Raw genomic sequence first — 144,179 nt, 5'->3', positions numbered from 1 at the left:
AGTTTGCAGAAAAATATTTAACATTATAAATTTGTTATTTACTTTAAAATAGTGGTAGGTAACCATAATTTTTTTTAGCTGTGCTGAAAGACTGACATTGGACAGTTGGATTCAGTAAAAGGATCAAACATTTTTTCAGAATTAAGCCATAGTATGTACTTTATTTTTCTAGTCTCTGCCTTATTTATCTAATTTCTGAGCACTGTCACTCAATATTATCTTTCCTGAAAGATAATTTACTCCTGCCATCCTACCCCTGCTTTGGATTTAAATGTAACTTAACCATGTACTTCTTTTTAGTTTCAAGTTCATCAGTCAAACTTGAGGTAAACTGATTGTAAATAAAAGTAAATAACAGTAAATAAATTTTATTGCACTGTTCAGTGTAGTGATCAAAAGACAATGATCTATATATGCAGATGTGCATCTTTCCATGCCCATCTCAGTCATGGACTTTTTCGGTCTATTGGATAGGTCAGTGATAATTAAGGCATGACAGAAGGCATGCAGTTTTAAAACTGCATGTAAAATTCATTCTATAAAATTATGCTGTTTGACCTAATAATGGTACATGCTGCTTTATCATTTTTAATGCTTTTGTTATATAGCAAATGGACGTAAATGAGCAATTTAACAATACATTGAAATATTTTGTGCATGATGGTTTACTTCATCTGTAAATTGAAATGTCAGAAATGTTTCTACTCCACATTTTCAAAAGTCACAAGTGATTTATTTTAGCTCTTATTTAAAAAGCTAAAAATCAACAATATATTTGAGAGATAGGAGGATGCAGCAAAATGTCTGTTTAAGCTATATCAGCACTTTCATGGATTTGGCAAATCTTTGGAGTCTTCTGTGTCTTTCCTGCTTTATTTTATATCTTTATTGATATCATTGGTATATATTGTGATAAACTGCAGAATTCGGTTTATGAGCTCTGATTAAGATTATTAATCATAGAATGGGTTGGGTTTTAATAAACCTTCAAGATCATCTAGTTTCAATTCCCCTGCTGTGGGCAGGGACCCAGGTTTCTCAAAGCCCCATCTAACCTGGCCTTGAACACTTCAAGGAATGGGACACTCACAACTTATAGGCAACCTGTGGCAGTGGCTCACCACTCTCATAGTGTAGAGTTTCTTTCAAGTATCTAACCTAAATATACTCTTTGAAGTAGAATTTGAAGCAACTTTGCCTTGTTCTATTACAACATGTGCTTATAAAGAGTTAGTCTTTGGCTTTCTTTTAGGCCCTTGCTCTGGATCCCAGACTGGATACAGGACTGGATACAGCACTCCAGGCGGTCTCTCACCAGAGCAGAGTAGAGGGGCAGAATCTCCTCCCTTGCCCTGCTGGCCATGATGCTTCTCATGCAGCCCAGGATACAGTTTGCTTTCTGGGGTGGGAGTGCCAGTTCCTGTCCAGCCTCATCCACCAAGTCCTTGCAGAGCTGCTCTGGATTCGTTCATCCCCCAGCCCGTGCTGACACTGCAGGTTGGCCTGACCCAAGTACAGCAGGGTGCACTTGGCCTTGTTGAATCTCATGAGATTGCCATGGGCAATTCTCAAGATTGGCCAGATCCCTCTGGATGGCATCTCATGCCTCAAACTGGGGTCATCTGCAAATTTTCTGAGGGTGAACTTTGTCCCTTTGTCTATGTTATTGATGGAGATATTAAATAACACTGGTCTCAACACACACTCCTGAGGTGCACTTGTCATCACTGATGTCCATCTAGACTGAGCCATTCTCATCAATGTTTTGTATGGATGTGCACCAAGTTAGTATTTGCAGTTGATACATGGAGCTTTTTGCTTCTTTGATTGTCTCTTTTTTTTCCTTCAGCCAAGTCTTTAGAACTAGCTCAGAAAGAGGAGAGTTTAGAGCTAGCAGGAGAGCTATTGCTGTAAAGACTCCATTGCTGACCTCCATTCTAACCAACAAGCTGTCTCCATTTAAGGGAAAACTGATTTGTCAAGGGGAGACTGTCAACAAATTGATTAAATTTAGTAATGATTCACATCAGGTTGCCAATCAAGCAGAGGAAGAGGAACGGCAAAAAGGACTGGAAATGGACCTGTTTGACTGTCAGTCATGTTCAGCAGTTAAGGCTGAGGAACACTATCTGCATCCAGAAGAAAGCTGGGGAAGGATCCTTAAACAGTCACAACACCAGTCACACAATGTTGAGCATGAAGCTCTTTTTCCTTGAAGGGTTCTTTCATTTTTGCCATCAGGTGAAACAGAATAAATGTGTTCCTCACAACACGTGTTCCTCACAACCCTTCAAATGGCTACTGCAAGATACTCCACCATATTTACCCTGCTAGACTTATCTCTTTATTCATTAGGTTTCCAGGTAACACTAGGTAGTTGTGGTTTTTTGGATCAGAGATAGTGATGCTAGTGATAGTAAGAGGTTTATAAAATTATGGGAATTTGGGGAGTTGAGCTTGGTATGCCCTGAGAAAATATTAGGCCTTGTCTTTGCTAGATCATGTGAAACTGCACCTGTGTAATTATTATATGATAAATGATATGATTGTTAGATGTAATGCTTGCTTAGTAAGTAGTAATTATTGTTTAATTATTGTTTAATCATAACAAGAATCATGAGAACTATGTTTGAGGGGCTTAGGGGGATCAAAAGAAATCCATACTTGGATGATATCAATGTATACAATAGAACAATGCAAGTTTAATGATTAATATGTAGTTATATAATGATAGAATATAAAACATGTTCAGCTCGAAACCCTGTTGGAGTCAGATTTGGATGTGAACCGAACCCGAGTCCAAAAGCTCTTCAAATAAAAGCACCTGCATATAATCATATTCCTTGATCATGTGTTCCTGAACACTAACACTAGGTGCTGTTGGAAATATTTTATAATTATGTCAATTTCTGGCCGCCTTAAGCTGCTGCCTTCTTTGCTCTAATTCTTATACATAACTTAGGTTTTCCCACACACGTTTCCTATCCCATCATGCAATTCCTTTTGTTTTCAGTTTTTCTTCTCTATCTCCTTGATAGACTTCCTGTAAATGTAAGTTCTGTAGACTAGTATGCACCAAACACAACATCAACTGAATCAGTGCAAGTCATATCCATCCTGGAATAATATTTTGATAGTTCATAAATAGTGGTACTTCCAGAAAAAGTGCAATTTGCATTGATTTGTCATATAGTGAGTAGTTAAATTGAGTGTATAATAAGTGAGCAAGAGATGTTTTCTCAGGAAATGCAGCTGACAGGAGGAGGTGAAATAATCTTCGGAAGGAAGTGCTAATTTTTTACACACTTAACTCCATTTTGCCATCATCTGCAACTCTACAATCCAATTTATAGCTGACATTACTGTTTGCCATCCAAGTTTTACTATAAAAATAAGCAATTTCCATTTTTTTCTTAGTTGCTATATTAGATCAACATTAAGTTCAAATGTTTTGTGGATCCATGGAAATATGAAACAACCACAACTTTTTCTACACTGATCCCCAAGTCTTTTTCTTCCTTTTAATGAACAGACGTAGCATATTGCTTTTATGTACATCAGTTGTTTAATTTAGTTTCATCCCAGTGAGAAATTTTTAGATATAATAGAGACACTTGCCATTGATGACTGTAAGTTTAAACTCTACCAAATTTTCAGTTGAAGCTGAAGATACAGTAAATATATTAAAAAAAAAAAAAAAAAAAAGAAAGAGTGATAAAATCATTAGCTCTAATATTTCCTGATTCTTATCTGAGTAGTGAGTTGAATCTGGCTAGTGGCCAAACATCCTTGCCACCCTGATCATTCTCCTCTCCATTGGGCTGGGATGAAAATCAAAGGAAAGTGATAGGTCATGGATTGAGAAAATGACAGTTTAATAAAGAATGAAAAAATCTGTGTTTGCAAGCAAAACAAAATAAGGAATTGATTGATTATTTGCCATCAGCAGGCAGATGTCTAGCCACTTCTGAGAAGCAGGGATTCTGCACCTGTAAATGTTTCTTGGGAAAAGAGCAGAGCTTTGAAAGTCCTGCCTTCCACCCCCCCTTCCCTTAGCTTTTGCTGCTGAGCATGACATTTTATAGTTTGAAATATCCCTTTAGGCAGTTTGGATCCACTGTCCTGCCTGTGCCCCTCCTGACCTCTTGTGCCCGAGTCTGCTTGCTTTGGGTCAAAAAGTGGGAAGGCAGAAAGCTTTGATTCTGTGTAAAGACTGCTGACCCAAAATACTGGTGTGTTATCAACAGTTTTAGCCACAAAGCCCAGCACCATATGGGCTGCTATGAAGAAACTTAACTCCATTGCAGCCAGACCCAGTACAGAGCATATTTTTCTGCTGAAGTTCTGCAGCTATGTACTTTGTAGTTTGTGTCCATGATGACAAAAACATGAGGATGGTGTTTAAAGGCAGTGGGGACAAGTGAAAATTGTTTATTCCTTCCGAGTAAAGTATTCAGCAATTATATGTAAATTTGTTTCAAATATATTAATCATACTCTTGCTATGTGTTTTGCAATGCAGGATTAAATTTTATAAATAACATTGTCATTTAATACGTAGCATTATAATGCATTTTCCTATTCAAGTTATGTGCATTTGACCTTGCTAGGTATGTTTTTACTTGCCTACTGATTAATATATGAATTTCTCAGGAATTTATCTATATTTTGAGGTTAAAGTATTTGTCTTATGTTCTTGATTTCAACTTCTTCTCTCTTCCAAATATATGAGAAGCAAAATTTTGAATTATTTTCTTAAAGACCACAACTACTTAGCTAACACTCTGTGAGTAATCCCCTTATTAAATTGACAGCTTCATTCTACATTAACATTCCCTCATTTAAACTGTAGCTATTTTACAACCATCTTCCAAAAGCAGTCTAGATTACAGCATTATTTCACAGAAATGTTTCCTTTACTTCTCTGTTGTTTTTGTAAACTTATGAGTGCAAATCATGTACTGAATATTGTTGTCATATTCTATAGAATGACAGGGGGTTTCTTAAGTTTGTACTTCTACTACAAGTAAAAATAAGTCATATTAAGAAAAAAAACCTCCTTAAGTGGAGCAGGACGGTGTATTATAGAGACACAGTCTAATTTTAATGTGTTCAATGGGATACTGGACTCATTTTACCAATGTAAAATGATGTTCATATATACCAATGTACAAATCTTACACTTACAGGAAGTCTATCAAGGACATAGAGAGACAAAACTGAAAACAAAAGGAATTGTGTGATGGGACAGAAAATGTGTGTGGGAAAGCCTAAGTTATGTGTAAGAATTAGAGCAAAGAAGGCAGCAGCTTAAGACAGACAGAAATTGACATAATTATAAAATATTTCCAACAGCACCTAGCATCATTCTCTTTGATCCAAACAAAACAACTGCCTAGTATTACTTGGAAACTTAATGAATAAAGAGATAAGACTAGCAGGATAAATATTCTATTTTTTTTAAGTCAGTGATAATTAGATATCTAGATTTCGTGATGTTCATTTACTTTTTTGAACTTTTACTGCCATTAAAGATACTACTACTGAAAATATTCAGCTTTTATACAAAATAGCTTTCAATAACATACCATTCTCCCTTCTTCCCCTTCATGTTTAAATCACCAGCACTTTATAGACTGGGCCTCGTAAACTGTATATAAGTGGACCTGATTGAACAGGAACAGATAGCAGGTGAAGGGAATTTTCAGTTTCAACTCTGTTGCCCAAGAAAACAAGTAATTTAACTAGCTCCACAGAACTATTTTCTCTAGACAATATTTTCAAAATGCTTAATTTCAATTCTTTCTTTCTTGAATCCTTTGTAGTTTATTACATGACATTTTAATTTCCTATATGCATCAAATATGTATCAGAGTGCTATATACCTGTGACATGACAGAAGACAATATAAATCAGCTTAGAGAAACTTTAGGCAATTATGAGGACTGTCATAGGGCCATAACAGGCAGTATTCAAAAAGATGTTGATGTCTGTTTCTTTTTTTCACGATTATGTATTTTTCACCATTCTCTCTATGACTCCGTGTGCGAGCTATCATAACAATACAGGTTTTCTAAGCTTGATTATTTTTCTTTTTATTTATAGGTTCATACATATGTATATCTATGCATGTGTTTTTATAGATATATGTGTATAAATACATAAAATCTATAAGTAAATATATATGTATGGATGTATACGTATACAAATATATCTATGTGTATATATATATATATATATATATATATATATATATATATATATATAAAAGATAGAAGTAGAATTTTTTATATTAATAAGTATATATGTATATTATAAAGACCAATTTTGGGAAAAGCATAAAGTTGTTCTTAAGAGAGCAAAATGAATTTTTTTTTTTATATAAATTTTTTTAAATTAAAGTCAGAGAGTTAGGGACACTATCTATTTGCTATGCATTTATTAGTTTAGTCAGGATTTGTTTAAAAGGTCGAAATCACAGTTATCCCTGAATATCGTTTAGGTGCCTGAAAGTGCCATAATCACTATTTACCATTTTGATTCCAACGTTTCTGGATATTCTTGTCAGTTTTCTGTGGTAGCAGTAGTCGTAAGACTGAACATTACCTGGTAATAATTTAGTAAGTAGTTATATGTTGGTTAAGTTATACTTTTGGAGCAATTTTATTTCATAGGAAGAAGGATCAAAGTTAAAAAATCAAAACAGGGTGAGCTCTTGTAAGCTGTTGTAACCCACTGTTCCACAGGGGATGTATACTCAGATGGGGCAGATGGGAACACTTCTAGAAACATCTGTTGTCCATCATTCTTCTGCTCAGCCACCCAGATGCTGTTGACAAGTTGTATGTAAATCATGCTGACCATTTGTTCCATGTCTTTCCTGCTGTGACTGAGGTTGTTCTGGTGATACCATCTATCATGTATACAGGACATTGTGGTCCTGCGAGAATGGCTCCAACTGTTTTGTTGGTCAATGAGCAATGGTAGTCATTAAATCAGTGAAAAAGTTTCCATACTTAGAATATGTCTTTATCTTTCAGAAGAAATTGTTACCTCTTTCCCCCATTCTGTGTAAAGTTGAACAGTAGTTACTGAATATTATTCACACTAGGAAATTCTAAATTGCTTTCTATGCCTTTTTCCTCTACTTTTTTAGTAACACTGGCAGATATTTCTCTACCCTTGTGTTTTAAAATTATTTTCACCTCAAGCAGGTGACATACAAGTAGGAAATTATGCATACATTATTGTATAAATGTCAGGCTTTTTAGTTTGGAAATGCTGCTATAAAATCTTTACATTGATAGGAAGGTGATTTATACCCCTTATCAGGCTTAAATTTACATCTTTTTTTACCTTGAATGAATTAGAAATATTTTGCGATGTGTTAGGGGCAGGGGAGAAAAGAATGCTAAATGTTGGTTTTTTTTTTATTGTAGGTTCCCCAAATAATGAGCCAAACCACTGGATTTTAATAGGTCAATATAGAACTGCTATAGGCTGTTTAAAATCCTCTCTATTGCAAGTGAAAAAAAATGTGTAGAATGTTATCCTGCTTAAAGACATGGGAATATATTTATGGACTTCTTATAAGATGGGTAGTTCTTTTGCAACAAATATAGCCTTGCAACTTAGTTATGATTTGGTTAAGTATACTGGCATTAATGGATTGGTGGTGGAACTCCCATGGTCAAATGTGAATGAATACAAGTTTCATAGGATCTCCAGAAGAATCACAGAAAAAACATATAATGATCTCTGAGTGCTCCATGAGAAGCACTGAACATACTGCTAAAATTATGTTACCTTTAATGCGTAAATATTTCAATAAACTTGCAGGAACATGTACAATAAAAAAGACAGAAAACATTATGTAACTGCAGAGAGTGTCTCTATATTGAATTAAATCTATTCTTTATAATTAAGTTACATTTATGTCAGTTAGACTGTACTTTGATTAAAGTAAATTTGCAATGCTTCCCATTTAATGATATTTAAAAAAGAAAAAAATACTCCATTGAGAAAGATATTCAGAAAGCCAGAAAAAATAATCACAATGGTAACACAGTCCCTAAAACTTCACAGCGACGTCCTTAAAGAATGCACATATATGGGACTAATATATTTTTTTTAAAAATGCCCTGTACTTATTTACAAACTTTATTCCAATTTGTTAAAATATTTTAAAAAGTTAAAAATTGGCTGGTTTTAGTCCAAATTTCTCTAGTTTTATTTCCCTTTAGTACTTTTGTTACTAAAAATATGAAAATATTCAATAGCTGATGTATTATTTCTAAATAAATATTAATCCATTCTAAAATAATTCTAATTAGAAAGGTAGAAAATAATGGTAATTATTCTGAAGTGCCAATATATATTGGTCTTCACCATGATTCTAATGGATTTAAAATGTCACTAAAATTATTTATTTTGCAAATCAAAAATCAATAATGATTTGGAGTCCAGCTTGCAAGAAAATTAGAGGTAAAAAATCAGGAACTTTATACTTTATGACAGATCTTTCTCATAAATGTATTCTTTTAATAGAGTATTTCATCACACTGAATAATGATATGTGTAACAAGATACACAACAGGATTAGCTCTTGAGATGGAAGATTAATGCAGCATTATGGTTCTACATCTTGGTTCTAAGTCTGAATGCCATACATTATCAGGAAACAAGTAAGAGGTCTGCATTCTTTAAACTTTTCTGAAGTTAGGAAACCATGACTTCTTATGTTTCCAGCTCCAATCAGAAAGAATATTTAAATTGAAATAATTACAATAATTACAATAGTAATAATAAAATTGCAAAGGAGATTGAAAATAAACTGCATGGAGGAGTGAAGCCCAGGTTTATTAGATTTATGTATATCATATAGTGTACTGAAGTTCTGTTAAATGGTGCAGAATACCATGCAATAAAAATCTTCATTCATAAATAGTGCAGAATACCATGCAATAAAAATATTCATTCATTGAAGAAGGTAGAAACTGCAGCACGTATACAACAATTTGCAAACTTTTATCCAGTAATATACCTAAAAATAATATGCTAGTTATGTCTGGGAAGATAAAAACCCAAACAACAAAAGCCTAAGCAACAAAAACAAAAACAAAACAACAGCAACAAAAGCCCACAAACAAACAAAAAAAAAGCCAGAAAAAAAAGCCAAAATTAGAGTTTATTTGTGTGTGCTTCTAATTAAAGAGTGATTCTGAAAGATTTCAGAGTTTATTACTTTCTTTTTTTTATCTGTTCCAAAAACTGTAGTTGGCACATTTTATTTCTCTACTGCCACTCATCTGACTTCTTCAAATTACAGGGCTAAGGTATTTTTACAGTCTTTTTAAGAAGCCAGCAAGTACTTTATGTGTGAACATTGGGTTTGTGTGGCCGGATTTTGGTAGTGGAGGGACTACAGGAGTGGCTTCTCTGAGAAGCTGCCAGAAGCTTCTCCTGTGTCCAGTAGAGGCAAAGCCAGAGGGCTCCAAGGCAGACCTACCTCTGTGAGAACACCTTTAAGAACGGAAAAAAGTTATTGCATCAGAACAGCTGGAGCCAGAGAGAAGAATAATGAGAATATGTGAGAGAAAAAACTGCAGACACCAATGTGTTAAAGAGTAAAGCATGACACAGAGAGCTCTTTCAAAAGTGCTTCTGTCACCTCTGTATTCTGGTGAAAGGGCACTCCACCAATGTTATCAACTGCATACACAGTGGCTATAGACTCTCTTGTAAATGTGGACTAAGTAAAAACATTGTGATTTTATTTACTTTCAAACTTCTGTTAACGTTTAAACATGGCCATGAACTGTTACTTGCTGAGCTGCACAGCTCCAGTGCAGGTACATCCTGCAGCAGAGGTGAACTTCACAGCAAGCACAGTAACATTCTGGAGCCAGAGGAACTGCAGGAGAGCACTGAGACCCCATGGAGACAGCAGCTTGCCCTAGGGTGGCATCAGTGTCAGCAGAGCCAGCACTGACAGTGGCTGCTCCCACTTTGCCATACAGGGCCCATAGGGAGTGCAAGTGACCAGGAATGTGGTGAACAGAGCAGGCAAATGGCATGGTGGAGCAGCTTGCTCAGGTTTGTGCAACCCAAGGGAGGGCCAGTCTCTCACCATCTGGGAACATTTAACAGAGGCAGTGACCAGATCCTGAATTTTGTGGCAAAGGACACAAAGAGGTCTTTTTATCACCAGTCTCATTCCTGTATACTTTCTCAGCTCTGGTTTTGGCAGTCTGAAGAGTTCATTCTCCTGTCCACTGCACCCGCCGTGTCAGAGGACTCCAGCCAGATATTCTGACCTCAGGTTGCCCAGCATGCCTGATGTCTCTCTGGGCTGGCAATCATTCCTTTTTCCAGAAGGTGTGCTGCTGTTGCTGAGCTGTGTTGTCAGGTGAAGGAGCTACAGAAGAAAGCGAGCAGACTGCAAAGCATTCAGGAGAATGACTGAGAGAGGGGTAGGCTATCCTGGGAAATACTACAGACTCAGGAGTCTCAAGCTACCACTGAAGTGGATACAGAGGTGGACTGAGAACCCTGTCAAGTAGTTTGTCAAGGGTCTGTTTGAACATGAAGGCTGGAAGCTGGTCACTGCCCATAGTAGGAGGAGGACTCCTACTGCTGAAAACTTAGAATCATAGATTTACTTCCTTGGTATCTGCACAGAAGTTAAGAAGTGCATGTAATTTTTATTTGAAAACTGCAACAAAACCACTGGGATCAGGGTCTAAATTTAGGTCTTCCCATCAAGGTGATCAGTTAGTTACAAACTAAAATCCTTTATTTTAAATCACATAAATCTTGCATTTCTCTCTGCACCATGATCAAGTTTCACTAGGCAAGGAGGAGAAGGGATTTAATCTCTGACTGGTTCAAAACCAGATCAAATCTGGTCTCATTTCCTAGACAAGCAGTGCAATTAATTTTTTTTGTACTTTTGCATTTTGAAAATTCACTCAGTATTGAGGACTTGCTATAGTTCTAAGATCTATTATTGCTATTTCTTTATAACAGGACAGGTAATTAAAATAAATTACTGTTTGAAGCTCAAAAATCAACTAAATTTTGTTTGGAGGCTTCAAATGATGTATTTCGATGATGGCATATAAATGTTGCCCAGCTCTATTACAATATCTATGCTGCTTCTTCAGAAAGACTGAAAAGCTCCTATAAATATCCAGCTTGGGATACACTTGTGGAGCAGGTCAGTTCTTGGGTTATTTCCAGAATAAACACATGGATCTTAAAATGGATTAATCTGCATCCTTTCTGCCATGCTGAAAGTTTTTTTTTTCCCAGAAATTAAAAAAAGAGGAAACTTAAATATGTTAAGATACTACTTAATATTTTTGCAAAGCAATGACAATTTCCATTTTCCCCACCCCAAAATGTAGGGCAGTTGAATCAAGAAAACTTATCAGACATCTTAATATCTGAAAAGACATACTAATGCTGATATAAGCTACAATGTCAGCAAGTTTATAAAGATAATAACTGGCATGAATGAGGTCCAAATATTTATTTAATATTCAATTTTTTGGCTGATGTTTTTTTTGCTAAATTCTAACATTTTCTTTTAAAATTATTTGTAATAGCTTTCATATAGAAGTCAGAGCAATTTTATAATCTCAACTGTTAATTTCATGTTTTTAGGATACTAATGTTAGTTCATGATTCATTTCTTCAATATAGCCGATGTCAAGAATAATTTTAGGAGTGAGAAGTATTGCTTGCTTTTTTAAAAGTAATTTTTCTTTTGCCCCATTATTTTATAGTTCTTGCTATAATCTGTGAATGCCTTTAATTATTCAATTCTGTGTATGACAAAGTAAAAATAAAGCTATGCTGCAAAGGAAATAAACAAAGGAAAAAATGTGTATCTATGGAAGATGGATGAAATAAAGTTACTTCTGTTTTTTAAACTTTTATTTCACAGCTGATATACACTAAAGCTTTAGAGTATTTTCCAGACTTGATTTTGGTATGTCATTCATTTTGCTTACTTTTTTTCTTCACAGTCCTTTACCTTTTAAAATATTCTTATTATAATACCATTTAGTATTTAGGGAATTGGTCTTGCAGTTAAATTTGAACCCAGAGTGCTTCTTACTCTGCAAAGCATTTATGCCTGCATTTGGATATGATAGGTTTGAATTTGTTTTCTAGTTTAGACCAGGTCCATTACATTCAGATTACTTCATATTTCTGCTGTGACATTAAATTCTTTGCTGTAATGGTGCTCATTACTTGAAACAATTTCTATAAGTATCCTTTCAGCAACACTGTTTTTAATTTAAGTAATGTATTTTTTTTCCTAGAGATGAATGCCAAAGTCTTTATTTCAGTTTGTTTTATTTTTGCTGTGTAGGAAATTAAAGCATTTGGGAAATCATTACAAGTAGCCAGATATTTGTCATAACAGTATGAACAACAGTAAGGTTTCCATCATGTGTTCTCTTTCTAAAATATTTAGAAGAGTTTTGGGGGGACAGTAATATTTTTAGCCCAATATAGGACATAAATTATAAAGGGCTAGTTAGGAAACACAACACTGAGGTTATAGATCAGTACTGATGACAGTAATAAGATTCACAAAAGTGAATTTTCCAGCTTTGGATATATAAATGGGGAAAAAAATACTATTTTTAGATGCATAAGTCTATTTCCACATTTAGTAGGTACTGGAACATGAGTACTTCCTATTTCAATTTGGTATGGGGTTTTTATAAGTTTTCCTCTGAAAAGTTTGGTAAAAAGGAAGCTCCAAATGAGTTACACTCAGATTGTCACAACTGTTCCTATCAGGAAATGCACAGTGGAAACAATTTCATGCAGATCTTTTTTTCAGGAATAACTCTGAAGGTGAGAAACAGATGGAAATGTCAAAATGGATGGAAGTTCATGAACTGATTTAGTTCTGTGGGTCTTACTGTTTGGTATACTGTAGTATGATTAACAATATCAAAGTTCTCTAGAAACTTAGGATATTTCTTGTTGCACTCTTGATGGGGAAGGGAATTCCTATTATCATGCAATTCAAATTGAGTAAACCCTCCCACCAAAAAAGCCGCAAGGTCAACAGCTCTCCTAATAAAGATAATTTTTGGGGTTTTTTTCATATTTTACTTTTACAATTATTATTTTGAAATGCACTAAGGTAGAAGCATGGTCTTTGTGAAGTATTCTCTGAAAGATAAACAGAGCAACTTGAATCCAGAAAATGGATATTTAAAACTTTGAGAAACTTAAACTTATATTTCTTTATAAGTATTTGTTCTAAGTTGTGTTTATAATGATGTCAAGTTAACTTTTGGTGGGAGACTGCTAATATCAGAAATTTTTGGTGATTTTCTAAAGCAACAAGAATTAAGAAAACATTATCACCTTTCTATCTTTCAGCTCCTATTATAGCTTCTGAACCCATGAACATCTAGAACCAAATTTCTCAAAGATATATAAGTCATAGAATTAACTTCATATAAGTTAGACAATTGGAAGGCAAACAAAAAAGGAGAGAGCTTCTGTGACCTCCGGAGCATTGCCTGGCCTGTTACTTGGTGTCTGTTGATCAGGAAAGAAAATGTGGATACTTTGATAGAAATGAGTGGAAGAGGTATTAGAAGAAATAGAGGAAATATAAGTAGGAGGGACAACGTCCCTGCAAAAATGAAGATAAATATGAGTAATTTTTTTCATCTTTAGGAAATTAGGTTTAATTATTTCATATACTCTTGCAACAGCTTCTTTACTGTTAGGAAAAAAATGTGCTGAAGCTGCTCTGAAAAGTGAAGTCAGTTACAAGAAAGATTAAATAAAACAGGTACCTTCCATTTCATGAAAATCATTTCATGAGAACCTGGGCATCCAACTATGATTTTCGGCAGTGATTATTCATGTTATGATCTTTATTCTTCTAACAGCCAATAAGAGGTGCAAAGGACGTAATGGTCAGCAATTACTAAACACAGCCTTTGAAATGTAGAATCTTTTTTTTTTTTTTAATGAGAGATTATAGGTAGAATGCTTCTTCCTTTCAGCCATTGTCATGAGAAAATTAAAAAGGCTGGTTGCTGTCAGATGAACCATGTTGTGCTTTTATGTTCATTCTACAACTGTCTTGTTTAGTAATTAGGATTCTTTAATTGGTGAAATATTTCCTAGAGATATGGTTGTACATTATACTAACTTCAGCTACACTTAACAGTTATCTTCCCTGTATTTTCTTCCTGATTATTTATTTTTAATTTCTATAATAAATAATTAAGTAGTGCTCAGATTGCCAGTGTAAGGACTTAAAAGTGAAAGCTGGAAGATATAAACTTGAAATGCTGTTGTCATATAAATGGGAAGATAAAATAAATTACCTGGGATTTCAATATGCAAAAAAATAACTAACACTGAAAACATTACTAGGGTCATCGTACCTAGTCAATTATCTATCAGTCTATAAAGCCGCATCATATTTTTCATATATCTCATTAAGAAAAAAAAATGCAAAGCCATATCAAAAGTAATACATTATTAAATGAAGTGCAGTACTGTCCTACTTTCAGCCAGAACAGGGCTCATTTGTTCAGTAGCCAGGAAGGAGGCACGGTCAGACCCAAACATTATTGAATGCTATATCATGGGATGAGATGCAAGGGGCAGGAATAAGGGACTCACTCCAGGTGGGAGAAAGTGGGAAGTGGTGGGGAAGAGCCAGTCAGTATTTTGTCAGTTTTTCTGTGTAAATAGTTTCTTACGCTTATACCTTTTGTTATTAATACTGTTGCTGTTACTGTTTTTATCTTATCTCATTGCTGTTTCGAGTAAATTGTTGCTGTCTCAATCCCTAATTTTCACATTTTAGAGCCTCCAGTCCTCAGTTCCATTCCTGGAGTGGGAAGGCAGGGAAGAATGAGTGGGGAACATGCAAGCAGCATCTGGTCTGGGAGAGCCTCAATTGCAGGGGGCACTAAGATGCAAAGTAACCTTCCTGAACCATGACAAGTACAAACACTGGAAGTGTCGTATACAAGTACTGGAAGTCTAAAGTTCAGGTCTAGTAGTGCCATGCTTTTGTGTCTGGAGCAATAAATAATGAGACAGGTTGTTAAAACCTGCTACTGCTGTCTAGTCTCACCCACTTGTCTTCTTGGAGTGTCAAAAAAAGTTCTCACAGAACTTCAATATTTCTATAGCTGAGTTTTGTGTATTATTTTGTATAGTATTTCGTATATTATATATGTATATTTTATTTCTGCATACTTACAGGTTAATACAGAGAGAAGCGAAATACTGTATAAACATGTATAAAGGGAAATAAAAATTTGAAAAATCTTTAAGATGCTTAGACTGATTGTGCTTTTATTATTTATATAGACTTTGATCATAATTATGATGAAGCTAAACTGTTCCATATATGGTGTTGAAGAAGGCATACCCATAAGATACTTCAGGATGTTCTGAATACATTTATTTTATTCTTAGTCTGGTGATTGTGCTTTAATTTTCAAGTAATTTCATTTCAATATGTCCTTTTTGTATATTTGTCAAATGCAGGTCAAGGAAATAAATGTATTGCCATCAAAAATCTGGTTTTGGAAACAATTACTGGAGAAAAGGATTATTTTGGAAGAAAGCTTTTAATGGAACTTTATGCCCTGAATACAGATCAAATAAGTCTTTTAGCCAAACTAAGTGAAATATATGTGCTATTCTTAGGTGAATCCTTCTGTTCCCACCTTTTTAAAGGGAATATTAGAAAGTAACACATGTAGGATGTATGATGTAGAAATCTGTGTTTGATAACAAGCTTTGTAATTGTGTAGCCATTATTCAATCAGCCATTTTGCCACTAGAGGCACAGGAAACAAGTTCCTACACATCCATTCAGGAAGGATAAGGTTGCCAGGTTGCAACCTTATATGGCTGTCCATATATGACACTATGTTAGTATTTTATACAAAGAAATATTGCAAAATATAGGCTTAATTCTTAGACTGGAATCTAAATATGTTTAATCTGTAATAAGCTAGTAGACTTTATATAACTGTGAAATGTTTCTCAACATTTTAGTTTTGGATCACTCACACTTAATAGCAAGATTTTGTACAATTGCAATTTTTGTTGCTTTTATTTTATTCTTATTTATTGCTCGCCATGAGTCTTGTTTTTAAAAGCCTGCTTTTTTTCTTGATGTTTTTGTATTATTATTAAAAGCCTGATTTTTTTTCTTTGCTATTTTTTTATTAAAGTCATATTCTATCATATTACTTTTTTATAGAAAAGAAGTTAGAACTGTATTTGAGACTGGAGAAAATGTTAAATTATTTTCTTGTTATCATTAATAAAACATGCATGAAGAAAATTATTTAAAAATTAATAACCTAAGATATCTTGTAGTACAAATATTCAACAACTATAAGGATACTGTGTGGCTCTCATTTATTATACATAATCACTAACATCTCTATGATGTGCTATACAGTGTTCATTGTAGCAGCCTATTATGTAGTCAGAAAAGTTCATACTACCTTTCCATCATTTAAACATCTTCTACATTGTCTTGGTCACCCTAGCACATATATATATCTTATTTAAATGCAGTAACCTTATTTAAATGCAGCAATAATGTTGTACATATGTTATTAATATTGTGATAATAATTTGAAAGATTATTTATATTCTAGATATATAATTACGTCCATAATAATTAACGTATTTTAATATTGAGAAAAGTGCAGAAAGATGCTATTGTAATAAACAGTCCTAGCATCTAGTCCTTACATACATATAATATGTATATATATTATATGCATATAGTATAATTACTGTAATGTACAAATGAAAAATAAAATTTTGTTCCATAAATACAGAAAATATATTTTTATGTAAAATGAAGAACAGTTTGTAAGAATTCCTACTATCCAACAAAATGTAAAAGCTCCATGTATAATGATCCATGCTCTATTTAGGCACAGATTCTTCACATCTAGATTTCTTCATAAGTGAGAAAATTTCCTAATTAAATAGATTTTCTTAGGTTGGAAAAGATCTTTAAGATCATCATGTTAAACAGTTCAAGCAGCACTGGCATGTCCACCACTAAACCATGTCCCGGGGTGTCACATCTATATGTCTTAAATGCCTTAACTTCTCCAGTCCCTGCCTTGAGGTCCATCCATGCATTATATGTGGGTAGAGAAGTTGCCAATGAAGGCTGAGGTAAAAATGTTGTTGAGTACCTCAGCCTTCTCCTTGTCTGTTGCCTTCATTTTCTGTCTGACATACCTGTAGAATATTTTACTACTACTACTACTACTACTATTATTATTATTATTATTATTATTATTGTCTTTTTCTGAGCTCTAGCTGTGCCTTGGACTTCCTGGCTTTACTCAGCTGTGCCAGTGTCTTGCCTTCCTCTTTTGATTTCCTGCACCTGGACATCAAGGGCTCTTGCAGTATGTAAAGGATCCTTAAATCCTTCTCTTGTTCTTCTCCCTAGTCTCTCAGGGCAGTTTCCCTGAGTGCTATTGACTAACTCTTTGAACAGCTGGAAGTTTCTTTTCCTAAAATTCAGAGTCCTGACTTTACCCTTTGCCCACCCTATAACTCACAGGTCTGTGAACTCCACCAGTGCATGATCACTGCAGCTCAAGTTCCCTCAAATCTTGATGACCTTGTTCAACTTGCATTGGTAGCCACCAGGTCCAGTATTACATCCACTCTTGTAGGGTTGTCCACTACCTGGCATAAGAAGATATCTTCAATTCTCTTCAGGAACCTCTTGAATTGCCTACAGCTTATTGTGCTATTTTCCCGGCAGATGTTGAAGTGATGGTTGAAATTCTTCACTAGGTCAAGAGGCTGAAAAATGTGATACTTCCCATAGGTGTAGCAAGAAGGCCTTTTTAATAGGCTTTTCTTGACCAGGCAGCCTTTAGTAGACAAAACAATAATGTTCCCTTGCCTCAGTCTCTAGTTCTTCCTCATAAGTTTTCAACCTGCTCATGGCTGCTCTTCAGAGACAGTTTTTTGTATTTCTGTTCATTTCTTGGTGTAGAGGACAACCCCTCCACCTTTCCTTCCTCTCCTGTCCCTTCTGATTTGCCTGTAGCCACTGATAGCCAGACCCTCAGCTTTGTACTCATATCATCAAGTTTCACTTATGGTCACTAGGTCGTAGCTTTCCAGCAGCACAGTGGCTTCCAACTCCCCTTTGCTGAGAATGCTGCATGCGTAACTCTGGAGGCACTTCAGCTGTCCCTTCATAGAGAAATGTACCTTAATTCCTTGGAGGTATTTAGGCAGTATTTCCCTGTTGGTTCCTATTACTCGTCACCCATCTATGTAAGACACCAAGTGTGCTCCAGCATGACTCAGAGCAGCAGGCTAAGAGCCCTTAAAAGCAGCATGTCCCTCTACCCTTTGAAGAAGGTAATTCTTATAACTGGACATCCAGTACCCAAAAATATTTCACAGACATTAAGGAACTTGTAATATCTAGACTTTATATAGCATAGAGACCTACTTTTAGAATCTTTCTAGATTTTAACAATAAAAGAAAACATGAAAGGAAATATGGAATGTGAAAACTGGAATAGTGGAATAGAATGGATTATCCCAATTGGAAGGAACCTACAGTGATCATCTAGTCAAAGTGCCTGACCACTTCAGGGCTGACTATAAGCTAGAGCACATTATTGAGGACAGTGTCCACATGCCTCTTAAACACTGACAGGCTTGGTGCATCAACCATATCTCTAGAAAAGATTCAAGTGTTTGACCACCCTCATGGTAAAGAAATACTTTATAATATCCAATCTGAATATCTTTTTTTTTCCTGCATACCCTATCTCTGGATCAGGGAGAAGAAATCAGTTCCTTCCTTCCTCTCCACTTCCCTTCCTCAGGAAAATGTAGTGTTGATGTCATCCTTCAGCCTCCTTTTCCCCAAGCTAGGCAAGCCCAAAATACCCAGCAGAGAGAAGCATTCTAACTAGCCAAATTTTGTTGATTGGTGTCATTTTTTATGGATAACATGCCACATTTTACTAGTTTAGCTAGCCTTCCAGTGATGCTTATCCAGAAGCCAAGGTAACAGGTAAACTTCTGAAGCAGCACTTTTGGCCACAGACAGTCCTTCCCCTAGAAGATGGTTGCTAAGAAGACTTTGGCATCTGTTCAGGTGTCATGTCATTAGCATACCTTTAGTAGCTGTTACACATCCAACGCCTCCTGTACAGGCAGTTTTGGACATGGACTGTCAATTCAATGATTTCCTTGATGTAAGGTTTTTGAACATGCACTGAAGAGGTGATAAGTGGAAATGTATATCCCACACAGAGGAAGAACAAGTAATATTTTGTCCTGACTTCACATTTCATACTTCTACAGGTTGACAGAATATAAAGATGTATTGAAAAGTGCTTGCAAGTAATTGAAAACTACCTGACAGTACTGGGGAGATTAAGTCAGTGAATATTTGATTTTTAATCTAAAATATGAATTTTTGTAATAATACTAAGGAAACTGTAATCTTCCCACTCATATATACTAATATTCTGATGCTGGCAAACTGTGTGAAATATATTTTTGTCAGACAAGGGATAATGGAGATCCTATGAATGGATAGTTGCATATCCTTCCTCAGAAGATAATAAATGAATCTAATTTTAAAGAGATGCTGAGATGATCCTAAGTAAGTTACAAGCTTAGCCTACTTTTTCTCTCACATTTTACTTAGAATGTTTTGTGCTAGCCAATCAACTGATATTAATCATTCAGGTACCATGAAATACGTACAAGCCCTAGGGGCAGTACTGTTACATTTATCTTATTGTGACAGAACTGGTGCAGAACTGCCTTAAGATATCTGTATTCCTACAGTGTGTGTAATGTCACCTGGAGCTACCCCATGAACATGTGGCAGACTAATCAATTCTGTGAGCTTGCTCCTTCTCTCCTCACTGGTGCAGGGACTGTAGAATGGAGGCAGAAAGAGAGGAAAAATTATGACTTAAAATAAATGTCTCTAGAAGGGTGGAAAAACATGGAGAACTCTCGTTTGTGCAGGAACTGTCATATTTCTACTCTATGTCATAACTGAACATCTAGAGGCTTCTTTCTTTTTCTTTCTTTCTTTCTTTCTTTCTTTCTTTCTTTCTTTCTTTCTTTCTTTCTTTCTTTTTCTTTCTTTCTTTCTTTCTTTCTTTCTTTCTTTCTTTCTTTCTTTCTTTCTTTCTTTCTCTTTCTTTTCTATTGATCATCGTGTAGTTCCTATTAAAAATTTTTATTTTTAATTTTCCACTTGATTTTTTTTTGTGAAGAACAAGCATGTGAGAGGGGTTATATTTACTGTGTAATGTTGATAGCAAAAGGTTTTCACTACCTGGATAATCTATTTAATATTTTAATGCATTTTTTTTACAGTCTGGTCCTCCATATATATTGAACAGGCCAAAGTACATGGAAACCATTCCTTAATTACAGTGTGCCAAAAAGAAAAATGTAGCTTGAAATAAGATGCATGAAAACTTGAATGTTAGTGGTGTTTTGATATTTGGCTTGTTTGACTGTTCACTCCATTTAACTATTATCCACAATAAAAAATGTAAGTCCGTGGTATTTCCCATGCTTTTGCCAGATGAAAAGCTGTGGCCTTGTTCATATTAATTGTAGGCCACTATTATTCCATTTAGAGCCTGGCAAAATATTATTTGATGTGATTTGATCGTCATGGGTTAGAAAAGTTTTCTGACCCCTTGTGAAGGCTGTGTATTTATTTTGTTCTTCTTGTACAATTTCTTGCTTCTAAATATATTTGTTTATAGACACAACAAATTTTCCAACATTTTACATTCTCAATAGCATTGGAAAAGTGAAGGTGGATTAATCTAGAGTCTGATTTTAACATTCTTTTTTCCTTCAAATGGGACTTGAAAATCAAATGACAAATACTTACACCTTACTTTGTTTTGTAACACTCCTTCTCTTATTTATGTTTGTTAGTCATAATAATATGCACTTATTGTAGAAAATTGTAAGTCAAGGGAAATCTTCAGACTTGTAGCTCTAGAAATTGCTTTGTACAATGATAGAAAAATCTTGGTGAAGAAGAAAATTCAGGACTTAGTTCACAATAATGAAATGCATAGAAAAAAACTGAAAGAAACAAGAAACCAATTTCCCTTGAAACAGGTTTATACTACTCTTCTTATCCTCTTTTTTTTTTTTTTTTTTTTTTTTAAGCTTTAGCAGAATTAATCCTGATATGTAGTAATTTAAGTGTAAGCAAAAATTACATCCTAAGAGATAATTTCAAAGAATAGCCTGATAAATGTACACTCTGGCACTCTTAGCTTCAAGCAAGTAAAGATTTGGAAACAAAAGTATCAAATTATGTTAAAAATTACATCTATTTAATAGAGAAACTAGAATGCCTTCTCATTTAAATAATGTGTATCAACCACATGAAAATCCAAAACTCTTTTGACTGTTTTAATTACATATACTGTTCCTATTCAGATTAATGCTTCTAGGAAATATTTATATGTTTCTTATTTTAAACTACTGGATTTAAGTGAAAAACTGAAGGTTCTTTGCCATATAACAATCTCATTGCTATTCTTGGATCTTCACTGCACAGGAAGGAGTGGTATGGTTTAGTAAAGACCTGCAGTCAGTGGAGTGGAAAAGGTACATTAGACCAGAAATAGTAGCCTCTAAACGAATTGTGCCATCAACACAAAAAAGTGTAAATTTTATATACAGCGATTATTTGAATTTCTCTTGTACTTTTTGTACATACAAACATACAAAACCTAAAATATTGTGAATTCACACATATAAAAACAGAGTTTAAAGTAGAATATAGCTGTTCATTAAGAGATGCTTATAATAAATTGCATCCAAATAGCTAACACGTGCTACTTTTCTACATAGCAAAATGAAAGTTTTCCCTGGCAAACTTAAAATGGGTAATCACTTGTTTTCTAATGGTTGATGCAGATACATTAACCATCTAAAATTTTCTCTTAATTATTGTGATGGACCTAGTCTAAGTGAGAGCATCCTAATCCTGTCTGCCACCTTTTCTGTTGTAATTTCAATTCACCTAGTTTCTTCATGCTTAAATATTTCTGCAACGTTTTGTTTTACCTACACTTGGATAGGAAAATTAAATACTCAAAAACATACAGCAAGCTCAAGATTCAGTTTGAGATTCTTCTTGAAAAGCCAGCTTCTCCTCCAAGTAAGTCTCTTTCTATTACACATGCCTCAAACATTAAGTGGGTATTTTTGTATTGCATTACATCTTATATGAGCTACCAGATCAGGTCCTGAATTCATCTTAATCTTCATATAACTGTTCTCAGATACAAGCTTGCAGCCATTAAAGCTGCCTTACAACAAAAGCAAAGCACATTTGCTTCTGCTTGCTACCTTTCCAAATGTTCTATTGATCCTATGATTTTTTTCTGACCCAAATAGTGGAAAAAAAAAAGATTCTGTGGGGCTGCTGCAATTACTAGCTGTTCCATTCCTCAACAGTCAGGTTTAAGTGTCAGCGTTGTCATGTAGGAGGTGTCAGAATGTTGCAGAATTTCAGAAAATGCACAAGAGAACCTTGAGAATAATAAAACCTCTGATTTTGGTGTCAGGAAGGTACTAAATGGACTCATCTGTATTTTTTAGCCATGATCCATTTCCCAGTTTGCTAGGCAATGATAAATAAACATTTGTGTTGTGGTTCAGACTTCTTGTTTGTTCTACCTGTAAGTTTAAAAGGCTCTCATAAATACAACTGTGATTTCATCAGACAGAAGAAAACTATGCATCAAACAATTCAGTACCTTGTCTGTCTTGGTAACACAATGAAGATATTTATATTGACATCTTTCCTATGTTCATTATCACTGTCATTCTCCTGAAAGGTTAATGTCTTCACAAACTCATTTAGACTCATTTAACACAAAAAAAAAATTAATTTTTCACTTCCATCTGTGCAATGAAATTAAATCATAATATACTCAAATTATGAGGTCTGTGTTAAAAAAAAAACAAAAAAAAAAAAAAACCAACAAACAACCAAAAAACAAAAACTAATTTCCATTGTTTTTTAGGATTCTGATTTCCATTTGTGTCTGGCCATCTTATCCAGAGTAAGACTAAATGCAGACATGTTAAGGGAATAGGCAATGGTGAAGGAGAGAGAGGAATAGAAGCTATTTCTGTTCAAAATCCAAACAAGAATATGCTCACAAGGTTCCAGATCATAAGTAAAAGCACTGTTTAAATAAAAGCTGTGGCAAAGTATTTAAGAGAATACTCTGATTGTAGTAGCTGGAGCTGTGTGCTTTAATTCACCACCTTAAAGATTCTTCTGTAGTTTTTAGTTCACCAATTTAAGATTTCCCCAGTTTTGAAATTTTCCCAGTCAACACACCAAAGAATGTGATGGGTTCACTGCTGGTCCATCACCAATACACTCACTTCCTACTGTGAGATAGGATTAGAAGAAAGGCAAAGCAGGCTCAAAAATTTAAAAGGGTACAAAAGAGAATTTTATTAAAAGTAACTAGAGGGAAAAAAAGGTAGTAAAAATGGAAACAAAGAAATCCTTCAGAACACTTCTCCTCCCCGCCTCCACAACCTTTTTCTTCCCACTGACAATGTAAAGAAACCAAGTCCCTCTTGTTAAGATTATGGAGACTTCTCCATAAGAGGAAAAAACATCTCTCTCATGACTCTCAATTTTGTCACAGGCAGCCACCTGGGGAACTCTGCCATCGTGAAATCTTTCCCATTGCCACAAGCCTTCCCACAGCTTGTTGATGAGCCATGCCAGTTTATGGGGTATTGTTTTAAAAATGAGCTGTTAAAAGGCAAAATTTGTCATTATCTATTTCTAAAAATCATCTTTATCCCTGGAAACAGAGATCTTCTTCTCCAGGAAGCACAGGAGTATTCTTCTTTCTTTCTCTGTTCAAACTTCTCATGGGATCACAGCTATTTCAACATCTGCTTCTCTTAGCATGGATGCAATATCTATTTTATATCATGTTCAATATAAATTTTAATACTTTCATCTTCCCAGTTTCATGCGTTATAAGGAAAAAAGAGTCTTCTCCATAACTCACAAGAGGATTTCAGCTCCAAAGCAGCGAGATTTCAGCAAGGCCAGCTACATTCTGCCCATGGCACCCTCTCTCCCTGTCCTGGAGCAGATGGAGCAGATGGGGAAAAGGAGGGAGGGCCGGCAGGTGGCTCGGGGAGAGGGAGCCCAGCCCTACCCGTATTTCTACAGATGTGCCTGTATATAAGGAGCAGCCAAAAAAATTTTAGGTTGTCCCAGTAATCAAGGTAATAATGCCCATCATCCATCTACAAGGCTTTGGTTTAGCACATTATTCCCAAGTTTAAGACATTTATTAATGCTTTATTTCATATTTTTAAGGGTGTTAAATTGGCATTTGGACAATTTTGAGGATACTTCTTGTATGCCTCTTATTAAGAGTGTAGGTACTTTCCAAGGGTAAACACGAAAGCTGATAAAATTGACAATAGAACGATGTATAATGAGCTTAGAAAATTCATAGGGAATTAGAATTGTCTCTAGGACTTTTGAGTAAGATGTTGTCAGCTGAAAATGAGCTAAGACAATTCTTTTAATTGCTGAAGAGATACTTCAGAGGTTTGCAAGTTGTCACCATGATTTCTTTCCCAATGTATGCAAAATGCATGTGTGAAGTGGTACATGCACATTAACTTGCTATATCTAACGGGAATACCATCACCATATGGCAGGTTTCCATTACTTTTAGCCTTAAATATGTAAGCACAATTCTACCCCTCTCTGCTGAAAAGCGGCTCAAAGTTGGAAAGGCAGAATGATGTGAAAAGAAGGGCTGGAGAGACAGGATTCACAGCTGGAACCTGAACAGTTTGAAGAAAACCAGGTTGGACCTTGTAAGAGACGGTCCCAAGTTCCCTCATTTTTGCCTCGCATTTGCCACAATGGCAGAGACTGAGATCCTGGAGACTCTGACTGGAGTTCCAACTTTGATGACTATTTTTGCAGGTGTGTTTGCTCTACCACCATGGACTACTGCTCTGAGCAGGGCCTGGCAAGGGCCTGGCAAGGAGCAGCTTGTTCTAAGTGCTTACACCTGCTTCACGATACCTGCTCAACCCACAAATTTTCCCACCTCTTGGCCAAATAATCTTTCTGGGGTAACTGGTGATCTCCTGTGGAAAACCCCTCCTCTGCCTCATGACCATCGGAGATTGAAGCCCCCTCCCAAGGGGGGGTTCAATGAGGCTGAGACTCCTAATACAGGGGGGAGGGTTGGCCTGACTGAATGAAGCAGGTGTGTTCACTAGACCAAGAAAACAATGGGTCTTGTTCACTGCTGAAATTGACTTTCTTCAGAACATGGACTGTCTGTACCTGTTCCCCCCACTTGGCAGATGACTATAAAAGACCCCTAAGTTAACCAAGACTTTGGTGAACCCCCACAGACAACAGCAAATCTATGTGGCTGGACCATTGAGGATTTTGTCTCTCTGTTTGGAAGCTGTATTCCCCCCCACATCTCTTTTCTGTCTATCCTTTATCTCCTTTCTGATCCCTCTATCATATTTGCTGTGGGCACTCAATAAAGGTGCATTTGTTGTGATTAACTGATGGTCCCCTGCTGTTTGCCTTTTGCACTTTTGGGATTGGTTAATGAACCATCATGACATCCTGCTCCTCCAAGCAGATCATGACAGACCTAGTCAGATTAATTACAGAGTTACCTATGTTTCATACTTGTATAAGGTATTTTTATATCAAGAGTGAGCAATGACTTTTTATTCAGTAATAAAACCCAAAAGAAATCAAGAAAGATGGAGCATTTTTTTAAAAATAAAACCAAATTGTAGAATCACAGAACCCTTAAGTTTAGAAAAGACCTCCATAATCACTGAGTTCAACCTTGAGCTGAGCACCATAATGTCAACTGAACCACCGTGAATGTCTTGAACGCCTCCAGTGATGGTGGCTCTTCCACTTACCCAGGAAGACTTCCAGTGCTTAACCATGCTTTCAGTGAAGAAGTTATTCCTGATGTCCAATCTGAACCTCCCTCTGGCATGTCTGGATCCCTGGACCATTTGCTCTTGCTAGCTGCGACTGAAAAATGGAAACCCCCACCTGGCTACAGCCTCCTTTCAGGTAGTTGCAGAGAGTGGAAGGGTCTCCCCTGAGCTTCTTTTACTCCAGGCTGAACAATCTCATCTCCCTCAGCTGATCCTCACAGGACTTCCTCTCCAGACTATTCATCAACTCCACTGCCCTTCTCTGGATATGCTCCAGCACTTCAATGTCTTTCTTTTGGTGAGGGACCCAGAACTGACACAGGACTTGAGATGTGGCTTCAGCAGCACTGAGTACATGGGGACAATCACTGCCCTGGTGCTGCTGGCCGCACTACTGCTGACACAGGCCAGGATGATACTGGCCTTCCTGGTCACCTGGGTATATCCTAGATCATGTTCATTCAGCTGTTGACTAGCACCTTCATATTCTCTTCTGCTGAGCCAGTTTCTGGACACTCTGCTCCCAAACTGTAGTGTTGCCTGGGTCATTGTGAATCAAGTGTAGGACCTGGCCATTTCCTTATTGAACTTCATACTGTTGGCCTTGGCTCATTAATTCAGTGTGTCCAAATCCCTCCGCAGAGCCCTGCTACCTTACAGCAGATTAATACTCCCACAAATTTAGTGCCATCCTGCATGGATGTGCTCAATCCCATCAGACAGATCACAGGCCCCAATCCTGAGCCCTGGGGAATGTCACTTTTGACTGGTAGCCAGCTGCATCTAACTCCATTCACCAGGTAGACTAAATCCACAACTTTTCCTTTATCCACTAGGCAGGTCATAAAGTTGTATTTACTTAAAATCTTTCAAATATCTATTCCAAACTTTGTTAGCTGCAAACAATATGTTGTAATAGATATTTGTTTTGTTGTTTTTATTTGCATTAAAACAAACAAACAAACAAAAGGAAACAAAAAAACCCACCCAAACCTGCCTACAGCTGTGTCTCAAAACATTTTTTATGCATAAATAATAATGAGCCAATTTTCAGGGTGGAAAAGTTTTTTCACCCCCACCTTGGCCAAAGAGCAAAAAACTTAATGTGAATCCCACAGAATAACAGAAAGGTCTATGACGCTTCTGGTCACCAACATTCCTTGTTCATACTTTAAGGAGATATTGTGTTTAATCACAAGTTAAACAAAACCTCTCACAGGAGTATTGTGGCTTGGTAAAACCATGTAAGGAGGAAAATTTCATATCAGCATTTTATATTTTTCCCTCTGCTAGCACTGTATGTTGGTAGATTCCACTTGCAGTTGATCACAACTGCAATTCTTAGCCAAAATCTCTGAAATTACCTAGAGAAAAGAAAACATCATGCAGACAGTCAAGCCCTGCATGACAGCATACACTGCAGTGGGTGTTTCAGAGTCAGAATTCAGGTTTTGAATTTCATGGAGAAGTCCTACCTCACAATGATGCCATTCACTTTATAGTGCAAACACTCTCAAAGTCCCTGACAAATAAAGACCTGTGAAAAATGTGTGAAATAACTAATTAGCATGAAAGTAAGAAGCAGTTCAGAAGGTATACAATCTGCAGAAATGAAGTGTGAAACACTTTTTTGGAAGAGCTAAATGAAATAACAATCAGTGGTTTTCTAAGAGAATTGCTGGCTATTTTCCCCCACACTGAATTTTGCCAACAAAGGATATTTGAAGAAAAAGAAAAAAAAACACTCAATGTTTATCTGAATAAAGTATGCCAAAATTTTATGGTTTCCAGTTAAAAATCAGAAGAAATTACTTGAAATGTGCTTGCTTTGCTTCAAAATTTGCATGGAAGCAAATTAGATCAGTTTCACTGCTGTAAATGTTTTGAAGGCAGAAGCTGAATTGGCTAAATCAGGTGTTTTATTGCCATGTTTTAGATAGCATTTTAGAAAAAATGAGATTCTATACAAAATTATGTATTTTCTCAGCCTGATAAATATGTGTTCCATAGCCCGCAACAGCTGAGGTAACTTCCTTAGAGAAAAAATATATCCTACCTTTAATACTGCAAGTGCCATAGTAAAGAACGCCTCACATTTAATGAAAAGGTAGTTAGACTTCAGAAAAGCTTTGAATACCATTTCATCTTCATACTGTGTCATTTAAAAAAACAGTACAGGTCCTTTACACATTAAGTGAACCTTCCCAAAATTTTTCTGTGGAAAGAATGAATAGTTACAGCCTCTGGCATCAGACATTGGATTTGGCTGACCAAGAACAAGCAGCCAAGTCTTGAGCAGGATAACATGGCTGGCTGAAAAAGAGCTAAAACTGTTCTGACTCTTCATCCAAGAAGAGATGCTATAGAGTCACATTTTTTTTGCCATATTTACAATTTATGTAAAAATATATAGAGAAGTTCCTAATAGAATGTCACTCAAAGTTGTAGTATGGGGTTGGGAAATGAGATTTCTTTTCTGTGAAGATAGTATTATGTAATATTAACAACAACAAAAAGATAAAATGAAAAGCATCCTAACGGATATTTCTTTAGTATGTAAAACCACTAAACAAACACCTGGAGTAATCTTTTTCTAATTCTTCCTAGTGCTTTATGTTTTGCATTGGTAACATTATTACAGGACAGTCTTGGGTATATTTTAAATAAAAGTCTTTAAATAAGAGAGTTGAAAAAAACAGTTATTACAGCAATATAATCTTCCATGAAGAGTTAGTTAATGCCATCATTATGTGATTGAGTCCAAAACATTAAGGTGAAAGCAGTTTGGCAGCATTTTTGCATAATATGCCTCTGCTTGAAGCATCAGGCCAGTTGAAAAAAGATAATGTTTGAAGGGGGAGGAAATGGGGGAAGACAGATGAAAAATACATAAATCAGAATAGGAGTATTTAAAGCCCATTAAAAAAAAAAAAAAAAAAAAAGCTTTTCATTTCCAAATATAGAGCATCAGATTTGGTTGTGATTTTACTTCTTTTCAGTTGGCACATCAGTTATACTGAAAAGGACTAGAAACACCATGTATTGGTGCATTATCCTAATGCAGAACCTCACTAAATTAATAAAATGTACAATAACAGTTTTGAATATGCTAACATAAACATATTTTAATGCTCAATGTAACTCACTTTTTTCTCAGACAAAAAAGTGTTAAACTAAAATAATATATATGGGAAGTTGTTCACTTGGGCATGAGGATTAATTGTCATTAATTCAAATACTGGTTAATTTTGTATCTGTAAAATGAGTTTCTCTAGAGAAGAAATTTCAAATGCTCTAATTTGTAGTTCATGAGCCATTTCCTATATATCTCTTAGTGAGATAATAATATGCATGTCCTGTGTAGTCAGAAATCTACACGACATGCTTCTTGAGCTATCTTTGTGAAAGTTATACTTCTAATGATGTGGTGAAATATGTCAGATATGTTTCAATAGAGAGACATAATCAGAGCTCTCTTATCAGAGAGGGATGATATACCTTTATTGTGATAATGTTATGAAATATACTAATACTTATGAAAAACAGTTTCTTGATTTCGTGTACACTTTTAAAATGTGTCTTCCTAAAACACAATGTGCAGTTAACAAAGGAGTTAGGAGTTCAATTTTTTACAAGCTCTTGGTGATTTTACAGGACCTAATTTTAAGTAATTTTATTTTTTCATGCTGTAAAAATATCAAAATATCATTGTTGCTTGCTAAATATTTGGGTTTCTATTTAAGTATACTCAAGATGATATAACTGAAATATGCTGATATTTGCATATCATCAAGAAAACAGATGATAACTTGCAAAGGCATTAGAAATATAGAGCTTCTCACTGAAAGTCAAAAATATTTGGTCGTATAGAATGTGTTTTAGACAGCTGGATTAGATGATATTTTTAAGTGTATACATTTCAGCAAGAGCACCAGCAAAGATCAAAAAATGGAGCAGGTTTGTATAATTCTTGCCATTCTGCAAAAGTCTTCTGGTTAAGAAAAACCTGTAACCAAATATGTTAGAATCAAGTAATAGCTTTGCTCTGCTATTAACATATATATCTGATTCTCAAAGTAATTGTGAAATATTAACAATGGAATTTCCCTGAAATATCATAATAACAGGAAGAGATATGGGTCATCTTCAGTCATAGTAATGCCAGGCAAAAATATAGATAATTTTAGCTCTTTTAGTTTTCTGAAAGTAATAAATAAATTTAAAAAAAATCTTTATATTGCTTCTAGTTGTTTTTATGAATCAGGGAAGGCCCAAGTCACAGACTTCGGACTTGAAATTGTCTTTTCCCTAGTCTCATTTTACACCTTATGCATCTGCCTTTTAAAGGCATCAGCCTTTAAGGAAATGAATGGTGCTTCTCTCCAGAACTGCACCAGGACATAGTAGTAGAATCTACTACAGCTTCTTTTCAGATGCAATCCCCCTCATGCTCAGTACACAGCTTATTTCATGCCCATGTCTAATGAGAAAGAGTTTAAAAATCCATAGCCCATTGTTTTCCTTTATAAAACTCTTCAACTGTTCTTTTTTACTGGAGAACTAATAAGGGAAAAGCAGACTTTCAGAATGAGTTAACAAGTTTATTTTACTATATATGCTGATTTCTCAAAACAAATGTTTTTTAATGGAAGGTTTTATTTATTCATACATTTTTATCTTTGCAAGTTCTACTTCTTTGTTTGTGCATGACAAATCCCACTATAGTTATGAAAGATTAAACACTCTGAATTCATAAAGTACATGGTCCTCACTAACTCAAACTGCTGCTGAAATTACATTAAAGTTCTTATCACTTTTGGGTTCTACTTTCTTTAACATCAGCAGAGGAATATCAAGGTGCTAGCAGGGACAAGGGTCTAAAAATATTCAGTTAGTCTGTCAAAGGGTTGTTTGTGCTTATCTGAACTGAACTGAACCTGTTTGAGGTACATCCACTGGAAGAAATAAAGCTGAACTAATGATAGAAGGAAACACTGGCCATTTTTTCAAGTAATAAAGCAGTATTTTATTGCTATGTTATCTTAATACTTTTTCCTGTAATAACACTGCAAAAAAACTACCAAGCCAAAAACATTATTCAGCTTTCACTACTTTATAAATAAAAATTAATTTATATTCAACTCCCAGCGGCAGTGTGAATTGCTGTTAATTCATTTCACAGCATTTGGGTGCTAGAAAAAAACTAGACTGCTCCCCGCTCATGGCATTTTACTTTTCAACATAAAATGTTTTTCCTTTAATATCTTATGTAAGATAATTGTGCATTAAATGGCTTAGATATATATAAATAGCTGACACTGGCTAGGAGTAGTTATTTTCAGTGGGCTTAAAGAGATTTTATCTGCACATATGAATCTTGATTGCTATTGCTTTTACTTATGTTAATTAAATTAAGGCATGCAATCACAGAAATATTTTGTTTTCATTCAAATGGAAAAACTTGACAAATAGCTACAAAGCTGAATTTTAACTGAGCAGATTCATCTAAGCCCTGTAGGTGGATTTGTTTTTCCTAACATCAAATATTTGAGAAAGATTTCCTCTGTTTTTCAATTGCAGGTCTTCAAACATACTCTCTATTCTGGTTTTAGGCATCTTCAATGAAGCTTACTGGCATTCATTTTAATAGTGTTAAGGCATTCTTTGTGTGGTTTGTTACAGGATGTACTTGATGCTGAAAAAAATTACATCCTTCTGTAATGAGCATAATCAGGCAGGTTTGTAGCTCTGGAACTACAAAGATTTGAATTTAGAAAGCAGATATACAGGATTGCTTGCATGCTGTCTCAGTCAAAAAACAGTTTCAGTTTGCAAGCATGTTTTATGTCAGAAAAATTTTGTAGTGAAAAGTAGAAGAATAGAGCACTTTATAAAACCAATTTCACATTAGATATTTGATTTTATTCTCACAGTTGTTAAGACTAGGGGTAAGGCCTACGGTATTAGAACATGCCTGTAAATAAATATGACAGAAATAATTAATATTCTTATTTGAGGGTTTCTTAATGTGCTATCAGAAAGGAATAAATACAGAAAATATTGCTAAATGTACTTTTAAGAATATTTACAATTTATTATTCAATCATATTTTTACCCTATGAACTGGAAATAGAATTTGCTTTTATGCCTCTGCTGATAAAAAGGCTTTTTAAAAAATGTTTTATAGTTGAAGGTTTGGGGTATGTTTTTTCTATTTTCCTATATGACAGATAAGAACTCTGATGTTTTACTAACATTAATATTAATAAATTATTCATTTTTTTTCAGGAAACAATAACCTGGTAGGCCTTTATTTACAGTAAACAAATAAAAAAAATTACCTTTTGTTTTAAAAAAGGTAAGACAACAAGGGAATCTTATACCACAGTCCACCACATAATTTTCAAATTGTATGAATGAAATGGTTCCTTTCACATTACAATACAGATATAACTGAATTTGTAAGGAAAAATCTGATGAAATTTATCACATAATAATGGGAATAATACTCAAACTTATTATTAGTTAACAAAATTAAGGCTGTAAAGGCAACTCAGAAAATACTGGGTTTAAATCTGTGCTTATTTCTTTATTTTATGCGTGTGTTACAGGTGAGTTTTAATCACATGGTGGATTTTTCAGACTTTTTTTCTCTCTGCTGAAGGAAAGCTGGCCTGCATTTCATAAGTAACTATTTGTCCAATGAGTAGCCAAATATTTAATTTACTTTATTCTCCTTAGAAGGGGCTATCAAGTATTTTGCCTTGTTTTGGTTGGTTTTTCTTTTTGTTTGTTTCTTTGCTTGTTTGTTGGCACTCCTTGTGCTTGCCACTATAGAAAACCAGTGTTTGACAATTAATTGATCAATAAAAATCCTCATGGTCTAAAAGGCTTATTTATACCTCTTTTACAAATAAGATCTGAGGAATAACTACTGAAGTAAGTGAATTCCACCCAGCTGAGATATGTGGCCATGAATTCTTGGTTTGAAGGACTGACAGTTTTGCCACTAGCTTGGAGCTTAGAAATTCAAAACTATATAGGTTATGGTTCTCAATATTTATTTTATTTTAAAACTCTCTAGTAGAAATAGAAAACTGTTTCCTTGGGAAGTGGTATTTTGTTGGAATATTTTTACTACAAATGACAATCTCTGTATGAAATGAGGCAAAACTCTACAGAAAATAGTTTTTTTACAGTAGCCTCTAACTATTCCCAAAGCAAGTTTACCCAGTGTGGAACTGAGGAAAATAGAGCAAGCAGAACTAAAATAGGGAAGCATAAGAGTTACCATAATACTTGGAGTACATGGAAATTTGCAATAAGGAAGATTTTTCTCTCTCCGTCTGGTGCACTAGTATGGAAGAAGACCAGACTGAGGCCTTAGCCAAGAAGAAACACTTTTTATTAGGAACTGTTTTCCAGGTTATATAATTAAAGGTCAGAAGCCAACCTTCATGATTTTCTTTTTTCCTGTCTTCCAGCCTCATTTGTACTAAGGCTGCTCAGGTCACTGTTTTGAGTTGGTGATGCAGGAAGGTTTATATATCTTTGATATAATTTTTCATAGCAGTTTCCTAAAGTTTCTCTGCTGAGACTGTCATCCAGAAAGGTTACTGTGACATTTCCAAAACAGTGTCTTATTAACAGGAATGAAACATGCTTGATTCCCTTTTCATGCACTAATATTGTGTACATGTTTATCTATATTGTGATATGTTTATCTAGAACATGAATACATACTTATGTATATATCTATATATATGGAATATTGATGTTAGAAATAGTATTTTCTTTTGGTTATATTTTACTTTGAATGTAGCATAAAGAGTAGTAAGCAAAACTACTTCTCAAACATGAATAATTTGGAGGAGAGAAAGAAGTTGGGCAACAGTGTGCTTCCAATAGTAGTTTTCAGCATCCTCTGTGTTATAAACAAGGTTTACCAACTTCCATTACTAAAAAAGGTGATATTTATGGCAGCTAAATTAATTATAGTATCCTTGACTATGTCTGATGGACTCTCATGTAGAGGGAAATATTTTAAATTGCAATTTATATATCATCTCATTAAACCTAGTGTTTGCTAGCTATTATGCCAGACATGTCGTAGAAAGTACCCACTAAATTTTCTTTTAATAAATTTATATTTTGGTTCCACTTATATTAAAGTGCAACTATAGTGAAGGGAAGGTAAGTTTAGCTGAGTAATGGTAAAATAGAGCTTTACTGTCAAAACCATCAACATTTTCCTGGTCTACTTCTCTTCTGGATACTGTTAAAACACTTTCTGGCATGACAATTAGCAGCAGTTAGAGATATATTGAAAGAATGTCAAGAATTTTTGATCCATTGAGAATTATACAGTGGTATTTGTTTCTGGGGACAGAGGGAAAGCCATAAAAATGAGAATACATTAGTCATTGTAAAATAAATCCAAATGACTAGATATCAAAACTTGTCTTTGAAGGTGGCCAGCTGTGGGTGATTAGGAAGAGTGAAAGGATAAAGTTAGCATGTAGTGATAACTCCATAAAGCATTTTTTTCTATGATCACTTGGAGTGTAAAATTTTGGGCCCTCTTGATTGATTATAACTTACATGGAGGGGCTTTTGAAACATTTCTTTAAACAATTCTGTAATCCGGTTAAGCAGCTGGCATCTACAAAATCTTGCAGCAAGGAAATTCACAATCTAAAATGTGTTTTGTATCTGAAAAATAACCCCTTTTCCTTGTTCTTTATAGAGAAACCATTTTCTGACTTTGATCATCGCTTGTCCTCTTCTTTATCTTTGTCAGATTGAGAATACTTTGTCTGTAGGAGGACATGCTAATGACATCAATAAAACCTTCACTATAAGGACATGACAGTCAGTAGTATAACATTTTTTCTTTATTTCCTAATAATTCCTAACATATTATTTCCTTTATTTACTTAACACTGAGCTAAGACTTTCCCACAATTAGCTATTATAACTACAAGATTTCATTTCTGAATAACAATGTTGTATCACTTCATCAGTTCACATTCTTTTGAATGGCCTTTTTATTTACTGGTCTTAATAAAAATCTCAAATAAGCTCTTATACCCATTATTCATTTCCTTTGCCAGATCAAAAGATCAGATCTAGAAGAATTCCACTTTTGTCCATCCTCTATTAGGATTATTGAATATTTACTTTAATTATTTTTTTGTATTTTGTTGAGGGGAAGATTTTCTAGACTGATTTATTTAGAAATGCTGATATAGACCTTGTCAGATACCATGTGGAAAGCCCAGCAGACTATGAAATCTGAAGCCCCCTCCTCTGTAAGTAAAAAATATGATTGCCTTGATTCATAATATGCAAATAAAATTCCTGTCTGTGGCCAAATCTTAATTTCTGTCCTTGTGAACAAGCAGGTTACCACATTTTCCAGAAAACAGCTGAAAATAAGGACATTCATTGAATTTGTAATTTTTTACAATTCTAAAATTAGTAGCATGAGACACCCAATAGCAACATGCAATATGATGGAGATATCCTGTATGCAGCTATGTTAAATACACCAAAGTTCCTCTGTAAATTAAAGTTTTTCACTAGTGTCATGACTTCCAAGTCTATTCAGGTGTTACTGATTAATTAATTTGTATTTTCCGTGTATTTTCTGTGACTGCAAAGTTGCAAGTTCTGCCGTTTGGAACATAAAAGATACCTTCTAGATTCAGCTACTTATTTTCCTCTGACCTTTCAGTGAATATAATAAATTAGAATTTTTTCTGTTTCCCTCAAAAAGTTTTGCTAGAAGTTTCCACACACAGTACCTAGACATGGGGGCAAAACTAATTATAAAATGCTTACTTTCCAAAACTTAATTATTAAATAAAATACCATTTGACAAACAGTAATGGAAATGTACAAGATTACTTTGCCAAATATAACTTCAAAATTTATATGATTTCTGGTTTGCAGCCAAAAAATAAAGGAATATTTCATATTTCTTTTCAAATGCATTTTTAGATTTTCTATGTTGACTAGGATTTACGTCCATTTAAAGACAATTAATTTTCTCAAAAATTAAATGCTTGTTTTGATTTTTTTGGGGGGAAAACCCAAGAGAAACTGACATTACAAAAAAATATATTTGTTTAAAAAGTGTCATTTTGATTACATTGTTGACTATATTCTTTAAAATTGAAAACAAATATAGCTATGAAGAAGAGAAAAAATAATTTAAAAAATTCTGTCTGGCTTATTATTGTGTTTGTGAATTCCCATGTTATTAGTTCTATCTTCTGTCATGTAGAAAGTGACTTGTCATCCAGCTTAACCATATTAGAATAGAGTTTAAATAAACCTCTGAAAAACTGGAGGCAATAGGGAAGCCCAGAATACTTTGTTGGAAAAATAAAAGTTGTATTCACATGTCTCCTTATATTTCCAATTGTCTCCTTTTGTTTACTATTTATAGGATGGCTTTGAACATAATAGATGATACTGTTATGAATAAGTGAAATTGTTTTAGATTGAACATCAATTTGTGCATCTTGCTGTGAACAGATTACAGCTGAGTGATTTCTGTGCTGTTCAAGTGAGCCTGATAACACAGTATTTGAATGCTTCTGGTAACTTTTATTTCCTGATCTCCAGTTCAACTTATTTGACACAAAGCAAGGAAATCTAAACTCTTTATATTCTTATACAAGATGTATGTGGGTCCCTTCCAACTCAGGATATTCTGTTATTAGCATAATGAGCAGCTCTGTAGCCATTAACAAATGTTTATGTAGTTAACCCAGTAGGAGCAAATTATAATAACAGGTTTAAAGGGAAATAATGTAGCAAAATTGGTCCTCTTTCTTCCAACTTTGTGTGACAGGCAGCACAGGAAGAACTTAGGAAGTCATAGGAACCTGTGATTCAAAGGCAACAGAGTCACACTGGGCAATGAGTGAGAGGAATGAAAGGTAAACTCTTGACAGGCAGTAATGCAATTGATAAATAGTTTGACCTGGGAATAGTATTACATATGACTGAAGGAGAAATGATGGAAATATGATATGCTATAAGAGTGAATGAGAGAAAAACATCTGTATATACAGAGATGGAAAATGGCAGATATTACCTGATCTTCGCAACATGAGGATTTTGTTGTTTTAAGTGCTTGTTTTGTACTCTGGGGATTTTTTACTCTTCTTAGACTGTTCCTCCTATCAACCACTTTCCTGAAGGCCTTATGAAATATTACTCTTTACATTGTTGTCACTAACATAAGATTTTGTGCACATCTGCTTCCATAAAATCCCTTTAAATATACTTTTTTTTTGCAACAAACTCTAAGAACTCTCTGTCAATTGCACGTCCAGTGGCTACAATAGTTTTTATATGCTTCTGACTTTTAAAACATTCATAAGGTGTCTTGTTGTTAATAACTTGTATTTCCAACTGAAATGCAATATAAATGTTTTTTTTTCTGTTTCTGTGATCCTGTGGCAATTTTGTCTTAAGAACATATAGAAAATTCATTCGGACTAAACAATACCATGATTTTGTTTACTACATATTGGTATGTTTTATTAATTTCTATCTGATTCCATGTGGCTAAGCTTAGGAGGTACTACTTGGATAGAAGATACCCTGTTTTACATTTTTTCTACTTTGAGTTGCCTAGGAGTTTCACTTTCCAATTCCTCACTATTTAAAGGGTTCAAGAAGACATTTTAATAGTGCCCTTGAGTCCTAAAATTTCCTAAAATGTACTGAGAAATAAATGTCCAATGATATGGCAACAAATTTAAAAAAAAATCTTCATTTATGCTATTTATGTAATAATGTTAGTAGTATGTTTATATATGGTTATATACTTTCAAAATTTATACTAATATTTTATTTAATAACACATACAGAATTAAATTTTAAACATCAGATTCAGATTCTACTGAACAGGTATAAAATAACTTCCTTCAACATTGTGATAGAAAAATATTTCCTTATAGTTATTGGACATTGGCACTGTAATGCAAATCAAAGTCATAGAGTCTTATTTGATATTTGATTATATAAATGTATAGGGAGAGAGATATGTGTATTTGCTTTTGCCTTCTGGATATAAACCAGATATTTTTACTGAGTTATATGTAGAAGTGTTTTCTGGACCAGCTTAACCAATTTTTTTTTTTTTTTTTTAAGCAAAGAGGTAAAAACACCGATGTTTTACAGCCCATTTCATCTTCTGTCCTAGTATGTACTCAGTTAAATACATAGCATGTCACTGATCTCAATGTTTCTGTAGGCAAAATTAGTTTTGGAATTATGTCTTTTGTCTATATGTGTAATGGCTGAATATTATCTGTTTGTTTCTTCTTGTTGCTGTTGAATGGGGATTTAGTAGAAAAAAAATTAGGTCCTGTTCATTAAGTGATCATAAAGATCAACTGTTTGTATCACCTTTTAAGAAGCTTGTAATGCTGATTATGTAAGACATTTCTTAATATTCTTAAATTAATATTCTACTAAGGAATATAAAAAATCACTAGTTAATAAAAGTACTATTGATTGAAACTAAGAAAAATCCATAATATTCACAGTTTCTTAATAGATCAAATAGTTTAACTTGATATCAAGTCAATAAAAATTTGGTCTCCATTTCACCAAAATAGATTGCTTAATGGTAGTGTATTCAGCTTTCAACTTCACTGGGTTTTATCGGCCCATGAAGGAGAAGAAATATCCAACTAAAAGAGAATGCAGCATTCCACTTTTCAAAGGCCTAATATATTTCCAATATCTCTTGGTGTTATGCCAATAATTAGCTAAGAGAAAGTGAGGAGGAATAAACCTTCAGGTGTTTTTCTCCCACAGTAGTTAATACAGATCTTTTTACATACTGCTGTGACTCTGGAATTATTTAATCTCAGCAGCATTTCAAAATTGTCTTCAGTGCTTGTCTAGTACAAAACTTGTGTAACCTAAAGATTAAGGGAAAAGAAGAGGCATTTCAAAATGGTTTTGGATATCTACTCTATTTTGTGATAGCTAAAGTATATTTTGGGTTACCGTTGGCTAGTTGCTCAGGTTTCTTTTTACCAGAGTTGAGAAAGCTCAGTATATTGAGGGGAGGGGATGATTGTTTTTGTGACACTTTCTCAGTCTTCAGCCTGACAACTTTAAAGTGTTGAAAAACTACATATAGCGTTTGTCAGCAAATGATTTGTCTTTGGAAAAATAGAGTTTAAAAAACGATTGAGCATCTTTTTACACTTTATCTGTTGTATTTACAGATGACTTATGTAAATGATAATTTAAGCATGATTAAAAATGGAGAACTATAGAACAAATAAACTGAGATTTTAAAACTGATGTTATGTGTTTGGATAGATAAATTGTGCCAGCGTGTTTTTTAGAATAAGGCTATTTGAGTTGACACAAGATAGTAATTCATCATTCTAGACTAGAATATGATTAGTTTAGTTAAAATGTTAAACCAAAAAAATCTCATAAACATTGAACTGTAGAAAGTAGCACTTGTGAGTAAGCAAGTAAGTGTATAACTTGTTCCTGCCTCAGTGAGCACACACACTTCAGACTGTGTTGTATGTATGAAGAATACTTCAGCACAGAAGTATTAGCAGTTGGTTGCGATGTCACGGAGAAATTCCATGTTCTCTTCAAGCTTGAAATTTACGGCCAGAACAGGCAGGCAAGCATTAACATAGTTGTAAAAACTGGTTTATTTTTTAAAAATAAATACAAAAATATAAATATAAAACATTGGCAGATAGAATTTGATGAAATGAAGTTGCACAAACTTTTTTTTAAACCAGCTGCATATTACACTTATTAACACCACATGTACATTTTGTTTTATTTTAATGTACAGAACAGGACATATTGGATTTTTTTCTTCTTCGCCATCTTAAAAGCTGCACTTGCAGGAATAGGACATGTACCTAACAGAAGCGGCTTGTACATGAGGTTGCTTAAGGGATTATCACCCTGTTCAAATTTCGGAAGGTAAGATATTTTTTATTTTACTTACTAAAATGTACAACACTGAATTTCCATAGCTTTGGCTCTTGGAAGTTTGATTAAATAAAATGTTGTATATATTCCAAGTGGCATCCTACTAGAAAGAATGAATGACATTAATGGACAAGTTTAAAATAAATTTTAAAAGGAAACCATTGTGCTGAGTGGCAGGAAAGTTTTCCTGAATGTTAAATACTGTTGAGTGCAGAAGGTGTCTGTAAAATTACTTCCGCTCAAAGGAAAAGAAAAAAGTAGCCTACTGTAGGTTAAGAAGTGTCTTTGTCACTTTCTCCTCCACCATACATCTCAGCTAGCTTATTAAACCGAGGGCCCCACTCTCGGAGGTAATCATAGTTTTGGTCTCCTTCTGTAGTACCTGACTCCAAGGAACTCAAGGATTCAGCTATGGAATCATTTCCTTCATAGGCATAGGTTGCAAGCGAGTCATACGGCGGCGCGGAGGGATCAGTGTCGTGCTCTTTTAGCCTTTGGTTAATGAAATCTCGGACATCTGTGTTGTCTGGTGCCGAAGGAGTCCTCCGTGGCACAAATAACGTTTCAGGGATAATGTCTCGCCGAAGCTTCTTATCTTCGATAGCTGCAGGATTCCTCAGTGTGCCGATATCAAAGGCTTGGGTGTCTTCCTCTCCACCGCCTTCGTCATTGTAACTCACAATGTTGTCTCTGATGTCCTCTTTAGAAAGGATCAAAGGCTCCTTCTTTCGTTGCCTCTTCAGAGCAGCAAATAGCACCACTATAACTTAAAGATGGAAACAAAGAATGGGTAAACATCTCTATTTAACAATTTCTTAGCAGCAAATCCACCGGGTACAAGAGCTACATTTCAGCTACATTTCATCAACTCTTTCTTTTTGATAACTGGATAAACACCTCTACTATATAATGGTAGTACAATAAAGTCTATATCAAAAACCTATTTTGCACACATTGTGTGCTCTACTTTACAGGACCATGAGCTTGTCTCCTTCTGAAGCTGTAATGAGTTTTAAAATAGCACGTCTGTTCTCAAGATATTTTTCCTTTTTCACGCTCAAAGGATATTGTTAAAAAATGGGTTTGGGTTGAATTATAGGTCATTAAGTGCTATTCTGCAAACCACAAAATGAAGGTTTTACAAAATTTTCCTTTTTTTAATTACTGTACTGAAATCACTGTATAGACAGGGCTTTGATGTAGTACAATTTCTGCTTACTGTTATATTATATGTGAAATATATACTGCATACTGATTTTTAGTAGTTATTTAAAAAAAAAAAGAGACTTTTCCTCAAAAAAAATTTAAAATAAAAAATATGAAAGCAATTTTTGATTATACTATTCATCCTCTCTGAACTTTCTTTTTTTGGCCAACTTAACAAAAGAACATAAATGAGCTTCTGGTTGCACAGTGATAGTTTTAAAAGTCCCAGACTTGAATTCTTATTTAGTGTTAAATTAGCGGATAACGAGGGTTTGCCTTTGTTTTTTTTTTCCTTTTTATTTTAAGCTGCAGTTATATTCTTCTTGCAAAATCCAGGATTGTTAACTCTATCAACCTGCATAATTTTGTGAAACGAATCAGGCCTTAATTTTTTGTTCCTGGGTAGGGGAAGACACGTTTCCCTTCTTACCTAGCAGGATAATGATGCAGAGGAGAATGGCCACCAGTGCCCCGGTGCTGAGGCCGGCAGGGAGCAGCAAGGCCTCGGCGCTGCAGGACTGCATGTTCCCCCGGCTGTCGCAGGCACACACCCGGATGGTCAGCGTGCCCGTGCTGCTCTGGATCGGGTAGTCGTTGTCTGAGATCACCACTGGCAGAAGGTAAGTACTTATTTCATGTCGACTAAAGCCATTCCTCCTCGTCAAAATCCTGGCAGTGTTATCTAGATCGATTAAAAGACACTGTTGTAGGCTGGTACGAACAGAAACCATACCACTTATAGTAGATGCAAATTGTATTTTATATGACTTCCAAATAGATCCTGATAACAGTGGTATCTCTGTTTTTCTAACAACATTCTCATTTGATCAGAAAGCTATTTATAGGTTTTTAGGTAAATCTGGCATGCTTCTCCGTGCCTCTGCACCACTTTGGCTTGTGATTTGAAAAGAGGATTTCTCAAAGCTTAAAATGTTTTATAGATTAATGCATTCAGTGTGTGACACAGTTACAGTTCAGGGCTGAAACCCTGAAATGCAGCATCCAACCAAGGTAAAATAACCTTTCACTTTGTGCAGTTCAACAAGTTCTCTGTTCTAGAAGATTCTTTCTGCGGATCATCTGTGACAACACCCACAGGAATGCTGTCAACTCAGTATGAGATTTGCTACACCGCTTTCAATACACTGTAGAACAATGAATGTACCTTAGCACATGAAGTAGGGCTTTTTTTGGATAGAAATTGTCTTAGGAATTCAGAAAATGTGAACGATGGTAGGTATTCCTGCACATTTTTGATATGTGAACTTGCTAAACTGTATCTGCAGCAGACAAATCTTAGTTTTGTGCAGGATACTTGAGCATTAAAAGCTGTCCACTTGAGTGGCCAGAGGGAAGGAAAGGAAGAGAAGGAGTGAATAACATCAAGAGACTCTTTCTTCTACTGTTAGAGCCACAATGCTAGAATGGCAGCCAATACCAGAGTTGATAACTGTTTAGTCCAAAAGAGAGAAAATACAGGTTTAGTGTGCACTAAAATGAAAATTTAATTTTCATCATATTTGTGGGTTGCCTGAGCTATGTGGTTAGCTATCTGTTCAACTTCAGGGACAACTAAAATTACCCACATGCAAAAGGAAAGAAAATAATTACAGATAGTAAGGAAATATCAAGATCTATACCTCTCTGTACTCAGGACCTAGTCACCAAAATATAACCTTTGTTTAAAATATTAAATATTTTAAATTCATAGACTTCAAGATGTGAAAGACAAAGGTTTTCTTTCTTGCTTCCTTTCACTGGTTTTATGTATTTTAGCATTATTTGTTTTCACTCAACATCAAAAATTACGTGTCTCATGGATCTGTAAACACCTCTTCTGGAAGGGAATTTATAATGTATGCAAACTATTTGATTTAATTACTTCACTTTCCCTACCATTAGAAGATTTTTTTCTGCTGTTGTTTGTAGTCTACTACATCCTGAAGTACTCATCAGGAACAGAGGATTATTCCCTTTGCCTTTATGCCTTTGAAACTTTTGAAGGCTAATACCATGTCCCCTCTCATTTATTTCTTCTGTAATCTAGAATTCTCTCAATTAGTCATTCTAATAATGAAAGCCAAAATCCATAGTCTCACTTCCCCAACAGAAGCTTCTGAAATTTTTTTTTTTTTGATAAGTACAGCTTGAGAAAGGATCAAAAGAAAAGCCAAAGTGGCTCTCAGAACCATTATTTTCATTAATGGTCAGAAAGAAGTAAAACAGAAGGCCAGTGGAATCAGAATTATGTGACAAAAGGCTAAAGTGAAAAATCTCAACTTGTCAACTTAAGGCATTTTTGAAAGCTTTTTTTCTTTTGTTGTCAAGTATTTCATCTATCAACTCCAATTCAACACATTTCTGATTTTCTTTACAACTTTTTTTATCACATTTTTGCTTCACCTACACAGATAGAAGTTCTAAACCTCATTCAGGTAAATTATTCTTGATAGTAGCAACCTTCACATCTTTTCTACATATTGATAGACATCAAAAGCAAATATATTTCAGGAATGTAGCCAGACAGAAAAGATAAATCTCCTTCCTTGGAACAGGCATGAATTTTACCTTCATTATCCTGAACAGTGAAGTTAGGGTTAACGGCAGCCAAACTGAAGAAAAATTTTTGTCCACCAAGAGGGTCATCTTTGTCTACTGCACTTATGGTTTGAATAAGCTGCAGGAAAAAAAGCAAGCAAACAAACAACAACAACAAAAAGACCAAATGCACCTAGGTTTTTGATAGAGCTGTCTGATCAAAGAAGATGAAAAGCATTGGAATAACTTATCAGTCACACATATTGACTTAATATTTATTCTGTAAAATATGAAAACTAAACACATGTTCAACAAGTGTCTTATATAAGTTTTTTTGAAAAAAAAATCTGTATTTTTTCACATGATTACACATATGCACCTGTATTTTTGTAGCTACATAGTGGACAAAACTTGCTAAAAATAGTTTTAGCTGTTGCTGGCAGTTTTTATACTTCATCTTTGATTCATCATTTTAAATTCAAATCAACACCTAAGACAGTAATTCACATGAAGTTTTCTATTTTTGTGATAAAAATGGAATTTTATCAAACAGATATTTCTTGAAAGGGAAGTTAATGTTTCAAATTACATTTCAACATTAAAGCATTTTTCCTTGAACATGATTTTTCTATTTATTAGTATAGGAGAACACACCATCATGATTCCTCAGATAAAAAATGCCAGTTATATTTTATACATATTTTTACTCTTGTAAAACATTGTAGCACACCCTAGAGATGCACAAATTTGTAGTGGAATGAGAATCAGGTGTCATAATTCTCAGAGTAAGCTGTGCCAGGTCAGTTCCATGCTTAGACTCAGAGCATTCTGCAAGGCCTAAAACAAATTTTGGGTATTTTTGGGAAAAGTAATGGCAACCCCTTTATCAGTACTTATTTACCTTTCAAGTAAGTGAATATGTGGCTTTTTCACTGAAATTTCTATATTTAAGAGTGGCTAAATATTGTTTCCCAAGCAAAATTAATTTTTTTACTTTTATTTTTAATTTTATTGCCTAACTTCAGTCTGGGGCCTTTTTTATACCATGGCATATAAACTGAATTTAAGTCTGGATTTTTGTGTGTGCATGGTTGAAGGTTCAGTTATGTTCTTAAGTTTAACTGCCAAATATAGATTATCTTTAGTCTAGATCATTTTTATTCTTCATTTCTTATCCATCATTTTAAATTGCACTGCTTTTTCAACCATGGAATTACATTTAATTTTTAACACTATTTCTTCCCTGTGGTGTACATGTTAAACCCTATTTGTTTTTCCTCTTCCAGTTCTCCCAAATACAGCCGTTTCTCTTCATATCACAGCTTTTGTCAGGTCCGATCATCTTTAACATCAACAACTGCAGTACACTCCTCTTTGACTTAAAAAAACGCATGACTAACTCCCAACTTCTCTCTTGTCCATCTGGAAAATAGCAGTAAATATCTTGATGAGGCAAGGATGAGATTTCTTTTAATATAGTAGCTTCCTTGCTTTTTCAACAGGAGATTTGTCATTCTCTAAATCTGTTTTCTTACATAATCCTCCAATAACTTCCTAAATAAATAAAACTGATAATGCAAGCATAGAATAAAATTTGTTTTTGTAAAATGAATATTTTAATTATTTAGTGAGCAATTAGCATATGAATTTTCATAAATATTTACAAAATTAAATTAAAAACACTAGTTCATTTTACTTAACAACTAGACCATGAATATGGTCAGTTGTAGGTATTAGGCTACTGTAAATCAACTGATTTGCTGAGTGTTCATAATCATAGTTTAAAAAGAGTGTGTAGAATTAAAAGCATTATATTGCAGATTGAAAACTGTTTCCTGATAATATTAATTACTATTTTAACATGATAAATCCTGTTTTACATGTGGTTTTAAACAGCTTTTTTTCTCTTAGACCTGGTCAGCCATGGGAAACCCCAATTACCTTGTAAATAGGGTTATAAAACTCTAAGTTTCTTCTTTCTAGAAATGCCACAAAGCAGTAACTGTAGGGAAGCCAAGGATGTTACTCTGTATGATAAAAGGCAGGAAATTAAGGGCCCAGTATCAGTCATGAGGGTTGTTAGCCACTAAAAAACTGATAAACCACTGGAAACAAGTTTGCTGTATAGTCTGCTTATTCCAACAAAATTCATCTTTCTGCTTGGTAGGACCTCTGCAAGCATCAGTTCTATCAACTGTTTAGGTAGATGTGTTCTTCTAAAATATACTATACATTTGCTTTTAAATTTAGGGCAAAGAAAATATAATGTGCTATTGAGAAAAAGAAAGCAGAACTCTTTAGAAACCCTACATCAATTTGCAGTTCAAAAATGTTTTCTTGCTCGAATGAAAATCCTTTGAGAGTTTTTGAAAAAGGTAAGGCAAAGACAAAATTCTGATACTCATAAAACCACTGGAAGGTATAAGATCTATGGCTATATAGTGAAGAAATTAAAGTAAGAATGAATCAGGGGAACTGGGAAAGAAAGAGAACAAAATTTCAAGTAAATTGATCACAAATTGTCATTTGTTAAAAGACATGAAAGAGATGCAATAAACTAAGATAAAATAACACTTCAGGATTAAAGGATTTAAGAAATTTTTATAGAAGTATCTGAAAAATAGGAAGGAAAAATTGAATGCTAGAAAAAAACTCCAGGGAGTTTAGTTTTTCAATAGATACGAATTTTAGCTATTTTTAGAAAGACACTTCATGAATATAAAAAGGAAATTTCTGGAAATATGAAGAACCCAAAAGCCATGTTTAAGCAAGATTATGGTGAGAAAAGCATCCCTGATGCTTTTGTTATCCCCATTGTTATATGGGTCAAATGAGCTGATGACATGAAGAGCAGCATAAAAATAATTGGTTCAAGAAACCTAGTGTGTTTATATAATCTATACTGAATTAAGTTATCAGAAAAAGGAAAGTAGACTCTATGGTTCATATTTTAAAATGTCTTTGAAAGAGACTCCATTATGAGCTAGAGAAGAACTAAAAAAACTTCCCTTAATACCCCCCTTCTTCCCAGGGTCACCTCCACCCCTTCACTAGTGAGTTCCTTTTCTCGGATACCCCTTCCTCCTCACACTTTTCCCTGCCCCAGTGTGAGCATTCCCCATGGACTGCAACCCTTCAGGATAAATCTGCTGCAGCACGGGATCACCTTCATTTTGCATAACCTGTACATCCCTTCTCACATGGCCAAATGTTATGTAAATAGATCTGTTTTGCCAGTGATGGTAATTTGAAAGTTTTCCCTTGTCTTAAGCCATTTATTTTCCATCTTTTCTCCCCTTATACTGTTGAGGGGAAAGGAAGTGGCTCTTTGGGCACTTGACTCCTGACCAGGGTTAACTCCTGCCTTCTTTTGTTTTGGCAGATCATTTACAAATAGAGAAGAAGAGCCTCTCTTCTGACATCTGCTATAGGGATAATGAATATATAGAAAAGTTATACTCAGCTTTCATGCAAGATCTCTCTAAAGCAGGACTGACTCCTGCTTTCTAAAATGATTCTTATCTTTTACATTAGAGGATCTTTGGAGGCTGGCAGCTGAGCTGCCAGACATGTGACAGCTGGGAGCTGACAAAACCAGTGGGATTCCATCTGTCCAGATGCCCAGCTCCTGGCTCTTTTCACCTGGGGGCGGAGGACAGCTGAACTTCTTTGGTTGCAGGGCTGCAGCAGTCTGAGCATTTTGCTGCTTTATTTCCCGGAACTCCTATTGACTCAGTCTTGTGTAGGTCACATGGATGCCTGTGACCTCTTTATGCCATCATACTAAGACTGTCCTCATTTTTGGGGGGCGGGTCAAAAGAACAGCAGCTACCAAAATAGCATTCTGCCAGAGGTGCTGCTTGTGTATAGCTTGAGCTTTTTGAGATAGGATATTTGCATAGTTTGTAAGTTCACGGTATGATCTGACATCAGCAGTAATAGCAAGCAGGAAAACAATCACAGGCCCTTTGAGTCATGTAGACTACAAAAGTCACATTTCTCTCTTGTTATATATTTGCATATATGTGTATGTTTGTATACACGGATTGATGTGCACCTCCCTAGGTATCATATATAGTATGTGTGTGTCTATATAGATGTATGTATAAAATTTAGGCTTCTGTACAAATTAAGTAAATGGAAAAATATAGTATTTGTTATAATGCCTGTGTTGAGTAGATGGGAAATCCTGAAATGAATACCACAGAATCTGTGACTGATGAAGCATCACTAGTTTCAGTGACCTAACAGATATAAATTTCATGGATCAAATGTAATTATGAAAACCTGAAAGGGAAGAAAAATAGCAGAAATGTGTGAGGAATCAAGCTCAGAGGACCATGTTCAGTTTGGATTGATTACATTCCCTCAGGACAGATTGAATTTGAAAAATAAAAAGTCTTATTTATGAGCTGCCAGTAAACAAGAAGAATATAATTATATTCAAATAGATTATTCATGTTATCCTGCATTACATTTTTTTCTCTTCCCACAAATTGTTTTCTTTAAGCAATCATTTGCAACTCAGATTTCTTAAGAAATGTTAATATTTATGGCCCTCTCAATAACCTTGGCAGGTTTTTTGTGATAAAGGCACTATTGAGCCCTATAACAATTTAAATAAGAATTTGTGGATGTGTAAACTTTTTAGCATCTCATTTATTAGTTATAAGTGATTAGCGTTATTTTACTCAACTTTTTAACTGACGGCCTATTCTGATTATAACAAATAAAAAATTGCAATGTAGAAATACGTTTATATTTTCTTTTAAATTATACTGGCTTTAATAGTCTAGATAGCTCAGAATACACTGTTCTTTAACATACATTTACATGGAAATTTAACTGCTCTCTTAACATTTCCTGTGTGCTCTAGAACTAGTAACCTGCACAGAAAAATTTGTGAAACCTGAGATGAGTAAAATTTGTAGACACATGCATTTCTATTTTTTAAAACACAGGATGGGGTTTTTTTTTGTGAAGCTGGAAGAGGAAAATTCAGTGTTCTTCTTTTACAAGTCTTAATCCCTATGCCATATCGAAAATTATTAAAATATTATTTTAGCATTTTTAGTTGACACTTCAACTGTCCAAAATTCTACATTTTTAGCTGGTGATTTCCCTTTATCTCATACCTTGAATTTTCTTGCAACTATCACAGCAGAAAAATGCACTTGCTCAGTACCTTTAGATATTTTATGCATTATAAATTTGGGCCTCAAATTCTTTGTTCTAAGTTCAAACTTATAACAAAGTATATATCCAAACACTTTGGAATGAAGGATGGCAACCTGAATGTGAAATTTGCAATACAGCCTGAATGTTATACCTGTGGGACTCTAACAGTTAAGCTGGCAGCTTTTCCACATTATATTCAAATGTGGTGAAAAGGTTTCATTCAGATACTACTGCTACCATTTTAAAGGCTTTATTATTGCCGGATTATGCTCTGGGACATGTAATAGAAAAAAAAAATTAAACAGTTCTAATACATAACTGCCTATTGGGCATTAGGTATTAAGCAGTACAATCATTTCACTTAAATTGAAGTACACATTGCCTCTAAGAAGCAAAAGAAAGTATTATGTTACCATTTAAAAAAATGTATGTTTTCTTTTTTAGAAATTTTTGGTGTGAAAATGAAAGACGACATTTGGGAAAAAAAAAAAGTGCAACAGATTTTTTTTTTGTTTGCAATTACCATCAGCATGGATTGAAATATATCTGAATTTTGCTATTGGAGAATTATTGAAAATATAGATCAAACTTTCTAGTTACATATAATGATCTACTTTGTGAAATTAAGGGCAAAATGAATCATGACCATGTCATGGACATATCTCACCAGGATTTAACAGCAGTACAAGGTTAGGTAAGGAAAAGTGGTGACCGAAACACTGATGCATTTACAGAGCATATTTACTTTCATTTTTAACATTTCAAAAGCTAATTTGGATACGATTTTTTCCTAAGCAATAGGCAAGAATGATCTACAATTGAGTGCTGTAGCAAAACTGGATAGTGGGAAGGGTTTATGAAAGGCATACCTGTCCAGCTCTTGCGTTTTCACAGACAAAAGTGTCGTAGAATACAGCAAACTGTGGGGCATTGTCATTAACATCCAAAATTCTTACATAGACAGGAACACGAGTAGTATCTTTGGGGTTGTCTGACAGCAGAATAGAGAAGAAACATGAAATTATTTTCTTATTAAGAATTTTCTGTTTTCTTTCAAATTTCATGAGCAATACACATGCAAGATGAAGTTTGAATCTGGTTAATATTTAGTGTACAAACCAGTAACAAGTCAGAATCAAGCCTTCTGAAAAATAATGAAAACTATTTGTATAGAGTAAAAAAAAAAAAAAAGTATTGTGATCTAGTAAGAAATTAAGTTTTTCACGAAGGTACAGGGCTGCAAATGTTAATATATTCAAATATTGTGTATGAAAAGTATGCCCACTCCTACAATAACAAATTTGATCACTTGGTGGACTCAAGGTTTTGACCATTAACTTTGAAATACTTTGTGATCTAGTATGTTTTACAGCAAAAAGACATAAAAGACATCATTTGTGCATTGTGTTGGTTTTGGCTGGGGTGAGTTAATTTAGTTAATCACATGCATACATATCTTGAAAAAATTTCAAGTCTGACTTTCCTGTCTTGACACTCAAAGAAATTCCAACAAAACAAATGAAAGTACTCCTCCAAAAATTTGGTAAAGAATTTATTAGAATAAGATTATTTTTTGTTTAAATTACCTTTAAAAATATAAATGTAAATTTTCAGACTTTAGGTTCAGAAATGAGAATAACCTCCCCCTTGCTAAATGCCAAATTCTACTATTATTTAGAGTGCTCTTCTGTTAACATAGGTTAATTAAGGAATACAAGTGTCCGTCCCTGCTCTCACTTGCTGATCTTGTTGCCATACCAAAAATAATAAATAATGCCTGGGTGTAAAAAGTGCAACTGTTTCTTGGAATTCTGCTGTGCAGTAGTTAAGCACCATATGAATCTTTTATATTAATGGAACTGGTTAAGTTACAACAGTAACAGATTGTTCCAAATTACTGATTTCCTCCTCCCTTTTCTTCTGCTTTAAATGAAACAAAAGACATTTAGGAGCAGCTGGAATTACACTGGCTTGTTATCAGTAACACCTTTGCTAAAGAGCATGAAGAGGATCTTTTTTGACATCCTGAATTATTTCAATTTCCAAGTTTAGGATGCAGTTTTTAATCACCTTCTGCATGTTTGTACTAACTTTCCAAATGAATTCTAACACTGCTTTAATTCTGTCATGCTTCACAGGTAGCATTTTAAAATATTTAAAAATCTAAACCTCCCTCTTCACTTCTTTCTTCAAAATTAGCATGTCTCCATGGTGAATGCTAGCTATACCAGGTATGTCCACAATATAAATTTGCTCTGTTTCCTGTCAAGGAGATCAGTTTAGCACTAAGATCTAGGCATACAAGGGTGCTAAGTTTCATCATTATATAAATCTGAAAATAATTTATACAGCATTGGACAGCACTCTGAATGTTGTTGTTTTGTTTGTTTGTTTGTTTGTTTTTTAAATGCAGAATGTTTAACTGGCAGGATGCAATGTTCCATTTAGTCCTCTGCAGTGTAACTCTTGCCAGCCATGTTTCGCTGCTGACCAGTATTTTTTAATTTTTTTTTTAGCTGATACACAATTAACCTTAAAGAAATTAGTGACTTTGAGAGGAAGTGATTCTTAGTTGCTGACTTCAAAGGTCAGACCTTTGTCCCTCCAAAAATTTTCTGTGCATTGATTAAAGCTATTCTCAATAATGTAGTAGGTTTAGGAGAATATCTACTCTTCTCTTCATACTCTTAACATGAAAATATTTAGAGAGATGTTTTAAGTGCTCTAAGTAATTCTACTGCTTCAGGATGAAACTGAATGGAACTTGTAACATATACTGATTCTAAGAGCTGTAGGTGTAGATACCATAGGAAGAGATAATGAAAGTATTTCTAAGTAAATGAAGAAAATAATAGAAACAAAACCATAGATTATTATGCTAAAATCAGTTATTTTAAGACAAAATCACATTATTGTCCTCCAATAAAGGGAATAAAAATAATTACTCCAGTCTCATAATTCAATTGGCTAACATCTCAGAAGTAACTTGGACATTAAAGGTCAGTGATAGAGGTAGGTGAGGAAAAGAGCAATGAGGAGACAGCTGCTGTTAGCTACCCTACAGTTCACTTTTCCAGAACATCTAGTATAAAGGGACAGGGGGAAAATAAAGGAGGGCTGTTTTCTTCACAAAGTAGCAGCTGTAAATTTACAGGCTAAGGAAGACTGAAAGGAAAAAGAAAATCAAATTAGCTTACTAATCTCAGCTGCTATAACACTAAGATTGTGCCATTGGGATATCTCACGGTCAAGTGGCTTAGAAGTATAGATGGACCCATTTCCAGAATGAATGTTAAATATCCTGTCAAGGTCAGTGTGACGATCCAGAGAAAATCTAAATATGAAAATGAAATAGAAAGTATCATCAAAATTACAGAAAGTCAATGAAAACATATATTTCAAAAGTCAGTATAGGTTTTATGTTCTACATTACAAACTTTTGAAAAGAAGCATTTACATAGTTTTGGAAAGTCATATATTTATTTTCTATAAATACTTCTGAAGGTTAGCTCCATAGAACAAGGAATTAAAATCTGGATTTTAAGAATGTGATACAATCATAATATTTGATAATTGGAGCTTTTACAAGAATATAGGAATTTTTTTTTAAACAATCAGAATTTCAATGTATAGTTAAAGAATTAATTTAATCCTGAAAGGAAAATGGTCTTTGTTATACTGTTTCTTCCAATGAGACTGACAACTAATTTACAAGCTGTTCAAAAGTATTGCTATAAGCTCAGCTTCTGCTATTTAGGATGTATTATTCACTAGAGATCAAGTTAAAAAACTTGTATAAAAATAAGTCCACATGCAGAACTTACATCAATAGATGTTAGAGAACGTTCTATATTTCTATAGTTGCTATACTTCTGGCAGGCATGATGTCCACCAACATGATATGGTGGTGTCAAACTAGTATAAGAAAATTTATTTTTCCTCCTTCTTTTTAATTTTAACATTTTAACTGTACACTTGTACAGTAGAATAGAAACAAATGCTTATGTTTCTATGAAAATGTATGAGTGATCTAAACTGTTTATCAAGGGCATCTGGTTTCATTTACAGCACTTAACTAAATTAGGCCAAATGAAAAAAATGCTGTTATATGAAAATAGCATTTATATGGTCTTGGTGGGTGTTGTTTGCTCTCTCTACTATATGCAATTGCACTAAATATGAAAGACAAACAAATAAAACTCCAATAAGTCAACACCAAAATTAATATAAAAACAACAAAAACAAGGAAATTAGAACAGCCAATGAAAACTTCTGATAGTGCAATGAAGACTTACTTAAATGTTTTTGTTTTTTTTACTACTAGCTTACCTTAACAACTCTTAACTAGAATAAAATAAAACCCTGCTATTTTCTAGAGAAATTATATTTAAGACTATTTGGCTTAATATGATAAGCATTTCATTTTACTTCATACATGATATTAGTTTTATTGAAGGCTAGAACTCGTTTCATCAGCATTCTAAAAGCTTTTCACAGTGAGGAGCAAAAAGCAATCCTGATGGGCCTACTTGAAATCAAGTTTTTTATGAATTGTGGCACTGGAAAATATTTTGTGTGTCTCTTGGGTGCAAGTAAATTGCTATTGCCTGACATGTTTATAGGTTTATAGATTGCACCATTCTCCATTCTGTCTATCTCTGGGACACTAATAAATAACACAAAAAATGTCTATGTGAAATTAATGTTCTATTACTATTTATATTAATTTCTTTAGCAAATGATGTGTTTACAGACACTGAAGTATTACCTTATTGGACTTGAAGCAGAATCAGGATCTCGTGCCATTACTGTTCCTATTATTGTCCCCAACTCAATATCTTCATGCACCTCAAATAGATAAGAAGACCTGCTGAAAACAGGAGGTTCATCTACATCTTCTACAGAGATTTTCACAATAATTGTGTCTTTGAAAGGCCCAAGGTAATAGAAACGGGGATCCACATGGGTATTTTCAGCTTCTACTTTCAAAGTATAAAGTCGTCTTGTCTCGTAGTCCAGTGGCTAAAAATGAAAATTGTGATAAATTTTATTAAATTAGATTTACATATTGGCAGATGTTGACGTATGTACATAATGGAAACTGAAGAGGGCTCAAGCCTTACCAGATCCTGCCCCTGCATTGTGAGAACACCAATGCAGTTAACATTTTCCCCCCACAGGATTCACTTTGTCTAATAAGAAATTATATTGTTTCTAGAAGAAGTATCTTTTCCTGTATATTAGTTAAATTATCTCAGCATGAATGACAAAAAGATTTTCACTGCAAATTTATCAATTATTCAGGGAATTTTGCAGCTGATTCACAAGAATATGGATTTGAAACAAACATATAACCATTTAAAATGCTTGAAATACTGACTGGAAATACAAACATTCCAGAACAATAACACTAATGTTTCATAGGAAATTCTGTAAATATGGATAATAAAAATGGATAATCAAAATGACCAGAGTATTCTTATTGTCAAGCCTATATAGTGGGCCTTAAATAAGAGGAATGTTTTAGGTGTCTTTGAGGAAGGTGTGTGTGTGTCAAAGCTCTCTATATTTAGAGAAACAGCGGGGTTTAATCTTGTTCCTTTTCATTTAATTTAATGAATCCGACATCAGAGGGTTTTTTTTTTTTGAAAATGTATTTGACATTTTTGTCAGCTGTTCCTTTTTAAAATGGGAGGAGGAGCAGTTCACAGTTATAATTAGAAATCATTTTGGATAGAAAATAATTCTATTCCTTCAAATTTTTCTAGCTGTCATAAATGAAAAGTGTTACCTAATTAATGATTCTAAGGAAATGAGCAAGCTGAAAATCTACCTTTCTGACACAAAGAAGATTTTATTAACTCCCACAGATTTTCAGAGATATAAAACTGGTGGTTTTCATTCATCAAAATGGGTGGTTGATAGCATATTTTTTTCTGCCTAGATGCTTTTAAATACTAATTAATGTTCACTAAAGATGCCAAAGTGTCAGGTTACATATTTAAATACACCATTCAAAAGCAGAAAGATGCAGTCCAGTGAAAGAATGAGTTTCCCCACTGCCCTACACTTGTTTTAAAAAAGTAGTCAGAGGAGATGGGAGAGTATCTATGAATACAAATGAGAAAAGCAACTATTTAACCTAGATCTGAGGCTATTGTGTGTTTAAAGTGTATCATTCAGCTGTTAAGGGACACTGGCTTCAATCCTAAAAGCAAAGACATGCTACTCCTGATTTATTCTAATTGGTTTAATCTGGCAGAATGTGCACCATGAATATGTAAACTTGCTACTACAACATTCACATCCATTTTGGACATCTTGTCCACCTACAGTGCAAAACATGGATATGAAACCTGTGGATTATACAGGCATTCCAGCACATACATAGTAATGAACAAAAGTCTTGCCCAAATATATGAAATTGTGGGAAATAAATTATTTTGTCTGTGAGAAATTGTATAGAAAAATTTGTATAGAAAAATTTCTTTTACAGCATATAATAAATTCAGACTTAATAACTTGCAGGCTTTGTAAAGGAACACAAGCTATTTGTAGTTATTCACTACTGAAAACAAAAATTACAATCAAAGTGGATAAATAACAACAAAAAAAAGAGACTATTTTAATGAATCAATGAACTCAGCATTCTCATCTCCTTCCTTGCTTGTTAGTGCTGTTGTCTGTGGTATTGAATAAACTACTCATTCATGACTGAGAGAGCACCATGAAAAATGCAAATTCTGTCAGACTGTTAATGACAAAATCAGAAGATCTTGTTCATTAGTATTTATTGACATTTTTGGAACCGCTGTATTATAATTTAGGAAAGTTCTTGTGCTTGATTCAGCTACTAGACTTTTTTTTCAAGACACCATTAATTTAATATAATTGTGTGAAAATCTGAAGCAAGCAAGAAAAGAGCATCTCAAGAGAAGCCTTCACAAACTAGGAAAAGAAAAAGTATAAGACCTCAAACTTTTTTTTTTCCCAGATAAACAACTACACTGACTATGAACACAATAGAAGACAGAAATTAAAAAGGAATGCTCTTTGCAGAACTTCTCTCTTCCTTGGTTGCCATTATCAAGAGATGTGAAGGTATCTTTTATATCACTGTTTATTTCATTATTCTGTGCTTAAGAACATTTGTTTGGAAAGCTAATATAAACAGTGCTTTATCTTAAAAATGTTGTCTGAACTCTTTGAAGTTCATCTCAAAGTCCCAAAGACAAGGACCAAGGGACTTCTGGAAGGGAAATTTTTGAGGAGTAGGAGAATGACATGTCTACTTGTGAGATCTTAGACTTAGAAGACAAGCATTTGAAAATGCTCTGACAATGCAAGACAGAGGGTAAAGAACTGAAGAACTAAAGGTAGCCCTGGACCAGGAACACCTTCATTACATACACATTGTTCATGTGGCAGCTCTCTCATTTGCAACTTATGTCTGTGTTCTGGCATACAGATCTCATCTCACCCAAGTAGATGAGAATCTCACAGAGAAGGAAAATCTGTGTCTCATTAGTAAGCTGCTTGCAGAAAACAAGTTATAGAAATACCTAAGAAGTTTGCATTTGAAATCACAGAGATAATTTGTGCTAACACTTTGGGTCTGGCCCACTTTTTCATACTTTGCTTACAACAATGTTTTAAACCTATGCTGCATCTTAGATATGGTCACCACCTTTTATTTCCAGTTCATCTTAAAAGGAAATAGTACCTTTCAGCCACTGATGGGGGATGCTTGCAAATGTTAAGCAATTAGCATGTGGTATCACATGATACAAGCAATGAACTCTTGTGACATAACATTGACATTAAAATCATTTAGTGAATGCCATTAATAGACACCTTTCGCACAGTGATGATGCCTTCCTGTGTGTCCTTCTGTGTCACAATGTCAAACATATCGGTCCCATCACCATCTATAATCCTGTACTCTACTTCTGCATTTTTTCCAGTGTCCGCATCTGTGGCTTTAACGCTGCCAATGGCTGTCCCAACTGGGGAGGACTCAGGAATGCGGAGATGGATGGTACCTGTCAAAAAGACAAAGAGTGATTCAGGACCCCCACAAGCTGGTACACATGCATGAAGTAACACAAAGCTGATGTGACACAATAGATGATAACATAATTTTGTGTATTTTTTTATTCTAGAGAATTTGCCATGTAACACCGAGACAGTAGACAAAATAGGAGGCAGAGAACTATCCAGAGGAAAGTTTTATATAGAAGACTGAAAACAAAACTGTAGAAAAAACATTCATAGGAAAGTAAGGTTGAGAAAGACCTTTATTCTGTCTCAGAGAAGATTCAATTATATCTGCAGTCTTCTTGCCTTTATTTTCCTTGTAAATTTCTTGTCCTAGTTTTTCTTTCATTCCTGAAATATCATCTGGAAAGACTGCTTTGTGTTCTTTCTAGGCTTTACTCTTCTTTTTTACCCCTTAATATCTAAGGGCAATCTTTGAGATATATTTTACATGTATTTTATCATGGAGGTTATAACAAGAATAGGACTCCTTGATTTTGCTGACCAGATCTATGTAAAAGGCTGAAATTTTGTGTTTAAAAATTAAGATAGATAGTAATTAAGATAGTAAGATATCATATTAAATAAATCTGAATAACACATTAATGCATGGGGAGGTGTTTTAAAAATCTACGAGCAGAAATTATACCTATACTTGTTAAAGCAGTTAATTCATACTTAAATAGGCTTATGAATATTGCAATTCTTGGTTTGTGCTACTTTTCTTATCTCAGTTATATCCCTTTATGGTAGTGTCATACAGCTAATAAAATATATAGGAATAAAACTGTCATAATTCAGACATGCTGCAGTAAATTGAAATAAGTATCTTACCATATATTTTAGCATTCTATGTCCTAGCCTTAGTGTGAAAACTGTAAATAAGTGTTGAGATATTTGATCCCATCTGTTGGAACATATGCTAGAAAAACATGTGGGGGACATAATGCTATGAAGAATTCTCAGAAAAAATATTTTTAAATTAATGCATCTACAGTTGTCATTCCAAAGATGAAAGTGAATTCAACAAATCTCTCTTGGAAAACTTCTTCTTCTATGGCCTTTATTAAGTTTTCCAAGATTTTCTGTTCTACTTAGAGACTACCTAAGTTAAAGGAGTTAGAGGTATACTTGAAATAACAAAAAAATGGAAATGGCAAAGGACAGCAACCACAACAGTAAAAAGCTGAACAGGCTACACAAAAAGCAACACATAAATACATTGCCCAAATAAGTAGTACAGAAAAGTCCATTAATGGCATATTAGTTTTGTGCAATCAAGAAGAATCATGGGGAGAGATTGGCATGGCTATATGGGAAGGTCACTGGCAACGTGATTTTATCATAACTCAGGAAAGCATGAGTCATTTGAGGATTATTGATGTATTACAAGCCAGCTACAGAGTGACACTTACTACAAAAAAAACCCTATTATTTATTGGGTCATTAAAGATTGTTTCTGCTTCCACAGATTTTTTTTTTCTGTTCTATTATGTTATTATGTTCCCATTTGACAAAGCTAAAAAAACAAAAATGCAAAAATTGAAAAAGAAATGCATTCACATTTAGTTTGCAATTAAACATTGAATGAAAAATATTAAAATATTAAAATTTAATTTATTCATATAATTTTACTTCAGCATATTTTAATATGAAACAGTCATATAGCAGCAGAATTAATTCTTTATGGCTATGTACACACCACAATCTATTTATATGGTTTTTTTTGCTCAGTCACATTTTGATGCTCAATCCAGTATTTTATCCTGCTTTTTCTCTAATATTTTTGTTACCTTTCTCTAATATCTAAACCTGTAATACTTCACTAGTAGAGACTCTCTCTGTAATCACCTAATGGTAAAAAAAGGCAAAAGAAAAATTATCCTCAATTTAGTACTTAAGCAGCACTATGGATGAAAATGGTGAAAGACTGCTTTTTTTATCCCCAATTAATATTTATATGTTATAATTATTTTTATGAGGTGTCAACTACTCTTTTTTTTTTTTTTCAGTGCCTTGTGGATACTACTTTGTCTCCCAGTGCAATGCCCAAGTCATTATTTAGTCTATAAACTGGTAAGAGCTCATATCATGAATTGCTAATAAGGTAGTGGAAACAGAGACGGAAAATAACCAGAAATTTATAATCTAGAAGATAATTTTTAATCTAGCCTATCCATTTCTAGAAATCTCCACCATAATATTAATTTTATTCCTTTTGTCACTGAAGACATTTAATGCATTGACTATATATGGTATGCAGTGCAGCTTTGGACACTGTATCAGAATACAAAGGACACCAAAGCAGAATCATCCTTGCAAAACTCTACTGTCAATCTTATTTCTCTCTTCTCAAGGAAAGTAGATTACTTTTTGCATTTACTCCAGTGAATGATGTCCTTTCATTTGTCTGTCAGGAAAAGGAATGGGAGGATGAAGGAAAGGAATACTTTTCCATATACTAAGGAGTGCAGAAATCAGCTTGAGGATTAAAGTCTACACACTTGGGATTGCAAGTACTTCAGTCAGTCATAAAGAATGAAAAACCAATCTCATTTTTCCATTTACTCTTCTTCCCATTCACTCTTGAATAGGCATATAATGTAAGGGTAAATATTATAAAGGACTAAAAGCTATCGTCTCACAGGATACATGGGCTGCCATAATTCAGGTGCACTGAGTTTCATTCAGGCTCAGGCTTCTAATTCTATAAATCACATTTTCTGTTTATCACTGGTCAACACTATCTCCTTATTTCTGAGGACACTTGGAAATATTACAGTTGAAACAAAGATCCAATGTCTGAGGTCTTTGAAGACCTTTCTGTATCACCTTGAAAAAGTTTTCAATCTCATCATCACTGTTATCTATGTGGGTTTTAGTATATTTTTAAGAAGACAAAAATATTCTGAAGAATCCTTGCTTCATAATATAAAAGACAGAGGAATTAGGGGTTCTATATTTTTTTTAGAAAGTATGATATAATACATCATGTCAAATTTTCTACAATTTTAATATGAATTTCTTGTGGGAGACATTTAAGCTGATATTAAACATTTTATTGAAACATATAGCTGTAATATGCTGAGTCCTGTGGAAACATAATAGGCATTCTAATACTTATCTAATGCTTAGATAATTTATAAATCCGATATGCATATTATTGTTTCATTAACTTAATCTATCTGTTTTTTTTATTATTGGAATAGAATAAGATTAATTTAACTTAATCAGTTTCAATTCCATAAGTCTCATTGAACTCTGTTAAAATCATGAATCATTATAATGTCTATTTCAGTTTTGAGGTTAAATATATATTTTTTGAAGTCAATATCTATTTTTACTTTCATATATCTAGTAAAATATGTTATCTTTATAATGTTTTAGTTTTCATCTCCATTTATATCTAACAAAGAAATTGGCAGAAAGTAGAGAGGAAAAATCAAACAACAACAAAACCCATGAGAGGAAAATTAAATTTCTTTAAAGCAAATGACACTACTGATTTAAACTGACATTAAATAAAAATGCAGAGATGCTACATCAAATCCTTCTCTCTCTCAAATATTATGTTGGAATCCCAGATAAGTCATGTTAAAATGGTCTAGAAAGTTGATTCCATCATTCTGTGTAACTTCTAATTTAACACAGTGCTTAAAAAGTAAGAAAAGGAGAAAAAGTATAAATATGCACTGTTGAAGCTTCTATGTTGTCTTAAGTTTAAGTGTTATTTTTTTTTCTGTAAGGTTTTGAACATGACACTTCGTTGAATAGTCTTCTTCAGTGTGTCCAGAGTAATGCCACATTCCTGTCCTACACAACAATGGAAATACTATAATCTATATACAAACGGAAACAATAAAAAAATAAATAAAAATTGTGAAAAAATGAAAAAAATTATAAATTATCAATAAATTCTGTTCAGAATACAACCTTACAACCTTTGTAGAAACACACAAATTCTACTTACTCAATGGTGCATGACTTTTTTTTATTTCAAATGTGTATATGAAATTACATGCTGATAAACATCTTAGCTGAACACATATATATTAACTTCAATATTAAATTGAACATAATTATGTACTCCAGTTCTGCCATAAAGAGCATAATTTGAAGCTGATTCTGTTATTTTGATCAAGAAGTTACTGAATCCATCAGTAAACTACTGGATTGAGTAGAATTATAGAGCGTATAAAATGTGTGGTGAGGATACTCTAAATCCTTTACGTATTAAGTCAATCTAAATCATCATGAAAATATTGCAACTTCAATTTATGCAAAAAGCTTTAAATGTATTTAAAATGCTTAACTGTTACAAGTTTGATGCTACATAGTTTAATACTTCCATATCAGGTAGATTTTGGTTTGAGGATACAAATTTTTGACAGTGGTATTATTAAAAGGCAAAAATCATTATAAAAACCTTCATTAAAGCTGTAAAAAATCCATAAAAAAGTTAAATGTCATTTGCTTTAATTTGGGAAATTTTCTGTGCTGTTTTGTAGCTCTATAACTGAAAAAGTAAAAATCTGTCTGTTTCCCTTTGAGTAATTTCCACATTCTTCATGATTAAATATTTAAGCAGATACCACAATTCAAACATTTCTGCATATCTAGAATTACAACATGTTTTATTCTCCAGTGGGAGAGCATGTAGGAATTAAGCAATAGGTAAGGAAAGCAAAAGCATTGCTGTAATGCTCTTACGAGTCCACCGACTATTGCTCCCCATATTTCTGGGAGTAATTCCAGGTTTACTGCAGTTATATTTGATCATGTAGCTGTTTCTAAACAAAAAAAAAATGCTTTAACATTTAATATACTGCTTTAATAATAATAATCAGCACATAAGCCTTTTGTTTATGTGTGCCCCATAATCTAGATTTATTCTAAATTAAACCAGATGGTGATTGCTTAACTTTTACAGCACAAGTCAACTATTAAATACAGCTTACTCTGGGGGAAGCGAGGTGGATTGTCATTGACATCAGTCAGTGTGATGTTCACGGTGGTGGTCCCTGATAATCCACCCATCTGGCCTCCCATGTCCTTTGCCTGGATAACTACTTGGTATTGCTCCCTGTTTTCTCTGTTCATGTTCGGCAATGCAGTTCTGATGATGCCTAAAAGAAATAAATTGGAAAACAAAACTACTAATAATATATTTGTTGCTTATGTGCAGCAATCAGCTGCATCTTTTTTTATATTAGTCTTGAAATAAATCTCTAAAATATTAATTTAATGTTTCAAAGTACAAATTTCTGTCCATAAGTTTTATTGTAGTCTTATAATTACAGTAGTCTTTGGTACAGGCTGTGTCTTGGTTGAACACTTGTTCTACATCACAGATCCTTTTCCAATTTCATCCTAAAAATGCTTCAAGATATTTGTGTACAAGGTTTAGGAGGAAGAACACCTTTTATTAATCTAAACAGAATCATTAGGGGAAAAAACCCATTATTTTCTAAGAAAAATCCCTTTATTCTTGCCTTTATCAGAAATGTTATTTAAATCTTAAGCAATAAATAGTACCACAGTAAAATTACTTATACTTCATGATTTCAGATGTCTTGAGTTTTTGTATGTATTATATAAGTTATAAATCATGAAAAAAAGCAAGAAATGCTCTTTCATTTCAGTTAGTTTTTAATTACATTTTTAATGTGATCTTAGGTATTTTAAATTAAAGTAAAAGTTTAAAGTTTATGGCAAATGAAAATAATGAAAATTTTCATTACCTGTTTCTGGTTCCACAGAGAAATATGGCTGCCCTTGAAGTATGCTGTAAATTATTCTGGCACTGTTTCCATATGAAGGGTCATCGGCATCAGTAGCTGTAACTTGGACCACAGAAGTACCTGAAACATCCAAAGCAGACTTAGTTGCATATGACTCTATATGGAGGTGCCAGAGCATTAATTTCCATTCCAACAGACACCAAAGAAATTTTCAGCTAATACTGATTGGATTTTCCAAATATCTTTGTATCTTCTAGTCAACATTAGGTACATTTTTCCTTATTCCAGGTCTCCTTCTACGTAAATTGAAAATAAACTTCTCTAATCCCACAAGTGTGATTAAGATTTAATTAGAAAATATAAACAATAGCTATGTCTGAGCTGAATTCTTATCTTTACCTAGCTACAATAATTTATGTACTCACACCATCTTTGCAGAAGGCATTTTTTTATTGCAATAAATACCTTCATTCCATTGCCTAGAATGGATTTGGGGTGTTTTGTGGTTTATTTTCTTTCTATTTTATTTCATTCAATGATATCAGGATGTTATAAAACTACACATGCAGGAACATGACAGAAAAAGATGGTTAAACAGGTCATTGGATCTTGTGAAAAACAAGCCATCAGTTCTTCCTGCTTTCTGAGTGTTACTATAGATAGATACTAGCAGAAGAAAGACTGTCATATGTACTTTGAAATCTGCTGATTATTTAGATTACAGAAAATTTCCTAAACATAAAGACCTTCTCTAAATTTTAGTAGAAATATACTCCTTTAAAACATCAAATCTTTGCCATTACCACTGACAGTTTTTCCACAATCAAAATATTTTCTACATCCTGTTCAACTGTTCCATCACAGAAATAAAGTATAAAGAACAAGGATCCCCCCTACTGTGCATGCATAAAGTCCAGGTGCTATTTTAAGTATATAGGAAATAATTAGAAAAAAATAAAAAGGAAAAACAATCATCATATGCATGACTAGCTAGCCATGGGCTAATCTGAGGATCAGAAGACTTTAAAACTTGTTTCTTCTTTTATCCCAATTATTTCAAAATTATTTTCCCCATCAAATACTGCCAAATATAAAAAAAACCCACCTGTAAATCCAAGACCCTTGGCACAACTATTTACTTCTTCACATTGTCTGCACTGTCTGTCTACACTACATAGTTATTCTAACATATATAAAAAACATATAAAAGTAAATGCTATTTCTCCATTTATTTGTTATTTTATGACATGATGACAAATCCACTTTTTACAAATAAATTGGGGTCAGCAATTCCTTTAAAAACCTGACAGAATCATAGCACCAATATCAAGGGAATAAGAATGTGCCTAACTGTTGAAACAGAGATGAGGTCTCCAAAATGTTTTGTTTTCAACTGCTAGAGAATCTAAATACTTGTTTCAGTGAGTCCCTAAAAGTACTGGCTTGTCATAAAAATGGGGATATTACTGGTTATATTATTCCTATTAAAATGGTGTGAATCATTCATTTAGCAGAGGAAAGACCCAAACACAAAATAAAACTTTTAAAGATAAAAATTTCTACACAAGTATAAAGAAATTAAGAGCAAATAACTTTTTATTGTATTAAAGATTGCCTTGATAACTACCTAGAATATGGCTGAATCCATAAATCTGAACTTTTCTTAAAAAAATAAGAATGTGGGGATGATAGGTCTGTTCTAAAAGCTTTGTCACTATGATTCACTAATGTCTCATGTCTTCAGCCAAACTGAACTCCATGTGTAGATATATGGCTATATAACTATTCTCTTAAAAGGTGAATAGTCCTTTCTGTTTAATATATTTAAGTTCCGAAGAGTGTTGTCTTGATTCTGAAATGCACTTTTGGACTATCCTACTACTACAGAGAAACTGCAGTGCTAGAATTAATACTTGTTCCTAAAGAGCACCTTCTCTGAAATAGCAGTTGTGTAAAAGAAGGATACGACAAATCATCTTCAGTAACTGAAGTGCTGCAAGTTAAAAAAAAAAAGGCAAAAAACTCCAAGCCACTGAGTAACTGAACAACATGGAATTGTGCAAGTAAAGTTTACAACTCCTCCATTTCATATCCATAACAACAGAGAACAGTCATAATCAAGACATCTGTCACAACAGCATGATGTGTTAATCAGAAACTTCTACATTGTAAATCCATGAAAATCAATACTTTGTGTTTTTACACAATACACAATACAATAATATTGTATTAATACATAAATACATGTAACTGAATAATTTATTTTTTCTAGTTTTCACATTCCCTTCATTTGTGAAATTAGACATATCTATTAATAGGTCAATTGTATCAGACCAAATAGAAGGATAATAAATTTTGAAGAATAATTTGGAAGGAAGCTGATGGGCATGCTTAATCAATTTTAAATGTGTTTAAAACAATTCCATTTTAAATATAATAATATGTGTCTAACAGTTACTACTGTCTTATTTGGGTGTCATAATGAATATATTAATTAATACTCTTTCATTGCACATGAACATGAAACAGCAAATTATATCATCTATGCTTTTCTTCAGCTGGAATGAACATGGCTACATAAAAAACTATTGGAAACTTCTGAAAACTATATATTTGCGTCTATACCTTTTAAAGTCTGTGGAAAGAGACTTGTGTTCCTTAATTTCATCACTATCACACAGTGCAATTGTAGGTTATGATCAGGACAATGTGCACTCAATTACTCAAAAGCAGTAAAGATGACCTTTACTTTTTACCAAACCTCTTCGACTTTTATGGGTCAGGCACCTGGCAGGAAAAGCGCAAGGGCATTACTACACTTCCAAGTGCCATTCAGGGTGCAGAATTCCCCTTTGATCTCAGCCATTGCTATGAGAGGAAAAGAGATGTGCCCTCTAGGCTTCTACACGAGGATCAGCAATTCCTTTAAAAACCTGACAGAAGCCACGTCAAGAAGTGAACAGGAGTAGTGCTATCAGTGTATCAATTACATCCTGCACATCAGCTGTCAAAGCACCAGCTGGTTTTGCTTTGCTTCAGTACACTGAAGACCACTGGTGCTCAATAAAACAAATGTATTATTTGCTCTGGTTTGAAACCTGGACCAGAAATCAAAAGGCGTTGAAGATGATCGGTTGTGCCAGGACTTAAACACTACAGTAGAGGGGTCACTTAGTGATCATCACTTGGTCTAAGTCTTGCTCTGTCTTCTACATAGTCATAGGTTACTTCTGATGAAACTGGTCTTTGACCTTCAGAATTTAAAGCCTAATCTGAACTTCATAGCATTGCATAAAGGAGACAGTGATTACATACAGGAGAGATGGAGACAGACATTTTGCAAGGGCATGTAGTAATAGGACAGGGGCAACCGCTTCAAACTGAAAGACAGCAGGTTTAGATTAGATGTAAAGAAGAAATTCTTTACTGTGAGGGTGGTGAGGCACTGGAACAGGCTTCCCAGAGAAGCTTTAGCTGTCCCATCCTTGGCAATGCTCAAGACCTGGTTGGTTCTGAGCAACTACATCAGTAGGTGACATCCCTGCCATGGAAGGTTGGCTGGAATTAGAAGATCTTTAAGGTCCCTTCCAACTCAAACCATTCTATGAATCTATGAATAAGGCACCATCTATGTTATTAGTAACACACCAGTGAATTCTGTTATTTTCTGCTTGCATAATTGCCTATTTTACATACCATGAACTAGAATTCAACAGTTGTAAACTTGGCCCAGAAACAAACAGTCTTTTGTCAGATTATTGTAGTTCTCAGAAGGCATATTTTAACATAACTTTAATTATAGTGTTTGACTCTCCCTAGAGTCTAGGACTATAACAGTAATTAATATATTTGGCCCTTGCTGCTGTTTTCTGCAAGCATCTTCAAACACAATACAAGTATTAATGACTTTGACCTCACAAGTCATTTATGATGCATACATATTAGATAAAAATCACTGGAAATAATTATCTAGGAAAAGGAATACACAAAATATTCACTGTAGCGCTGGATTCTAAACTTAGCTTTTGTTTTTTTTACTCCCAGCTGAGTTATGTGATATTTAACTAGAGCAAGTACACTCCATAGTAAATTATCCAGACAAATAACAAGCCAAATTAATAGAAATTTTCTGCTTTTTCTAGTGGAAAAGACAGGAAATAATGACACCTATTTTCCCCGGAAATAATGACACATGTTTTCCTCTGAAATAATCTATTTCAAGCTGCAGAATGCAAAAAAGAACTGAAAAGGGCTGCATGCTCAGAGAACTCAGTGTCAGAAACAACTTTGAGTACAAGGTCGTCCTGTAACTTAGAAAATAATAAATTGCAAACAAGCACAGGAGTAGATAATTTCAATTCTTTTAAGATGTCCTTTGTAAGGAAAAATAATTTTTTAGCTTGGTGGGTTTTTACTTTGGGTTTTTTTTGGGGTTTTTTTTTGTTTGTTTGTTTTTGTTTTTTTTTTTCATTTTTTGTTTCATCTCCTTATGGCAGGATTTACGTGCAAAGTGAAATGAAACTTTGTAAAAAAATTTTTCAAAAATCATTATTTGGGTTTTTGAAATGTCCTAAGTCAGAAGTTTCAAAGAGATTTGTTGAGAGAACATTATATGAAAAAAAGATTTTAAATTATCTTTGTAAGTAGGAAACCAGAAGGAAGTCTCATAGGATGAATTCCATGGCGGACATGACTAGGCATTGGGAACTGGTGAATGGCACTAATGAGGGAGTACAGAAGAAGCCAAGGTAAAATTTAAGCAGCTCTAACCGCTGTCCAAAGAGAAAGAAAAGCATATAACAAGACGTAGAGATGACAGGCCCACTGGGCGCCCTGTGCATCACATGTAAACCCAGAAGGATATCCCTAATTTAGAAGCAGAAAAGTTTTAAGATGCAATAAAGATAAGGAATTATTATAGAATATATAGGCTGTGAAGATAAATATATAAAAAGAGGTCTAAATAGAAAGTTCTGAAAACTTTTCTAAAGTACACTAATAGGCAAAATCTGCAGGAAAATCCATCTAGAGGAAAATAGACTATCTGCAGTTCTGAAAAGAAATCTCCAAATTATCAGAAAGAGATAGGTAAAAAATATGGACAGAGCAGAAGACTGACGTCAAAACTGTAAGATTTTTCTGGGTCACTCACTCTGAATGTAAGGAAAGGAAAAAGTGAAAGATGAAAATCCAGTAATCAGTACAAAGACTTCAGAAGAATACCTTGTCTTCTTGGATATTGACCCAGCTGAGAGATCCTGAAGTTAGCCCATTTATGTCTGCCTTTTCTATGTTTAATCAGCAACAAAAGAAAGATGAACAAGACAACAAGGAATTTATGGGCCTTTGTCAAGACACTCTGTTTAATAATAGGAATAGCCATATTCTCAGATGTCTGTCTGGTTAGTACCACAGCTGGAGGAAGAAATCAAAACTGCTGTTGTGGTCTGAAAGAGTCTGGTGTATGGCTACATCATGATTTGATAAGGTTTATGGATGGAGGCCTATGGAGTAGAAGAAGACTAAATAGTGGTTTTCTGACTTCCTGATCACCTTATTGTTCCTTCTAGTACCAGGAATTTCAGGATGGAGAAAACCCTGTACTCCAAGGGTGCACAGATTTCAGTCATATTTAGTTTTTATTACCTGACCATTTCATTCTTTTTATTATGTCATACCATGTTTGCCTTCTTTCTGGTATCCAGATAAGTCCATACAAGGTTCATATGAACACCTCACCACTATAGCTACAGTACAGATGTGTAGAAATAGACAACATAGTGGCAAAACTGCAGAATAGTTGACTTTTGGGAGTTTTCTTAAAGTAGAGATAAGATTGAGCTGATTTGAAATATTGATATTTAGCACCAGGACAGAGAAGTCAGTCACCAGGTCATGGCCAAGGTTTTGAGAACACAGTCACAGTATAACAAATATAAGGCACAGGCACAAGTTGTAAGTTAGTAGTCATATTAAAGACTGATATGTATTTAAAGTATAACAAAGAAAAAAAAGAGCAAATATTTATTATCTATAAAACACCACTTGTGTGGCAAAAATACATATAATAGATGATGACAACTTCCACAGGAACTGGAAACAATGAACAAAGAGTATTGTTTCAGTGTTGTGTCCTCCAATAAGAGGCATGATATCTGATCTCTATCTGCACCATCTATGTGCACAAGTGTCGTTTTGATTTTTAAAAGTGTTAAGTTTTCTTTTATAGTTTTTTGAAAGTTTTAGTTTCTTTAGCTTTCTCATAATGTTTGCATATTTGAGAGTCAGAGTTCTTACACAATTACATGTATAAATAGAATAGTTTACATATTTCTCTGTGGGTAGAGAGAAATGATTGATTGATCTTTGGACCAGTGTGTTGGAGAAGTGGTAATTCCATCCTCCAATTCAGTCACCTTTGAAATTGTTAAATACCAGATGTTTTAATAAGACTGGGTCTTTTCCTCTTTTGAACTTACCAAGCTTCTGTGTACTCATTTCATGTCCAATAGCGACACACAAAGTCCTCTTTCACCTTTGATAGTGAAAGGGGCATGTATTTTATTTTGCTTTTCAACCCATTTTACTATTGCCAGTCACCAATCCTACTCTTATATTTAAGGATCTTTCTCTGTGCAGTTGAATAAACTTAAAAAACACTCTTTGTATGTTTGGGTATGTTTATGGGTATGTTTATGTAACTGTCTAGTGGTCCAGCCTTCACACCTGATTGATAGTAAACTATTGAACTTGGATGTACCAATAGTAGCAAGAGTGAAAGCCATTGTATAAAAATATTGATGCATTTTTGGTGGATAATGCTATCATGAAATCATATCATGTACTGGGTTTGAAAGGACCCTTAAGGATCATCAGCTTCAGGAAGTCCAACTTCCTGCTTCTCACAGGACTACCTAAAATGAAACCATAAGAATTCAAGATACACTGACACTTTCCTGGGGAGCCTGTCCCAGTGACAATCTCTTGATGAAGAACCTTTTCCTAATGTCTGATCAGAGCTTCCCTTGACACTGTTCCATTCAATTTTCTTGTGTCCTACTGCAAACCAGCAGAGAGGGGAGATCAGCATATCCCCTGCAAGGGCACCTGTGACAGTGAGGTAGTCATGGAACAGATGCACCTGCAGGACTGGGCAGGAACTTGTCACCGTTGTCCCCTATCCCTGAAGTCACTGCATTCAGGGAAGTGGAACAGAGTGAGGACAGGGAATCCTTCACATGGTGTTCTGTCTGCTTGGCAGGTCTGACCCAGGAAAGGCAGGGTGTTGTTCTCTTTCTCAGTATCTCCCTTTCAGTAGCAGTATCTCTCTTTCTCAGATTCCCAATATACAGCATGGTGCCACACCATGTTGACTATCCTGTGTTAGATAATGAAAATAATTCAGTTCTGATAGTACCACACTTTTTTATAGAACCATATAACTCATCTCTGCTCAGGTAAGGGCCATGGTAATTTGGCTTCACAGTTTCTTTTTCTGGCACCTATCACTGTGAAATGATATTTATATCATAAACTCCTCTTAATGTTTGCAGACATTTATAGAAAGATTAACTGTTTCTACATTCTCACAGAAGTGACTACTACAGGGGACATGCAACAGAATGTGCGATTACATCCAAGACTGCAATTTCTATCTGAATTCCTTACATCAAGCCTGACAATTCGTTAGCCCATGGCCAACAGTACAGGGCAAGTAATGGGCTGCTCACAATACTATAACTAAGAAAAAAAAATTAAAAATCCAGAGAGAGAAAAATAGAGAAATGTAGAAATTTCTATGTATTTTCCTTTGAATGGGGAAGTGAAATTGTAATAAAAAATGTAATTGTCACTTTTTTTCATAAATTTCTCTTGTAAGTTGCTGTACTAAAAATGCTTGAGTTGTATGATGCCAGAAAAAATAGTAATTTAAAAATATTTTGTAATAATGATGTGATCATATATTATTGTGGTACCAAAAGATGAAGAATTTTAACATAATGACTTCACAATTTCTATTAATTCTATCTTTCTCAAAAGTTTTATGCAGCTTATGCTTTTAGAAGATTTTTCCTATTTATTGTTTAGCCTTTAGTTTTCAGAAACTGAGTAGATTTTTTTAAGTTGGAGAATTAAATTAGTGTTATGAAGAAATGAATCAATGTTGATGAATACTGTATAAAATCAAGTCATTCTCTCATGGACCACAGATGAATATATACCTCTAGGGAGCAGACATAAAGCTAAAAGTAATAAAGATAAAAGAAAATGCTACCTATCAGTTTCTCTAGCAGCTGAATGACTGCATTTATAAAATCCAGGAACATGATTGATTTGAACTGAGTTATAATTCTCTTAATTATTATAATTTTATTGACAAAATGAAGTCCATTTGTTTCAGCACCGCTATTTATGTAAGATACAAGGTTAACACATTAAGTACACCCAAGGGGTTTTTTTTGCTGCTTTTTGTTTTTCTATAAATTATTGTTTTCTAAATATTTTTCTTATCATCTTATCCCATTTTTTTTGTTGTTACAGTGCTGACTTTTTGCAGTTTCAAAATTTTATGATCTATGTACAGCTGTACAGATACACTGGAGACTTGCAATCAGAATACTTTAGAGGCATTGAAATAATGCCATGAATGTTTGAGAACAGTTAAAGAAAAAAATATAATTTATGGAATTGAGACTGATGAAATGAAGAAACAATAGCTTATAAATTAGTGTTATACAGTAGCATAATATTTAATGAAAACACTGAGTAATTTCTTATATCTTTTCAATTATGTTTTAAACAACACCTTTTGGAATTTATAGAAATAACATGAGAAATAAAGTGGAACTCTGATATATACTTTTCAACCCTACTGTAACCTTGCCATGTGCTTCTCAAGAAAATGCTCTTGAAATGTTCTTTCAGGATGCACTTCCAAGATGCTCTGCCTAAAGCTGTATATCTTTATGGCAATTTAGAAAGCTGACTGGTACATTAGTAAATTTGTATTACATTTTGTTAGATTCTGGAACAGTAAAGGTGGAAGATTTTTCAGTTCTTGTCTTTACGTGGGCTGATTTGATGAGATTTCAGTACAGGCCTACACAATAAACTGTCAGATTTCTTTATCTTTCTTTTTAAAATTTATTTTCCTTTACAATAAAAACTAGTTGCTGAATGCTGGAATTTTAAAAACTGATTCAATCACAAACTGAAAGTGGATTGAAATATTAAGAATAAAAAATTATTAGTATTATGCTTCCATACATTGCTGCACAGATTTTCTGAGGCCATTCTCTTTCAATAATTATGCTTTTTTTTCTTTTTTAGCATTTTCCAAGGCCCAGGAAAGTAAGTACTAAATCATCAATACCTGTATATATAAAATATCTTAAAATCTTGTCATCTCAACAGGCTAATTTAGTCATCTAAAACATCTATTTGACCTATTCAGGCAGTGGAAGTGATTAAAATGGTAATAATAGCCTAAAATTGTATTGTATATATTGTTTGTTTTCTGAATTTTTAGAATTTAATATTATGACCCCTACAGTTATACAAATAATAAATTAATATAATTTTTTAAAGAAACATCATATTTTAAAGTTTTTCAAACTTATTCCTAATGAAATTTATGCACTAATATCAGTTATAGCTTATATTCTAAAATGTTATTGGTTGTAAGATTCACCAGCTGGCATGATCCAGGCCACAACATTGTAGTTAAGATAGGAAGAAAGAGTAATTCCAACAGTTGTTTAATAGTCATGAATGCTTCATTTGTGGATGGAGTTAAGGGAGGGAGTGAAACCACAAGTGGATTCATCTATACAGTAAAAAAGTGAAAGAACAGAAAATAAAGAGGGTGTCTACCTTCAGACAGTGCATCAACAGTGCATGAGTCAATATATAATTCTCCTCACCCACAGAGAGAGTGGAGACAGCTCTCCATTCAGTGCTTATCACCAGTGGGAACTTCCAGTGAAAATGAAAGAAAAAAAATAATTGATCTTTCAACAGGGTAATTTAGCTGTCTTATTCTAACAGCTCCTAAGGAGGAGGATGATTCACCATTGCCTACTATCTGTAACATTCATATTCCAAAGAACTGTAAAGACAATAATTCCAAGTAGAATTATAATATAGACAATAATATTCCAAGTAGAAACAGATCTCAGATCATAAAAATCTGGTTCTGAATGCCATTTCAGTATTTGAACAAATATGTCAAAATGAAAAATACTTATCAGGTAGAATTCTGCACATGACTGACTTTTGAAAAGATGGGGAAATAATTTGTCAAGTAATGAAGAAAAGGCATTTGTGCCTTAGTACAGAGAACTCACCTACTACTGACATTTCAGGAACACTAGCAGTGTAAACTTCTTCTGGAAATGTTGGTTCATTATCATTGATGTCATGGATCTTGATGACAAACTCAGATTCAGGTTCCACTGGTCTCAAAGTTCTTCTATTGATAGCTTGGGCACGCAGGGTGTAAAAAGCTTTTTCTTCCCTGTCAATTCTCCGAGTTGCATGAATATCTCCTGTTTTCTCATCAATTATAAAAAGAGTACCAGCCCCATCTCCTGACAAAATGTATTTGAGGGATCCATCTCCCTTATCTTGGTCAGAATGAAGCTGAAATGGAAGAAGACAGTATTTTGTTTAGAATAAATTAAAAGAATGGTTGTTTTTAAACATCATTATTATATTTGCGACATATGTGGTTGATACCATTAAGAAAGTAATTTTAATTCACAGTCAGTTTCCTAACTTAGCTCCAATTTTCTAACTTACCTCCAAGAATCTTTCAGCTTGACTGTTTTGGAAGATTTTGCTTTTTGCAGCAACAACTGTTCTCTGCTAAGAAACCTCTGCACCACATTCCTAAGGAAGATTTTTATGTTAATACTGACCTTTTCTTTCCTTGAAGAGATCCTATTAAAAATTCACAACTGCTGTGCTACTTGTAAATTCACTAAGCAGATAAAGAACATGGCTAAATACAAGACAATTAAGGAAATCAGAATCACTGGTTTCATGAAATAATATATTTTTTATATTTCATTTAATATTATTTATACTTCTCCCAAATTGAGGAACATTTAATTTTAAGTCATTATCACTTGTACTCCATCAACTATTGTAAATAGACTAAAGGAAAAACACCCAAATTTATTAAGTATTGATTTAACACTTATTATTTAAGTTCTATAAAGCTTAACTTCACATATATAACTTGCAGTCCTGACTGCCTTTATGTGAAAAATTATTCAATTATGCTTTGTTGTTCAGTACAGCAGTGTGGATGATGGCTCATTTGATTTTTGGATACATTTAGCATAATTTCTCTAAACACCTTGGTGGAAAGGTCCTTTCAAACTCATTGATTCCATAATTAACTGCAATAATCTGGCACTCAGATTTATTTTCACCATTAAATATATTCTTTTTAGTAAACTTTTGAGTTCAGCAGAAAGAGCAAATAAAGTAGAAGCTCTTATTACAAAAATGAAGTGCAAATGTATTTTCTTAAACCACACCCAAGAAATATCAGAATATTCCACTTTAAGATCTGGTGCGGATTTTCTTTCTAAAAATAGTTATTTGCACACATAATAATAGCATTGATTAGATCTGCAGTAGGAGTCAGTCATGTGAAAATTTTTTGTTAAGTCTACATTTCACATAATGAAAAATGTTATACATGTATCACAATATAAATATCCCCCTTGTTATGCAGCCATGAAAATATTTCTCATTTTCATCTATTATGCCCTCATATTGTCTTCCATAGCATCTGTTTTAAGTATTAGAAGTAAAAATATTTAATTATTATGGTTTCCTTGTCTTTTGTGGTGAAACCAAACATACAAAGTGGAATGGTGGGATAAACCAAAGTCAAGTATAAAATTTCTATGTTGTGAAAAATTTTCAAACACTGAATATTTCCCACAGACTTGATGTTGTGAAAAATTTTCAAACACTGAAAATTTCCCACAGATTTGATATATGTGGAACAGACTAAACTCACCAGGCATCTTGGATCAAAGCCTTCATGGTAGAAATTTGAATACTATCATGTTCTGAACTTTTATTTTCTACATTAAAGTATTTAGACCTATTAAACTTTGTTTACACTACACACGTGCATGTTTACTTTACAAAGTGAGTATTTTCTTACTGTGTATTTTCATTCTACAGCAGATATAAAAAACAGGAAACTGCACCAATCATAAAAGAGTAGGAAGGTAGATGTTAAGAAAAATCCTTTGCAAATGAATATTTTCTTTCTTTTCCTTCTGTTTCTCTTGATGAAAAACTGAAGGATTCAAGCCATTCTAACAACTCTTTTGAGGAATGAATTTTTAAAGTGAATTTTAATCCCTCTTGCTCCTCTCCTGATGGCCCACAAAAATTGTGACCTTTCACACCTCCAATTAACCCTTTCACCCTTCTTTTTAAGGGACTAAACAGTATCTTCCAAGCTGTGTTCCATTTTAAAATGTCATCTAGTGTAAGTAGTCCTTGAGTGTTTTCTTCTCCATGTCTTCCTGGAATACAATTTCATTTCAAAAAAATGTTGGTCCTAGGAACTCACTGCTGGTCCATGACCGCTCTACAAAATATTTTCATAGCAGAATGATGAAGAGCATGGTAAGAGGCTGCTCTTCTTTAGACCTGTGACAGAAATACAAAATAAAGTCCTGTTTGAGGGATCTTTAAATGGGCACATTGCAGTTTTCCCAGATGCCTTCCAAAACCAGGTGTGGTATTATTAATTCTTGAGAAAGTTTAGAATAGTGTATTGATGCTGCAGTGCCTGTTCATTGACTCAGAAACCAGTAGGCAGCCTGGCAAAATCTGTTCTAATACATTATCTCCAGAACAGAATAACTCCATGCCAACAGTTCCCAACAAGAGTGTCTGGCCAAATTTAACATACAAATAATGCATGGAAATTGTTTTGGAGAGTGATATTTAGCAAAACTATGCCAGGAAGTTGTAAAATAATTTAGCAATCCAAATAATTATATTCTGGCGCCTCAAAATATTGCCTGGCACTTGAAGCCTGAACACTGTAGTGAAGAAAACTAAATCAGAAAACTAAGAAAGGCCATGCACTAAAAAATATGAAGCTTTTGAACAAGTATATTTAGATCCAAATTAGCATGTGAAGATCTTTTAACATAGTTATTTGTCTAATAAATAAAGTATTATCATTGTTGATGATTTTCCCTTGCCTCTCCTGTAGCTATGTGTAAATCTTAGTAAGGTAATTTGAAAATGGTTTTTATGCCCACAAAATTATTAACATATTACTTCTGCCAAATTCTAACTTCCTACTTGTGTGGTTGTTTTTGTTTGTGTGGCTTGGGGATTGTTGTTTGTTTGTTTGTTTGTTTGTTTTCCCCCACACATATATTAGCCAAAAGTCTTTGAGACTTTGTGACATTCACATGAAGAGTTTGAGGGAGCTGAGAGTTGCACTTCACAGTACCATAAAAGGAATACAAACCTACATAGTTAAAAGAACACTATAAGCTATAACACTGTGGGTTTTTTAAAAAAAAAATATTAATAATGCCTTTGGTTTGGTAATCCAATTTAAATTATATGTATATACATAAGAGTCCAGAGTTATGGCAGAAAAACTTCAAATTCAGAATAACCTTTCAGGTCTTTTTGAGTGATTGGGAAACACAAAACTATAGATAAAATGAGAAAATCTTCCAGAAATAATTCAAGGGGTGAAAATCTGTAGTATAGTTAAATAACAGAACGGAATACCTCCCATTTTTTTTTTTTTTTCAGTTCTTAATTCCATCCATATGCTACTAGAGGAATTAAGGTGACTAAAGACTGCCCAAGGTTCTTACAGCCCTCTATGGTGAATCTTTACCCAATTCTGAAATGCGCAAGCAGTTTGTCAATCAGTGCTGCAGAGTTTTTTTCATTTTACTCAAGTACTAAAAAAATGTTCTGTACAATATTTTTCTGCTACTTTTAGCAGAGTGTTTCCTATAGTTATTTTAGCTAATGGGCATCTGTGATTCATGTCAGACAAGCTGAGAAATGGAAAGACATCTGTTTCATTTAGCAATTTCATCGCACAAAATGATCAGCTGTGAAGATGTGGTTTTGTTTTCATATCTGTCACTGATATTTTGCAAACTCCTGTTTCAGTGAATTTCTTGCTGTTCTTTCACAGAAATACTTCCCTTTTCAGCTGCACTGGTATATGTAGTTTATGCATATTTTCCCTCACTTTATAGGAAACAATATCAGTCGGTATTATTTTATATAGCCCTGTTTCATCATACAGTAATTGCAATTACCATGAAAGATATTTTTGCATATCTTCTATCTAAATTGGTTGAACAACCTTTTTAATCCAGAAGGACTTTATATAAATTAAAAAGGAAGATCTTGTTAAACAGAAGATAATATTTACAGAGGGCCACAAAATGGATTATTATGTGAATATTTAAAAATGAAACAGTATTACCAATCCAAGATGGAGACAAAATCAGGCTTTAAGAGACAGATTTACCTTTTCTTCAATTATGGGAAAGCACAGAATTAATGCACATGTTACATCCTTCTTTAGAGTAAATGCAACCATAAATAAAATGAGCTCATGCAAAGATGCCCCAATCAAATTCAAATTCAGCTCAATAACTGTCACTATAGGACACGTGAAAGCACAATGTGAGCCACCTGCTATTTGCAAGGTAAAAAAGAAAATTTATTTTCTGACTCCAACTTTTATGCTTTTCCAAAGGTGCCAGTGGATTGGAGAGTGAATGGGCCACCTCTCCAAAGACATTGGGCAAACCACTACTACATCAAATTTCTCCACCCCCATGAAGGAATGCAAAACAATATGTTGTTTATAGAAATTGTGTGGGAAAGTTTTCTAACAGGATGTAAACTCAGAAGGCTTTAGAAAATCTTAAGAATCAGGGTGACAAATAACTTTTTAAATCTGTAAAAACTGTTGTAAACTTTCAGAAGACTTTACTTGAGCAACATAATAATTCTACTTCAAAAATTCCAGCACAGGAAATCAGCGTTAATTAACATCCAATGATTCAAATCAAACCTGAAACTCAGGATTTTGTGATTTCTTTCCATCTTGCCCCATGAAATCCATGCAATTCTGGAATTTCCCAAAATGAGTATAAACTAAGTGGACTTTCTTTTCTAATAGCATACAAAGTGTTAATCCTATTTTCACCAAAAAGTGACAAGACACTACGCTGAAAACCAGAGAGAAGATTGGGCTAGTCAGATCTATTTTATCATACAAGCTACTTCTGGAATTTGAAATTATTTATGACAATGAGAGATAAAGACTTTAAGATTTGTCACACATATTTGTATTTGAATTTCTGATTCAGAAGTCTTTCTATGATTTTTCAGAGATTGGTATTCAAAAAACTAGACACCAGATATGAGTGTATTAAGAAACTTCCCTCTAGTTAGAAAACTTACTGTAAGTCTTAATGTACTTCAAGTTATTTTTAATCTTAATTTATTATACTATAATGTATAGGACACTTTCCAATACAATTTAAAGTTTCTGTAGTCTTTGCAAAATGACAGACTATTTATTTTAATATGAACTTACTAAATGGACTCTTACTCTCTTACTTTATAGTAGTAATTTTTAATTGTACAATGCAGCAATTTTTTTTGCTACTTTCTTCGGCAGTGTGTCAATATTTCAATTTAATCTTAGTATCATAGGAACAATGAGACCTCAGTATACACTTGAATTACTCTATATTTTAGATTTTATACAAATAATTCAGAGTGTATCCTAAATCTGAGGATAAATTTCAGGGCAAATTGTAACCTATTAGCTTTTTTCTAAGTAATTATATTAGCATTGTAAAGCCAAAATACATCCTAGAAGCATTTGCCATTTAATTCAGTGTTCTAGTGCACATTTAATATTAGCAACTTGACTGAATAATTAGTTGAATAATAAAGATTGTGTCCCTAAACATAGTCACAACAGTGGGCAGATTTGACATGAAGTCAGCAGAAAATAATTGATACAGAATTACCACAATGGAGATATTTATTTTAAGCATCATGAACTGAACTATTAAATGATGCAGTTGTTTAACATTAGCTGCACTTACTGTTTTCGATTTTCAGACCAGCTCAAATCCTGTGCAGTGTTCTCACGGTTGACAAATGTAACAGTCATGGCTTTAAGCCACATTTTACTCACCGAAGAAGTTCCCTTATTTAAATTTATCCAAAAGGTAACATTTTAAGGAACTCTTTTCAGTGATCCTGTAATTTGCACTAGGTTTTATTCAGACATGTCACACATTAAATTTTCTGACTCAGTTATATTGTCAGTTTCCAGGACTGTGCTATTGTGGGTTATTTAAGAGGAGATGGGGAGAAAGGAAAAAAATAGATTTCAAAAAGAGTGCTTTTGAGAGTAGGAAAGATAGGGGATGAGCAAACTAAAGTGGAAGCACAACAGCTAATGTAAAGATGAGGAATATTCTGAAATTCTTTTGCAGGAAATGGAAATGAAAAACTCCAGTCTGCAGTGAAGACTGTTTTCAGACTGTGTTTGCTTAACTTGATTCATTATCAAAAGAAAAGATAAAAATATTTTCCACCATCTTTATTGATAAACTTCACAGTAGTTCCTTGATGTCCAAAATTTTTGTTTGTTCTTAACAATATTTTAAAATGGTAAGATATAAATTAAAATTAATATACTTTTTTATCATTTCTTTCCACATCCCTGAGTGAAATACTATCTATCACATAGATAGAATTGTAATTTTCACAGCTCCCTACAATTTTCATTACTGATATAATCATGAAGATTCTCAAGTTCTAGAAAATAACCATGTTTTTTCATCACTAGACTTGTATCTTTTTCCTCTTACTGTAGATTATTTTTAAGGGAAGAGTCAAGTCCGAAGAAGGTAAATAGTCCTGTCACTGACAAAATATTCTAGGACTTCAGGTGAGAAAGGCTAAATTTTTTAAGACATATCATATGAGCAGTAGTTAAAGGTCTTTCATAGATGCACTAAGTCAATATGCCAATACCCAATCTCCCTCCTCAAGCCAAGGTCTTTAACTTGTTCAGAGAGTTAGAACAAGAAAGTTTCAGCTTCATTAGGTTGCTGTAGCTTCCACTCCAGAAGACACACAATCACTGAGCTAAGATGAAAGACTAATTGAATTTCATACACCAAAAAGTTCTTGCATAAGCCAATATGTATATTGTCTTCCAATTTTCATGTAATAAATAAAATCTGTACATCAGGTGAAGACAGAAAGCAGAGAAGTGCCAGTAGACCTGAAATGCCCTTACTTCCTTGTTGCCCTGATTTTTAAAGATTTTCTAAAACCTTCTGAGTTTACATTCTTGTAGCAAACTTTCTTGTGGTGGTGTGTTTTTCTTTACTTTGATATTTGTTTAATATCTGTTCACCCCCCCATCCCTAATCTCCTCCTCTCCCCAGTTGTCAATCTTCCCTAGCTTTTCCCTAACCCCCTCATCTCCAAGTTGTCAATCCTCCCTTTCCCTGCCCCTTTGCCCAGAACATTCCCTGTCACTCCTCCCAGGTTCCCTCCCCTGCTTCCAGAGCAGTCCCTGTCTATTTAGTGAGGCTCAACACCCTACTGGTTACTTTGTGTTATTCCACTCCCCTGCTTCCCCTGATAGGTTTGTCATATGTTAGTCCTGCCCTAAACTCCTCCCATGCTATTCCCTCATTGGTTGCTGTTCCTATACCCCTCCTCCTGAATTCTTGTATAAAACCTCTGCTCCCGCTCCCGAAGAGGTCTTGGGGCTCACTGAATAAAACCATCCTGTTCACCCCCAAGTCCCGTGTCGCCTCCGTCTGTTCCTGCACCACTGACTGGGACAGCAGAGTTTCACAGGGGGAGCGGCTGCCCATTCTCTTCCCTCTCGCTGCCCAGCATGGCACCGCTCGGGGAATCGCGGCGAGGGGAGTGCTTGCTGCACTACAACACTTTCTCACACACTTTCTGTAAATAACTTATTGTTTTTACATTCCTTCATAGAGGTGGAGAAATTTGATGGACTGGTAGTTTGTCCAGTGTCGTTGGAGAGGTGGCACTTTCACCCTCCAATCCACTGCCACCTTTGGAAAAACTATAAATGCTGGAGTCAGAAGATGAGCTTCCCTTTTTTTAAATCTTTACAATAGCACCGGTACACGCCATGCTTTCTCATGTCCTATAGGGACACTTCCTGGCACCTTGAATGCATGTCTGGATGTGAGTAAGCAGAAAGGAAGTCTTGTGTTAAAGAGAAGAAAAAAGTCCTGACCCATGGGAGTTGTTAGGTCCCCATTCATTAAAGCTCTGGACTGAACAAAGAAACATTGTTTGGCTCTTTTCCTACTGAAATCGATATGGCACAAGCCTATATTCCTACTTCTACAAGTAGTCTCTGTATACTATCCTGTGGTCTCAGAATGAAAAAAAATATCTGCTAAGATTTTCCTCAGACTTGGAGGTTTTTTAATATCCATGGTTTTTATGTGCTATGTTTTTTGCCTGGTTTTTGACTAAAATAAAAATCGCTACTAAATATTGTATAAAGGAATAAGTAGTTTCCAGAACAATCTCTCTATTCCACCAAGGAACAGCCAACAGCCTAGAAAGGTAAATATGCTAAAAAAGCATATACTTTTCTTTCACTGAATTCACAATAGCTTCATGTATTTTAAAACTTAGGGGTTTGTCTGTTTAGTTTAGGGTTTTTTTAAGGAAAAGTCACCACTTATTCCTATGTTCTCCGCATTAATCACAAAAGAGTGGTTGTGAGACCAAATTGTAGGTTTGGGGTTATTTGTAAACAAGAATTATTTTATTATATATTTGCTCATATATGTTTTCCTAAAGTAGCCTAGTTATTAACAAAATAATCATTGAGACAGTTAGTTTTTATATACCCTAATGTATAATTTGCACTAGACATATAAAGTACTTTTTTAAAACAAAAGCAGATCACATTTAAAATATTGATACTTGGTTTATTTTGCCTACTGCTGGAGGCTATTTAAAAACATGTTACACAAGATTGTTTCAGTCTGAAATCATTGTCACATGTCAATTGGTAAGAGCTTTGAAGGTTTTCTACCCTTGTGATATATGCTTTTTCTCTTCATGTATACTCTGTATTTATCACATAGAAATGATAACCCAGGAAGTGGAAAATGTTGACTTAAGTGGAGACTGTACATCAAAATTAAGGAATAAAAACCATTTTAATAATCTCCAAAACAGTGATGTCCACAATAATAGAGCATTATTGTTAAATTCAATCTCAAGGAAGAGGAGCAAAAGACAGAGATGATATATTTTTTCATATGTTTCAGAAGACTTCTGATGAGTCTGAATTTATACTATCTTTAATCATAACAATTAAAACAATGAGAGATAAAGATGTCCTGTATCAATCCTGACCTCATTTATATCATAGTGAAATCAGTGGGACTATACTCCCATCCTTCCTAAAAGGTCTGTATCCTTCAATTTCAACACTTCAGTCAAGCAAGTCATGCCACCAAATATCCATATTTCCAACAAAATCAGAGTACTGCAGCTGTATGCAGGTCTTTAATTCATTGTGTTTATTACCCACACCTCACGCTTTACTATACAGTCATTTAACAGTGAAATCCTAACATGCTAAGTTCCTGGAGACCATTTGGGGATTTATCCACAATGGTTCCTTGTAGACACCTTGTAGGCATCTCAGTTATGTAGGGAATTACAATCACATCATGAAATTGAATTTAATTGAATTGAATCATGTTTCTATTAATACTAGCTGTACTAGCTGTGTATGTAGCTATAATTACAACTTTTTCTATATAATTAATAAATAATTAAAACTTTTTCTACCAAAGCCACATATTTTATTCCACTATCAGAGTGCAAAATACAAAAAAACTCACCAGACATGTGTGTAAATGTTGGCATAAATCATAGATAGAATTGCATGTTGTGTACACAAAAAGACAGCATTATCAGCACCAGTGAACTCTATTCCTCAAATACTTTTACTGGGGACAAAAAGCCCATCATGATCTTGAGTGATACAAATTAAGAACTGTATTCCATAGTAATTATTCTCCCTTGCACTGTTAATTGCTGGTTTCAAAAAAAGTGTTTTGTGGACTACCTCACTGATGAAAAATTATTTCTAACTTATGTGAACTCTGGTAATCAGCTGATAGGCCTAGCCAGTATTTGCATAAAGGTTCTGTGACATTTGCTGACATTTGTAAGACATCAAAAGCACCCTTTACTTAATCTCTGTTTTCCTAATTACAAATAAATTACACTATATTAGTTATGCTGCTGGTGTTTAATTTTCTTTTTGTGAAGTTTTATGTTTTTTTCTATAGAACAAAAGAAATCCTTTACATTTTCCTTTTTTTTTCCCTAGAATTAGTTCATTTCCATGAAGCTTGAGCTCTTGCCTTGTTTATTATGTGCTCCTACTTTCTTTTGATAGTAAAAAGAATTCTAAATTACCCCTAGTAAACTTCTTAATTCTCTTTTATGATACACAGACTTTTACATGGCACTTGAAATAGTATTCCTTATTCTTTTAACGACTTTGTTTTCTATAGCATGTCATTATCCTTTCCTAGGAAATACATCAGTATTACTGAAATCTCTTCCATTATTCTTAAATGACAAGCCTTGATTAATCCTATGCAGCTCTTTCCAGTGTCACAGCCATCAGCAGTCCTCTAGCTATTCCATTTATTTTACTTGGCTTTTCATAGACAACACGCCATTCCTGACACATAGAGAATGGTCTGTCACATAACCTGACCTAACTAAATAGGTAATTAAGTAGTTTCCTTATATTCCAACTGTATTATTTATATAGCAGTCTCATTATCCTTTTTGAATGACCTAAGATATCCTGCTGATTCCTAGAGGTATTTCTAAGTCCTCTGTGGCATCTTCAATAGCAAAAATGTGGCTGTATTTCTGCACAGGAGTTCTTAAAACGGACAGGTATTTTAAAACTACAATAGGAATGGAGCGTCCTGTAAAAGATTTAAATTTTAGAAAATTATATAAATTAACAAAAGTTATGTTTATTTCTTTTTCCTCATAGATGTATTTATTTTCTGTATAGTGGCCTCTCCTGAAGCTCATATATTCTTGCCTCATTAATTTCACTTTTTACAAGTACCTTCACTTCATTAAAACTTTTCTTAAATTTTTGTAACATGGCTTGGAACACTGCCTTACTCTATCTATCTTTCCCGTTTCCTTTCTAAAAACTGATTTTTTTGACATTTCTTTAAATTCCTACTCATTAAAACAAAATTTTAAAAATAGAACTCTCTTTTTCTTCCCCCATTTACATCACCTCTCACAGAGTTGCAGTAATCAATCTTCTCACTGCTAAAATATCAATGTAATTTTAATAATTTAGTATTAAGGTAGATAATTTCTATCCAAGATTGCCTAGGTAGTAATAGTTGTTAATTATTATATTCACTCTAAAATAATATTTTTTAAATATTTTTAATTCCTAAAGATACCATTTAAAATGGAATTTACAATCATTAGCATGGAGACTTAGAAATTTGAATTTATGCATACTTCACAGCAAATGTCATACATCAAAATGGATATGCAAATGCTGTCATTAGAAGATGAAGTTCTTAATATAGAAAGAAGAAATCTGTATTACTACTTCATGTTTCTGCATATCAAGTGTAATTTATTATATTAATTCCTATATTGTAACATATGTACCTCTAAATTACATAATTGCTAAGAAAACTATTAAAACATTTTAGGAATAAAACCAAGAAAAGCACTTTTTTTGTTTCTAAGCCAAATTTTTGGAAAGAGTAGTTGCATCTTTTCTCAGCTGTTCTTGAGTGTGGAAGAGACAAAATATCCCATATTATCATATCTAATGCATCATGCAGTCTTCCAAACTTTTCTACAAAGCAGGTTTTTTTGTGGGTTTCTGTTTGTTTGTCTTCGTGCTTCTTTTTGCCAGCAGTTTCACCCAGAAATATTCCAAATTGCCATTCAAACCTCTGTTTCCTGTTGTGTTAACAAATGCCATTTGCTTGAGAATTATTAAGAAAGTACAAACATTCTAAAAAAAAAACCAAAAACAACTAAAAAACAAAACAAAAAACCCCAACCCAAACAGAACCTCAAAAACCCCTCAGATTACCAAAACATTGCCAGTGTTACTTCTAACTTTACAACAAGAGTAAGCTTAATTTGCTTATGTCTTCCCCCCAACTGCTTTGACATATATACTTAGGCAAGTTGAAAGGAAAGGCAGGACTGAAGGAATACAATTTCAGAGGTAGGAAAAGCATCTACACTACTGCCTAAATAAAAATGTCACCAGAAGAGTTAACTTGGTGTAGGTTTGCATTGTACGTAAGACAATAAATCCAAATAGCATAACTGGATTTTAGACCACAGACCTAGGAAACAGATGAAAAGCACAGCCAATATGAAGAAGCAAAGCTTTTCTAAGCTTGATAAGGAGAACAGAAGAGATGATCAGAATTGTTGTTGAGCACCAAACTTTTCTTCAGCTGTTACATGTATTTGCAAGTGTGCAGTCTTTTCCCACTCAAATTTTGCATGTCCAGTTATCTGAGTATACAGCATATACAGCAATACTTGCAACTTCTTAGTTTTAAAAACAACAATACCATGAACATCCCAGAACTTTATCTTTCTTTGTTCAGCACATATTTTCCACCTAGCTCTTTGCACAAATCTGTTTATGCATGCCTTTTTAGGTTACCAAGCCTCCTAACTATTCACTAATAATTTTCTAAGCTCTGAAACGTGTTCAAATGTGTAAGGTACCTTTGTACCTGTCTTTCAAGCATGTGGGTAGTCTGTGAATTCAATCTTTGAAACAAAAACAAGACAGCTTCTGTTCTCAGGCTTGAAGAGATTAGGAACTCATCTAGGGTTATATATTTAAAATTACTACAGACCAAAATATTGTAAAATTAAAGGGTAATTTTTTCCCTTAGTGTTACTGTCCTCCTTTAATGTTCTGAAGTAAATGACTATTGAAAAAAAAACTCAGGAATCAGAAATAACTGTTTAAGAAAGCAACACTGATGAGTTGGACAATGATGTTTGTTTACTCTGCAAGAAAATCCTACTCAGTCTTCAGGGAGTTCAGATACTTACTAGCTCAAAACAAAAGGTATTAGAGACCTTGGAAGTACTTATCATTACAGTGTTTTTGCTTCAGCTTATTTTAATTATCTTCAAAGACAAAACCACTCATAAATATAAGGAAAACCTTCTAGCAGGAAGACATTTTAAAAGGGCAAACATCAACTTTTAACTTCTTAGAACTCTCTCCCTCATGGGTATTTTGTTGCAAGTCACCAATTTTTCCACAGTATTACTCCCAGATCTTCCTTGCTATCTGTGTATACAGGATATTTAAAAGGTCATCTGCATCTGATTTAACAAAAAAAAATCAAGAGAAGGAAAAAAAAAAAGCCCCTAAGGAGAATCAGCCTTTGAATTGCTGCTGTAACTATTGGTGATTTACACATTTATAATTTCAAATAAGGTATAGGTCAAACATTTGTAATGCTCTCTTTTATATTATGTTTTTTAATTCCTTGAGTGAATGAGTGTACTGTGATGAAGCGGACTCTGCTTTTCCTGACTGTGGCTTTGAATATAAATCATTTCAGTTCTATCAGTTATTTCCTTTTTGGTCTATCTTTTTGTGACAAGAAGGTAAAATTCTAAAACCAAAAGATAAATTGAACTGAAAGGAACTGGAGAGTCCAGATTAAGCTATTTCCCAGTTTCTTATACTATTTTGAAGTATGATTTTTTTTTAAGTACAATACATAATCAGATACAAACTCTGAATGAAAACTAACGAAGAGAGCTATAGGTGTTCTTCATAAAGGCAGCAAAATGTATCCTATTGGTGATTTTACACCTGCTGGAAGTATTCCTGTAATTTAGACTATCTTCCTTCTAAATATTCCTGATAAGTGATAGCTGTTATTTCATTTTGTGCTTACATGGATGAGAATTATCTATTTTATAAATTATTTTCAAAATGGCAGTCCACTGCTACCAGGATTACTAGAATTAAAATTAAAATCTACCATTTAAAAATAGTTTTCTCAGATACTAAGAGCAGTTTCAGGAAACCTACCTCCATGACTAGCAGAACCGTACTGACTTCTCAGTCTCATCTACCAGTTCTCATCAGATTGATAAATGGCTTGGACTCAAGTATCAATGTGCAAAATAAAAATTAAGAAGTCAAAAAATATTGTTCACTCTTGTATCAAAACTAGATAGCATTCATTAAATTATTTAGGTAAAGCTAGCCTGCCAGAAAGCAAAAGGCATTGGACAATGTTCTCAGGCATATGGTGTGATTCTTGGGGTTCTGTGCAGGGTCAGGAGTTGAACTCAATCCCTGTAGGTCCTTTCCAGCTCAGGATAGTCTGTGGCTCTATGATTCATACATTCCCAGTGTTTTGCATTTAATCATGCTACCTCAAAGCACTCAATACCATTAGAGGTGTAGCTTCCATTCACTTGACAGAAGAGGAGTAAAAAATATTCAGCTATTTGTCCCTACTCATATTTGCATTAATTTATGAGTAGACTTGCAAAGTATTTGCATAAGGGTAAAACACTTAAAAACAATTGGATGGACTTGGAAACAGATGAATTGAAACACCCATACTGTTTTGAAAGTGGTATTTGTGAAGCACTCATGGCAGATTAAGTATGAACCTAGCATGTAATTCTGCAATACTGAGAAGTATTGACACATTGACAAGGCAATAAAAAAAAGCTGGTTTGATACACGTGAGCTAAGCATGCTATCACATACAGAGCAGATGCCTGGGTAGCAGCAGCAGCACTGGGGCTCTGCCGGGCACTGCCAGCTGCCCCAGAGCAGGGCACGGCTGAGCCCCTCAGGGAGCGGCAAAACACTCCTCCTGACATGTGACAGCAAACAAGAAATACTTTTTAGTGCTTTACCTCAAGAGTTCAGCAGACCAGTTTTGTATGCAAGGGCTGTACTTGAAATAGAAAGTTTTAAAATGCCTGCAAAGAGTCATTTTGTTCAGGAAGAACAATTAAGTTAATTTAATTTTCAATTGATTCATAACTTTGTTCAGCAGAACTTAATATTTCCATCAGTATCTTCCTCTTCTTTGCACCTCCTAAATTCAGTTTTGGTTTGTTTTCCTTGGCGGGGGGTGGGGAATAAAACCACCTAATTTTTGTTAAGATCTATTGCTGATTCCAATTAAAGACCATTAAAGGGTTAAACTTGGTAAATAAAATACTTAAGGTCCTATAGAGGCCAAGGAAATATAAGAACAGATTTTAAATTAGTATTTGCTTGAAAGCTGAGCAAATATAATTTTAGAGATGATATCTCACTTTGTTGACTGTAACTCCTTCAGTTATAATGACCTTTAAAACTATGTAAAGTATGCCTAAAACTACCCATGGAAGTGAAGAAGGTCCTCTACTATGCTCACTGTTTAACTTCAAGCTATTGAATATAAGCACATTTACATGTGTCAACCTGAAATATAGATATGTCTACTTAAGCAATTTAGTGTCTTACTCTTCTTTTTCTATGTATTTTGCCTTGCTTCTCTTTTTGGAATTGCAAGGAGTTGAAGAACACAGTTGCCTGTCTTGAACTGTTCAGCCCAAAGAAGGGTTTTGCCATGAGATAGGAACAGAATGGAGCAACAGGATGATGTGAACCCCAGGCCTCACAGAGGTGAGGTCTGGTTAGCTCATCTTGGTTAATGCATCCAGGCAGAAATTCTTCCTGTGGCAAACGGTGTAAGGAAGCAACTGCTTGTACACGTATCACTGGTCAAACAAAGACCACCCCAAGTTATGGGACAGATGGCATCTGTGACCACCAATGAACAGCAAGGCCCACCCAAACTTCCTTTCATGGATACCCAGAACTTGGACTGTAAGAGAAGGCCCCACAGCAGGAACTTGGGATAAGATAAAGGTCGTACTATTTTCCCAATGTTACTTCAGATGCAGGGGGAGGTTAAAAAAAAAACTGAAGGAGAAGAGCACATCACTGATATTGGACACAAAGAATACAGAATTTATGGACTACGAGGAAAGCCAAAGCAGCAAATGTGCTGAATCAGCTCTGACTGGATAAAAGGTCGTTCTGGCAGGGGGACATCATGACCCAGCAACTTAAAGAACCCTCTGGCTCAAAAAAAAGGGAAGTCTTAAGAGGCAACTGGGAGTGTTCACTTAGGTCTTTCATTTAAAGTGTGGGCCACATCTGAGCAAAAATATCATCAGATAATTTGGACTGGAAATCGTCCCCTTAAGCAACTGGGTTAAGTATGCCCTCAGTATGCCCTACTCAAGTGACTTAACCTGTCTTTCCTTCTGAGCAGACAATGCTTTAAAGAAACTTACACATACAGACATCTGTCCAGGGCTGTGAAGCCACAGTCTTTGAAAAAATATATCTGGCTTCAAATTCAGGTATGCAGGAACTGTGGCCCTTTCAGTCATGGCTACAAGACTTGTAGACAAGTCTTGTGGACACTACAAAGCTTTTGCATATCTTCAACAGTTGTCAATTGCATTCTGTGTCATCCAGCAAAACCCAGTGTCTTGTAGGGGTACATCCAGAACAGTAGCTAACAAACAATTCATTATTTATGAGAATAAAGCCTTAGTATTCAGCCTGGTTAGCTCTTTGCCACCAGCACCTTCTGCTGCTGTTTCCTGAAGCAAGAAATCAGAGCCTCCAGCATACACTGAGGTTTCCAAAGGAATAATCCTTTTGCAAACAGAAAATATCAACCCTCTGCACACTTAACAATATAGAGGAAGTGATGAATCTAAGCAGTTATAGTCAGAAACTTTCACTAAGCTGAGACTCAATAGACTTTGAGAATTAATCTTTCCCAGGCTCACTGAGAATCAATCAGCCTTCAGAACAATCCTACAGGAAGCTTTTGATGTCTCTGATGTTATGGAAAAACAGTATTACATTCTGATACTGTTGACCTTTTCTTAAATTTCGAGGAGGCCCCACATGTACCCCCAAAAGCAATCTTTCATATGCTTGAAATGAATTGGTTCCTTAAATAACCCTCTTCACATCATATATTTTAAGTCTTGCTGAGAAAGAAATAAATTTTTTAATGTTCTTGTGTCTCAAATATCAATTCCATCACACTGCAGTATCTTTAATAGGACAAGGTTTATGAAGATACACAGGTGTGAATAACTTGGGCTTTGCTTCCAGTGCAATTATACCAAAACCACCTCACATGGAAACTGTTAAAGGACTAGCTGCCCTCTTTCACCTTGACAGGTCACTATCCATTTATTCAGTGTGCAGAATATCTTCCATCCATTTCCATTCTTTTTTATTAATCTCTGTCATGACAATCTGCTCTAGATGAAAATTCAACCTCTACAGAACTCAGTGCCACAGAGCTGATCACTGTCACCTGAAAGAAAAGGCTTTTTATATCTCTCAGTCAGATCTTCACACCAAATATTAAGCCCGCACACTTGCAATTCAAAACCCTACTCTTCAGTCTCTCATAGCAGCAAAGGTCTTCACAAAAGAAAGAACTATGGTAGAAACCCTCTTCAGAAATCAAAATGCAGAGATTATTAAGAGGGTTTGGTAAGTCTTCACCTTAACACAACAATAACATCACTTCATTGGGACCTTTTATTGTCTGTGTCACACCTGATGAAGAATCTTTTGAAATCAAAATGTGGTATTTTGTGCTGCCCTCTTCAAAACAGTACTTTTGGTAGCTGCTTCATCAGAAAGAAAAATACAAGCAACATCTGAGGCTTCACTGCCTTGCGACTTTCTGACTGTTATGTGGTACATCATCCACTGTGTCAGTAGAGAGCTACTGAAACTGCAACTGCTGTTCTTGAAAATGTGTCATGCACACACAGATTGCTAAGACTTTCCCTCAGAATCAGGTCTGGGTTGGGATTCTCAAAGTGAAAGGAACTAAGTGAAGTTGACATGTTCTGCTCTTTACATCATCAAAGATGATGACTACACTCACAAGCACGTGATAATGCATACTGCCATGATAATCCTTTCTGGTGACAGTTCCAATATGACACACACAAATGTTATATAGATTTATGTGCAAATATATGATAAATTGCCCCTTGAGATAGCAAAAGGCACTGCAGTGTTACTAGGAAATTCAGTCTATCAAAGTGCTGAAATATTTGCTCCACTTGATTCTTTATGCAATAAAACTACTGTAATGGAAATTGCTAGAAAAAGTCAATATCTAGCTCAGAAAGCTAAGTTGGGAAAATATCTGCAAAATTAAACAATTGACAAGATCTGTTGAAAAAATAAGAGGGGAAATGAACTTAAATATGGATAAAGAATTTATTTGTAAAATTATTTTTGAAAGACCACGTACTAAAATATTGTTGGTACATAGTAGTGCATCCTTTAGGTGACAACTACTAGAAAATAAAGTTTAGATTTAAAAGAATTTTTTTTTTTCCTGGATATACTCAAAGTAAATTGAAGTTTTTCAGAACAGGATTGAAAATGCATAATACTTTATAATTTCAGCACTTAATTTGAAAAATAATAAATGGTCCTTGAAACTGTATACTAAGCAAAGAAATAAAAATTATTAATCAACTTTCTTTAATATTAATAAAGTTGGTTTTTTTGACATGATGTTTACACTTCTTTTAGAACCTTCCTGCATTGTTTCGCTGAAACTGGGAGGACCACTTTTACTCAGATTTTCTCCTAGTAAGAAATTTCTTCTAAATTTCTTCAGATTTTCTTCTATCTTTTGCAAACATATCTCAAAGACAAATTGTATAATATCTATATATATAGAGACAGATTTGGTTTCCATCTTCTTTATGACTTGAACCTTTAGTAGAAATACAGCTGGAATCATTATTAGAGGTTCTGCATATACAAATATCACTTACATAATTTTGATTTCTGTTCTAAGGATGCTATCTATTACATGAAGAAAAGGATGACCATCCTCTTTCTTGTGATAATGATATTGATCTAAAGAAACCTGGGAATGTTCATAATCAATCAATATGTACTGTGTCAATATTTCTCAATGTATCTCAGTCAATATTTCAAACAGATTAAAGAAGGAATGCTTCAGTTGTTGGAATGCTTCATTAATGGAATTATGTATTCCATTAATTCAATGAACAGTTTTTTTTCATCATATTATTGTAGCTGAACATTCTCAAGATGACCCAAACAGTGAATAAATGACTGCCTAAATTGCACTGTGAATTATAGACACTTCTTTAACATTCATCATTTATTAAGTTTCCCTGACAGATATTTAAATGCAGGTTAAGAAACAAGAAAAATTATATCAGCCATGAGATCAGAAACCAAAAGGTGTAAATCATAAATCCAGATGAATCATCTTTGGGAGTTCTGCTGGTTCTTCCACTGGCATTGCACAAAAATTCTCTCTTAGTCCTTGACCATGAATCATTGAGTTCTCTTATTATCTTAAAATTTGCAAACACTATCTCCAAACACGCTGCAGAGAAATTAACAGGAAAGTGGCATTTTATGTCACTCACCTATCAGAATAATTTTGTCTCTGGATGAAATCAGATAAAAGGAAACATACAGAAATGTTTTGAATATAGAATTGAGATGACAGTTGGAAAGGTAAGTGCAAAAACAAGAGAAAGGTGATGGATACTATAAAATTTATATAGAAAAAAAAATCATCTGTAATTCTTTATTTACCTAATCATTTGAGATTTTGGACTATCAGAATAAAGCATTATCAATTTAACAATAGTTTTTTTTTATTCCATATATAAGTACATCTCTTTCCCTTAGCTTCCTTTGTGTAAAACTCCCCCTGAACAAATACCATGCAATGATACTCTTAAAGTTATATGTGTTTTCTACCCTTTTCCCAAACTTGTCACAAAATTACTACTGGGCAATTTTATATACTGCTTAATTTTAAATTTGCTTTCGCAAATTAACAACTCTTGTAAGGAGAACAAACTAGATGAAAGGGCTGTCTTAACTGCTCATCAAGTTTTTTCTCAGTGCTATACTCTTAATCCATCATTTTACTTATCTTTACTTACCACTTCACTTTTGCAAACACTTATTTTCTCTCAGCCAAATTAGTTCAATGTTTATCAACAGCTTTTTTAATGAAGGTGAGTTAATCTAAAAAATCTTAACCCTTTACTCTTTAAAGAGTTTTTCTTTGCTTATTTTTGGCTAGAAGAAAAATTTTAAGGTACACTACTCTCTCTTCATGATTTGAAATCATAAATATTCAAAAATAATACAATAGGAAAAAAGTAATCAGCATGTTTCCGAAGGTTCTTAAATAATATGAATTTGGGTGCTCTGGAAATCTATTTATTTCCTAGGACTGTTGTAAACAATATACTTTCAATACATAGTAAAGTGTTTTGATACAGTACCCCTTCTTATTTTGTAGGCAAGGTCAATTTTGATAAGCTATCAACCTGACCCAGACTGTGCAACTAGCCTACTTGCTTCAGAAAACTTGGGAGTCATGACTTTACACTTAAGAATTGGATTAAATAAATATAGGGACTATTTACAAGACTCTCAACATGCTTTGGAAATGGCTATATTATTTAAATGCTGGTGCTAATATTACAGACTCAAGACAACAAATAAAAAATGGCTTACACATTCATAAGCTTGCACTCTTAAAATTTTACTTGGTGTTTAAATTTCGTAAGTTTTAATATGCATTTCCTTTCACAAATCCTCCAGTGTCCTTAATTCTTCCAAGAAATATTTTATAATATAATGCTCCCATACACCAATATGTGCTGGGACCTAGCTGGCTGGATAGTAGTTTTCCAGGGTGAGCTTGGAGTCTCCTTTTGAGCAGCAAGCTGACCAGGAGGCAGAAAAGTGCCCTTGAAGCAAAGGTCATCAGCACCCTGGGCTGCATTTGGAAGAGAACACCTGGAGATCAAGAGAGATGATCATTCCTCTCTCTTCTGAGATACATTTGTACTTCTGTGTCAAGGTCTGGGTTCCCCTTGTGAAGCGAGGTACAGAACTACTGGAGGGGAGTCCAGGAAATAGCCACAAAATTGAGTAGAGAATTAGGGCATTTTTCATATGAGGAGATGCTGAGAGAACTGAGATTGTTCAGCCTATAGAAGACAAGGCTCAGCACAGACCATATTAATGTATATAAATACTTGTTGGGAAGAAGTGAGGGAGACAGAACCAGTTTGTTTACAGTGGTGCTCAGAGACAATAGGCACAATGTGATATACAAGAAATTCCCTTTAAATATAGGAACAAATCTTTTACTGAGTGGATGGATGGTCAAACACTTGAATAGTTTGTCCAGTGAGATTGTGGAATCTCTACCTTTGAAGCTATTTAAAATCTGACAGGACATAGTCATGAAGAAAATCAAGCTTTCCCTGCTTTGAGCATGGGGGTTTGGTCTAGTTGATTTCCAAACATGTCTTATAATCTTAGCTGCTCTGTGATTGAATGATTTTCAAAAAGTCAGTATTTCATTGTGGTATTATTCAAGTTCAAAACCAGGTAAATACTGAAAATCTGCTTTGTAGAAAACGGAATTTCTTTGTTTAGAACCAACCATTGGTGCTAAGTTGTACCCGTTACTGTTGACACTAAATTTCATTTTCAAGAAAATTACCATTCTGAATTAACATCTTGTACCTGTTAGAATGTTATTGTGGGATTATACATTATATATTTTTCAATAAATTATGTGGGAAAACCTAAACATCAACAGAAAATGATTTAAAGGACACTTCCAGTGTCATTTATGTACACCTCTAGTAAGGTACACAGTGACATGTACCAGTCTGCTGTCTTCTAATGCCATTCACTTCCTAACCATGTAATTTCTATCACATGGTTTGCAAATGAACTTTACTCCCTGCAGTTAATTGATTTTCAGGGAGAGATAAAGAGGAAAAACATTTTTTCTTCAAAATAGGTTGCATTCCTCAAAAATGAGAATAGAAAAAAATGCAGTATCTTGTATGAAACATGAAATATTCAGAGGCAGTTGGAGAATTATTTTATAATGATTTAAATAATATGCTTTGATAACAAAGACAAACTGAGTGGGCTGCTTGTAGGTATGATGCGCTGAAATAAACAAATCTGTCAAAAGTATTTTCATTTGTTTCCTTCAAGTATTTCTCAGTAGCTCTAACTAGCAACATTAAGTTAGTGAGTCTAGTAGGAGAAAGAATATATCTGTTTCTTGGAAATCTGCTTCTTATACATTAGAATAAAACACAGAAAGTAAGACTGTGGAAAGGTAAGAACACTTGAAAATTATACAGAAAACATTATGAGAAACCTACCTTGCCTACGTACTGATAATCAGATCCTGTATATTCCTCTAAAAGAAAAAACTGATTCCACATCCAGCCTCGCTTCTGGCGGTGAATTGCTTTCCCATCATTCCCTAAAGCACGTCCTCCAAAGCTTTTCGGTCTGAGATCAGGAGTCCTTCTGAAGAGCATTTCTGTATGGCAGGGATGTGGCAGCCACATCCAGAGCAGCAGAAGTAAAAGGACTTGCTGTATTGTCATAGTTCTCCACTGCTGATGCTCTTCAAGCCGGTTGGCAGTGGAGTGCAGTTTTGTTTTTCTTGGCTTGTTTTTTAATGTATCTAGTTTCTGATGCAGCTAAGCAGTTTCCAGCAACTCATCTCTGAACTGTATACAGTAACCAAATCCTGAAAGTAAACAGAGAAGAGACAATGTAAGGTGAAATGCATTCACTTCTTAGTGCCCAACATTACTGCTACTGCTTCATATGCAAAACATGATGACATAGAAAGCGATCTGGTCAGAAATATAAAGGTTATCCATATAGGGGGAACACTGAATATATCAGGTAGCTGCTGTAAGAATACTTCCAAAAAAAAAGTAAGAGTGCCATTAAAAAATTTCAATTTAGAAATTCTAAGAGTGTTCTTTATTTAGACTGGTGGATAAATATTGCTTTAAAACTTACACATTAAATACTGCTGCCTTTGCTTCAAATGTTTTCCACCCAATTTCATTTACAAGAATTTCAGTGTTTTATTAATCTTAGTATCAAGAGACATGAAACTCTAAGACAAAGTAGTTTTAGAAATTACAAATGGTAAAACACCAGTTCTCCAGGGTATTTTAAATGGTAAAAGGGAATATCATATGCATCAGAAGAACTACAAGATACAAAGCAAACTTTTAAACATAAAAAAGTTCTTGAGATGGTCTTGCAATATGGAGTGATGCACGCTTAGCCTTAAAATGTAGGAAACATTTTAAAAAATATGACAGCCTGTTTTCCAAGTATCCTGAAATACTGAATTTAATCTCATTGTGGGAAATGATATTGCAGGCAGAGGGCAAGTCTCTCCCAGCTCACCCTTTTTTTGTCTCCACTTTTTTTTTTTTGGCTTTGTTTAATTTTATTTCTTCCTCCATCTAACAGAACCATGAGATGTTATTTCAGTGAGAGAAATTCAGTAAATTCTCTTCACTTTACTTCTATACCAGCATTTAAGTGAGACCATTTTGTAATTGTTTCCTTCAGTAAATAATAATAACCTGTCATCTTAATAGGGTGTAGTTTCTGCAAACTTTAATCAGGGTGATTCTTCCTAGCATACCCATAAAAAACAATGATGATTGTTGCATTTCCTTGAATATTCTTCCACATGTGGCAAAAAACTCTAGTAGTAATAATCTTGGGTTGTTTTTACTCCTCTATGCTGATTTTAATAGGTAAGTAATGTGCTCTTCTTTCAATAACTTTACACTATATTTCAATATAATCTTATATATTTTTATTTTTCAAAGAAGAACTATGTAAAAATTTCAGAAAGTTTTCCTGTACTTCAATTTGATATTGATGTGTTACTCAGGCTATTTCCAGTAGGCCTGTGCTGATTAAAAGAGCATATAATAAAATGCCAGGATTTTTAAAGTGGGTGCACTATGAAATATAGTGTCACAGTTTAAAAACTGTGTGTCTGTAGTGAGGCATGTTAATAACTGAACAGATACTTTTCAGGAACCTGTGGGTCTCAGATTCAGTCAAAGAAAGAAACTGAGACCCACAGGAATCAGTTATATTCATCAGGAGAACATTTTTTCCTCTCTCCCAGTATTTGGAAGTCCAGACAACTTCTTAAAGCCACTGCTATTAAGGATTTTGGCCCCAACCCTGTTCTCAGTAACTCACAGATACCCATTTCCATTGGTCTAAACAAATACCAACTTATGTATCATTTCATTTACCCCTTTTCCCTTTCTCCTAAAATTTTGACATGTACCTCATTTGTGAACTTTGATTAATACACAGAACAATCTGTTCCAATATAAGCTACTAATGATAAATATGCTACATATGCTGAATTATATCAGCATGTACAAACTGGAGATGTGGTCCTCCACCTTGGAAATTATTTATCACAACTTATGCTTGTATTCTTTTAAGACAAAGGTATACTGAATGAGAGAAGAAGGCAAAGATTTATTGATAATTAGAAATGTGTCTTCTCAAAGACCATAAGAAATTCAAAGTTGAAATTTTCTCTCTCAATTTTCATAAAATTTTGAAAACTACTGTGTTTTTTTTTTGGAAAGGGTATATAGAATTTCCTTCTCTCATTCTCTCATTTTGTGTGTGTGTGTGTGTGCGTGTGTGTGAGGGGAAGTGTTTCCTTTCTTTTTTTCCCTTTTTTCACTTTCTTGTTGCCCTCAGTATATATATTCCATTATCCACACATCATTATTTGATGTAGAAGTGTTGTTAAATGCCTCTTGGGAAATAATGCTTCAATATTAGGGGTTGTTATTGAATTTCCTTCTTGTTAAATTAGGTCAGCAGAATGAAAGCTCAGATGAAATTTGTTAAACTCACAAAAGTAGCTAATGTACTTGGCAAGCACAGCTGCTTAATGGATGTACATACCAGCAAAGACTTTTCTCTCCTTTGAGAGTCCTGTTGGAGTTCAGTTTCCTGCTCTAAATGTGATGAGTTTGATAGTAGTCTACCCTAAAGTAATAACATTTACCTCTAAAAATGAGCTAGCAAAAAAAAAACCACCTGACTAAACTAATAAAAAGCATTGTATAAAGGTTAAGTTTGAAGATATTTAGATGAAGGAAACCTTTTAATTCATAACTACAGAAAGTAAATAGAAATCTGAGTTCTGTATTAGACTGCATATCTGGATTCTGTGTTGGAAGAGTCAATGGAAGAAGAAACATTTTTCATCTGTTTGCTTTTTTTGGTGTTTAGGATTTTTTGGTGGTTTTGTTTGTTGTTTGGTGGGGTTTTTTTTGTTTTTGTTTTGTTTTTTGTTTCTTTTTAATTCCCTGGAAAACTAGTTGGAAAACTGTCCAACTTTTGGCAATAAATTTATCTTAGAGGAGGGTTTGCAAACTCAGAAGAGTTTAAATAGCTTTGCTGGTATCAAGTATTTATTTTAAAAATAATTTAAAAAGTTTAAAATAGTTTTAAATAATTTTAAATTATATTATTTCATCAATCATTCTCATCAAATCTCTCTCTACCTCTTCTTCCAGAAGATCACTTCTTGAATTGTTGTCACAATAGAAAAGTAAAAAAAAAAATAAATCTTTATAAAATCTATCATATATGTCCAATTTGTGTATAATATCCTCCTGTGTAACAGCCATATTTCTGTGTAATATCTTTCTAAATTTCATTAAAATTACTAGAGAAGAACATTGTGCCCAACTGTGCTGTTGTTTATACAGGTTTGTGGATTTGTATCATTTTTAATGAGTTTTCTTGGCTCAATTTCTAGTATAAAAGAGATGAATTAATCATCACTGAAGCTGTTAAATCACCATTAGCTTTCAGGTAACAGTTTTAAAACCATTAGGCAGTATTTTCCACAGGTTGATCACTGCTATACCTCTCAGAACTTAGGCGAAAATGTTTTAATGCCACTCAAAATGTATTCATGTGATTTTCAACTTCTAGCAAAGTTTGAAAAATACTATATTGCTCCTCATTCATGTAACCCCTTCCTCCAACAATAAAACATACTTCATGCCATTTGAAACTCCTAAGATTTAACACCTGTATAAGATGGGCCTGTGAATGCTTCTAACTGATAAATGTGTCAAAGTTTCACTTACTAGTTCAGGAGACAAAACTTTTACACTAGGGATTTTATTTCTATATTAAATTATGTCCTCTTTTTTTTTTTTTTTTGTCATTCATATATAGTTGTTTTTGAAATTCAGAAAAACCAAATTTATAAGAGAAAATTCAGTACAGATCAAAAGACAGTGTCTGTTTAATTTTTTCTAATAATAAAATTTAGTGAATGTCTACTGTGAGGAACAAATTTGAACAACAAAAAATTTACTTAGGATAGCTACCCTTTAAGAATTTTGTTCTGCATTTGACCTTGGTCAGACTTGAACTGAATTTTAATTAGGTGACATTTCAAAAAGCTTGTTTAAGGAAAGATATTTATGCAATGCTGGTCCTGTTTTATACATTAGTCTTTCAGCTGGGAGCCATTCATAGCTTTAATATTGTCTTCAATCCTTTTTGCTATGTTTGTACAAAAGAAAGAAATTTTTGGAACTGAAGATGCTTTCTGAAAAATTAGATTAAACTGTATTGGAATCTCATGAGGAGAATAATAGTTAATTTTATTATACTAGAAGCAAGCAGAGCATATTTTGTTCTTGCTTTGCTCTTGCTCTGCAGAGTTGATGCCAATAGTGCTATTCTTATATACAGCCACAGTGAGAAATTCTTCTTATGTTCTGTCTGACTTCTCCAAATTTTTGGACCCTCTACAGCCACTGGTAGAGAGTTGCCACCTGCAGACCTTCTATCATAGTTCCTCCAGCCTTCAGCATTTATGTACTAAAAATTCTAACTAGTTTAAAAAAAATAACAAATAAACATGCACTATACTTAATTCATAGTAGAAGGTTAAGAATGCAATCTATGTTCCACTGGTAGTTCAGTAATTAAATATCCACAACTGCAGTTAAGCAAATAGAAATCCAAAACATGGAAAATATAACTTCAAGCTAATGTTAAACTAAAGAGGAAAAAGGTATCGAAATTCACTCCTCCCAGTTCCCCTGCTGTGAAGACTATCATCCTCCACCCTCTAAAAATCTCTGTATGCCTCACCAAAACTTCTCTCTTGTCTTCTTAAGGAAGAGTGAAACCCTTAGGCTTAAGACAGAATGGGACATTCAAAGGGTGAGCAGAAAAGCAGAGAAAAGGCAGAAGATATTAGTAAGTTATCCAGCATAAAAATTTTGACTGTTTATTAATGAGGATTTTATGTGTTAATTAGATTACCTGGATAGTTAACAATAATTCTTAGCTCTCTACATCCAGTGAATACACCTTTTCTGACAGTAAGACATGGAGAGTACCACACTATTATAGCAATTTTCTACATAGTTAAATTTACTGCTGTCGCTAAAGTTTTGTGGGAGAAGTTATACATGCAGCAGTGACAAAATGGTGGGTGACTTGTGAACATGCAAAAGTTGTTTGAATCTTTATAATTTCTGTAAATTGTGAGGTACCCAGAGCACTTCATTATATGTGGTACCCTGTTCTCCCTTCTAGATGACTCTTTCCTATCTGACTGTATATACTAAATTAAAGTTCTGCAGGGTAGCTACCCAGTAATTTTCTGCATGATAAGGATGAACAGGTATAGAGTTAATTTATTACATTTATACATAAACCCTCTCTGCTGAATTAAAGAAAAAAAATTAAAGTATAAAAAAAAATAAAGACACTATCTGAAATTTGCAAGATGTAGCAAAAAAGTGGAAAGATCATAATAGGTTGCACAGCATAACAATATGCTACTGTTTTGAGTTGACACAGGCAGGCAGCCAGAACAACCACAAACCCATGTCTGAAGTGAAAAGAGTAAAATAATTTTGTTACTCACTAACTAGAGGTTCCTGAAGCAACACTGGGCAGAGACAGCCAAGAGGGAATGCAGGCACCATCAGGCTCAGTCCACCCTGATGGACAGCAGCTCTGCTGTTTGCACACTTTTGTCAAGGTCCTGTGTCCATGTGGTTTACCACCATGCTCTGATCTCCTCTGTGGTTTTTATGATCTTTGCTTTAATCTCTCTCCTAAAGCAGGGAGCTCAAGCATATCTGTGAAACTGCCTCCAAATATTTCAAAACATTGTCATCATCAGCAGAAGGTGTAATATGTTAGGTGTCCCACACAGTTATTCTCCAGGCCTTGGCACTCCCAGATGCAAGATCACCTGAGAGATTCTACCATCCTCCCCAGCCATTCTTCTGCTTTTAACCCTGTCCTCCCAACAACTATCTAGGCACAGTTCTGGAGAAAATAATACAGAAGAAGCATAATAGTTCCGAACAACCTCAATATGGTAGATTTTTTAATCACTTATTAAAAAAAAAAAAAGGAAGAAAAAGAAAACAGGAAAGAAGCTATGTGGACAGGAATATTACTTATAAGAAGTATGAAATAGTTCTTCCTCCCCACTCAGCCTGATTGTAAATTCAGTGTTCAGGCTTGAGCACACATCTAATGATTTATAACATGTAAATTATTAGGCATCAGGCAGGCAACAAAACATTTAGGGAAAAAAAATATTATTTTTGAAGAAAGAACTACTACACCTAGTTACCCAGACTACAGAAACAAAACAAAATGAAAAAAGGGTTACAGTTGTAATTTTTAGAACCACTTCTTGAAATTAAGAAATTATTTTCAGTGCACACCAGAGATAGTCTAAGCAATTTACTTCATTCACAGCCATGGTGATTTAGGTTAAGTGTTAACTAAAGCTTCCTATATATTTGCAGGGATAGTTGGCAGCTGAAATGACATGTGACTGAAGGATTTGAAAGACAATCTGAGCAAACTGCTTTCCGAAATTGGCTGCCTGGAGCAGATATGACCAGAGTATTTCTCAAGATGTTTTCAACTCTATCCCATTGAACTCCATCCCTTCTTCTTCCATGCCATTATTTCTTTTCATTATCTCTCTCTATGTTCTGGTGCCACTGCTACCAGTGACCATTGCAACCACTGGTCACCCTATTTTCCTGTATGAGTATGGATTTTTCATTCCAGATCAACTACATCCTTTTCTATTTACCTGTTTTAATCTCAAGAGTGGCTTTAGATTTGCTTTTGTGTGTTGAAAGCAACAGAAATTCTCTTGCTTGCTAGCCAGCATAACATGCTTTTCCACATCAAATTATACAGTCCTAGACATATGGTTTAGAGAAGGTCTTGCCAGTCCTCTGAATTTCCTTCCATAAGATTTTGAAGTGGTAATTCTTGAAGTTGTAATCCTATAAATTGTCTGCTATACTCTTCCTAGTAGTGAATTTAGCTCTTTCTTCCTCCAGTGCGAAATCATCCCATGTATATCTTCCAAAATGATTATCCTCTTTGTGTCTAGCCTATAGCCATGTTGTCTTCTAAAACATCCATATTTACAATTAGTAGAGAACTTTTTTTACAAAGAGGTTAGTCCTCTGCTTCATGTATTATAAAACCTAACTGAAATCCTAAAGCAGTTATAGCTTTTTAGTATTTGATCCCTCCCTCCCTCCCTCCCTCCCTCCCTTCCTTCCTTCCTTCCTTCCTTCCTTCCTTCCTTCCTTCCCATCCCTATTTTCTTTTTTTCTTATTTCATCTTTGACAGACCATAAATTTTCTGAAAATAAAAATATCAGAAAATTCCATATTAATTTTGCCAAGATGAATCATGAGAGATCATTTAATATCTAGACCTGGTGACTATTCCTTCTCCCTGTACTGAAGCATTTGCCTGAGCAGGGTGAATTATAATGAATAATGCTGAACAGTTAAGAGAAGACATTCTTTTCCTTCAGGGCAGGTGAAATTTTAAATCTCTTAGCCTTTGCTATCCGATGCTTTCACCTGCCAGCAAACTCTAAGCCTTATTAGGGAAATAGAATAAGCACAGAAGCGTGCCAAATATCTAAAAACTCAGTCTAATCTCATCAGGAGTTTATATCTTCAGCTCAGGCTGAAACCTTACAGCTTTAAAGAGCAGAGGCAGTTCACTAAAGCGTAAAGAATTGGGGCATTGAGAGACTGTGCCTGCTTAGAAAACTGTGTAATTTAATAAAGTGTTCATTGATGTCTACACAGTGGCTCCTCAAACTTGTGTTAGTGCCTGTGCCTGCAGCATGGATAGTAACATTCCTGCTAATTAGATGATAGCAGAAGGATTACATTCTTTCTTAGCAGTCAGGAAGAAATAGAAGCAATCATTTATCATGAAAAATCACAGTTGAAATTAGCAAGAGGATCAAATTTTAGGAAATTTTGTAAAAGTTATGATTTTATTTCCCAGTGTTATTTGAATAAAAGTGTAAGTATTGCAAAATTCATTCAGTTATTGACAAATTTTATAAAACTCACATTTGGAAGAAAAAACACTCTTGAATGAGAAGAAGGTACATTTGCAATGCATTTGAATTTTTTTCCCATAAATGTTTCTTAAAGTGGTTGAAATTTCACCTTGTGCTCTATTACTTTATAATTATTTTAGCATGCTAAAATTCTGCTATAGCTTTTTGTATTGTTCTTAGTTTATCTAGCAAAGCAAAAGTCTCCTTATGGGGTAACTGCAGTTTGTTGGCCCATGATGACTTGATATGAAAAAAAATGTAGGAAGTGTTAATATTCATTATGCTAGTTTGCTGTGGCTGGATGAAATGAACAAAATTTCTTCAATTTCAGTGAGTCAGAATTATAAATCGTCTTTTATAAGCTTGTTCATAAGCTGTTTCAAATGTCAAACCATGACTAGAAATCTCTTAAGAATATACCAGATACATGAATAGTGTATAACAGTCTGTAGCCTTTTGTGCCTTACATTAGACAATCTGCAGTACATTGCAGCATGATGAATTAGGCAATGTAATATTCACTGTTGCCTATGCAATGTGAAACTACCTGTTGTATGAGGTTATATGCAAATCATAACATTTACAATTTTTTGCATATCTCAGTAATGAAGAGGATGTGTCTTGACTGGTATTGTGAAAGGATATCTGCTCTTAAGTAGCACATGAGCATGGTCATGATAAACTGTTGATGGACATGGGTCAATTAGAAACTTCGGAGGCAAGGAAATTTTCACTTAAGAATGTTTCTGTGTACTGTAAAACTCTACTATAGTTACACGGGTATTCAAGAGTGCTTTTCATGCTCAGAAAATATAATTTATACATATACTAGCACTACTGTGTAAGAAAAGAGAAATAGACATTGATAAGATGAATTAAATTATGCATAGTCTGACCCTGGGTTCCACAGTTGGATCAAGCGTGTTCTGAATGCCTTCTGTAGCATCGATATAACTCTATTCTTTACACAATCTCAGTTTCTGTCTCAGCCTTCAAGGTACAAGAGGTCAGGCCAATGCAATAGATTCTGTTGGACTACCAAGCTGAGGTGGAAAAGTCAGTTAAACCTGTGGATTTCAGAAACATTCACTGGACAAGTATGTTGACATTTAAGAGCTAACTTGTATTGTACAGCTTCTTTTGATACATCTTTCATGTTTGATATATATAGAGAGATATATATGTTAGTTTGCTGGCCTTCTATATGTTGTCATTTTTTGATGTTGACCATAGCGTCTGAGGAAACAGTAATAATACTGGACTATTGCAGAGATAGCCTGAAGAGAGCCACTAAATTTGTGATAAAAGCCAAATAAGGACATGCCTACTTTTTCCTCTCCAGGTATCATTTATGTAGAACACTTCCTGAAAAAAATAAATACTTGAAAATTATTTCAGGAAAAAAAATCAATGTGCTGAAAAACACTTGTAAGAACCCACATCAATAATGTGAGGAGAAACTCTTCCAACAAGAACACTTCTCTGGAGAACTAAATCACTGAATTCTACTTTTTTTCCCCCCTCCCCATAATGTAGCACATTTCACACTATTTGCTGTGTGCTTTTCTGAGAAATACATGAGTGGAAATCAGCAATCACTTGCACTGGAAATGACCTTGCATGGGTAATTGGTAAGGGCTACATCTAGCTGCCACTAGAGATATTTTATTCAAAACAGTTATTTCATCTCTCATCCTTCTCTCCTGATTTTCAAGGATCACCAACAAAATATCTTTCAAAGATAAACCTGGAACAGAACTTCAAAACTCTTCCAGGAGACAAAAACAATGAACTCAAGTGAGTTCATCTTTTTACTGTGCATCATATTCTCTCTTCCTTCGCTTTTAACCTCTGTATGTCTGCAGGTTATAAACTAACTAAATCTCTCTTCCCTTAGAGAGCTAACTATGTCTTGTTATTCTCTACAACACTATTTTCATAGCAGTCTATTTCACTGGTGGCAAATATACATGCATATACATTTTTCCTTTACAGAATTAAATGCAATTGATGGCTATCTAATTAAAATTAGAGAAATTTCTTCAACTTCTGTATAAATTCCACTTTTTTCTGTTTTGGATAGAAAGGTTTTCTATGCCTGAAAGAGTATTTTGGATTATGGTTTTCTTTTTTTTTCCAAATACATCCATATAGCCTAGGAAAATATTTTGACATTATTAAATGAGTTATACCTCATCTGAAACATCTTGGATCATTAGTTGCAGCAACACTAGCAATCTTTATGGCGTTCATTACTGCTTCATCTATGATACAGAAAAGGAATATAGTCTTTTCTATTGACTACAGAACACAATAATAAAATATTATTGTTATTCTAGATCACTTGAGATTGCAGAGAAAGTATGTGACAGGCAAGAAGTCAAACTGCACCTTTTGAAGTCTCAGCATACAATACTGAGTGGTCTTTTATTAAACTTCTTCTGAGAGGCTTTTATTTCGTATACTGTACTTGTGTACTCCGTTCCAAGCCTGCTTGATGAGGTCATTAATTTATGACTAGCAACAGATTTACTATTATTCAAGTGAAATCGTTTGCCTTCTCAGTAAGGAGGACATGTGGTAGAGAAGAAAGCAACAGTGAGCTCTTGCCTGTAGGATAAAGCTATGCTCTGGAGAGCTATAAATACACTGAAGTTGTTTTAGCTGCATAACTCAAGTAATAGAATATTACATTTAAAATCCATATGCTTTCTGGGGTCGGTAGTTGTAGACAGGGACAACACACAGACACACCAAATCTCCATGTGACAAACAGCCTTGAGTTTATTCCTCCAGCTCCAATTGCACATGTGATTGGTTGAGGTCTTAGCCCCATCCAGCTCTCTGCCCAGTGATACATCTGCCTTTAGAACTGGATGACATTGGCTGAGTCCCTGTAGATTGAATCCAACATATCCTTGCTCACCCAGGGACTCCAATGCCACAATAGAACAGTGACATAATTGAATGTGGGCTAATGAGCAACTACAAAATGGAATAACAGGCAGAATCTCCTCAGTCCGTAGGGAAAATATCTGCTTTGCTCACCAAATGAAGAAACAAACCTATGTGTCAATGGAGTATTAAGTGAAGTTATGTGGGTAAGCATAAACAGCCCTTTTCTTCAAAACATGCAGGCAATAAGGCAAACTCAGAAGGACATTTTTAACTTCTGCATGAGAGATTGCAACTTGAAGGTTTGTTTCACAGTTTCAGTGTCTGGAGAATCAGTAGTTTAACAGCTTATACTGAGAAACAGGACAAAGTGAAGAGTGAGAAGCAAAATAAAGACTGTAGAGAATCAACACCCTGCATCTCCTTTCCTACATCCAAATCTTGCTTAGCAGCAAGTCATGAAGTAGCAACAACCATGGTGTAAGGCATAAAGATATTCCAAAGTAATGACTTTTGCGAGGAGAGGGACTAAGTAGCAAGCAAAAAAGTCTGACTCATGGTATAAATTAAAAGGAATTATTAGCCCATAGAGGTGTGTGCGCATATATATTTGCTTGAACTGGGAAATACAGATCTTGCAGAACAACTGAAAATGAATGGACACAGTGATTTGACTTAAGAAAGCCTGGAATAATCCCATGTAATTACAGATGAAATTGTTCTAAAAGAGCTGTAAAGGGAAGAAAACTGGATAAGGCCTAGGAAACTACCCAGATCTTGGCATTCATCTGAGATGTTTTCTTATGGTGTGCAGAGATTGCCTGAAGGAGTATGGAAGACAGACCAACAATAAAAGTAACTTCCTCCAATTTCGGTTTGTTTGTTGTTTTGTTGTTGTTGTTGTTTGGTTTTGGTAGGGTTTTTATTTTGGTATAGTTTGATTTGCTGTTTTTGGTTGGTTGGTCAGTTGATTTTGGTTTTGGTATTCATAAAACAATGATTTGGAGGTGAGAACTTACATAAGGTTTACTTTTACAACGTGTTACTTTTTTGAAACATAGCAATTTTTGGCCAACCAGTCATTTAAGTTCGAACACTGGAATAGAGTGAATTGGCAGGTAACATACAGCACCTACAGTGCCTATTGGTGTATTATTTAAAATGAGCATTGGATGGAGAGTTTTCATCCTTTTCAGCCAGGAGAAATGAGAAATTCTGCTTTTGGATAAAACTGAAGTCTGTATGTAAAATGAAGTAAATAGTCATACAAGCAAATAAATATCTGTAATTATTCGTTAAAATAATCAGGAACTAGAAGGAACATAATATCAAGATTTAAAAAAAAAGTTTGAGGAGTACAGATAGAATTAAGACTTTTTGATAGAATTTTAGTGTTAGCTGGTTTCTTTTTCATCTGAATTCTGTCAGATAATTCCATGAATGGCTTTGGAATTGGGATTGAAATACTCGAGCTCTTTAGACAGTAAAGGCTTTATTCTAAGTGCCATCTGAGAGGGGGTTGGATAGCTGATAAAGTTTAAAGTTTCTAGATCTGGGTACGGTTGCTTATTTTTTTTGTTTCTATATATGTAATTATGTGTGCATATATAAATTTTGCAGCTATAGGGATGTTTATTCAGCAAAATTTATATTAGCAGGAATATTATATGAAGATAGAAAATATATTCTGAAGGGAAAAAAAGCAAAAATTAACATGACATAGTTTTGCTTTTAATTTCTATTTTATTGCTTATTCTTTTCAATGTTGCATTTCAAGGAAACTCACTTCTGTTTTTCTGTAAGTCCCCTACAATAACCTCTGCTGATTTTTTCTGTGTTTTTTTTTTTTTTCTTTCTTCCTTTCTTTTTTTTTTTCCCTCTATCAATACAGATTCCTTTTAAATGGCCACAGGACACTCATAAACAGCAATCAATATTAGCTGTTCAACCAACACTGACCAGCCCTGCACATCCCATGCAACATCAAGCAAGACTATTTTTTACCTAACACTTCTTTTTAGTCCAAACTGAAAATAAAAATCTGCAAGAGGCTCTGCTAGGCAGAGTCTTGACCTGTCCACATCATATCCAAAGTAACAATGAGGCTTGATATTTTGGTCCAATAATTCTCCAACTGCACCCAAAACAAAAACAAAAATCCAGAAAACAAAATCTAGAGTGCACAAGTTGTCAAATTTTGCTAGCAAGCTCACAAGAGGCTGTTTGACATTTTAAGAATACTGCATTAGAATAGCAAGGGAACTGTCATGGTCAAAGGGAAGATGGATTCATACTTTATAGGTTTATCTAATTACTTCCTTTGTTGAACAACAAACAATTCTAATTAAAATTATACATTTCTACAAATATTTAGCTAGAAAATCAATATTTTTCCTAACAGATTCCTGTAGGATTACATTTATCCCAGTAAAACCCAATGATTTATAAGAAGATACCTGATGTACTGTGAATTCTATGGTTTTAAATAAGTAATTGATGCATGCACTCTTTACAACAGTTTCTAATTACCTCTCTTTTTTTTTTTTTCTATTTTGGATCTAAGGTAAAATATAAGAATAAAATACTATTATTATTGTAAACCAAGTGTTTATAGTTTAGTTGCAATTGGAAGTCAATTAGAATTCAAAACATATTTCTATGTGAAAAAAAATCTCATTTATTTTTTTTTAATGTGACTGAATAAAAATTGTACAAGAGAAATACAAGGAATTTAGTATTTAGGAATAAATTATGCCTGTCAATTACCATCTGGTCTCTGAGTTTTGAATTTTTGAGATTTTTTTTTAGAACAAGGGACTGTTTCACTAAAATATGGACAGCAAATAATTTGACTTTATGTTTTTTTAAACAACAGTCATTTTTTTTAAATGGAAAGAAATTACAAGTGATTAATGATATATTGATCTTTGCAGTTAAAGATTTCATGAAGTGTTACAATGTGTTGCAGACTTATTCCTACCTTATGGTATATTATATGTAATATTTTCATATCATTTCTGAATGAGTAATGCTGTCCTAGGCAGTATGTACACATTTTTCTCTAAATAATATTCTTCTAAATTTACCAAATCTCAAAAACAACAAGTGAAATCTACCTTGTAGAGATCACAAAAGAGTAATCACAAAAATACTGGAAAAAAAAATTCTCTAATTCCAATTCTTAGAATTAAAAATGTTCTCAAAGTGTCTGTTCAGTCATAAATATACTTCCATCCCAGCCTCATAACTGAAATGATAATGATGTATATACCACCCAGATTCCTAAGAAAACTATCTGTTAAAAAAAAAAAAAAAAAGCTGTTCTTCTTAGGAAAACAGAAATATGATAATCCTGTGTACTTGAAGGCAAACCCTTTCAAAATGTGAAATATACAGAGATATATGCAACATATACCTGAGACATTTTACACATAGTTTCTTGTCACTATAAAGTAATAGTTTGGATAAACACAAAGTATTTCTGTAAAAGAATTAATACTTTAAAATTTTATTCAACTAAGGCAAAAAGAAATCTCACCACTTAATCCCACCAGGTGCATAGCATACAAGAATCCCTCAATTCATTTCCTCATTGTACTGGTTTTGTCTATGGTAGAGTTAATTTTCTTTTCAGTATGTTTTATTGTGGTGTATTTGGGATTTTTTGTTGGGAACAGTGTGGATACCACGGGGATGTTTTCCTTATTGTTAAGTAGCACTTACCTGTTAAGCCTGGTGTTGAGGCCTTTTTCTGGTCCTTACCCTACCCCTCCAGTGAGTAGACTGGGGGTGCACAGAAGGTGGGAGGGGACACAACCAGTACAGACCACTGTGACTAATCAGAGGGATGTCCCATGTTATGTGACATCCTGCTCAGAAATTAATATGAGGGGGGGCGGGGGAAAGGAAGTGGGAGATATCAGGAGCAATATAACTTGTCTTCCTGCATCACCTTTGCCACATGCGATTGATCCCTGCTTTCCTGGCAATGGCTGAACACCTGCCTGCCCATGGGAAATTGTGAATTAATTGCCTTTCCTTTCCTTTGCTTGTGTGAGCAGCTTTTGCTTTCCCTAGTAAACTGTCTTTATGAGTTTTCTCACTTTTATCCTTCCTTTTCTCACCTTATCCCACAGGAGGGGGAGTGATGGACCAGCTGTGTGGTGCTTACTCCCTACCAGGTTTAAGCCAGAAAATCCAGCCTTTTTATTCTCTTCCCTCACAGAAAGTTATCTTCAATAAAGTTACTCATTTTGGATATCAAAAACCAGATAATCTGTGCATTTTTATCAGCAGATTTCTTCAAATCACAGGGAGGAAAACATCATAGAAGATCACAAAATGTGATAGAAACATTTCTATGTGATAAGACTCTCCTTACAATTCTTGGGTTACAAAGTCATGAGAAAAATCTGAACTTCCCATCTTCTATTAATACTAATGTCTAAAAGCTGACTAAGAAATAAATCCATAAAGATACAGCTACAAGAGTACACATAGTACAATATATTCAGACACTTTCTGCACAACAAAATTCTAGAATTTGTCAATATAGGAAATGTTGACCATCTGTTGTCAAAATCATTCAAGTGGAAGCAAATCCATTTATATCCAATGTATATCATTACTTAACTAGTAGATAAAGAATTACTATTTTATCCAATCTGTCTTGATATTTTTACAGGGTGGCACCCAGCTTCTCTGAGAAATTTATGTCAGTCTGGATCTCTGTCATATTGCTACAAACATCATTTGTTGCACCTGACAAGAAAAAAATGCATTGACCCAGTGTTACTGTCAGCATGGAAGAAGCAATACTGAACATTTTACATTTCCTATTTTCATTTATATAATATTTTACAGTAAAGCAAACAATTACAAGAAGGTTACAACTTTAGCCAAATATAGGAGGAAGGTTACTTGAGGTCTTACATCAACTTAAGATCCAATGGATCAATGGCTCCAAATGGAAAGTAAGTGATTATTAGGAGGCTGTAAAGGTCACATAAATTAAATGATAATACATCCAATTGAATGTTTTTATTCTCATGACTCATTGTGTTCACTTTTCCAATTTCCATCCAGTATCACTCACAAGTTACTTGCTCTAGCCTCTATTTTGAAAATGGATTTTCAGCGGCATGTCGAAAACTACCCTTTATTTTCTCCACGGCTTCTTTTTTATCTCTTGTGTTTCTTTTACTCCTCTTCTAAACACCTATTTGAGAAAGGCAGACTAGCATAAGAATCTAATGCCAATGGCAGTGTTATCCTTATGTTACTACAAGAATGTCAAGGATTTGTTCTCAGTTTCAGCAACAAAAAGCCATCTACTTCAGTGACTGAAGTGTACTTGCTAAAGATATTCACTGGCGCTACTCAAAGGAAAATGTGATATGTAATTAAAGTGTATATTATGATTTTGAAAGAAACTATGGGGATTTTTTTTTCCTCAGTGTTGAAAAGCACAGAACTACAATATTATGAAATATATATACATACACATTAGCAAAACTTAGTGAAAATGTCAAACAATTATTTCCTCCCTCTTCTTAAAACATTATTTTAGAGCAAAAGAGATATCTTGTCTCTAATAACTGTTATATGAGTGAGGATTGAAGAACTCAAGTGTAATTTCTTCCAGTGCCTTTAAACAAACCTTCCAATTTGCAATCCTTCTTTCACATTAATCAGTAGAACACTTGAAGACAGACAGCTCTATGACAGAAAAGAAAATAAATACCAAACCTACAAAAAGTACACCAGTTTTGAGAGAAAGGTATTTTAAAAAAGTCCATACACTGAATATGACAGAAAGTCATTCTTACACTGTTGAAAATTTTGTGCCTTTCTAGAAACTGGTAAGATGCTAAACACCATTGGCAGACAATGAGGTCAGCAAGAAGTCATGTCACAGAACAACCAGATCAGCAGCAGAACCGCTGCTGTCATTTCTAGCCTCAGTCCTGACAGATGCTGCATGTGAGTCCCTACTGCTCTGCAACTGGACAGCAGCTTCTTCAATGTCTCTGTGCCTTGGGGTTTTTCCAAATTCCATTCCATAACCTTTTCCAATTTAATTTCCCATCCAAAAGCTTTATTTATGCAAATTGCTGAGGTCTGCCACAAATGTTCATCCATGCCAAGGTTTTCAAGTTTTTTACACATTATCAACATTTGTAAAAACACCTTAATCTTTTCATTAACAAACTCTTTTTATTCATTACCTTATAGAGAAACTTCTCATAAGAAAAAAACTCCAGTTCTATAGAACAGTATTCTGGAAATAAATTTGGGACTGATTGTGTCACCTGGACTTCTTTGCCTTTTTCACTTAGGGGACATTTTTCACTGAATTATTACATAAAGATGAATTTTTTTCCTTAGGAGACCTGGAGAGGAATAAGGAAGGAAAATTTATGTACTAGGTTAGTAAAAAGGATTCTAGAGATGAAACATGGGTATGCTAACACAAATATGTTAGCTAGGTATGGATAGGAAAAAAGAATATAGGACACAATAAATAAGAGTTGAGGGGCAGGAAGGATAAAAAGCCCAGGTGATAGCAAGTCAGGGTGAAGAAGGTACTACATTAGGCATCTAATCAGATGTCCTTGACATCTGTACAATAACACAAAAAGCACAATGAGCAAACCTAGAAAATTGCACCATTTTTTGTTTTGAAAGTTCAAAACCATATAATAAGCATCTTAGAGAGTTGGTGCAGTATCCCAAAGGACTAGAAGATTATGATAATATTATGTGCAGGAAAGACAAGAAGACCAAAGGAGGAATAACTTTTATATGGCACAAACAAAAGCTTTTGTAGTGCAAAAGTGGAATAGAAAATGCAGTAAAGAATAGACTTTGGCTAAGACACTAATTTCATTCAAAACATAGTGAAATAAACACCTCAAAAATATAAAATACATTGCATTTTAAAATATTAATATAAAGGAATAACAGGGAAGGAAGGAGGAAAATATACAAAGTTGAGGCATAAAAAATAAAAGTCAGAGGTGTCTAGGATGAAATAATTCTGTAAGGGAATTAGAAGAAGATGCAAGATTGAAAATTTTCATTCAAAACATTGGAGGAGCAGTGTTTTACAGAGGAATTGAAGGAAACTGGAGAATGCTGTCTTAGCACCGCAGCATTCTTTTTACAAATAAATGTAGGACAGGTAGCTAATACAGTTTCTATTGGCACCAAGATGTTATGATCTTTTGCATTAAACAGGAAAAAGTAATTAAAGAATTTATATGTGAATGGCCACCTTTTGCAATCCCGTTAGCTGAGTTACAATATGTTTTACAACCAAGAGACTATATAATATACTGAAGAAACCCACCAACACTTTCTAGGTGAGAAGTGATGTAAATTCTCCCTGAAAGGGATGGAACAACACTGGACAAGGTGTGCAGCTGTAAGCAAGGCAACTGCTAAGCTATGGGATGACTCAGTTATAAGATATTTAGAAAACCCAGCAACCCAGCAGCAGCACATTCACATGTTGATAAAATAAAACCAGCTCAGCAGGAGAATCAGGCATTCTCAAGGACCACACACTGTTCACTGCAATTTGCAGGTTTTCAAAGCACGGGTTTAATGAATTTACTACTGGTATAGAACATGAATTGGCTGAAGCAGCTTCAGAATAATTAGTCATTCTCTGATTAAAAGTATACATTTTCCACTCCAGTTCCTCTCTTAATTCTTCCTATGATTGAATAATTATCATGCCTGGTGGACAGAGAAAAATTACTAAATGTCAACCATCTTAACGCTTGTGAGGCAAAGATCACTGAATATGATTTAATGGCAGGCATCATTTGGATTTAAAAAAATAAACTGGTATATAAGGAGGATTATTACCTATAAGAAAAATAAAGCCTATCTTCTCTACTCAAACAACAATGGGAAGGGCTCAGATAAAATAATAAATTCATTTTGAACACGACAATTTAAGAGAGGTGTGGAGGAAAGGAACTCTCATGGCTGTCATGGCACATGGAATCAACTGGTGCTGCTACACTACAGAAAAAAAAGGCATGTGAGGCATGTGAAAGGGAAGAACAAGTTACAACTTAGAAATATGAAAAACTTGGACCAAGGTTAACCTGTTATCCGTATCTATTGAATATGCAAGAATTAATGTTTAAAATTATTTGTAGCTGAGAAGAACTAAAAAAAAAACAAGTCAGAAACACCAGCCCAGTGGATTTTTTTTTTTGGTAATTTTTATGATAATCACATCTACAGACAGAACTAGTACACATTAACATAGTGCAATTAATCTCTTAAAACTGTCTTGGAGATTAACTTCTTTCTCCACCTCTATCCATCCTTAATCTTGTAAGTGCTATACCCAGAAGACCAACCCTAACTTCATTTTATTTAGACTGAAAAAATTAATAAAAGGCTATTATATAATGTATACTTTCAAATATGATTCATATTCATATGATTCAATAACTGAACAAATGAGTACCAAGCTTTTTGAGCCAATCTTAATCATACTGGCCCTATTTTGTGAAATCAAAAAAATGAAGTTTGCTTTTTTACAGTTGTCCCTTTAGACTACTGGATTTTCAGAAGTATTTAATAATCTCACTGGAAACAGGAAATGGCCCAAGGGCTTGAACACAAAATGGTTAATGCTTATGTACCCACTGTATCTTCAAGGAAAGAAAGATGGAATGATTCTAAGCATGCAGAAGAAATGCTGTCTGAAAGAGGAAAAATCCTATGAAAACTGTAATCACATTGCTATTAAGAATGACCTGTCTCCAATATAACATTTGATTCTTTTAGCTATTTCAGCTGTTTCAAAACACACTAAGCTCTAATGTGACACATCATTCAGCATCAAACATAAAATGTTATGTTTCCAAAGAGACCGTGGTGGAAAGAAGCAGAAGAAACAAATCAACATTTTTTTACAGAAAACTTCTTAAAAAAAAATAAAATCAACATTTTATTAAATTGGCAAACTACTTCACCAGACTCGAAAGTTCCCAGATTTATTTTATTATATATTGCCATGTTATTTTACTTAAGCGTACAAATGCAATGCATAGCCAGTGGCCAGTGGACAGGGATGAATTAGGACAAGTTGCTTCCTAACTCTGTGAACTATTCCCCAGTCTTAGTTTTACAAATGCCTTATCTTTGTGACAGTCTCTAGCAGGTCACAATATTTCCATACAAAGAATTCCATAGCTAGACTTCCAAAAGTACAAGAAAATCCAAGCACCTAATCTGGGCAGTTTACATAGATTTATCTTCAAGCTGGAAACCCAACACCAATACACTGTAGAAAGATTTTGCTGTTCACTCCTGTGTAGTGCAAAATGGGTAAAGCTGCATATCTTCAGAGAGCTGCACATCATAGGTACCCTGGGTTATGTTTCACCTCCCAATACACAGCTCAGACACCCTGGTTCTTCTCTCCCTCATGAATATTTTTTTTCTCAATGCTTCCACAAGGGGTATGCACAGGACCTCAAGGAAATGGAAGGATTTTGAAGGGGTTGAGCAAATCCCACCAGGATGTGTTTACAAAGAAGGAGCCCCAGAGATTATATGCAAAGCAGCCCAATTAGGAAAAATTCCCAAGATGAAACTGATATAGAATGCTGTTTTCAACACCTATACACTCATAATTGTATTCCATAATTTTTTATAATCTCAAATGATCAAGAAGACTTGATTTTAAGTTTTATTTGCTATACAATGATAATTGAGGTGCTCCCTCTCTAGGCTAAATACTGATTGTTAGTTTTGTTTGAGTTCAAAAAACAAAAAGCCCATCATTTATGGAATTGTGATTTAATTTAAATTTCACCAAATAATCTTAATGTAGTACCCAAGCATCCATATAAAATTTCTAAGAGGTAACAGGACTACAGACTAAGCAGAGTAGACATAGTCTGGGGGTGGTGGTGGCTGTATTCTTTAATTATAATATATTGAATGGACAAAAAGCAGCCTAAAACTCTTCAGACATTCTGAAGCCTTTGCTGTTTTGCAAACAACTAGTCAGTGCACAAATAGATAGATAAGAGGTCTATGCCTATGCACAAACACTGTTGCAGCCCAATAACCCCCATTACCTCACATACCTGTTAGTAGGCTAATAAGTGATACATTATAAAAACTGACTTTTTATCATTAATTAAATCTTAATAAATAATAACCTTTATATACTGAAAATTATCTAGGAACTATACCTGTACATCATGAACACCCTTTATAGCACTGAATATTTTTAAAAGCACCAAAATGCACTATAAAATCAGTGTTTAAAAACTAGAAGAAGGCTGAAGAAACACTAGAAAAATATATTTTTAAGCATATGCAAAGTATCATAGTGTCTCCAAGAACAATCTGTATGTGTGTGCTGATACCTAGGGATAGTCTTTTCTTATGTAAAGGGACTTATCTCATGATTGTTGATGTCTGAACAATTTCTTCATTTTTCTCCTTGCTACTGTTCCATATGGTCTCTTACATAGTTTCAGGGCATTGCTGCACCAATTAGGTCTGTTCAAGTTTAACCAATTTTTGTGGATCCTCATGATACAGCCCAGGAAGGGTATACCTGGAAGAGGTATGACATTACTCAGCATCCCACTACAACTGAAGTTTTGTATGCTCAAATGAATGTATTCTGATGCTAAAAAAGAAATGTTCTACGTTATAGCTACATAATAAAGTTTCTCACACAGGACTTCAGACTCCTTTTAGCCTGTAGCAGTAAACCCTTTGTTCACATGCACCAATTGCTTCAAAGCACCCAATTGTTACTTGAATTTCAAAGCATTCAGTTATTAATTTGCTATATTACATCATACAGATGAAAGATAAACATCTGAGATTGACAGAAAATGTGAAGTGAGAAACAATGAACATAAGAAGTATGTCCTAAGCAAAGAACATGGCACATAAAAGAAACTTCAAAATACCAGTACCCACACAGCACAGAGAGAAATCCAGTGATCAAGAACTGTATAAGAGCTGGGCCACAATGGACTAAAAGCAACAAAGCAACATTACAGAAACATTTCTCATAATTTTGGAAATTTTATTAACAGAAACATATAAAGGATAATGCAACAATCATTAAAATTCTAGGAGTAAAATATGTGTATTAAAAAGGCTTGCATTTGATTTCCCTAATAATTTTATATTATAATCTTATGTGGAAGATTTAATATTTCTAAAATATTTGGCAGTGTTTGACTTAAAACACTGTAGTATTTCAGTGAGGTAACTTATTAGTATTCTATTAAATATATAATTCTCTATATTGCTTTGGATGTGAAAATTTCTGCTCAATGTACCCTGAAGCAAGAGCGCAATTGAGCACTTCCTAGGCAATAAGAATGTTCAGCTCAGTTCAAGTTCTCATTTTGCACTTCTCTTCCAGGACAAGCTCTGATCATCTGAATTCTCTATAAAATTTAATCATTCCAACTGTCCTCTTCATTTCATTACTAAAGCAGGCTGCTCATTGTGGTCCTTAAATAAATTAAATCAACTTCCTGACAAATACTTATTGGACATCATTGAAAGGCTATGAAAAAAGTCACTGCCTTCTAAGAATTATGTGGGCAATTAAAATTACCCTTTTATTAAAATTAAGATGGAAACCAATGAAGTGTCTGAAAAATTATAAGTTCTGAACATAGTACTACTAAGCACTAGCTGAGACAAATATGTAAATTTGATGGCTAACTGAAAGTTAGAAAAACTTAACCTCAGAAATACAGAGTTGCTTTATTCTTATTTTCTGCTAGAAAATTAGTCTCAGAACAAGACACAGATTTGTTTAAGAATGAAATTGCCCAAAGCACAAGTGTGTACATATCTGGACAGAATTAAAAAAAAAAAAAGTGCTGAACTTTTTATATCTGATTAAATATGATCAGCTCTGCATATCTGATCAACAGTATTGGAAATTAAACACAAGCTTAAATAATTTTTGAACTTCTGGGGTCTTCCCTGCACAGAAGCACATGAGGTCATCAACATAACCTGGCCTCGGACTTCTGTGGTTTTCTGCATAGAAACTCCAGGTTTTAAATACATAGTAGGAGGTGGCTTTCAGTCCTTCCTGGAGGCAAACTTCTTCCCTGTTATTACAAAGAGGGCATCAGAAATCCACTGACAATGAGGAGCTTCTGCAGTGCTGTCCAGCCCCGAGTCTCCTGGTTCTGCACATGCACGACTCTTCCGCCTGAACAAGCACCCAGCACTTCAAGCATGGCTTAATTGACAAGAGCACCTGACTGCTGCTGTTAACCAAAATGCCTTTCAGAGAAGTACCAAAACACACAGAAGAGACAGATTAATTCTTACTTAATCCCCTGCAGGATTTTTTTTTTTTTTTAATGAGTGGCAAGACAGACTAATATGGTCTTTTCAGAGTGCAAAATCAGTAAATCTTGTTGATAAACAATGTGGACTAACAAAGAAGCAGGAGAGCTGATCATTGTCAACATTCCTTTCCCATGTAAATCAGTTGTCACCAACACCTAAGGAGCTAGAAAAGAACTGTAGCCTGGTCAAAAACTATCATAAAGACTTGTGGCATATCTGGAGATAAATTTTCCTGTGGTTTTTTTTTACCTTTGGCTGAGGAGAACGCAATTGAATGCTGTTAGAGAGACACTTCTAGGGACATAAGGGCTTAGTTTCTCTGAAAATGTTTCCATCCTGCACAAGACATTTTGAGGCTATTAAAAAGTATGGTTAAATCAGGGAAAAATATGTTCTAAAATTTCTTAAGGCTGGAAATTTCTGTCCCATTTTTAAGGAACTACCATTCTTTTTGCCTTTTGCTTCCTGAATTTCCTTAACTCTACTAAAAAGTGACAGCTATCCCCATGACAGTCTGTCATAATGCTTTACATCAGAGTGGATGGATATAAATCCATTGCAGGAAAACACATTTTTATTTCTGAAGTGTGTTGATTTCATCCCATCAGTCTAATAAGAGATAATTTTGATTTTTGTCTTATTTCTATATTCATACCTCATACAAATTTCTATTATTATTATTGTTATTAATTTAAATCATTTCTACACTGTAAAAGGTAGGGAAGGAAAAAAGTGCATAATTTGCAGATAATACGTATCTACGCTTCTCTGTTTATCTTCACAAGAAAACAACCAAGTTTACTTTGGCAAAGGTAGGTTTAACCAAATGCCAGAAATTACATATTAGTGTCACTACTTTTAATTTTGCAATTCTCTTTTCTATTGCAAAAGCCTTTCCTAGCTTTCCCTATGAACTGCGATCTCCGAAGGACAAAGTCATAGCTAAAAACTCATTTGGTCTGTTTCTGCAGGAGCCTGAAAAGATGGCACAGCTACATCGTGCACATAATAACAGTGCCCATGATTGTCAGGAACCTGTGCTTTTGTGACCTTTATGTCTTGTTTAAAATTTCTGTAGGCATGTGGGCCCTGAAACATGTCAGTTATTTACTACTGCAGTTGTACAGCAGGATGATTTCTTTTTTTCTTTCACTGCCACAGCTTAGGTATGTGTTGCTTAGACTAACTGGTCGTCACACTAGATATAAATAATTTTGACAGTCAGGAGAACACACTAAATACACAAGTTCCACAGCTCAACGATCAACCTTATATGACAAGCTAACCCCAGAAACAGTTTTAAAAAGCATTTTTTCCCTTTTGATCATATAGACAAGTTCAGTGACAGACACTTTTCAGTCTGCCCTTTATATACAGGATCCAACAGTTTCCAGCATAAATAATGTATTTACTTACCTAAAATTCTAACTAAATTATGCACACTGGGATTGAAAGAGCAAAATACTTTTCAACAGGTGCCATTTGAAGAAAGGGAATACAAGGAATTTTACAGCAGAAACGAGGAATTCTAGCAATTTTTTCAATAGTGTATTCTGAAATTGTGCTATACATACTTCCAGGCTTTTCTGAAGATAATCACAAAATCATTAACTTTTCACCCCCAGAAGCTCCACAAATAGGAGGAATCTCTTACATTGACCACGTTTCCCCTTCCCTCCCTGACTTCAAAGAAGACATTGATAGATTGAATTATTTCATCTTTCTAATACATTTTCCTAACTATCTACATATTCTTTTTATCCCTTAAACTGATTTTACCTCCCTCTTATCCACATAACACTGTCTGCAAATTTTCTTAATCTCATCTCACTGGAGACTTTCTCTTTGGTGACTTATGACGTGCTGTATCAGCTTTCTGTACCTGTGCTTCCTTTTTTGCCCATCTCATTCCATGTGTCTGGTGGAGCAGACTGCCTGCCTTAGCTGAAGCTTTTAGAAGAAAGTATATTTAAAAAATGCCTTAAACCAAAACATATAAAAGAATTCTGCTTTCCTCCTCTTTAATATTTTTTAAAGTATTCTGTACTAAGTTTGTATTAAATGTATCAGAAAGAAATTTACACTGACATGAATAAACAAATGTGTATTAATCCAGAATAAGAAATGAGGAAGATAAAATACCAGTAAATATCTTTCTAGAAAAATTTTTAAGATTTAGTTTGTGAGTCCTTATGCTTCCCTCTTTTCTGTCCGTGTTTCTATCAAAACTATGACACATAGATTTTTCATTCCTGTAAGAAGATACACATCTCATCAATTCACTGTAATGAGCAATTGCAAATCTCTCTTAAGTCACTTACCAACAATTTTGTAGTCTATTACAGGAGGCAGATATAGAAAGAGAGAGGAGTATTCAATACTTAACTGTTAAGGGAGTTTTACTAGGATGAGGAGGAAATAATCACATTATCACATACCTGTATAAAATTGTTGAAATTCTGTATCTTATTACATTAATGTTATGATTCTTCTCTTCATTCTAGCTGATGGGTGAGGGAGTTTTATACCTAGCTAACCCTAATCAGAGAAATCACACAATCTCTAACCAACAAAAATGAATGCTTCACCTGTTGACTGACTTATCATAGTACACTGAACTTATCACAGTGGTGCCTCAGCTAGTGATTGATTATTAAAAATCACATTCTAGTGACTAACATTTTAATATTTACCCTATAATTGCTAGAAAATATATCTTTAATTTTTATCCTTCTAATATTTTTTTTCTGTACAAATATAGAAAGCATATAGTACACAGATATTAATGGTTTTGTACAGAAAGTAATGGATTCATCTGACATTAAAAGAACAGGTGAGATCTTAAAACAGTGTTCTCATTTGGTACTAATTTTGATTGATAGTATTTCCTTCTTCAGCTGGAAGGATAGAATAATTCACAAAGTAATAATCTAACATCTACTTTCAACAACTGCAGCATATTTGAACAAGACTATAATTTCTTTTTTTTTTTTATTGGAAGGATAAAAATATCCTTACTTTTGAAAGAATGAGAACCCTCCACCATGAGTAAAAGCAGTACAGACATCTCAATTCTCTTTCCAGCTCTTTACAGAGAGTAGTATATTTGCATCTAGAAATTTTCATCACACTGGAAGTTAGAGATAAGTAAGCAAATATGGACTATTGTATAGAAAACTCCTTCAGAAACTGAGCAAGAATGTGATCTGTACTGATCTATATTGCAGACACCTACAAGCATTACCTTTAAAACCTCCCAGTATTAAGCTAGTATTTATGTAGCACAGAACCAAAACTACTAATTTTTCTGAATCCCAATGAAAATACCAGAAAAATATACAGCATTCTTGGGCTGTTCTTGCTCTTTTTTGGATGCAGGCTGGTATGAATTTTCCCAAGCCAAAATCAGAATATAAAAAGAAACACAAGAATGCTATCACAGACCTTGGCTTTCTGTTAAACATTACAGGATGCTGAAGTGAATATTGCCTTGAGCTAGGTAAGTATGGAAGTATTCTACAGAGATGTAATGCACTGCTACAATAAAAATATATTGACAATTTCCTTGAACCAGTTAAGTATGCTACAGAGATCTAATGCAACAGACTAAAAATCTACTTCTGCACTAATGACAGTCAATTTTTGTGAGATTTATCAAATCTATACTTATAGACTCTTAGAAAGGATGAAAATCAAAAACCAAATATAGTTTTGTCCTATGCATTAATTAGTTTTTTATTTTACAGTCACTATTAAAATTCATACGTACATATCTGTCACCAAAGCAAGGTACATTTTTGTTAAGCTTAGAAAATACATTCTGAAAAGACTACCTCTTTGTTTCATATAATTATCCTCTTGCCACGAGATGGCACCAAAAGATTAAAAATATCTTCATTCCTAAGGTTCCAATCTAAAAAAAGGAACACTTTTCAGGGAATTGCACAAGAAATGTCTTCAATATTTTACTTTCAATTTGGTTAGCAAGTTATGGATAGCATTCTGCTTACTTTGACAAACTCCCAAAATGTAGAGACTTACCATAGAGTTAAAGGAGGAAAAAAAATTATACTAAAGTTTAGGTTTCCTATAAATCGCAAAGAATTAGCTGTGGACATTTAGAATTATATATTTCTCCTATAGCACAGGGAAGTAAAAACATATATAGTATATTACAGAAAACTGAACAGACACTAAAACCCCTCCAAAATCATCAACAATATATAATTTCCCTTAAAGAAAATTTATGACACTTCAACAGTTTATTAATTACAAATTATTCCTTTACTCCACTTAATTTTCCCTTCCAAATGCAATTAAACAAAAAAAAAAAAGTTTATCTTGAATTTTTTGAGCTCTTTAAGAAGTTGTGTGGTACATAATGAAAAATGAAGAAACTATTTCTAGCTTATAGAATACCATATTTTCAAATGAATGATTTTCTACTGCCACAACAAAACCTCATCCCATATGAAGGGCATTACTATTTGAGATGAACAGCTTGAAGTGGACTAACTGCAGAGTTTGGTTAAAACAAACTAAAACCAAACCCCATAGTCCCATGTAGGACAAAAAAATTGAAACCATAACCACTTCACTGGCAAATATTTCATGTAATATTTGTCTATTAAAATTCCAGCAAAATTACTATTAAAAAGAAGTTCATAACCTCCAACCCAAAAGAAAGTAAGCATCTCAGAAAATAAAACTAAAAATTTCACAGCTAATTTCAAGTCACTATTGCTTTTTTCTTTAAAGAAAAATATTAAGATTATAAAAGAAGTATGTTTATGTCAGTATTGTCCTGATCTTCATTGCCAGTATTTCTGATTGTACAGAAACATATTAAGTAAGAAACTACCTTCAAATATTTTTTTCTGCACATCACTTCATTTTAGTTCATATATTATAAAGCACTAATGGATTACCCTTGAGAAGTCAGCACTTGATTAAACATTAGAATAATTGAGATGAATTCTGCTTACTTAGATAGACTTGAATACTTTAAAGTATATTTCTTTTGCTGTCATCATGCCATTATGACATTTTTTTTCATTTCATCTTCTTCATAACTAATAGCTCAGTTTTAATCCACTGTAAGGATAATTAAATAGCTTCTAAACTTGTCCAGGAATTATTCGTTTAGTGTCAGGGCATCAAGATTTTTTTGTGGTGTTCTTTTTTTTTTTTTTTTTCAGGGAAAAGAAAGATTTTAATACACTAGAAGTAGAAATGGACTCCAAGCAGCATACCCAGAGTAACAAGGAGCCAGTCACATCACTAAAATGACCTGATAGTCATGGATACCTCTAAGACAAAACTACCTGGGTGCTTTTTCAGAGATTCAGCAGGAACCACGTAACAGGCAGCTGTGGGACTGATCCATCTAAGGCTGCTTTTATCCCATTACCCCTGACTTTCACAGCCTGTCCAAGTGGCAGAACAACCTCAGACCCCACACGCACAAGCACTTACTGGTTGGATCTTGATGGCTGCAGCCATGGAGAAAGGGAATGGCAGGTATTTTCTCTCCTGAACATACATGACCTGAAATTTAACAAGAATTCACTGCTCTGTTAACACAGGGGGTCTGGTCCTGCAATTCAGAAGGCTGAACTACTTTGAGCTTTACCATTGGTATGTAACTCCAGCTAAGTGATTGCTGTTAGAAGTAAAAACTTAAAAGCTCATTTGTAAGTTCTGTTGTAAAGCACAATATAGCAAGTACCATTTAAATCCCTGAAAGTAGTGAAATGTATTTATACTGATATTTAAAAAGCCCCAACTTCTGATTTCATGGCTCAAATAATTGGTTTCTACTTCATTGTCACAAAATTTTAGGCATCCAGTTTAGACTATCTCAAGCCTAGTGACCTTTTTTAGTCACATTACAGATTCTCAAATTCTCTAGAAGATTTAGTCTCATCAGAACTTCAGTGGGATTATTAATATCATGCACTGTGTCTTAGTTTTTTTTCCTTTCCTAATTTTCATTATTCTGGCCTCAAATTAAAAAAAAAATGGAGAAAACCAACCACAGGATATATTCACAAATAGCACATGTGTTTCAGAATAATTCAGATGCTTTGTTAATCAAGGACAGAAAGAATAAATGTATGATTTTGTCTTTGTTTTCCATCCTGTACAAATATTTCACATATGTGCTTAATTTTTTAGAGAAGAGATCAGTTTATTCTGGTGATCAGAATTATTAAAACTCTCTAAATAGTATAAACTAATAAACAAACAAACAATAATACATTTCTACCTTAAGAAAGGTTGTCTCAAATTAATTAAATGAACCAGGATACTATTTGGTTTGAAACAACTTAAGAAGGGAAATTTGAAGGAATAACATAAGCAATTTTATAAAAGAGTAATATTAGAGAGGAAAACCCATCTATCCCTATCTGTTCACCTTCCATTCAGTTGTGACTACCAGAAAACAAAGTAGTTTCAGTAACACATAGCACAATTGTTTTTAACTTCTTAATCAGAAACTTAATAAAATGCCCCTAAGTCATGAAGAGAACAAAATGTACCTAACATGCCTGGGGCTCTGTTCACCCGTTTTAATCAAGATTCCAGCTTCAGTGCTATCTTCACCATGAGGACATATTCACTCAAGGGAAAGAGCATGCTAATGTCAGAAAATAACCTTTGTCCAAGAGGGGAAAAAAATCACACTTCTCTAAAATGGTTCTCACAATAGTGTTGTACATCCCACTCTTGTGTTGACACTAGAAATTTCTGCCAAAAGACTGTGGAAACTATCCCTGAGAGAAACAGAATTAGAAGACTATTTTTTTAAGACTACCCTATTTAAAACTTGGCCATGGCAAGTGGGAAGCAGAAGTATATTTGGGGAACTTAGATGTAATTTGTTTAAGTAGATCTTAAAATATATTTCATGCCATAATAAAATGTCTTACTTCTGCAGTCTCAGAAGCAAAGAAGTTTTTTGATTTGGCTGCAAAGTAGTTGGGTGTACCCCATGAACCCATTCATAAATTGAGGTCTACTCTATTACTTACTGCTTAAAACAAGACTGTTCTGATTAACAGTGCTTTCATTTTTTAGCAGAAATTCAGGAAAGCAAGGTAGTATCTCTGCATAGATTATGCCACAGAATCAAACTTACAATGCATGAAAAAATAATATAGCATGCAATGGTATTGACATATAAAAACCTTGTCCCATATTAAATGAAAGAAACTACAAATTAGAAGGTATCTGTACTCTTAATGAAAATATGATCTATAGTATGATGTAAACTTTTTGTAAAAGATTATTTGCATAATTTGTTATTAAAATTTATTTTTACAAGTGGAAAGGAAGTAAGAACTGAAATATTGTCATTCTCTTACTTCAATTCATTGTGTTTGGGGATGTTTTGTGTTAAACATATTCAGTTGGGTTTTTCTTTCTATGCTTTCTATATTTCTTGCAGTTACTTCTAAAAACTGAAAGTCCAGATCATCTTCTGGATAATCTCAACATTTAAAAAACAAACAAGCAAATATACATCCTACATTAGCTTAAGAATGAAATCTTATTAATCTAATTAGCTCATGTAAACCTTTAGTAAATGTATTACCTATAATTTTAATGACATATAGAATCAATGACATTTTATCATAGACTTACAGGAAGGACAGGGTTGGAAGGGACCTGAAAGATCTTCAACATCACGTAGTTCCAAGCCCCTCCTACCATGAGCTCCGATGCCACCTAGTGTGGATAGGATATCCACAGCTTCCCTGGGCATCCTGTTCCAGTGCCCCACTAACCTAAGAGCCAAGAATTTCTTCCTAATATCTAATCTAAATGTCCACTTTAAACTAATTTTCTGCTGACACAGAGATAAAATGAAAGTGCATTTATGGTTCCCAGTTCCATACACCATGGAAAAGGCATCAGGGAAATGACAGCTCACTCCTTCAAAGAGAAAAGAATGGATACATTTATGTGATAATTTTTCTTGGAATTCTTAGAATCAAAATAAACCTAATCACCCTTCCTTATTCTCAATATTAACACCAAATAATTACACATACTTTGGGTTCTTATATCTTTTCTCACTCTTATTTCCAATCTCATAGATTTATTCCATGTATTTTGCCTTTTGTGTAAGATACAAAATGTTTGAAATTCTCTTGATTAAGGCTGTGATACTTAAAGGAACTAATGACAAAATGCACAGCTATGTTTTCTAGACACAGGTATATATCTGTTTTATTTGTGCTTGCTATTAGGAGAGTATGACAATTAGTAAGATATTTTTTGCACGTATTAAACAGATAGAAAGTGTGGTAGACACATGCACTAAAAAGTTCAGTTCTATATACTTATATGGCAAAAATTAACAGTCCTCTGGGACACCGCATTTTGAGTCTTGCTAATAATGCTGCAAATTACATTGGTATACATTCTTCATGTTCAGAAAATCTGGATATTATAGCATTGCAGAGTTCATGAGGGTTGCATTCATCTTTAAGAATCATGTTCTGGTCTGGATAAGTGGTGGTATATCATGTTCTTTATGTTGTAATGCAAAACATTGCACTAGGGTGATACAATAAACACAATTTGTAATGTGCTAGGTGATGGAATATTAACAGTAAAATATACATGTACATGCATTCATATATATCATACCATATATGGCTCTTTGTGAGAAAATATTTGAAGAGGGTTTTTTTTGGTTTTTTTAGAAAACAAAATACAGTTGTCGCTTTGAAGCAACAGAATTCTGGAAACATCTATTTTCAAGTAATTTTTTGAATCATTAACTACCTTTACATAAACACACACATATGAACTCTTCATTACATGATTCCCTACTGTTTTAAATATGCTTCAACATTCACTTTGAGTTACAATTAAGAGATGCCATAATAAGACACAAATAAAAACATTATGTGAAGAATGATGGACATATGGGAATAATATTAAAAAGTACACCTCTCATGTTGCTTTTCATTATATCCAATTAACTTCTTAAAGCTTTGTATTTCCCTGATGCAGCCTGTTGGTACATGGTACACACTTCCAGATAGCAGACTTGAATTTGTATCCCAGAGCAGATGCCTTGTGACAATCTAGGAAGTACCTCTGAAATGCTACTAGAGCTTTAGGCCTCCTGCTGGACACACTCCTTTAACAAAAAAATGATAAACATAATCAATTTCATCACAGTTAATAAAGACAAGAAATGGTAGTGGGACTTGCAGAAAAAGTCAAGTAATGAAAGGCTGAATTAAATGTAAGAAAGAAACTCTACAGTATTCTGTTTCTTAGAATGCAAGCCCTGTTTAAGATAAAGGTTGTCCCTGTTTTACCTCTTTTGTAAACATGCACACACATTTGAGGTAATTGTCTCTGACATTTAATAATCAGGAAGACTGTATGTAAAAAGAAATGTGTATGAGGCTTCAACTGGCAATTTTTTGCCAGATCGCCCACATATTAAAAAATAGACTGATAGGCTGGTAGAGAGAATATATAACCTTAATTGCCTTTGGTTGGGTGGTGTTCGGGCTTCCCTCCAGATGAAAAGAAAAAAAGTGTTCAAGTTCAGCTGGTACCTTTTAGTTTTTTTGGGTTTTATATTTTTTTTTTTTTTCTGTGTGCAGTAATGTAGCCTGGTCACTATATACACAGCTCCCAGAGGTTGCGATTTTTTTTCTAGTGCTCTCTTGTAGAGTCATTAACCCACAGAAATAGGCATGTTAGGGAAGTCACCTTGCCAATGCTTCAAAGCTGAAGACATATAAATCCAGGCAGCAAAACACAAACAACTTTTGATATAGGGGTTCCTCTTGGCCTAAATAGATATTTGGAGAACATTTAGAACTGAGAATACCATTGCTGCTTCTTTAATTTCTTTTGCTTTTAAGTTTTACCTTAAGTGAATTTAGATGAATTATGGGTTTTTCTCAAAAGGCAAGTGTTCACATTAGTAGATTTGAAAGTGTAGGATGTGCAGCACGTGTGCTTTTTAATCACCTCATTTTCAGTGAACTGCACCTTTCATTTCTATGAGTTTCATTGGTAGTTACATACTGTTCAGAGCAAATGGATGTGTGCTATGGTGTGGCGTCCTTATGTGCAGTGAAGTCACCCTTCATAATATTTTATTCAGACATATTTAAATTGCTCATGAGAAGATGGTTTTTACTATTCTAATGTCTGTTTTCCTCCTTTACAAAAATTGATGTATCAAAAAGTATGTTAGTAAAAAGCCCATAGCAAATTCAGTGGCAATGCAGAACAAATACTGGTGTTGTTCACTGAAGTTACTTACAAAATGTTTCTTACACCAAATAATCAATTGTTTTCTTCTATTTCTATCAGTCACATAATTAATAATAATGTCAAAGAATTGGCCATAGAGTAGTTTTTTTTTTCAAATCTATGAAGGACATTTTGTGAAGTCCAGTTAAAATACCTTGGTGTTCGCAAACATGATTTCAGGTGATAATAATGAATGAATTAAAAATAATATTATCATAACCTCAAATTCACCCCATTACTACTATTCAACAATAGTTAAATTTTTACTTTGACCCCCCTATACCAGTGCTGCAACCTAGTGGTACAAAATTATACTCCTTTTCAATCAGCCTGTAAGTATGGTTAGCAGACCTAAAAAAAAATAAACACTTCCACAGAATTATCCAGACAAGACTGACTATATTTCATTCATTTCTTTCCTTGGGAAATCACATTGAGATCAGGAAATTACTTACTAAGAATCAGAGGCAGATATTATCTTCAAATTAACCTTTTCTGACTTTTACATTTAATTATTTAACAAGGGAAAAAGCATCACTTAGCTGAAATTTGTATACTGCTTTGTGTGTCTAGATGTGTATTTTTTTAATCTCTTTCTGCATTTAATTAATTCTATGCTCATTTTCCTTCATGTATAACATTATTTCTCTGCATTTTTTTTAACTATTGCTAAGCACAGAAAAGAACAGTAGACACAGAGTCTACTGTGAGCACATTTCAGTATTTCATCATTCTTCACAGATCCTTTGTCTATTGAGAACATGCAAGTGTGAAGTTTTAGTGCATCTATCTCATTTATTCCAATGCAAAGCCAAAAATATAATTTAGGAATATATAAGATTCTACATACAGTCTTTTTAAGACGTATTTTGCTATTTTCTTTTCCACAAACTTTTAAAGTGTTATAAATATAAATGGTTGGCAAAGCAAGTAGCCAAGACATATTTTTCAATGCTTCTCAAAGTAACAAAAAAATCAAATAATCAGGATCAGTTTTCAGCTTAAATATATGTATTATAATCAACACTCTTCAGACATTTCAGTGTTCCTATTTAAGTGTACATCATTGTCTTGACACCACACATAAAAACCACAGACATAAATCTAATTTAAAATTAACAGAAACTGCTGCAGAAATTATTACCTATTCACTCAAACTTTCATGTAACAAAGTACATAAAAATATGAGCCCTCAGGCCCAAATTAGATTAAGAGTTGGTAATCCAAGGAGTATTCTTCTCTTGACATAAACTCATATTGACTCTAAATAACTGGTTTTCAACTCTTGAGGAAGATAACCTGTTTCCTTCTTGTTTTCCTTAGTTCCCTAAGTTCCTTCTTTCATTTCCTCCTCCAAAAGAGCACAGAGTGCTATTACAATCAGAAGGTAAGCAATTAATATAAAAGTTTGTGTAGCTGTAAAAATCTCAATAAAACCTAGTACCAGACTCATAATATTTCTAGTAAATGGCATATGTGAAAAGGATTTAGAGACTCAGAAGTGTGTTCCAGTCTCCCACTTTCTGCCTTTCCCCTCCAGTAATATCACCATGCAAATTTAAAGCCTACTACCTTTAAAAGAAGAAGGGGAAAAAAAGAAAAGAAAAACCCCATGCTGTTTTTTACAGACCTGTTTCCTCACACTGTGCACATACTCTCACACTCACATACGCATCCACACATACATGCACAACAAGTTGTATAATTAAAAAAATACCTTCAAAGCAACGGGAGTGCTGTTGGGATAACACAGAGGCTTTTACTGAAATGAAAGGTGAAGATTATAGGCAACAGATCCATTTGTGTGGAGGCAACAGAGATGATAGGTCCATTTCAAAATGCTGGTTGCTATTTGTCACTGATTGCACGTGTAGATGCATTCTCCTAAACTGAAGGGCTGTAGGATTTTTACAGCTGCAACTAGTATCATGTACAGCATCAGCCTATTGAAAATTTCTTATGCAGCTGACAATGCCATCAATAGTTAGTAGTTGGGAGCATGGATTTAGATTTGTATTGTTCTGAATTAATTTAACACCACATCAAATATGGATTTTATTGCAGCATTGACAATAAATGCTCACATAGGTGCACACTGAATTTTTTCTCCCTCCACCTTTTCCCTTCTATCCCCTGGTTTTTCCTTCTCCCTCCACTCCCCCTTTACTGAAATGTCAAACCAGGCAATTTTAACCCTGTCTGTGTGCATATTGCTCTGTACAGATATTTGAAATATTGCTTGTATCCACTTTGATATCCCTCTCCACAGGGATTTCCTTCAAAAGAAGCATTTTCTGTGAGTGTAGGTAATTATTCAGAAATTCAATCCAGGGCAGAACGATTAACAGTGAAAGCTGCAGCAGACTTGCACAGGTATACAGAAAGTGAGGGCACATATGTGTATGTTTCATGCTATGTTCATAACTGTTACACTCTGAAACATTGTGCTTTTTTCAATTCAATTAGACCTGTTCCCCCCATACTGAATTTTCAAGAACTGACTATAGATGGAAACTGCTGCTCAAAAAAGACAGCCTGCTTACTAGGAGAAAAAAAAAAAATATAAAATTCTTAGCGTTTCAATCCTGAATGCATATGATGATATCGGTTTACTTTGAGGAGAGACTGCACAGCAGTTATTTCCTATCCCTTGTGTCATTACTCCTGACGCATATTTATAAAATGCAGAAAGTTGCATACAGTAGAACAAATATACGAATCTCATTAAAGAACATACTGCTGTAGTATAACTGTAATAATATCAACAGAAAGAAAATGAAAAAGGTTCCTACCTTTTATTCTGCTGAGAAAGTGGCGTCCACCCCAACCAAACTGTAAAACGAGCTATTAGAGTCCTTTTCTTGGTCAGTTTTCTCCTGTTCTTTTTTTAAGACTGATCCTACTTGGATCTAACTCAGGCTTTTTCTCCCAGCATCACTTAACTCTGGACAGTCCGGAACCAAAGCTAAGGGGGAGCTCTCCTTCCGACTGGCTTTCATTCACAGCTTCTGATTTACGAGGGGAAAAAAAAAAAAAAAAAAAAAAAAAAAAAAAAAAAAAAACCCAAAAAAAAAAAAAATCCCTCCACCTCCACCAAAAACCAAGCCGCACCAGCAGAGACACACACACAGCACAGACACACAGACACCCCTCAGTGCCCCTCCGCGGAGGGGAGCGGAGAGAAGCGCTGCTGCTGGAGCCGCAGCCCTTACCCTGGGAAGGTTTGCGCCCGGGGAAGTGCAGGCTTCCCGAGCACACTCTGATTTGCAAGTGAATGCGGTGGGAGGGTACAGCAAGCTGAAAGCTTTTTTTTGTGCGAGCCTGTCGCCCTCCCTGCGCTGCCAGAATGGTTCTCTGGTTTTGAAGCTTAAGCTTCATCTGCTTAGCTTGCCGTAATAATGAATACTGAAAACACCTCCACTTTTTGTGGTGTGTTTTTCTTCATTATATGCAACCGCTTAATTGTATTACCAGTGGTCTTACAGCAGTGTTTATAAAAGATATATCTATTTTTAAAAAATAGCATGCTGCCAAGTTAAAGGTAAACCTTTGAGGGCTGAGATGAAACTAGAGAGTAATTATTTTCTTCACTGAACTGCTTTTTCTATTAGATTAGTAACATTTTTCCTCAGACTTCACTATTTTGCCTTATGATTAATACAATGCAAGATAGGTTCATAAAATTAGGTATTTTCACATTTCCAGAGGTTCTAAAAAATTCAGCATCACTACTAATTCCCCATTAATATTCTTTCCCCAGTTGGTAATTGTGATGCCTGCTTTTATTTTAATCATTGTATTTGGACTTCACATTTTGCAATGTGTTTCTTTGCATCGAGTAATCTGTGTAGGTTTCATGTTTCTAATACAGCAAATTGGACTTAGCACAATCCTTCTTGGATCATATCAAATTCAATCCTTTCATGGTGATACTATTGAGAGTTATGTGTACATTAGTTAGAAGAGATTTAACAAATAGTCACATAAGATTAAACCAATGGATGTCAGTATTGCTCTATTTAAGAAGTGTCATAAGAGGCTTTCTCTGGTTGCAAAAAAAAAAATCTTAAAAAAAAATTAGGGAAAGCCAAATTCTCTTAAACAGGAGTTGAAAAATGTGTTTGGGAGTGAGGACGAAAGTAACAATGAAAACTATTTCACTATTAGAAAATCTAATACAGAAATATGTAGCTCACTGGCTCTTGTTAGGCTACTCAGTTTTAAGTGTTCTGCTTCTTTTTAGCTGCTTTCAGGAGAATAGATAATTAAGAAAAAAAAAAAAGGCAAGATCCTTACTACAACTTAGCATCATTTCCTAATGTAACCACCTGCTGTTGCTTCCCCTTATTTGTAATCATCAGTAGGAACAGAAATGACCCATCACCTAAGCACAACCTTTTGGCAGATGAGCAAGTCAGCATTTCAGTAACATACTATACTAGCATGTGAAGATATCATCTGGAGGTAGAAACAAGAAAAGCAGCAAAATGCCAAGTTGTGGAGGCAGAGGGAATCTCTTTTTACTGCCACAGATGAAATTATTTAGTTTTGAAAAATTCATCTACCCTGACAGATTTTTAATCTTTCTAGGAAAGCAATTAAATTCATTGGCTTTTGTTGTACTTGGGCTCATAAATACACAGCGCCATGTATAACACCTCCAGAGGAAAAAAATGTCTTTCCTTCTTCCCTTCCCATTCTTTTATCAATATAAAAATCAGAACTGCCAATCTGCTCCTGGTTTCCAAAGACTTTTATTCTCAGATCCTTGTTTTCTCCTGTCCTATCAAAGGACTAACTCAAGCTTCCTAGTCTTTACCACTATTTGACGCTACACTATGTAAAGATACATTCACAGTTCCCATTAATCCATGTAGAACTAGCAATATTATTGAGGTACCTGTGCTATCTTCCAAGTTTACATGTTTATTTGTGCTAAACTGGAAGCATAAGATTCTTTTATTTTAGGCAAATCCTCTCATATCAATTTGAAGGTAAAGTTCATGGAACTTCCTTTTTGGTCTGTACCAACTGTGCTTTTGTCTCCTAACATAGATTTAGGCTTTGATCCCATAGCAGAATGATAAGGATTATGTTAGAATAAAAGTTGCACTTTCAATTTAGTAATACTAACAAATTAAATTATGATGAAGGAAGACAAATATGTGCAAATATATATATATAGATGCGAAATAGTTTTTAAAGCTGGACTGCTTTTTGGATGATGGACAGAATATTAAGTGTTGAATATTAAGGTAAGACCTCATCTCTTTTTAGCATTTTTCTCATTTGTAACCATGAAGTTGGTAATAAATGACAATTTGAGCAAATGCACAAAAATGTATTCTACACATGCACACACACATACACACAGAGAACTATGCCAAATTTTGAAATCAAGGAAATAAATGGAATAATTCAGGAAAAAGGAGGTCAGACACCCTGATTGTCTGCTTACTTCCTTTTCTAAGAAGTATTCTGGTACATTTCTTCTAGGATTTTTTTCAGCTGAAGTGAACCTATCTTATCCTAGAGAGATATTAATTTATTCAGGCATAGCTACTGCAAGTCATAATTGTACCCTTAAACTGGACTGACTTTAGGAATTGAGGTTTAACTCTAGAAAAGCCATACTTTGTCACAAACTACTGTTTCTGTTGGTATGGTCAGCTGCTTTAAATTCAGTGTCTATGAATGATAGCATATGTTCATCTAAGGAAAAACATTTACTCAACCATATACTTATTCATACACATGACAGTAACTTTAAAACAAGGTGGCATCACAACCTATTTTTAACACTGCCTAATACTTCCCATTAGAACTGTCCATTTTTAGTTACTTATAAATTTACCAAACAAATTATTTAGGATTAAATTTTCTACACTGATGGCCTGCCTTGGGCAGAAATCATTCAAAAACATATCAGCCAAAATGATACTGAAATTTCAGAGAATTGGAAAAAATTATAGAGCTGAAATTTTCTCACAGGAGTGAAACAACCTTCATGCTTTGAAGGCAGAATGTGAAACTCCACAGGGTACAGCTGGCCTTTGAGTCACAGAAGCTTACCAATGTGGACAGATTAGGTTAAGGAGCATGAAAATAAAGGGTGGTAGAAGCAGGAGTGGAGGCTGGAGGACTCATTCTTCTTGGATAGCAAAGGGAAAGAAAAACAGCAATGTATTTCTGATAAAGAAGCAAGAAGGAAGAAGTAGTGGCAGAATAGGGGCAAAGAAATAAATTCACGGAAACTGAACAAGGAAATCTGTGGTGGGAAAAGAGGCACACAAGGTGAAAAGCCACAAAGATAAAGATCTTACCAGAGACTATGGAGTTGCTTTTTGCCATCTCTGCCTTCAAGGTAAGCAGTTTTATCATCTGAAATTATATATCTACTACAACACTTCTGTGGAGATACTTTCCTTTATTTTCATTTCTGATTACAATAGTGGCAGAGATACCATAAGCCAACAGCTGCATTTTTAAGAAGATGAAAAGGTATAAGAAACATGAGAAAGAAATATCTGGAATTAGGCACCACACTCCTAAGCAAATGTCTGTCCTACCTACTGGAATTCTCTCCAATCAGTATTGGCCCACATGGAGCATGACAGTGCATTAGTAGTCTCATGAGCCCTTGAAATTTTGATCAGTGTGATGCTTGTAAAGACTCCAAACCTAGCAATGGCCTGTATGGAACCTAATGGTCCTATTTCTCCATGGTTTTATTCCACATTTGATGCATTTTTTATCTCCGTAAAATTGTGTATAGAAACCTAACAATAAAAGTCAAGTGCTCCCAAATTAACAAAAGCCAGAATTGCTTGTTATAAATAAAGAAAACTAAAATATTGTAGTGCATATATGAAAAGAAATCAATTTATTACACATATATCCTAATGATTTTCCATCTCTCTTGACACAATCCAGAAGGTACCCTTCCTTGCTGCAGAAGATGGACTGGTTTATGGCTAAGTCACAGTCTGGCAAGAGTTATCTAGAATAAACTGTTTTTTATGGTGGCCAGAAAATTTTTAGGGAATGGATCTGAATGGAGGGGAAAATAGAAGTTTTCACAATTAAAACAATATTTGAACAAGACCATATCTAATCCTCTGCTACTTACAGCTGCTTGATGTTGAACATGTTATTGGAACTAGATATCTTTAATGGTTGCTTTCCTGTTATACCTGATTATTTCCAAGCTTCTGACTGAAGTGCTAGGTCTGATATAAAGAAGTACTGAACATTCAGTTTCATGTGCTGAAGTAACAGCAAAAATTGTAAAAGTGAAGTTTGATTCTCTGTGTGTTTTCATTAAGTCAGCAAGTACTTCTGATCATGGTCTCTCTCTGTGTCTTAAATTCTATTTTTTGGAAAAGGTTTAATATCATGGCCCCAAGTTAGACACTTAGTAAGAAGACAAGTTAATGATTGGAAAACATTAATGCTAGGAACTATGGAAGTCCTTAAGAATTATGTAAAAAAGCAGGATTTGAAAAGTGTGCCCCAAACAAAGTCATAAACTACACTGAATAATTACAATGAAGCATATTTTTTAAAAAAGAGAATATGTGCCTTTAAGACAATAATCTAGGAAAATATAATGTTGATGATGATGTACCACATGGTAGCTGCAGGATAAGCAAATAATTTTAATAATTTCCTGAATTACTGTAAACTTGAGTCTAAAGTCTTAGCTTTTTACTTTTACAATGACTACATGCACATCTGTAATGTTGATTATTTATTCATTAAAGTTAGGTATGGGGTCTAGTTGGAGGCCACTTGTTAGCAGTATATCCCAAGGATGGGTATATCCCAAGAGTATACCCTCAGATAGTTTGCTGCTGACACCAAACTGGGAGGAGTGGCTGATGGGCCATGCTGCCATCCAGAGGCACCTCAGCAGGCTGGAGCTAATGGGAACCTCATGAAGTTCAACAAGGTGAAGTGCAAAGTCCTGCATCTGGGGAGGAACAACCCCACACACAGTATATTCCAGAAATGGACCAATTGGAAATCCGCTTAGGAGAAGAGGACCCGATTCCAGCTGAACAAGAGCCATCAATGTGCCCTTTCTGCAAAGCAGGCTGATGGCTGCATTAAGCGAAATACTGCCAGCAGGTCAAAGGAGGGGATCCTTCTCCCTTCTCAACACTGGGAAGGCCATGCCTGGTGTCCTTCGTCCAGTTCTAGGCATCCCAGCACAAGAGAGACATGGACATGCTGGATAGAATCTAGCAAAGAGCATCTCACATATGAGGAAAGGCTGAGAGCTGCAACTCTCTGTGCCAGAAGAGAGATGGCTCTTATCAATGTACATGAACACCTGAGGGGAGGCTGCAAAGAGAACAGAGTCAGGCTCTTTTCTGAGTTGCCTTGTGATAGGACCAGAGGCAAGGGGCGCAAACCAAAAAGCAAGAGGTTACTCTGAACATCAGGAAATATTTTTGTCCTGTCAGGGTGACTGAGCACTGGTACAGGTTGTCCAGATGGTTGTGGAGTCTCCATCCTTGGAGATATTCAAAAGCTGTCTAGGCATGGTCCTGTGCAACCAGATCTAGATGAGCTTTGGTAAGAAGAGCTGGGTTGGACAAGACAATCTCCAGAGGTCTCTGAGAACCATAAAAGTATAATAATAAATAGTAGAGAGGTGACAGTAATAAATGAGCAGAGGATCCAATGTCAAACAGTCTAAGTACTGTGGAGGAACATACTGGTAGTCCTAGGAACAAAAGGAAGGAGCAGCAAAATATCTCACAGTGCAAGCATTAAGAAAAGCAATCCAACACAGCAGTACCCTATTACTCTTCTTAAAGTAGCATGGCCTCTCCATTCCATCCAGTAATGTTCACACCAGCTGCTGCTCTGACAATACCACCATTTCCTTTAACTCTCCATGCAGTCTCAGCAATGTCTTACAATGCCCTGACCTCTGTTATAAAGTCCCCTTGATCCATTGTTATAGGACACAAGAAAAAAAAAAAGGAAAAAAAAAACAAACAAAAAAAAAAACAACAACAACAAAAAAACCCAACAAACAAACAAACAAAAAAAAACAAAAAAACCCCAAAAAAAACCAAAAAAGTGTTTGAATTCTCTGGGTTTCTGGCATCTAATTTCAAACAAAACAATGGGTTGGTTTTTTGGTTTTTTTCTTTGGTTTTTTTTGCAATTTTTAAAAGCAAAAGTCAAGTAGCTGGCACCAAAGAATCAGTCCAACATCTAGTCTTTCATTCATAGTGGTTATTTCAGAATGTACACATCCTGGTATCTGCTAAAATTCTTTTGCTTTTATAAATCATCTGCATTCCTGCTCCTCTATCTTAGAGTGCAGCTGGTCTGATGCTACAAATTAATTTTAATACAATAGACTAAAAATGTTTATACTTGGAAAACATCTACAAACATGGAATTATGTGCCATTTATAAATGAAACATAATTCATACAGATGTCTACACACAGAATAGATTAAATAACTAAGAAAGATGTCGAAAAAATCTATATTGTACAAAAAGCTTGTCTTTTGTTTACTTAATAATTATGAAAAAAAATTATAACAACCAGAGGGACAAATATTTATGGATTATTGGTAGCAGTCTTCAAATAGTCTATCATTTCTTTAGCAGTTAGAATACACAGTGCTTTTATAAAATAATTCTTTATTAATACAAACAAACAGAAGTCTTTTGATAGAACAGCTATCCTCTGATTTGGGCAAAAAATATTTCTGTATAGTAGTATGAAAATAAATAGGAAAAATTGACTTCATTAGAATTACTCTGTGGACTTCCCTTTCTCAAGTCAGCCAGTTGTTTGTTATTTTTTTTGTTAGTACTGGTCAAAGTTAATTTGTTAAAGTTAATTTGCAGATTTAAGACATTACACGGTATAGAAAACCTGCTGCACTGCAAAGTGTTCTTAGTTATAGTTATGTGAAGGTTGCCAGATCTCTCTTTTCCTTGATCTTTCCATTTCTTAGTTTTCATTCAGCTATAACTTCACCAGAATTGTTACAAACAATTACAAAAACTTGTTATTTGATTCCCACTTAGCATTAATATGTCTCTCTGCATTCCTTAGAAAATGATATTTTTTATACTTCAGGCCTATAGACACGTTTGCTTTAGATGCATGTTTTTGATTCAATATCATATAGCAATGTTGTTACACATAAATCTGTCTCTGCAGGTTTATAAGGAGGTTTAGTGTCATTCCATTTAAATAAGAATGTGCATGTAAATGCAATTGAAAATAAATTAACAATTACACATGAAATCCTTCCTCCCTTGATAACATAGCATATCTGGATTAAATATATCAATTTTTCATTTGGCAACCGTGATGGTGATACATTAAAAACTGCTAAACTGCTAACCATGTTTAGATCAATTGCTCACAATTGAAAGAAACTATATTCCCTCAGAGAACAAAATCAAATTCAGCATACATTTTCAGTCTAAATAATTCCAGGAATTATATTTATAGAGAAAAGCAGACAGTAAATCATAACCCTGCTCAGTAGAAAAGACAAAAATACAAAATATTTTGCTACATTTTAACGTGTTAATATTGTTGCTATATTACATTTGGATTCAGAGACTTTTTAATCTCCGTAGTCATTGAACAGTTCATGTGCAATTAGCAGTACCCACATTGACTCTTCTCAGCTTTAACAGATTATGAAAAGTGCTACTCTTGTGCTATCATCTGCTTGTCAAGAGGTACACCTTCAAGTTAGTCCAGCATACAAAAAATGAAATAAGAAGTGAAATAAAGAAGGGACTTGTTATTTCTTTTGCTGTCCCTGTTATGGGTCAAGTTACCAATGTACAATGCAGTACACCTGAGGAAATGTTGTTTTCCACAGAACCTATCTCATGGAGAATGACATATAGAGGACACAAGTCAGACAAAGAAAAAACATTTTAAAAACCTACAACAACAACAAAAAATCTGCCCCCCCCCCGCCCCGCCCCCGATTCTTTCTTAGCAGGTTTTAGGTGATTTGCAAGTCAAGCTGCAATTAGCAGGTCTGGAAGTCCCATTAGTAGTCTTTCCTAGTCCTTCTAAATTTTTAGCTATAGATTCTCCTCCAGGAATTAGCCATGTACTTGTACTCCAGCTTACTTTGAAACACCTCCCTAGGAGGTGTTTCCACATTTTTAGTAGTGTTCTGACTGAGAATACAAAACTATGTAACAGCAGAAGTTGTAAAATATTTTATATTTTCATATTTGAATTGATTCACCTGTCTGTTCTTTTATAGGTTCTATTCACAAGATCATGTAATGGCAGGACAAGGGGGAATGGTTTCAAACTGAATGAGGGCGGGTTTATATTAGATAGTAGGAAAATATTCTTTACTGTAAGGATGGTGATGCACTGGAACATGCTGTCCAGAGAGGCTGTGGATGATCCATCCCTGGAATTGTTGGATGGAGCTCTTTGCAACCTGGTCTAGTGAAAGGTGTCCCTGCCCATAGGAGGGGGTTGCAACAAGATGATATTTAAGTTCCCTCCCAACCTAAACTATTCTATGACCCTGTGATTCTTGATTAGCAGGCCTAAGCATATTCAGTCTCTCCTGTCTATAATTGGACAAGGATAAACTCATTGGTTAGAGAGAGGGAAGTTGTCTAACAGCAGAAAAGTGATGTGGTATTGAATGTTTCACATTGTACTAAAACTAACAGTAATTATAAGTCTCCTATTAAATATCAACCTGGTGTCTTCCAAATAGCTCACACAATATTTATTTCTATTCCAGATAGTCCGACCAATAATCCAGTCTACCCTTGGGAATACGTAGAGGCAGACTTCTCTATAATTTCTTAGTCAGTACCAAAACTCGGATAGAAAACCAGGAGTTCATATGCTTAAAACGCATGTATTCAAATACTACATAAGTGATAAGACAGAACCTAAGATTTTTACCAAAAAGTAAATCAGATTAAAAACCTGCAAATCAAGTACTTCCAGATTCTGGTTATAGTTGTTTCATGCAAGATTATTTTAGGTGCATCAAATACAAATTAGCAACTTATCTATACATATAAAATATTTTGTATAAACTGACCAAGGTGTACTCAGTTATCAAGATATAGGAAGAGAGCTTCTGTGTTACTGACATATTTTTGACTAGTGGTAAAGGAAAATAAACTGTGAGGAAAAATTAAGGTGCCTTGGTAAAAAAAAAAAAAAATATAACTTGTACAGGTGGATGTTACAAGATGTATTACCAGCAGGAGAAGGCAGTCTTATTATTCATGTAACAAAGGAACAAGGCGTTGAAATAACAAACATTAGCACATTTTCTTAACATCAGAGTTTACCCTGAACTCCCAATCACAAAGTTGAATATCTATCTGTATGTTTTCCATTGAATTAAGGGGGAAAAGCCCCAAAAAATGCTTCCATAAAATAGAAGGATTACACTTTGAAACAAACAAACAAACAAACAAACACAAAGCTGATAATTGACTGAAACTCTGCATCTGTGCTTAAACAATGTAGCTGTTGCATAATGTTGCACATGGAATGTTTTCTTTTTTTTAACCCCTCCCCCTATGCTTAACTCTCCTGCCTTACACTTTCCTGACTGCTAGAGGAACAGCAGTATCTTTCTCTGAGGAAGAGGTAAAAATACAAGGAGTAGAAATACAAGGAGTAAAAAATTTACAAGGAGTAAAAATACAAGATCAAACAGCTCATTGTAGTTTGCAAAACCATCATCAATATCTGCAAGCAGAACTGTTTGTTTTTAACCTCTGTATTCATGTATAACAATTTTTTTTTTTTTCTGGAAAATTTAGTGAAATCATCAGCTTCCCTCTTCCAAATACAATACCAGAGACTTACCAATCAGGAGACTTGCAGGGATTTAAGTCTTAAGTAGCACTCTTGATTATAATTCATGTTCTTTGTATTTCGGTGGGGTGCCAAACAGAGAACTCACAGACTGCAGAAAAAGGACTGTCCTCATCTGACAGGAAAGACTTCAGAGTGCAGAGTACTCAACTCTAACACCAGGGACAAGCTATGTGAAGTCAACAAATGCTCCTATCCATGTTTGCATGACACAGTTTTTCCTCCTTGAGCATTAATCTGATCTTTCTGTATTGAGTAAAGAATCCTACTGAAGTGTCACTTAAAGAATGTCTCATTTTCAAGTCAGTCCATCCTTTACGGATATCAGCACTTGCAATGTGTGCAGAGCTATCATCATTAGGCTTTATGAAAAAGAGACGTGTTAACTGTCAAAAGGAAAATTTTAGCCAAATAGCAACATACTAAATTGCAATTCAAAATCATCTGACAGCTACAGGAAAGTCTCTTTTTAGAAATGGATGTTTCCAGAGTAGGCAATTATATACATAACCAAGGACATGACTATGCACATACCTTATATGAAAATTTAGTCTGTAGTTAATATAAGAAGTCATCATTATTTAATGTCCAGTTAGTGGTTTAAATAAAATCACTTTATTGCTTGGACAACTGCCCAAGGAATAAGGACCCACATCATAAATATGCACACATAAAAATCACCATCAGTACTCATTAGAGTAGCAACTTTGTTGGCAGACTCTGCAAAAATGGAAAGGAGGTTTGCTTAGGTGACAGCATAACATCTGATGCCAAAAATAAAACTGCATGAACAAACACAGAAAGCGTAAGCAAAGAAAATTGCCTATGAAGTCAGATGAGTTTAAAATAAATGAATGAATCAGTCAACCAATCAAAATCAAGTGAAGCTAATACATAGAGCAGGTTGCTTTGTTGTTAGTTTTCATGGCTTAGCCAAAATAAGGCAAGGAAAAATTCTTGAAAATAGTATAACAAAACACAGTTAAACCAACACATATAAGATTTTATCTATTACTCTTGTATATAACTTTTTGTTTATTTCTGTAATACTGCACACTTCCTGGCATAAACAAGAATTAAAGTGTTATTTCTGTGTTTTGTTAGATATTTTAATAGTGAGAAATATGATTTTTTTCATTACTTGGAATTTAGAAATTGTTACATTTATATGACTCAAAATATAAATGTAACACTGCTCTGAAGATGTAGACACTTATTATTTACCAACAGTTTCTTCTCTTCTGAAAAATATACTGATACATGATGGGAATATACTGGATAAAGTTAAATAGATACCATTCTTGAAAAATATTTCTCTGTGACAAGATATTTTTATGCAGGAGTTGGGAAGTGACCTAAAAAACCTACCAGAAAGCAATATACCTTCAAACTCTGTTTCTTCACCATTTAAGCAAAATATGGCCTTTAATAGCATAGCAACATAATAGTAAAATAAACCTCTAAACAATGATTCACCATTCAGTCATTTAATACTTTCTCTTTTTCAAAAATGCCACAACACAGCACAAAATTAATTTCCCATACAGCTTTCTAAAAGACCATAATATTTTAGCCTCAGGACAATAGCGTGACAAAAGAAAAAAAATCAAACAAACCCAAACCAAACAAACCAACAAAAAAGAAAGAAAGCCAAAGAGGACACAAAGGAGGCAACACCCTTTTATAGCTTATCTTTAAACAGAGCATCAGATGAGGAGCCTGGGCACGCTCTCTTGTTAGGCCATTTATTGTGCTACATTCTGATCCCAAAAAAGTAAGTATTCAAGAGTTCCCATTTCTGGCATTTTTAAATTATGCTTCTGTACAGTATAACATGAAGTTATAAGGTATAATGAAGGCCTACGTGAGACTATTAGAACAGTTTTTTTGGACCTAGCAAATAAATTTTAATATTTATTTTGTCACAAATGCCATATGCAGAATTAGTAATTAAGAGATGCAGCCAAAAGAACAGAACCCTGAAAACCAGACTATCATTGTTTATCATTTTTCACTTAATATTGCCCTGGTTTAGTTTTTGATTTTAAGTAAAAACAGTTAATAAAAAAATCTTTAAAAGGTAACTGGTCTCTTAGGTCTCAGGACAGTTAAATTATATGGCAAATACAATGCAGAGTGCACTCAGAGAGAGCACCATGACAGCCTCCTAGATTTCATCATGAAGAAATGAATATTCCTGAATTTTTGAAAAACTGACATAACTTACATGAATCAAAAAACGTAAAATTTAACACTAAACTGTAAAAGTTGTAAGATGATGCATGGAACATAACTCACTATTAATGGGTACTAGGAAGAAGATGATAACTGCAAAAAATTCCTTGT

The 144,179-nt window shown here is 34.3% G+C and overlaps 1 protein-coding gene across 3 annotated transcripts; it reads right to left on the bottom strand.

The window, feature by feature from the left end:
* Positions 1-39,778: 39,778 nt before the first annotated feature.
* On the bottom strand, positions 39,779-132,232 carry CDH10 (cadherin 10). 3 transcript variants are annotated; one of them, XM_077786143.1, is made up of 12 exons: positions 132,169-132,232; positions 95,282-95,658; positions 73,135-73,429; positions 62,789-62,908; positions 62,006-62,173; positions 56,865-57,052; positions 53,779-54,032; positions 52,208-52,344; positions 49,880-50,001; positions 43,863-43,971; positions 41,725-41,976; positions 39,779-40,854 (listed from the first exon to the last, which is right to left on the bottom strand). In XM_077786143.1, the coding sequence occupies exons 2-12, from the start codon at positions 95,510-95,512 to the stop codon at positions 40,361-40,363; spliced, it is 2,370 nt and encodes a 789-aa protein (XP_077642269.1). In that variant the 5' UTR covers positions 95,513-95,658; positions 132,169-132,232; the 3' UTR covers positions 39,779-40,360. The 3 variants fall into 3 exon arrangements, with proteins under 3 accessions (XP_077642269.1, XP_021402076.1, XP_077642268.1); XM_021546401.2 differs by lacking the exon at positions 132,169-132,232 and adding an exon at positions 131,749-132,162; XM_077786142.1 differs by lacking the exon at positions 132,169-132,232 and adding an exon at positions 130,674-131,614.
* Between the last annotated feature and the right edge of the window lie 11,947 nt (positions 132,233-144,179).

This window comes from Lonchura striata, chromosome 1, assembly GCF_046129695.1.
Source record: "Lonchura striata isolate bLonStr1 chromosome 1, bLonStr1.mat, whole genome shotgun sequence".
Classification (NCBI taxonomy): domain Eukaryota; kingdom Metazoa; phylum Chordata; class Aves; order Passeriformes; family Estrildidae; genus Lonchura; species Lonchura striata.
This window is presented reverse-complemented; position numbering and strand designations above follow the sequence as displayed.

Coding starts and splice junctions, on each gene's coding strand:
- CDH10 (XM_077786143.1), bottom strand. CDS start 95,512: ATGACAATACAGCAAGTCCTTTTACTTCTGCTGCTCTGGATGTGGCTG. Junction 54,033..56,864: donor GCATCATCACTGTGCGAAAG/GTGTCTATTAAT, acceptor TTTCATTTTTAG/CCACTGGACTACGAGACAAG. Junction 52,345..53,778: donor TCTGCTTCAAGTCCAATAAG/GTAATACTTCAG, acceptor TTTCATATTTAG/ATTTTCTCTGGATCGTCACA.